This window comes from Tachypleus tridentatus, chromosome 11, assembly GCF_004210375.1.
Source record: "Tachypleus tridentatus isolate NWPU-2018 chromosome 11, ASM421037v1, whole genome shotgun sequence".
Taxonomy (NCBI): domain Eukaryota; kingdom Metazoa; phylum Arthropoda; class Merostomata; order Xiphosura; family Limulidae; genus Tachypleus; species Tachypleus tridentatus.
In genome coordinates, this window is record NC_134835.1 from 91,205,847 (window position 1) to 91,350,025 (window position 144,179).

The following is a 144,179-nucleotide window of genomic DNA, read 5'->3' on the forward strand; positions in this document are numbered from 1 at the left end:
ACAATCGTTTTATTTGTTGTTGTTTTTTTTTATTTCGCGCGAAGATACAAGAGAGCTATATGCGACTAGAGGGAAGGCAGAAAGTCATCACCTCCCACCGCCAACTCTTGGGCTATCCTTTTACCGACGAATGGTGGGATTTACCGTCACATTATAACGCTCCCACGGTTGAAATGGCGAGCATATTTGGTGTGACGGGAATTCGAACCCACGACTCTCGGATTACGAGGTGCCTTAACCACCTGGCCATGTCGGGCCAATAACAAGCGTAGTCTTAACGTTTGCACAATAAAATAATAAATGCAACAACCGAAACGATTTGCTTAATTATCTAATTAATATGGTGTGTTATGAGTCCGTGTGTGAAATCTGTTTGACAGTAAGTGTGTCTCTCTATTTGTCTTTCGTGATCACTGCTGACGTTAGTTGCCAAACATACATGGAAATAATATAATGCTTAAGCGATCACAAGCTCATTATCTACTGATTTTAATCAATTTTTTAATGAGAAAAGTAAATCGATCCAATGATCACCTTTTTCAACAAAAATGTTTTTGTGTGTATATAATCAAAAATTACTTGTAAATGTCTTTAGATCGTTTCGGCTCTCCTAGTTAACTATATATCGTGTGATTGTAAAATTTCATCAACATTCATACAGAAATCCATAATATTGATTGCCAAGAAAAAATGACTGAATCTTTAAAACTGATTCGATTTTTCATAAGTCTAGAAGAGCCTTAACGGCATGGAAGCGGATCCTATTACTAGCTAATTGCATCTGACATAATTACAGGCAAATTAAACAAATATACTTTATTAATTTTCAATCAGCTCGTTTCAAATAAAAATACAAAAATCTGCAGATTATAGTTACTACATCTTCAAAACATGAGATAAAAATATACTTAAGTGTTAAATTAAGCTGAATTATAAATAAACAGTTTCAGTACATTAGCAGTAAGCATTATTTGAAGCTTTATAATTCGTTTGTTTTAAATAACAAACAAACAAAAAGTAGGCTTAGAAAGAGAACTTAGTTTAAATATTAAACTTATTTGTAATTTTCATCTGTGTTTAGAAGTTGTATAATTGCATTGCAGAAACAAAAGAACAGTCGTTTATGTTAATAATATTAAACTAAATATTTAGCAATATATATTACCTGTTATAAAGAAAAACAGCCCTCCACAAAACTCAAAAACGCTGTACTAATATTGCGAATAATCTAGTCCTCAAACGTGCCATTCTTCCATTAGACGGGACAGCAGCAAGCTTAGACTTACGGCACTAAAACCCGGGGTCCTATTTCTCTTGGTGGACATAACAAATAGCCTATTGTGGATCTGTTGTAAAATAAAGACACAAACAAACCATTAAAAATTGTGGTTTGTATGCTTGATAGTGAATCTGAGGATCCGTGGTTCTATCTTTATCTGCCTTTGATTTTTTTATTATATTATTATTCTTCATGTAAGACTGGCGAACGGAGGTTAAGACTGATAGACAATCTATCCCCACCGCAATGTGGGTAATCCTTTTTTAGTCACCTTCTAAACATAGGGTACATTTTATATATCACAATATAGCCTGTACCCTGGGGATCTTTTCGATTAGTGCAACGTATTTTATTTTTATTTGGGCTTATCTTTGTTTATGACAAATTATTACTAGTCAGAGGTTTGGACTTGCTCTTTTTTACGTGGTTATTTTATTTTACTTGACTGTTTAGTATTAATATCCTATGTGTGTGTATATATATATTAGTGAAAAATATGTATACACAGAAACAAAGGAAAATACATTTTCGAATAGACGAATCAGATCCCATTAGAATGATAATCCTAAGTAAGATTATAAACTAGACAGTGAAATAGACACTTCGAATAGACTGGAGAAAAGCTAGTAAGTACGTTATTAAATATAAGTATATACTTTCTGTGTATGATTATTTCAACGTATTATTTAAGAGCAACTCTCCAAATCCCTAGTGTATGATAGGCAATGCAAAATACAGTCTTTCTACAAGCTTTAATTTTACAACGGTTCTTAGAGTGAGATTCTAGAAAGGCCTTCATTATATCTGTTATTGATGTAATTAAAATGCGAGAACAAGAGTGGGAATGCCCGCACTCAACTGAGCACTCAGGCAGACATTCGACACGTGTAATTTACAACATCACTACATGTGTAATGCAAATTCTCACAACTATATAATTAGGAAGGTATGCCAAAATCTTGTGATGCTAAAAGTCCCTGTTTTATGGCTAAGACAATGCGAGCTAAAGTTTTACAAAGTGAAAGGCTGTTTGTCTGTCTGTCTGTTTGGGAATTTCGCACAAAGCTACTCGAGGGCTATCTGTGCTAGCCGTCCCTAATTTAGCAGTGTAAAACTAGAGGGAAGGCAGCTAGTCATCACCACCCACCGCCAACTCTTGGGCTACTCTTTTACCAACGAATAGTGGGATTGACCGTCACATTATACACCCCCACGGCTGGGAGGGCGAGCATGTTTAGCGCGACGTGGGCGCGAACCCGCGACCCTCGGATTACGAGTCGCACGCCTTACGCGCTTGGCCATGCCAGGCCTAAGTGAAGGGCATATAATGTCGCAGTAAAAATAAGAATAAAGTATTTTCGACTCTGGATGTTTAACTACTTGTTTGTCCTTCATTGTCCTCGTTAAACAACTCCTTCATTTTGATACTTAAGTTGCGAAACCATGAAAGGAACAACTCTTTATAAACGAGAAGGTTTAAAAACAGAGCAGTGAGACTGCCATTTCAGAAGAATATTTTTTATTCCCGAAAGGATACTAAATTCCAAATAAAAAATTATTTAAACCATAATAAAGCTATCATAAGGGTGTGAAGCCAACGGCAAGTCAGAGGCTTATAACGCTAAATTTTGGGTTTCGGTTCCCAGGGTGAGCACAGCGCAGATAGCCCTTTGTGTAGCTTTATGCTTGCTTTTGATATCAAAGAAATAAAGGTTCTTAAAGTTTAAAATGAATATCATTTTTTTCCCCACATACTGCGAATAATCTAGTCCCAGACGGATCAAATGAAGTGTCGTTCTTCCAATAAGAATTGACCCATAATGGGACAGCAGCAAGTTTACGGACTTACGACGCTAAAATTCGAGGTTCGATTTCCCGTGGTGTGCACAGCAAATAGCTTAATGTGAATTTGCTCTAAAATAAAGAAACAAACAAATCATTAAAAATTGTGGTTTGCTTGCTTCATAGTGAATCTAAATATCCATGCTTCGAATCCCCGTGTCACAAAAACATACTCCGTATTTATGGGCCGTGGATACATTTTAAAAGTGACAATCAAGCGAAACTATTCAGTTAAAAAATAATCATTGATGGGTGCAGCTGACCAGCTAATTTTTCTGTAATCTAACAGTACTGAATCATTTAAGAATAGGTAAAGTTGATAGATAGTCTTCGCCGCTAGAGCTCAGCTACTATATGTTAAAAAATATTTGGTTAATCAGAGTTTAGATCTACAGGTTTTTGAGAACTTCCACTGAAGACTAAATGTTTTTTTTACAGAAGTGCTATTTGTGTCGATACCTAAGTATAAGAAATGGACGAATCTGAGAGATACTAGTTCATGTGGAGAATTCAAGGAAGACATTTTGTTTCTTGTATCTTTAAAAAAATCATAATCACTGACGGTACCCGAACACTTAAGAAAATAATTGTATATAGCAACAGAGTTGAACTGCCCTTCAGTAACTCGCGAATTTTCATGCCAGTCAGTGTTAATGCATATAAAATTACAGGTTTTTCTGATAATATGCAGGCACACAAGCACTTATTTGCGTGTGTATTAAAATGTAGATATTATAACTTCTATCAATACTTTATTCCGCGTTACACATGCTCTTTTAATGGTTTGGTCTACATTTAAAAGTTAATATTTAGTTGTGTAGGCTGTTTGAAACGGAAATGAGTAAGTCGAGAAGACATTAAATGAACAATCCTGTTGTTGCTATTCCACTGGCTGAGAACGATAGATTTACAAATACCCAATAACTCTAAACACGCCCATTTAGTTTTGAAGCACGAGAACATTTTGAATCTAGACATCGAAGCCCGATGTAATTACTTTTTAATATATGTAGTGTTTATAATCGACAACACGGGATGGAATGTATTCTCATTTCTTTATATTACTGTACTGAGAAACGATCGACTAAAATATACGGTTACATAGGCTTTATTTTGTGTTCTTTCTGTACTTAATAAATGTTTACTTTCACTAGAGCATATAGCTCTTAATGATCCATTACAACAACACTATCGTTCATCTCATTAAAACACATATTCACACCCTGCTAGTTAACCCTTGGCGAATATTAATTAACATGATTTAATGGAATCCCTATTTATAAGCGTTTGTAACATTTAACTGAATTTCATGCATAACGTAAAAAGGATTGTTAAAGTTTCTGAAATCATGTTTATGTGCGGTACTAATTACTGCCGTTACGTTTTAACACATTACGAATGTTATGCGCTAAAATGAACCTACTTACAAAACTATTTTTATAATTATCAGATATATCTGTTCGTTTCAGGATTTTTTGCACAAAACTACACTAGAACTATCTGCGCATGTCCTCACCGAACTTGAAACCAATAAAATAGGGTGAGGGTAAGTAGTTAAAAGCACCAGTGACCATCTCTTAGGCTGGTTCTTGTTTGACCAAATAGTGAGATTTGACCTTTATGTAGCACACCCCTGATCCTAAAAGACCGAATGCATTTTTGCGATAAGGGGACGAGAATTGTAATATCGTCAGACTATCAGTTCGAGCACACGAGCTCCTCCAGGTCACGCTTGGATGTTTCAGATATTCTTAACAAAATGGAACATTTATTTGTTTAGTATTCTTTTCAAGACAAGACAGAACACAATAAAGTAAAATATGTCGTTGTCTTTTCTTTATTTAATTTATTTCGACCCTTCCATCGCATTCATCTATTTTGGTCATCTCCCAGTGCAATATATTTTTATTCTTATAAATTGTTCCCCAGTGGCTCGGCACTAAGTCTGAAGGCTTATAACACTGAACACGGACAGCCCACTGTGTAGTTTTGTACTTAACAACAAACATATAATCACTTTAATCACAATGAATGTTACAAAAAGTCAGACATGTTTTGACCGAATAATGTGTTATTTACATTGTTTCAACTGTTTAATGAATATGGTATGTGTAATTTTCTATTTTTTTTACTTGTATTTTTTGTTTGTATTTTGTATTTTTCTAAGTCTGTATTTTGTTCTTCTTCATCTGCAGTTGATTGTTTGCACACAATTTTGTTTTTTTATTTGAAATGAGAAAGTTAAACATTCTCTTCAAAAATGTTTTTAAATAAAATATAATTAAGTTTTTTGAGTAACTAATTTTAATGAACATAGTGTTAAAACGCCTCAGGTAATTTTTTTTTGTAAAAGAGCACAAAGCTAATGGTTTCATATGTGACCATACAAATTAACAGTTAAGTTGCTGTTTACAGGAGTTCTTTGATCACTTCTAAATTCATATCAAACAGATTAAACTATAGAAAAAAAAATTTTCACGGTAGACACTAATACGGTGGTTAGTTTAGGTGTAACAAAAGTATAGGGTTGGAATGCAGACCATTACAAGATATATATATAGTCTGGTAAGATATGTTTATTTATTGCCTTTATATGGGCAAGATTTTTACATTTATTACTCTAAAAAATGAACGATCCAAAAGCTTAAATTTTGCTGAGGTTTTTATGAATATTATACATATATTACATTGCCATACTAGTGTGATATCTATCATTTAATGTGGTATGAATGTATTTAAATCTTATTCCTTGTTACAAATAACGTGGCATTGTAACATTCAAGTTACATTTTAGCCTCGATTTCACCCGGTATCAATATGTTTAAGTCTTATTAAGTCTTACTCTGTACATAAAACCAAGCAGGATAACCTTTAAATCATGGTAATTAAGCCATCGTCTAGTCCTATCGTGTAAACTAGTAAGGTAAAGTTTAGGTCATATCACAGGTATAATAAACACCGTTAAGCCTTCATACTAAATTTTAAAGACATTTGTTAATATTAGCGATAATTTAGAGATTTTGTATTTATAGTACAACGTATAACTAACTGGTGGACGTATTAAAACAAGGTGTTAAATAACTTGCTTAAAGACAAGAAGCTGATAGTAATACTTTGTCGTGCATGTACTGATCACAAAAATAGCTACAATATTTTGGGCTAATCTTAAGAATGCCTTTTTTAGCTTTATTTAAATAAAAATTACTTAAGAGAGATTATTACAACAATGTTGTCAAATGTTTTTCATTGGTTGAACTTATGCGCGTTTTTAAATAATGTTTTTCATAAAAATCACAAAGAGTTGCTCATAAATCGCTTTTGTGCATTAATTTCCAGATAAATTATTAATTCTTTTTTTAGTTATTTTATAAGGAAATTTCTATAATACCGTGAAATCATAACACAATGAAAAACTGGTTATAATGTGTTATTAAAACTTGTAATATCATTTTTATTGTAAATTTCATTGGCCTGTAGAATTGGTTTGTTTTGAATTTCGCGCAAAGCTACACGAGGACTATCTGCATTAGCCGTCCCTAATTTAGCAGTGTAAGAGTAGAAGGAAGGCAACTAGTCATCACCACCCACCGCCAACTCTTGGGTTACTCTTTTACCAACGAATAGTGGGATTGACCGTCAAATTATAACGTCTCCACGGCTGAAAGGGCAAGCATGTTTGGTATGACTGAGATTCGAACCCGCGACCCTCGGATCTACGAGTCGAGTGCCTTAATCACCTGCACATGCCAGGCCGTTACCTGTATGAGTCGTAAAGTGTTGAAAATGTAAGGATAAGTCCATTCTACGTGGGTTAGTCTTCATAAACAAAACAAAAATTAACTTTAGGCATAGCTAAGTGCACCAATAAAAAAGTGTATAAAATGGTTAAAAGTGATATTCCATGAGACTCTTTTTTATAATTTCAAAGTAAATAAATCAGTCTACACTTTTTGCTGTATGAGTCACAAATATTGGCATTTCAAAGTAGCGTTAAATGGCAATATAAAAAGTACATAATGATTCCACTTGATTCACGAAACACTAACAAGAAAATTGGCTTAATAAATACCGCTTAGTAGTCTAACGCTGTTTATTACGTAGAATTCGATTGTCAGAGAAAGTATAATACAACAAATTTCCTTTTTCCCCCTTTTTAAAAGTTTCGTGAATTGGTTGAGTGTAATATATGTGTGCACACAAGCTTTCTTTATTTATTCTAGGCTCTACTCTTTAGATTTACATCTCAGTAATTTCCGCACCTGAAAAATCAAAGATTTGAGAGTGAAACAAAAAAAAACAAAAAACACAACAAAGGCATCACGTAATGGGCTGTCAGATTCTTTGCTTGTATCAAATCAGTTTTGTCTACTGATGACAAAAGACCCTGTTTAAACCTCACAGTCCCCGTCATTAATACTCGTAATCAAAACAGTGCAATAGTTCTATTTTTCTAACCACGCCTTGTCTCATTTGGGCGATCAGTGCTTTGACAACAGGGGTGGAAGGCTCAATCCCTGACTATCAGCTATTAGGCTATGCAACAATCCTAGCCGTTAAAAGCGTCTTTGTTTTGAATAAGCGCTTTCTAAGGACTAAACTTACGTTTGTTCAACAGGAGGTTGTTAAACATTACTGATCTTAATGAAAATATGTAATATCGTTTTGTAAAAATAAATTGAAGTTCGTGTGAAAACAAATAAAAGTTGACAAAGCATTAGTATCCAAAACAACTCACCACATATTTATTAGCGTTAACAGATTTCTAATTAAAAATTAATCAAACCGAGTACACACAAGATATATTAAATTATTTGTCGTTGCTCTTAATACTAAATGATTTACTGTAACGTAATTAACATATAGTTACATAAAACAGCTCCTCAGCTATTCTAAGCGCGTAAATCTCTTGTACTTTTTTGTTTTGTTTTTCGCGCAAAACTACTAGAAGGCTATCTATGCTAGACGATCCTAATTTTAAAGTAATAGACTAGACTCACTTGAGGAAAGGCAGCCATAGTCAACCCAACCAACGCCAACTCTTGGGCTGCTCTTTAACAACAAATAGTGGTATTGACCAACATTTTATAACACCTCCATAGCTGAAAAGGCGAGTATGTTCTGGAACGGAATCTAAACAGAAAAAACAAACAATAATACTGCTACTGTAAAACTGCGCATTAATTTCGTCAGTAGCACAGAAAATTCGGGGGAAAAAAACAAACAAATAAACCAGCACGAGATGTTTATTTTCTGCATCCGCAAACGATCAATAATGTTATTACTTTTTCGGACTTACATAGTTTGTTCTAAATTTCGCGCAAAGCTACACGAGGGCTATCTGCACTAGCATTCCCTAATTTAGCAGTGTAAGACGAGAGGGAACGCAGCTAGTCATTACTACTCTCCCTCAACTCTTGGGCTACTCTTTTACCAACGATTAGTAGGATTGACAGTAACATCATAACACCCCCACCGCTGAAATGGCGAGCATGTTTGATGTGACGGAAATTCGAACCCACGACCCTCGGATTACGTGTCAAGTGCCTTAACCACCTGGCCATGCCGGACCTCGGACTTATATGAATTTCAAAAATTAAAACAGAGATTTGTTTAACACAGAAACTATTTGTTGGGTAATTCAAATGCGATTAATTATTAAAGAAGTTTCTTTAATCTCTTATTATAGGGATAATATTGAAAACAAACTGAAATTTTTACATTGTTTTTCGAAACTGGATTGCGGAACTAAATGCACTAAGCGCTAGGGGCAAGACGAGAGATGATCTTATATTAACAATGTCCATATTAACGTATCGTTACTTTCTAACATGAATTTAATTCATAAGTTAGATGAACGTGGCCCGGCATGGTCGTGTAGTTAAGGCACACGACTCCTAATCTGAGGGTCGCGGGTTCGAATTTCCCGTCAGTTGTGGGGGCGTTATAAAGTGACGGTCAATCCCACTATTCGTTAGTAAAAGAGTAGCCCAAGAGTTGGCTGTGGGTGGTGATGTCAATTTGTCTTCCTTCTAGTCTTACACTGCTAAATTAGGGACGGCTAGCGCAGATCGCCTTCGTGTAGCTTTGCGCGAAATTCAAAGCAATATGAAAGTAATATTATCTTTAAGTAGGTCTATTTTTTTATGTTGAGCATAAACAATATGTAAGTTAACTTTTAATGCCCCAACTTTCAGTCTCTATAATTACAATGGATGATTCCGTAAAGAATAACGAGTCATTTAATAATTTTAGTGTAAGTCTTTACTAATACAGTAATATTATAATTAGCCGATCACCAATGCCTTTACCTATCAATTACATTTTAGTATAAATATAGCCGGTAACCTTATTTCTCTTTATGTTCTGAGTAGTACATAAGAAACTAACATGTTCAATGCTTTAGGGAGTATTTCTTGCATTTCACCTTAATTACCTCTTCTCTTTTCAATGTCTATTTCATCATTAATTCAAAGCCAACTCCTATATGTCCCTTCAGGTTTTACACATGTGTGTGTGTGTAAGTGTACATTTCGTAGCTTTTAGAAACGTTATCATTAAATCTGTATCTTATCTTGTCACGTACTTGTATAACAGCTTCCAGTCGTTATGCTGCCAGTCTAACTTATTATTATAGTTTATTTTGTGCACGTGATGATCGAAATATTTGACACTAAATCATATTTGGTATCAATTGAACGTTATAATTTTTTACTCTCTAATTGCCGACTTGCTTTCTTTACCGATGGACCCAAATAATGCATCGTATTCAATAATTTTACACTTTATCCATACTACACTCAATGTAAGGAATTGGCGAAAAAATGGATGAAGTCACATATTTTGTGTGTGTTTGTATAAAATACCCAGGGAGCCGCCGCATTTTGTTTGTGTGTTTTGTTATACAGGATTAGAGCATGGTTACCGTTGAGCGAATAGGAAGTAGGACCCAGCAGTAATTGGTAGAGTTAGTTGCAATATTTGTAGTATTTTTATATGAAATATTTTACGTGATTATTTTGTTACTTGGGACTCTGTACCTAACAGAGCTGGGAACCTATAAGCAACTTAATTAATAAATAGTTTTGAAAAATTATTTAGAAATACCACGGAATGCATGTCCATTGATAATTCTGGGGTTAAGGATATAATATTTAGTGAAGATAAGTATCTTAAAACAAACAAATTATTAAAATGCTGAATTTTTTTGCGTGAGCGACGAAAAGAAGCGCTCGTGAGCAATCCAGTCGTTTGTATATGTCATAGAAAATGAATAATCTTGGCATTAAAAATTAGTTTGATATTTTCAATAATAACTGGATGAAAATATCTGCTAGATCAATTAATTATTGATAAAATGAACAACAATATAATATACAGGCAGCAACGTCCTGTAACGAGTAATGAAGAAATAATTAGCCATAGTCTCTCTGTTTGTTTTTAGAACCTTGTTTCAGCGTCCCAGATGGTATTTCAGCAGTAAACTCAAGTGCTTTTAGTACTAAAATTCTGGATTTTATCCCTGCAATGTGCACAATGTAGAAAACCCAGTGTGCAGCTTTGTACCATCCAAAAACAAACGAACAAAAAGAACTACAAACAATATCCTACAAAACAAAATTTATGGGCTTAAAGTGCATTAAAGTTAAAGTTCACTTTTATTTAAGTTGATTTAAAGATATAGCATAGTCATAAAAATAATATTCTGTCATAAACCTGACATGACTTATTAATTAATATTGACACCGTAGCTATTGAATGACATGTCGTCGCATGTGTAACTGATTTGCTGTTGTACATTTATTCTAATACCTACGTTTATTTCAATTTGATACATGTGACGTATATTGTTAAACGTGTATTGCGCAAATCCCGCCTATTCTCTAAGGTTGTAGAAGATTCTAGAAAGCAAGAATTAACAATATGTTTTACGAAAGTGCTAGCGTTTCATCGAATCTTGTTGAACGTTTTAGAATCACGCCTAATTTCTATAAAAGTTAGCTGAGAGGCAGTAATAGAATATTGTTTGGTAGCTTTAGTTAGTGTATTATAAGCCTCGGAAGCTATGATTATGATAAACGCTTACTAATATAAAAACTACAAATATTTGACCAAGATAGTTTATAAATTTTGAACATTACAAACTTTAGTGAATTCGAGCGTTGGTATTTCTCCAGGAACATTAAATATCGTCGTCGGTAAAAAGTTAGCTTGTAAGCGGTGTTAGGCCAGCCAAGAAAAGAAAACTAATTAGCATTAGCGAGGTGTAACAATATCAACTCATAATTAATTTGTTCGTCGTGGACCTGGACCATCCATAAAATATTTAGTTCTAGACCAGAAAGAAGACTCAATATAGTTTGTAAGTTTCTAAAATTCTTATATATAAACCAATATTTCTAGTAACCATTATTATAAATGTTGTATTATTGTTGGTATATTAAAAATATATTTGTGCTAAGAAAGAAAATTGTGTGTATCAATCTTGTTGACAAATATCATAAATTTGATACACATCGAATTCAATCAATTTCTAAATTAAAATTAAAATTTCCTGATATTTGAAATCGTAATACGTAAAATAATAAATCGGAGACTCGTTCGATATAAACTATAACACGTGGCAGGTTACCAAATTCATACATAGTGTGAAAAGTCGGATTTTACTATCCCTATGAGCACCCAGATCCTTCGTCACAGACACCATCTGTTTCACTCTTATCAGTGACGAAAATAAGAGAAACGAGAAAATAAGTAAACTGGTATCTCTTGGAAAGAGGATATTATGATAAGTAATAGTAAAATATTTCCGGAATATACTTTTCAATTACAGATTTATAGAACCTGTTTACATTTTGCAGTAAAACATTCTTGAAGAATTCCCATAAAATGCTTCCTGGGATGCACTATACGTACGTATTATAAATATCTGAACTGATTTTCTAATTAGCTGTAGACGATTCTCGTGCTTGCTTTTTAACACTTATTACATTTAATGATTAGCACTCAATTTAATGCCTAACTTTCATAAAGGATGAATTCAGTCATAAAATTTGGCAAAATCTCATGTTTTGCTGGTTAGTGTGTTCAAGGGTTGAAGTCTTGTGTTACGTTGCTGCAAAAACGCGCTCTGCACTTTAGAACCGCGAGAGCACAATAAGAGTGATAGTCAAGTACCACTATTCAGTCAGAGAAAAGATATCGATGGGTGATATTGTCGAGCTAGCTGAATTTCCTCTATTCTATCAGTTAAATATTAGGGCTGTCTACGTTAAAGTAGCAGTTCAAAACCTAAACTTCACATTAAAATGCCTGTTTTCATTTGTTGAAATTTTGCGTTTGAATCTTTTCTGTATTAGTTTATGTAGATAAAGCTGATTAAAATGTCTTCAAAACGTAAATTATATAAGAACTTCCAAAATAAGTTATGTATTGCATAAAGAGAAACAAAGCAAGTGACACTGCAAGATAACCAATCGTTTAGATTATTATATATTTGTCGCTTTTACATTAGTTTAGATTCGACGTACTCACGTTCCACATCCATATAGACACAATGTAACATCTTTTACTGCCTCAGTTTGGGACTCCTCATGCCCCATCTGTAACCGCTTGTGTGACTACAGACTTAGACAACGGAGCCACACGGGGAATCATCGAGATGTTCACAAGATGTAAAATCGGCTCGTTTGGGTTGAGAAAATATTTTACGTAGAAGATCGAACAACGTTTTGACCTTTTTCGGTCAACGTCAGGTTGTTCGTTCTTCTACGTAAAATATTTTCTCAACCCAAACGAGCCGATTTTACATATATATTTCTCTACAAGTGGGTTTTCTTAACATCACTGATTAAGTTGCGTCATTGTCGAAGTCGATGGACAACCAAAAGAAGAAGAAAGACTTTCGGGTATCTGTTAATCGAGCTTGTCAGATTACTTGTTTGCCATGAATGCTTCATCATTGTATTTTAAACACAATTGGTAATAATAATAATAACGGTTAAACATATTGCACATTGTTTTTGTGATAAATTTCCAATCTATATAAATATAATGGTACTTCAGTTGTTTGTCCATGCCACTACTTCGCAGGGTAAGGATGATTTTTCACCGGAATCGATATGGAGGTTCATTGGGTCCATGCGGAGTTGTATACAGATTTGCAGTTTTGCTTTTTGCAGTTTTCTAGCCACTACGTCGCGCCCTGTTAATGGATTTTTACCAAATATGGCATGAATGTTTGTTGGGTCCATGCAGTTTCACTTTTTTTTTCTTTTTTTTTTTTTACAATTAAGTGTAAAAGAAGCAAATGTTCATGTCCTAAGATAGCCTTTTCTTGGAAACAGATAACAATAACCTCAAGAAACGTCAAAACAAATATCTTACTTTAACTAATATAAAGATATCAGTTGCAGAAGACGAAAAGCCAGAGTTCGTGCAATTATTTGAAAGTTTTCAATTCCGAGTACAAGATCATAATACAAGTTTCTTGACACGATTTCCGACCTTTCGTGTGACCTTGTACACTTCTCTTTTTCTCGTATTATGTAGAGGAGCGAAAACACGAGTATATTCACTCACTGTAAGCAGTCGTGCACACAGTGGATATAATTGAAAGACTAGCCTCCGACAGTGTCAATCCATCAAGAAAATTAACACCTGTAGACCGTTAGGTGTCTCTCCTAGTCTTCTTTCATGACCTTAGACTCCCAGGTAAAGTTACCCTTTACAGGCATGAAGACTTACAAGCAGGGTCATAGGTGTAATTATTTGTCGGTAGGGAATTATACTTGTTCAGTGGCCCATGGATGTAAACAACAAATAGGTTCCATTCGTGGCAACCAGCTGAAGGTTAGACTTTAAAGCTTCTTGTTTCACGCATTATCAATACGTTACGCTTATTCAGAACTTTGAACTGCATTGGTAGTTTCTGTTGTTGCTTTTGGCAGTTGAGTAAGGAAAATCATGTAGCTGAAGTAATAAACTGAAAAATAATATTAAGTCAAAACTTTATCGTTTTCTTACACGTTTGCGTACTGTTAGGTAGCTTTTTGTACATATTAAAATGTACTTTGTTACAGTACTTTTGTATGAACTTGAAGCTATATACAATTCTACTTAAAAGTTTGTTCGCTTTTAAAACTTTAGATTTCATTCAAAATGAAAGAAAAGTTTGGATTACCAACATTAATACCATTTACTCGACGTTTTACAGCTTCATTCGTATAATGTAATATATATAGGTAATATACAATGTAATACATATAGGTAATATATAATGTAATATATATAGGTTCATTGAAAACAATATATTGATTTTTCTATGAGATATGGTTAATAAAATACAGCCCCCCAGCGGCACAGCGGCAAATCATTAACACACATGATATATAAAACAATATTTCCTATAAATGAAGATATAAGATCAAGTATTGTGAAGATTATATCAAGAGTGGGCAACCTTTAATTCTTAAATTACCAACGTGTATTGAGTAAATCCACGCTTTGCTTATTACAAGACTCAGTATAAAGAACTAACCAAAAGGTGTGTAAAATCAATCTTTTTTTAGATTTGTAGCATAAATAATTATAATAGTATATAGACAATTTTCCTATTGTAAAAACTTGTACGACTTACATGCAATTTACCATATAGTCAAGAAAGTAATGATTTCACAAGTAATGTGGTGCATAATTAGTTTAGATGTGACATGACCTTCCGTAATTCTACACTGAAAAGCTGAAGAACAATACAATTTGACCGATAAGAGGACACATTTCAGATACATTACTGCCCGGTGGTTAGGGCACTGTACTCGTAATCTGAAGGAAGCGGGTTCGAATTCCCGTCGCACCAGACATGCTCGCACTTTCAGTCTTGGGGACGTTATATTCAATCCCACTGTTCGTTGGTTTTGTTTGTTGGTTTGTTTTTGAATTTTGTGCAAATTCTACACGAAGGATATCTGCGCTAGCCGTCCCTAATTTAGCAGTGTAAGACTAGAGGGAAGGCAGCTAGTCATCACCACTCACCGCCAACTCTTGGGCTACTCTTTTACCAACGAATAGTGGGATTGACCGTCGCATTATAACGCCCCCACGGCTGAAATTGGAAGCATGTTTGGTGTGACGGGAATTTAAACCTGCGACGCTAAGATTACGAGTCGGGCGCCGTAGCCACTTGGACATGCCGGGACATTTATTCTTTATTTATCTTCGTACGAAAAGTTACTTGAGCTATGCAACTGTTAAACTTACATGTTGTTGAATCATCTTGCGTACACGTAACTTTTGTTGCTTTTACAGAAAACCCTTCTTGATGAAGTTGCTTACGGTTGCATGGAGTACATGGACGAATTTTTTCAACTAACCTTAACAACAACAAGATGCCGCACTTTTCTTACTACGGTAAGACTTCCTGCAGGCCTCTTTTTGGATGGTTCTGATACTTGAAGTTCATCCAAATTCATTTGGTTTCCAATGTCATTAAGTACAATTGATATCCTAGTCTTAGAAATTCTAAGTACTCTGAACACGTCTTTATGATCTGAATGTATGAATATTTTACGTTGGCTAGGATTGTCATATACACTTGCCAAAACGATCAGTTTTCAATGGAATCACACTACCTTCGAAACACAACACATTATCAAGATGTAGTTCTGATTCATGGTGCTTCAGTGACTTTATATCCGTTGTGGTTGTCACATAAGTTATTGGTTTGCACATTCATAAGCTTTATAATATAAAGTTGTCAGTCCTCTATAATCCAATTTAAAATTAAATGTTTTAAATGTACGAAACACTATCTACAATAAACTGGAATAAAGAAAACAAAGGAAGCTCTTTGACTTAGGAACTTGGCCACACACATACACACACAAAAATCATAAAAAATTAACCACGTTTACAGGGAGTAAATTTATTATACTAGCAATTTAGTAAGTTAATTTTGTAATGTTTTAAAAGATAAAAATAATAAACATTTACTCTTCTTGTCTTTACGAGAAGTTAATATAGCTTATTTTAAGGCTTATCGACCACTAGACCGATAAATTAATGTATGTATAAGGTTTACAATGTCCATCACTAAAATGTACGAATTTGGCTTTGTTATAGCAAATGATAAGATAAAAACAAGAACAACTGTATGTGAACGTCCCAAAACAAAATAAACCACATTGTCGGGAGCCTATCAGTGCAATGTGGTACTTTAGCTTTTGGAACTATTTGTACTCCTACAAAACAAATCAAATAACAAGAAATGGTGTAATTATCATACATTGAAATGAACCACCATACTCAGAGGAAGATAAGAATGTCAGTCACACGCCTTTCTGCTGGCGGCAGGGGAGGTTCTGGACTGGGAATGCAAGACAATTAGTTTATAGCTGAGGTGAATTGGAAAGTTGGTTGATGATTACTCCAGATAAAGGTCATTTGTCTTACCTTACAGGATGCAAATCATCACGACAGTGACTGAAGAATCAGACATATGTGATTATATGTTCTTGCCTATGGGAGATAAGGTGGAAGTATCATTTAGCATGAGCTCCAAGATATATAATCAAACGCCACATCGTTCTTCTACGTCAACCATAACTGAAACGTACAAAATAAGAACCATTCATTTAAATGGCCTGGCACCAAAGCCGTAATAAATAAACCTGATTAAACATCTCTAATTAAAAGACCACACTGGACAAATCATCAAACGAAACCTCAAACTCCAGTTCATATGGACGTGAATAGCAATCAAAGTGTAACCATATAATTTCATAACCATTCAGAACTATATAATAAAATCAGCTTTTACGGCCGCTTTTTCATCAGTTATATAGAAGAAAAAACAGACAAACTCGGGTTGTATTTACTAAATATTTCAAAAATTAGAACCGTAGTCTTTACATCAATATCTCAAGAACGGACTAAATTTAAAACATCTGACATTTGCAAGCCATTATTCTGCAGAATTATTCTAGATAGAAAACAAATTATGAAGATATACAGTAATGACTCAACTGTAAACCAATACGAATTATTCATCTCCTCTGAGATACACTATCTTAATTAAAGCTTACTAGAGTCTAACATGGCTGACGGTAAGAACGCACGACTTATAATCTGCGAGTTCAAACTCCGTCACCGAATACACTCGCATTTTAATCTGTGGGCGAGTTATAAAGTACGGTCAGTTCCACTAATTGTTGACAAAGAGTAGTCCAAGAGTTGGCGGTGGATGGTGTTTACTATTTGCCTTCCCTCTTGTCCATCACTTCTAAATTAAGAATAGCTAGAGTAGATATCCGCCAAGTAGCTATACACGAACATTAACAAAAAAACAAATAAAATCCGATTAAGATTTAAAAATTCATATATTGGGAACCTTATTTTTTATCTTTTCTCTAGGTTTATTAATGCATGTTTTTACAACATATGTTGGTGATACTTTCTCTGTAATAAATATATTCAGACTTTAGTCGCTTCATGAACGTTTGTTTGTTTTTTGAATTTCGAGCAAAGCTACACGAGGCCTATCTGCGCTAGACGTCCCTAATTTAGCAGTGTAAGACCAGAGGGAAGGCAACTAGTCATCACCACCCACCGCCAACTCTTGGACTACTTTTTTAGCAACGAATAATGGGATTGACCGTCACATTATAACGCCTCTACGGCTGAAAGAGCGAGTATGTTTGGTGTGACGGGGATTCGAACCCACGCGCCTCAGATTACAAGTCGAATGCTTTAACTAACCCACCTAACCATGCTGGGCCCCTTCATGAACGAATCCAGATGCAGATTTAAAAGTGTACTTAAGTTCCAATTGCTTATATACCTTTTCAACCAATATGAGCAGTGAATACACGGTAGGTTTGGGTTAAGCCTGATGAGAAAATTTAAAACTTTGTTTTAGGACTTATAGCGTGATTTGATTTTCTGGAATTATATCTACTTAATATACTCAAATTTTCATTGTTTGATATAGACATCCTTGTGTATTTGTACATTATCACATGTTTATAGTGTATCTTACAAGCGTTGAAACTATAAATGGCCGGGGTGATACATATAGTCTTTTTAAGGAACGCTTGTAGTTTTAGATTTGTACATAACTATTTTTGCATATTTTAAGGTTTGAAATCCTGATGTTCTTAGACTTGTAGCTAATCAGGTTTATATATTTTAACCTTTGAGACTCTCTGCTTTTACACTTGTAGATTATCAGGTGCAAATATTTTAACTTTGAAAATCCTGATGTTTTTAGACTTGTAGATAATCAGGGTTATATAGTTTAACTTTGGTAATTATGCTTCTAGAAGTATAAGTAATTAGGTTTGCACAGTTTACTTGGAAACACTGATGATGTTAGGTTTATGTATAATCAGGTTCTATAGTACAAGCACTGGTGTTCCTAGGCATAAATCATCTCACTACGGTCTGTTTTCTGTTTTGAATTTCGTGCAAAGCTATATGAAGAGTATCTGCGCTAGCCGTCCCTAATTTAGCAGCCTAGAAGGAAGGCAGCTAGTCATCACCACCTACCGCCAACTCTTGGGCTACTCGTTTACCAACAAATAGTGGGACTGATTGTCACGTTATAACGCCCCCACGGCTGTAAAGACGAGTATGTTTGGTGTAACGAGGATTCGAATCCGCGACCCTCAAATTACGAGCCAGCGCCCTAACTACTTGACCTTTACGGTCTGTAATAGAAAACTTTAGTGCTAGGTTTTTTGTGGCCATTTATTTTGGTAGCCAAGTAATATGAACTGTTAAAAAGTTTATCAGCAGCAACTAAAAGGTTAACTCTAGCGCATTTAAAAAAATACTCATTTGGCTATGGAATAAAGTGTTCGGTTCGATCATAGGAAATGCAAACAAGAAAAAAAAACAACAAAACTCCGAACTACCACTCTTACTGCTATCGTTAGACTCTCGTGTCACCAATTTTCTTTCCGACTTTAACATTTTTGATGACTTCCGATATTGAGAAAAATGTCTTATGGGATGGCAGACAAGATATAAATGTGAAGTGTAATCTTTAAACACCTCATTTTTAAACTAAATAAAGAACAAATTAAGAGGAATATGATAAATTCAAACAAATCGTGTAATTTAAGGTTACCTCGCACTCCAGTGTTTAGATTTATTGGTGTTTTTAGACCTATTGGTGTTTAGATTTGTATAGAATATGTTATGAGCTCTTATTCAACTATTCTTATTCAACTATTTATAACATGTATCTATTAGGAACATTGGGTTATTACTTTAGAAATACTGGGATTTACTATAACCATTGGTAAAATCCTTATGATTTTTTAATTACTTCTGGTGTTTTCAGACATATTTATAAGATTATTATTATGCAAGTAGAAACCCCGTCAGACTTAGGCCTAGTTACAAGGTTGCTGTTAAGATAATTACAAATTCTAGTGTACTTGCACCTACGCTTTACATAAAGTACTTACTTTGAAGTTAAGTGACGGTAGTCAATTTGAAAGAAAAGAAAAGCATTTTTGATATCCTATTTAGATATAAATTTATCAAAATGTTTATTTTTATATATGCTCATTGTCATTTGGCGTCTGGGTTGCTTCGGATCGACAAAAAAAACTTTATCATGGTAAAAATTCGATTTTACTTTAAATAAATGTAAATTTCTGAAATTTTGATTCAACTTGAAAATAAGCAGGTCACTGATGTAATCATTTAGAAATGTCTGTTAGCATTAATTTATACCTTTGCTACCATCTAGAGTCCCCTATAATGGTAAATCATTTATACTGAATCGTACAATTCTAATTAATCCTCCCAACACCACTTATATATTACAATATGTCCTGTTGCATCTATACGACACTACGAAGGACCTGCTTTAACGTCGTGCAGGGAAGCCAATTTACGGATTGTGTTTGAATTGGAAAGAGAACCGGTTTCGTATAGTGAACTTTTAGGTAAGACTCAATGTTTCTACGGCGTGCATGTGTGTACAGACGTTGTGGATAGTGTTTTTTTTTCTGTTTATCACATTCTGATAAATATCAAAATTATAATTGGTCGTTACAGAATTGATGTGATATCAGAATATATAAATTTTTAATAAGTAAAAAGAAATAAAACAAAAACTGCCAGTAGGGCACACAGAAAGAGAAAACTGCCCATTTGTTAAGTGCGGGTGAGAGATTTGCTGCCTCAGTAAATTACTCCTTTTCTTCAGATGAATAATGTTGTCATTGGCAAAAGGGCGAGTGGCTCGGGAGTCCTTACTGCAAATCTGTCATCGCTAGTGACACGTATGTATTACATTGAAGTTGTCTTGTCGAAGTACAAAGTAAACACTGGGAGAGATTAAACGACCAACCCTCTTATTTCCATACGTAATTCCTACCTTAGTCTCAGAACACTTGGCCCCGCGGTCCGCCTGGGCTTCGGTAATAATGGTTACTAGCAGAGAGTAAGAATGTGTCTAATACTGCCGCTGAACTTCTGCCTGGCAATTACCTAACAAACCCTGCTTCACACCCACTAAGTAGTGGGCTATTCCTCAACACGAAATTATGTAGAGGGACCGGTTTTAAGGTCTTCAGATGCGGGCTTACGTCTGGTTTGAAAACAGGTAAATAGATGAATTAATAATTTATCTGATAAAGATCAAAATTGTCTATAGATGTCATTCTCCTCAGTACTCAAAGATTACAGAGGGCGCCTCTGTAGGGAGTGCATGCAACTAATCTGAGGAATGTAAATACATTGTTGTGAGTACACCTCGTTATTGGGTGTCACAGTGACCCTGCCATATAAATCAGCTTGTGTAATAAGCGTAAGATTTATAGAACATGGTCACACGAAAAACCCGCATAAGGTTTATTACATACACATACCTGATAGCATCACCTGATAAAGGATTGTTTAGCTTCTTTGTGAAAAAAATAAACACTCTTTAATGATGGACGTTTATATGATTACCTGGCTAGTGCACAATGGAAACTGGGGAAACAATATTTACATAAGAATTCAATCATTGCAAAATTGTAGGAGGTATGGTGGGATAGAATACAATCAATGTGTAGAGTTGTTATCAAAGAGTTAAAGAAAAACCCGAGTTGTTGTTGAACACAACAAAGAAAATATACGATTAAAAAAAAGCAGATATAAAGTAAAATTAGAATTCGAATACTAATGTATGTTAAATGTTGATAATTGTTTGAAGGAGCAACAGACAGGTACTTTAATGTTTGCGATAACACAAATTATTCTGTATTTTGTCTTCTCAGACTCCCAGTATCGAGAGTTGTTTTTTTAATATGTATATACAGTTGTGCGTGAGAATGGCATAATCTTGTTGGAACGTAATGCATTTATAATCGTTTTTTTCATTACCTAGCCAAACTGTCTCCAAACTTATATTGTTCATGTTATATAAAATAACAGTTGTAGTTAACTGCAAATCACCTAAAATGTTTTTTTTATTTCAAGTTTATTCTATTGCAAAAAGAATTTTGGGACACTACAACAACTGTTTATAAACACGAAACAAAATTTTAAAAATAAAATAAATTAATATATTGTTCTAATTATGTACTAACTTTCAGGTTCCTATAATAAATAAAAATTAATACAAGTCCATTATATCAATTTTTAAAAAAACAACAACATTAAGTATACCAAGATTTCAGTTCATGAGAAACATAGCTTTAGGATGAACATTACAATACCAAAAACTACTTAGCAGGTTTCAAACATGGACATTCAGGTCTCTAAGATGGGATAAAAAAAACTATAAACTATACTTTAAACACTCTAAACAATAAAACTATAAAGTGTACCATAAACAATCTATTCAACAAAACTATAAAGTGTACTGTAAACAACCTATTCAACAAAACTACAAACTGTACTTTAAACACTCTAAACAACAAAACTATAAAGTGTACTATAAACAATCTATTCAACAAAACTACAAGCTGTACTTTAAACACTCTAAACAACAAAACTATAAAGTGTACTATAAACAATCTATTCAACAAAACTATAAAGTGTACTATAAACAATCTATTCAACAAAAGTATAAACTTTACTTTAAACAATTTATTCAACAAAACTATAAACTGTACTTTAAACACACTAATCAACAAAACTATAAACTGTACTTTAAACAGTTTAATCAACAAAACTATAAACTCTACTTTAAACAGTCTAATCAACAATACTATAAACTGTACGTTAAACAGTTTGATCAATAAAACTATGAACCCTACTTTAAACAGTCTAATCCATAAAACTATAAATTGTACTTCAAACAGTCTAATGAACAAAACTATAAACTATACATTGAACAATCTCATCAACAAAACTATAAATTGTACTTTAAATAATCTAATCAACAAAAGTATAAACTTTAAACAGTTTAATCCACAAAACTATAAACTGTACTTTAAACACACTAATCAACAAAACTGTAAACTGTACGTTAAACAGTTTAATCAACAAAACTATAAAATTTACTTTAAACAGTCTAATCAACAAAACTATAAACTCTACTTTAAACAGTCTGATAAACAAAACTATACACTGTACTTTAAACGGTCTAATCAACAAAACTCTAAACTGTACTTTAAAGAGTCTAATAAACAAAACTGAAAACTACTTTGAACAGTTTAATCAACAAAACTATAAACTATAATTTAAACAATATAATCAACAAATCTATGAACTATAGTTTAAACAATCTAATCAACAAAACTATAAACTATACTTTAAACAGTCTAGTAACTGACATCAGTTTGTAGAATGAGTTTTACATACTTGTCATCAGTTCAACCGAATTGTAACTGAGCACGAATACTCAAATCCTTGTCATCAGTTCAACAGAAACATAACTTCTAATATGAATACTCCAATCCATGTGATCAGTTAAACAAAAGTGAAACTTATAACATGAGTACTCCAATCCCAGTCATAAGTTAAACAGAAATATAAATTATAGCATGAATACTCCAATCCTTGTCACCAGCGAAAAGCTACATAACTTATAGTATGACTACTCCAATTTTTGTCATTAGTCAATAGTAATATAACTTACAGCATAAATACTCCAATCCTTGTCATCATCTAGTAGTAATATAACTTGTAGCATGAATACTCCAATACTTGTAAATAGTTAAAGAGAATGTCACTTGTAGCACGAATAACCTAATAATAAGTCAGTTCTACATACCTTTATAAGTTTTAACATGTAAGCATCTAAATTTTTGGTATACATTAAACTGAACCTTAATTCCTAGCAAGAGCATTCCAGTTCCTGAGATTATTTTACAGAATCATAACTTTGATAATAAACACTTCATCCCTTGACATTAGTTTGATGAGGTTATTTGAAAAACAATCATAATTTGAAATATAAACAGTTCTATCTGTGATATCAGTTTAAATAACAACTATTGAAGTCATGACATTTCAATCTTTGTATCTTAAAGAGTGCTGGTATGATTAACAAATGTTAAACTAAAAAATGACCTGAAAAGGTCAAAACGTTGTTCTCTACTTTATTTTAATGAAAGTGCTAATACCCATACCAGCTGTCTTGAGAATAAATGTTTACTTCAATTGGGTTTCTCGTCATCACGAATTTCTATCTTTGTAATCAGTTTAGAAGAGCTAAAATTACATAAGAAAATAATCTCAACCCATGACTTCACTTAAACAGACCCATTAATTTGTAACACGCCCATTCTTTTCCTTGATATCAGTTTATCAAAACCGTACTTTGTGTGCACAGTCCAATCTGTGTCATCAGTTCAAGAGAATCATAACAAGTAACATGGATATTTCAATATGTGTCAGCAGTTCAACAGAACTATAAACATGAAGCATGTGTCATAAGTTCAACAGAATTATAAGTTTTAGCATAGAAATTACAATTCCTGACATCAATTGAACACAACTATAACCATAGACGTAAACCATTTAGTTTTTAACAACACAATCATTTGCAGCTTGGACAAATTAATCTTTGATATCACTTCAACAGAACTATATTTGTAGTATGAACAATTTAATACCTGACATTTAACTAAGCTTTAACTTATAGAATGAATTTTGTCATTCTACAAAACAGTTCAACAAAACTGTAGTCTTTAGCAAATCATTGCAATCAGTTCAACAGGATTAGAACTTGTAACACAAATGTTACATCCCCTGAAAACATTTCAAAACAACTATTAGTTCTATCAAGAATATTCCTTCAACCCCTTGTATCAGGTTACTAGAAATATAACTTGTAACATAAATGCCTCACTCCATACCTTCAGTTCAACTGAGCTGTTAATTGCAGATGAAACATTCTGATTTCTTATATCAGTTCATCAGAAATATAATTTGTAATATATATGTTTTGATGCCCAACACCAATTCAACACAACTTTAACATGAAACATAACAAATACAAATTTTTATATCATATTCGAGATGCTCAGTGAACATTCCCTTTTCCAACATCAGCTCAACTGAAATGTTTTTTTTTTTAGATGCACAATGTTGTCCTTGAAAGAGGTTCAACAAAACTATAGTCTTTAGCACAGTTTACAACCTCTGATATCAGTTCAGTAGAACTTCAGTTTTTGGCAAGGACATTTCAAACTTTTGAATGTATCAATTCAACGGAATTATACCATGCTGCTTTTTATTGCTAACATAACTTTCAGAATACTTTAGCTTGTCGTATATGCGGACCTCACTTCAATATAGCTATATCTTATAACTTAGACCCTCTCATTTCTGACGCCAGTTCAACAGAAGTGTAACTTGCGGAGTGAATATTGCAGTCCTTGACATAATTAAACGTATTGTAACTTGCAGAATCGACAAAGTTATAATAGAACTACAACTTGTAACAGGACAATTAATTGACATCACTTCAACAGAACTATAAACTATAAACACAGTCCTTGCCTTATGTTGAACAAAACAATATAGTTGTTGTTTTTTTAATGTAAAATGTATCTGTTCATTATGTTATATAGTTTGTTATCAGATTCTTGTTGGTTCTTTATATACGTTACTCTTTTGTGACACTCGAATATAAAATAATATTGTTATAAATGTAGTGTTCACAATGAATCATTGTCAAATAATTGAATTTTATGAAAATAATAATCTACCAGCTGGAGTATCCGTCACCTGGATGAAAGTTATGTTAATTTATGATTAATGAAAGTTAATGAAAAGTTGTTTCCCTTATATGTAATTGTAAAAAACGGCCATAAAAACTGCAAAAATGAAAAATGTGAAACCACAAATTTGTATAGAACTAACGAACCTCCATATCAATTTTAGTGAAGATCCATTAACACTCTGCGAATTAGTTACAAGGTCATAAAATAGACAACGGAGAGTATTATTATATTTACGTAGATTACACCAATACTCAATTTTGACTGTCCTGAAAATGTGCGCGTATTTTACTATCTAAATGCGCATACGTGCGCACTTCATTTGAGCTGATTTAAAGAAAAGTCTGAGATAAATGTACTTTAGTAGACATTTTATACAGTAATATATTAAAAGCTTATCAAAGTTTTTGGAAAGGTCTAACGTTAGGTCGTTAAACAACATTGTAAATTAATTTATTTATAATATTAAGTACATTAAGGTTTAGTCCTAAGCAAACTAAAACAAAAAATTAAAAAGCTAAATATCTCTATAAAATATAGGCACGCTTAACAAAAACTTAACTGATGCTAGGCCTAAGACAAATGAATTTCTAGATTGCGTATTATTCTAAAGAAGTACTGTTGCAATAAATATACTAAAAGACCACAAATATTTTGTGTATTTTTGTTAGTAATAATTATAAAATTTCCCCTAAAAAAGAATGTCTTAAAATGAACTCTTATTGTGAGCCTTAAATACGGATATAATAATTTGTGGTGGTTCCCGACAAAAGTTCTAAGGTGTAAAGCTGTAGAAAATTGTATATATATAATTTCATTCCCAAGCTTCACCGTTCGTTATATACACTAACAGTGTATTGGAAGAAACAACTGATATTGCATTGTATGCAGTATCAAATAATCCTTCAAATCACGTGATCGTTAGGTATACATGATTCAGTCTGCTATTTGGAATGTCTTGTGACGTAGCAAACTGTACGTTCACCACAAACTGTGTATTCTACTTATTTTTTTTATTTTTAAAAGTGTAACGGCGTGTAATTTATCGTCTTAATGCTTTAACTATTGTAGGATTACACGTTATCTTTTCAGAAACCATTCTTTTAAAAAATTGGATCCCTCAGGTTATTACTGGAAATTAATATCCCTACACAACTTGATATCAATATATTTTTAAAATATGTGTAACCTTAGGGAAACCAAAAAAATAATCAAAACACAGAATGAGCAAACAAGTAAGTATACAAAACCAGAAACAGGTTGACTGACAGCTAGGAAATAAACAATAGTATCACAACCAATGTGGATTCAGACAACAATTTTACAAAACATGTATTTATAACACCATATCTACATTGAATATGGTATGAATGTTACCGTGGCATTCAACTTAAAGGACAGATGTGAAATAGGCATACCTGGTGTCTAGACTGCCATTCTATGAGCTTCCGTTGTCTGACGTCTTCATCAGGCTGCTTCACAGAGCCGTAACAAATCAACCTTTGGTGTTGGAGCGGTCGTTTGATACGCTCTATCGTTGCTTCAGCACCGTACTCTTTTATCTCGGCCGCAAGCTTTTGTTTGTCGGCTAAGATAAATGATTTTACCTTACAGCATAGTTATGATAAATCGGATCTTCCAAATCTGGTCAGCTTCAGCTTAATTGAGTCTTACTTCTAACAACCCATGTGATTGTCGTAGGCCTCGTTTCATTATTTCTCCCCAACTTTAACAAAATTATGCGTTTTCACTGGTGTTCGCGAGAAAATTACAGAAACGTAAAATCAAATAGCATCTGCTAGAAAGCTATAACGCGTATTCCCACTTGGAATTGCAACTAACTAAGTTTAAAGTATATAAAACAAGGTGAAATTATGCGATGGTCCCTTTCGGAAAACATTCAACGCGACTACCCCGAAATGAAAAGTGCGAGCTTGTGCAGTAATGAATCAAATGGTCGAGAGAGCGTATACACTAATCTGTTAATGAGAGTTCTTCCAATAAGGAACACCCAGCACGATTGGAAGGGTAATTAATTCCTCTTGACACTTGAATTAATTACTTATATCCTACTTTACCACCAATGAAATAATTACTGGAGTTCTCATATTGCGAAATCTACTCACTGGACGATTTATGTGTTTTGTAGATGACGCTGTTCTTCATGAATCTGGTGTCAAAATGTTTATGCTCAGTGTACCGTATTTCATTATTTTACAATAATTAAAATAATCTGAACTCAAAGCTTAGCTAACCTAGCGTAACTTTCCAAAATATTTTTTGTCGTACAATTTTTTCTTATTGTTTTTTTTAACTTAGAAGATGTGAAGTGATTCAACTAAGAGTTATAATAGCTTTGTCCATTTACTTGCTGTTATTTGAAGACTATGTTCTGGTCCTCAAGCGAAGATTTTCAAACAAGGTCCTTATGAGCATCTGGAAGAGGACTGAAACACTGTTTCCAAACAAGCTCGCCCTCCCCTTCAGTGACACAGTGGTATGTCTGCAGCTTTTTGCTTGACTTAAAGTTAACAAACTACACGAGCTCAAACATATAAATATCCAACTGTGCACACTAAGTTATTTCCTACATTTAATATTTTAATATAGGTTTGTTTAATCTTATTTTCATTGCAAAATTTAGGGACACGTTTGGAAAAAAAAACATGAACGTATTAATTTGTTCATTTGTTTATGAACTAATTATTCACAGCTCATATTCTTTCGGAAACTCTGAGAATATCAATTAGTTTTTCTCGTGAAAAAGCTTCGCTGTCCAGATGACACTACAGTTATTATTATTACCATTTCATTTGAATAATATATCACGTTGTCAGAAAGAGCATTATACCAGTAAGTCCATGCTATGTTTGCTGTCTGGAATATAAAATTCTTAAATTGTTATATATTTTACTGACATTAAAATACTTTAAACAATTAAAACATCTTATGTTTAAACAATATTAGGTGTGAAAGTAAGCTCTGAAGTTTCTAAATTTGGATAATAAGCTGTTCATCTTATAAAAGCTTTTTCCCTCACTTTAATTATATATTAATAATATTCAGCAGAATATAACTTTTTACTCGCTCCCTTAATACACCTGGTGGCCAAATCTCGGTATCAGAAATGGACTCGATAGTCACGAACTGATTAACACTCTCTTGCACTTTGTTGATTAAAACTGTCACCACGTGATCGAAAACCAACCCTCGTACCTCCCAGACTTCACGCCCGCTGGGGGTAAGGTGTGAAGGCTCAGTTTTGTCGTGCATAACTTTAATTATGTCAGAAGTGCTGTCAGAATAATTCACTTCGGCGTCAATGATATAACGTCAATGTTTGCTATTCCTCAGACAGACACCAGTTAACACTAGTAAAATTTACTTTATGATATCTTACTTTATGTATACAAATATCTGAATAGTTCATATTTCACACAGTTTTTCTCTAAAAGAATATCACCAACGAATTTAATAATAAATCAATATAGTTATAAAAAAGTTAATATTATTTTATGTAGTGTATCACGGAAAACTGCTATTTCAGAAAACACTATGTAACACAAATTTTGTTTCTGAATAGTATGTGTTATTTCTTAATTGCTTATGTTGTAAAAGTACAAAAAATGACCATTATTCCCTTCAAACTTTGCTTTTGTGACCCAGATAATGAAATTTAGAAATTAACCTATTAACGGGCAAATTTGCACATTTTCATTTACATAAGGTCTGAATAAAACAACATATGAATCAAAATTTACATGTATCTATACTAAAGTTATACAAGGATGTTTAGAAGTGAGTAGTTTTTCGAGATCTGCGACTGTAATGTAAATCACTTTCACGTATCAGCCCCCAAATATAGTCTTCAATCATGCTTTCATTACATGCTCCCAGGTCACAAAAGCAAAGTTTTAATAAAAAAATAGGTCTTTTCCATTTACTTTAGGCATAAGCAATTGGGAAATAACATTTTCTGCCCAGGAACAAGAAAAAGTAAAAAAGATTTTTTACGTAGTGTAATTCGGAGACCAAATATGTTTAATCGAACTTGATTATTCATATAAACAAGATATCTAAATTAACGCCACTCTTCCCTCTTTAACAACCAGACAACAATTAAAGAATATTGTAATTTTTATTGTTTAAGTACATCTCAGCTATGTTAGTAAAGTCTCAAGGTTTATAACTGACAAAGTAGGCACAGGTGATGTAGCGTTTTCTATTATGAATATCTTCTGAGTTTTCAGTCTGTTTTCTTCTCTTGCAATAGTGTGAGTACTGGCATTATTATTCGCAGGCATAATTTTCGTGTATTGAGAAAGTGCTTGTTTTCTTGTTAAGCTCAAAACTACAGAATGGGATACTCACCGCGGGTATTGAAACCTGAATTTTAGCGTTGTAAGCCCTCAGATTAAACAATCAGCAGATGTTTTCAAAGTATTTCGTTCAAACCAATTTTCTAATTCAAGGGTTTTAAACACTATTCTACCTGAAGTATTCTATCCTTTAAGCAACTGAAATCGTTTGGCACCAAGCACGTGAAAGTTCTTAAAGTAGTCAGTCAGTTGAAAGAGGCCTAGTTAATTTAATATCCTACAGACTTGGAGTTTCTCCTAGAAAAGTATAGAATAATCTCCCAACAAGCAATAACAAATCCTTAAAATGTCCTTGCACAAACGTTTTATTTGCCATTTTTTACCACAGACACTGTTTTCATAGTCTCGTTTTGTGATTTCACAATAATTCTTTCTTTAGCGACTAAATTTTTTTTATGATGGTGGGCAAAATCAACTTTTAAAACTCATCCTATTACGTTAGATTTGATTTTAATAGTTTTTCCATTTTTCTTTGCTAAGATTATCTTGGTAAAAATATCTTATTTTCAAGTTAATGCGCGTCACATGAGTAAGTTTACACATGCACATTTCCTCAGAATGTTACTAGATTTACTAATATTAGACACATTATCTACTGGTAATTAGTTTGTATATTTTTATTAAAAAGTACGACAAAGCCTTGAAGAAATTAACTTGCTTATTTTCAAATATTTGTGCAAAGTTACTCAAGGGTTATTTGCGTTTACTGCCATTAATTTTGAACTGATAAAATAATAGAAAGGCATGTAGTCAGTGGTACCCACCGCTTACTCATGGGCTACACTTGTCTAACTGAATAGTGGAACTTGAACGTCACTATTATAATGAATTCTCGGCCATAAGATGCGGAGTACAATTTTGCAACAACTGGTCGGGAGCCATAAATTCTCGGTTTCACTCTATGACCATTATAACTACTAGCCCATGCTTGACTCCTTAAAGGCAGACAGAATATAGGGTTGAAGACAAACAATTATCTTTATTTGCTATTAAACCTAAATGGGCTTTAGAAAAACAGCCACAAGATTTATAGAGACAATAAAGGTTCAAAAAATAACTGATGATTTTAACATCGACAACAAATTTTACGTGATTAAGTTAAAATATAGCGGCACACTTGAAAACCTTAGGAAAAACTCTGGTATTTAACGTAATTGTTTTTTAGGAGATAGTGGTCTATGTGTGCTCTCTCTCTCTCTCTCTCTATATATATATATATATATATATAAGTTGGAGTACCCTTTCCCTCAATAGAAATTATGTAAATTCATGATTCATGATCTTAGGGTATGAAAATTTGCTTCTTTTATACGTAATTATGAAAGAAGCCCATGAAAAATATGAAACATTAGGTTTGCATGTTTCTCCTTGTGGACCCAACAAGCCTCCATGCCAATTTGGTGAAGATCTGTCAAAAGGGAGCGAAGTGGTGGTAAAAAAAGAAAACCGCAAAAATGCCCATACAAAAAAAGGAAAAATTAAAATGCATAATCGAAGATCTATATATTTCCTTGTATAGACCTAATCAACTTCCATACCAATTTTAGTGAAGATCCATCCACACACTGCGAAGTAGTTACGTAACAGACAATAAGCAGAACTATCAGAATTTATATAGACAACAACTTTTGCGACGTATCTATTTGCAAAAAAATCGAAGTTATGTCACGTGTGTAATTTTTTTCAGTTTCTGTTGTCTTCATAACTTTTTCCAGAGTTTAGCGAAATGTTTCAGCGTTTCCATTGTCTTTATCTAATAGAGAATGGATTTTTAAGTCTGAAACTAAGACATTTCTTAAATTCTGTACTGTACATTAATACATTTTTGGCTAAATCATTAATTGTTGTTGTTTTAAATTAAGCACAAAGCTACACAATAGGCTATCTGTGCTCTGCCCACCACGGGTGTCAAAACCCGGTTTTTAGCGTTGTAAGTCCGCAAACATACCGCTAAGCCAAAATCATTAGTAGTACAATGGACGCTTTAAATTTGTAAATACGTAGACAGTTTGATGTAACTTTCAGTATGTTATTTCAAACATTTCTTATATAAGTGGAAGCAAATTCTAAACATTCAGTCAAGGAACTTATTAGTAAATGTCGATGAGAAACATCTTATACTCAAGAGATTTTTCACCTTCACGTTCGGTCTACATGAAACAACACAAACATATTTAACAGGAAGTGGTGTTTTAATAACAACAAGCACTTTTATTTCTGTTTGTAATGTTTTTAGTTCTTGTTTCTAAGACTTATAATCAATAAAATTACTTCTATACAATACAAGAAAACTGACAAATGTTTTATTCTTCCATACTCCTGCTCAATGTTCTTGAATGTTTATTATTTCTCAGTATCGTCACCTATTCATTGGTTATCTTTCAACATACGTTATCTTATTTTATAGCTTATTTAATCCATTACGAATTAATAGTATTTGGCTATGTATATGCTGAAGAATAAATCTAACTACAGTTGCAGATTTTGTTTTGGTAATCTCATTAAAAAACGTGTTTCAAGATATATTTTCTGATTGCGTCATTTTAGCTCTATAAAGTGTATACTCTTTATGGCAGTCATAATAATTGTAAATAAACTTATCGTTGACATTTAGAAATACGTTGTTTAATTGTGCAATTTTTATTGCTATTTAATGACGTGCAAACCTGCCTTGTGCAGTGCTCAACGAAAGAGAAAAGAAAGCGCAAAAGAAAGTGTTTATACTATCCATTTGCACACGTTACCTTTCTTTGGAAGATAATATTAATTTAGAATACGTTCGGGTGAGTGTTATATTTTACTGCATCACATAATTTTCTTTCTTAATTTCATATTATTATTGGTTCTTTCTTGTTGGGTTCTCACAGGTTTTTGGTTGATTTGAATAAATTTTAAAATAAATCATTCATCCAAAAAAAAAAGATTCTATTTCACTAATGTTTCTTTTTTCTGTTTTTGTTTAAATCTAAAGCTTCTTTAGTGATTTATAGGATTCGATGGTCAGTTTTACTTGTAGTAAAAACTGAGAAAAACGTGTCCATCTGGTCCAGACTGAGCATTCACGTTCCATCTCCAACGTTTTTTCTAACAACATGTGAATGCCTATAAAGTGGTTTCGTGTGGTTGCACGTTTTTTTGGAAACCGAAGAAACCCATCGTCATGAAGAAACAATTTTTAATAGGTATTTCTAAAAGCATTAAAATATTAAAAGTTAACTAAAAAACAAAGTTGAATGCTCGTTTCTCTCTGCTACTGATAGTTTGATTCATTAAAACTGATATGGTACTAGTGTTACACAAAATACACAGTACCAAACCCAAACTCTTCATTAGTTCAGTGAAAAATACGCGAACACTGACCACAAACTCTTCATTAGTTCAGTGAAAAATACGCGAACACTGACCACAAACTCTTCATTAGTTTAGTAATAAATACACGAGTTCTAATCTCAAACTCTTCATTAGTTTAGTAATAAATACACGAGTGCTAATCTCAAACTCTTCATTAGTTTAGTAATAAATACACGAGTACTGATCCCAAACTTTTCATTAGTTTAGTAATAAATACACGAGTACTGATCCCAAACTCTTCATTAGTTTAGTAATAAATACACGAGTACTGATCCCAAACTCTTCATTAGTTTAGTAATAAATACATGAGTGCTAATCTCAAACTCTTCATTAGTTTAGTAATAAATACACGAGTGCTAATTTCAAACACTTCATTAGTTTAGTAATAAATACACGAGTTCTAATCTCAAACTCTTCATTAGTTTAGTAATAAATACACGAGTACTGATCCCAAACTCATCATTAGTTTAGTAATAAATACATGAGTGCTAATCTCAAACTCTTCATTAGTTTAGTAATAAATACACGAGTTCTAATCTCAAACTCTTCATTAGTTTAGTAATAAATACACGAGTACTGATCCCAAACTCTTCATTAGTTTAGTAATAAATACATGAGTGCTAATCTCAAACTCTTCATTAGTTTAGTAATAAATACACAAGTGCTAATCTCAAACTCTTCATTAGTTTAGTAATAAATACACGAGTTCTAATCTCAAACTCTTCATTAGTTTAGTAATAAATACACAAGTGCTAATCTCAAACTCTTCATTAGTTTAGTAATAAATACACGAGTACTGATCCCAAACTCTTCATTAGTTTAGTAATAAATACATGAGTGCTAATCTCAAACTCTTCATTAGTTTAGTAATAAATACACGAGTTCTAATCTCAAACTCTTCATTAGTTTAGTAATAAATACACAAGTGCTAATCTCAAACTCTTCATTAGTTTAGTAATAAATACACGAGTACTGATCCCAAACTCTTCATTAGTTTAGTAATAAATACATGAGTGCTAATCTCAAACTCTTCATTAGTTTAGTAATAAATACATGAGTGCTAATCTCAAACTCTTCATTAGTTTAGTAATAAATACACGAGTTCTAATCTCAAACTCTTCATTAGTTTAGTAATAAATACACGAGTACTGATCCCAAACTCTTCATTAGTTTAGTAATAAATACATGAGTGCTAATCTCAAACTCTTCATTAGTTTAGTAATAAATACACAAGTGCTAATCTCAAACTCTTCATTAGTTTAGTAATAAATACACGAGTTCTAATCTCAAACTCTTCATTAGTTTAGTAGTAAATACACGAGTACTGATCCCAAACTCTTCATTAGTTTATTACTACCTCATAACACTTGTTTTGCTGTTACTGATGACACATTCTTCACGAATGAATCACATAAAACTGGTTTACTTAGGTATTTTACGAACTCCACAGTTAATAGTAAAACAAAACTTTCTTTGAAGAAAGACCAATAAATGTGTTTTCTTTTAGTAATGCCACATCAGGCTATTTGCTGTGTCCGCCTAGGGGAATTGAACCCTTGATTCTAGCTTTGTAAATCCAAAGACTTATCGCCGTCTCACTGGATGAAGACCAATAAATAAGGGCTAACGTAAAGAACACACGAAGCTCTGAAGTATATATTATACACCCTTTCTTGAGGCATGAGTGTTAAGGATAGTACAACTTTTATTGAAACTATAATATGTCTCAGCATAGACTCTTTGGACGCATCCCCATATTGAAGCATGTTAACTTTATGTGGATTGTTTAGCATTATTTACAATGAGTTTAAATTGGTACGCTGCTAGTATTTGTTCGCGCGTGACTTGTCTGAGTATTACGCATTACGCGTGCGCCACGTTACAACACACTGAGCTTTAAATTAAGGTGTACTCCACAAATATTTGCAAATATTTTTACAACAAACATTAACAACAACCACATCGTCCTTTGGTTGCTTAGAGACACAAAATTCAAATAGAAATATGCTAAGATAATACAAATTATGTTACTGTTCAAATATTTCGAGTATATGTATCCGCATATACGCTTATACAATTATGATAAAATTACTAAACCTACTTCATTTTAACTTCCAGGCTTCTACTAGAACAGATGATATGAATAACAATTTGTAGAAAAGTCGGGCTTGAATCTATGACACATTGCAATGAAGTATCAGGAAGAGTGTTTGTTTGCAGTTAATCATAAAACTACACAGTGGATTATCTGTACTTTGCCTACCAAGGGTATCTAAACTCGATTTCTAGCGTTGTAAATCCGCAGACATGCCGCTGTGCCACTGAGAAAATCAGGAAGAATGTGCAAAACGTTTCGCGCTGTTAAAATGTCAAGGAAAAGTGTGGTAAGCCACCCTGTAATGTGATAAAACTGTGTCTGGGAAGAGGGTGGAAAGCGACTTTGCCGCTCCATTGTGTTCAAGAAAACAATGGTAGAATACTTGAAAATGTTTTTATTATAGTAGTTTTATGGAAACCTAAGATAAACTACCAGTTCGTCCAAAGTCGCGGAAGAGACTATATTTCATTCTAGTTTCGAGTTAAGTAATTTCGATAAAATGAATATTTATTCTTATAACTAACTAATCACTTAGATAACAAAAGATATTTACACAATTTGATATATAATCAGTGTACTGTTCTTCTTGATTGACTTATTACATCGGAATGGCATACATACAAGGTGTCATAGAAGTCTGGAACCATAGGTAATTTGCAGATTTGATTAATTTCAGATACGAGACTAATTACGCCGCTGTCGAAGGATGAGAAAATCCAGTTAATCCAAACCTATTTAGAATTACAAGGAAATCACGTGGAACACATTCTGTAGAGTTTGTTGAAGTGCCTACGATTCCAGACTTTTCTGATACCCTGTATATACGTATATATATTTACGTATCTAAGTATATCTTTAAAACAAGCAACTAAGCCTAAAACATTTAGTATGTACTGGAAATATTAATGATACAAACAAAACCACAAAACAAACTGCAGATCGAGACCCAAAAAATGTATCCTAGATTTAATTTATTATTTTAACCTAAAACATCAAAATCATACACTAACAAATATATATATATATTGTGAATAGCACGTATCAACTAGTATACAAACACATAAATATATATATACCTGTCAATACTTTAATTCATTGGGATATAGTTTATAATAATACTGTATATACGGCCATTGAACAACCTAAGTGTATTAAGCATCATTGCTTTCATCTGCCATTAGTTTAGTTGCATTTGTTTTTTGTGTATTTTTTGTCATATCAAAATCTGTTGTATCTTTTCTTTCTAACTATTATTATTTTTATTTAACTTTTTACTTTCTATAGGTTTATCGTCTTTTTTTTCGGCGTTTACAAAATATTTCATACTTGTTATAGCAAAACAAGATGGTAATGAAGTTTCGTGGACACACCACGTATTATGTTTATCGTGTTGTTTTATTTATATTACGTATAACATTGTTCCACTTTAATTGATAGTTGAGGTATTATTTCAGTTTTTCATTTTTTTGTGTATCTTCATAAATATCATTTGTACTGTGGGTAAATTACTGCTGATACTTCAACACATTTTAATTAAACAGTAATATGTATATAATACAGATGTTGCTCGCCTCTGACGCTGGTTAGTAGGGGTGGCTTAATGAATTTTTCTTTTCTTTTTTGTCAAAAGATGTGATAAGGAGAGACAGAGAAAACATGCTGCGCTAAGGCCTTGTCTTAAAAATACAGTTTTTTTTTCTATAACGGTTAATCAAGCAGAGGGTTAGTGTTTTTTGTTCCCTAGGTAGTTATTTATTTATTGTCACTTTAATGACAATATTGCTTATACTATGTAGTGTATTGAGTTTATTTTTTTATTTTTTGATTTGCTGTTTATTATTATGATATTAAATATCCTAAGTGAGGTATTACTGGGATTATGGTCGAAAGTATCGTTAACACCGAGGGCACTCAACTGACGCAACAAAGTATTCTAATCTTCACGAGAAGAAACGTGTATTTAATTAGTTATACTGATTGTCAACTTGATTTCTAATTTCGTTCGAAGCACATAGCTTATTGTGATCAGAAGTTTATATAAATCCAGATATAGTATTTTTCAAGAAGTGACATCGGCTGCATGAGAACTGTGGGGGTCTTCTTGTATCAATTAGTAATAGCATCTTAAATTCGTGAAGTAGACATTTTGTAACCACTTTAACATGTTTAAAATATAGAGAATTATAACGAATAATCTAAAAGGAGTAAAAAATCTCAGTTGTAGCAAAAGATTAAAAATAAAAACTTATGCACGTGTGTATAGTTGATTTATAGGATCATTACACATTTATTATAACTACCTAAAATCTAATCAAGGCTTAGAGCTATCATCATTTTACATTCTAGTCTTACAAAGGGCGTAGACTTAAAATAACACAGTTATGAATAAAATTAATTATGTTACTTAAATCTTTGAAATGAGGTTTGTCTAAATTGGATGATTGCTTTATATCATATGATAAATTGAAGTTTGTCAGCTATATAACAAGCGGGTTAAAATCTTCTCTCTTACAGAAACCGGAGAAAGGAGAGTATAAGAAAAAAAGAAGTTTTGAAGGGAATGTTTCATGACTACAAAGAGAGCTACATATGGGGTCTCACTTTTTCACATTTATAAATGTGTTTATGAAGCAAGATAAACCTTGAATAAGAAAACCGAAATTTATCTCAAACTTTAAGTAAATTACTTTTATGAGCAATTCAGAAGAAAGATATATTTTTCTGGTCTATGAAAAATTTAATCATACTTTCAGAATGGTCACAGAAGCTATTCATCTTATTTCAATCGAGGCAGAAACAAACGAATAAAATCAAGAACTCGGCGTTGCGTGAGGACCCACTGAAGCGGCAGGTGGGAAATGGAACAGGATTGGGGAACGAGGAGATCCTGCTGTATAGATGTGTCTTATCGAAAGTTTCGTAAATTCTATCAAATAATTACGTACACACATATGCATAATTGTTCTGTCGAGCAGACCATGTTTTTGTTTGTCAGTGGGTCTTTTAGTTTTAAGGCACGCAACGCAAAATGTTGCTGTATATTATGTGTCTACTTTACATATGATATGCTAACTTACGGTGGTTTTTGTCCGCGACAAAATTGACGAGATCCTTTGGTAGAAAACTCACACGTGCAAATTAAAAGTTAAAAGCCATAAGAATTTTTCCAAGCTATTTCACATCGCGACTTTCATAAACCTCATCTTCTACATTATTACTGGGACAATCCTATGGTTAGAAAGCTGGTTATGTAATTAAAAATATTGAGAAACGAGGTTGATTTTCCTTGTTTTGAATGAATAGCGTATGCAAATCCACCAGTCTAGTAGTCACTGATGTGTATTTTATATCTTGCGTTGATATTGAATAGCAAATGTATTAACTTTAGAACTTTTACAAAATTATGCCAATATTCGCTTCTTCGTGTTCATCTTATTAACCCGTTTGACTTGAGAAAAAAACCATATCACGTATTTTACCTCATAACATGCGTCGAAAATTTCGAATCACGCTGTAATATTACGAAACATTAATTACAAAGAAAACAAAAATTATCTTTCTATCTACTGCTTACTGGCATTGACTATAACGTTGATGTCTGTAATCCAGTACAAGGCTACAGAATGGGCTATCTATACTCTGCCCACCACGGGCATCGAAAGCCGGTTTCTAGCAGGCATGCTGCTGTGCCATGGGGTGAGAACTATGACACTGAAAAAAATCGTTTTTACTCCTTGTTATAGAACGTCATGTAAAAGAAATCATTAAAAAAAAGGTTTAAAGTGATAAAAATTCGAAATTATTGTTCATGTTATTGAATTTGTTACAACTTTTGCATGTTAAAAAGTAGGAAGAGAAATAGTAAAGAAAATCAGCCAAAGACATTTAAAAACACATAACAAAACGTATGAATTGATCATTATCTAAACACTACGTTCAATCTGTTCTGAATAAATTACTGCTATTTTATCCCAAGGTAAATTTAACCCTTATTGAAGCGCCATTCTGTATCATAATCAGACAAGCTTGGAACATTGAAATCATAAACGATTTTCGTAAAAAAATGTAATTTAAGAATATAGGACGATAAAGATAATTTTCAAAGTAAACGTTACTTATTACTTTATTTTCCTCGTTGCTGGTACAGAACTTATACAATGTTTTCAGACTTAATATTTACGAACATTTATTTAAAAGAAAATTAAATGTATAGTTTTCAAAGTAAAATTCATTATGTGTTCCAAAATAGAACATTAACTACAGACAGCTGTATATGGCCAGCTACGACTTTTTCTTACACAGTAAGTTTTCTCTGTTTCATTTCTTTCTTGAAATGAATAAAAGTAGTGAACATGAAAAGGGCAGAGTCATAAATGTCTTCACCAAGAAAAAAAAATGTAAAACAACAACAAGTTTTGGATCGTTGTTTAAAGATATAAGGTTCAGTTGAAATTTTTGTTTTGTAGATTCAAGTCTTATCTTGAATCTCCTTATATATATATATATATATGTATTTATGTATAAAAAAAACTATGTAGCGATGGTTAATAACTGTCTGTAGCAGCTGATGTACTCTCGCTATCCAGTTGCTCATTTCGAGGAAATTAAGTGCTCCTTTCAGAGAAAGTTGAATTGAAACACATCAAAAGTGACTTCTACTGTAAAAGGTTACATGCTTCCCGCCTTCCAAACCGCGATTAAAGTCGTTCGGTACTTACATTTTAACAGTGAAATTATGTGAAAAATATTTACATGATAGTCAAACACTTTTGTTTTTTTTTTATTATATCAGCTATACGATTCAAGTTAGTATAAGATTGTTGATTCTGGTTTTATAACAAGCAGTGGCGAAATAATATAACTTTCAATCAGCGAAGAATTTTAATTACGATATAAAATTTTAACTTTGTTATAAAAATAGGTGGTTTCTTTTTCATTTGAAAACAAATGATGAATTTCACTAGAAGATGGTTGTCACGTGATATCTAATTCAATTTTGAATCATACACTCATAAAAACTTATTGATAATATTTTAAAAGATATTTCAAAATAACCTATCTTGATTTCGATCAAAGTACTAATAATAAAAATATAATTTAGTGTATTTGTTACGTATCTGAGTTTTGGGTTGTCACAAAATCATGTAAAGTTTCAGATATTTATTAAAATCATAATTTATATTGTTATTCATTGTCTTCGCGGTTTTTCGAATGTTTGATGCATAAAAAATGTTTTATTCAGTAAATACGAAAATATGCTTTCATAATGTTTGATCTCATAAGTTTGAGTCACACCTTTTGAGCCGTGGGGGCGTTATAGTGTGACGGTCAATTCCGGTATTCGTTGGTAAAAGAGTAGCCCAAGAGTCGGCGGTGGGTGGTAATGATTAGCTGCCTTCTCTCTGGTCTTACACTTCTAAATTAGTGAGGGCTAGCGCAGATAGCCTTCGTGTAGCTTTGCATAGGTTTGAGAATGTGACGACTGTTTTAGGGCAAAGCTAGTTATCAGGCTGTCTCGACTGTTTCCTCCTTTGATGTTGAGGTTCTACCTTCTATTACTGAGATCGTTTTTGTTTTGTTTTTCAGATTTAGATATCAAAACCACCAACCTGAATGTGAACTTATTTTATTACACAACTGACATCTATATGAAATATATATATGTGTATATATATATATATACACAACAATACAGAAATCACTACAGGGGTACTAATGCTCTTGTTAACTTTAATAAAACAATAACATCAGTGCAGTAGTAATGGTCATATTACTAGAACAGCAGCTCACACTTCAGAATCTATACAAAAAACAAACAAAAACACTCTTTGACCAGCAAGAACCATATAGTCATAGTTTTACTTCCAATCACTAACTCATGAGAAGTTTCCTGACTCATCCGGGTAAATTAGGGATTCCATTGCGAATCAGTTCTATACATATAACACCTACCTTCATGACTTCGCTGCACGTGTTTATATGCATCACACATGAAAGTGATCAGTTATGCCCACATTAATAATGTGTATACCTTTTTTTTTTCACCTATAGTTCTGGAACTTGATTAATGATATGTTTGATCTGTCATCAACAAAGTGACGCTGTTCTCTGGTAATGAGTTTATGATGGCGTGATGAATAAAGACAAATTTCTTATAGAGTTACCAACACCATTAACTCTTCTTCAAAAATGTGTCTAAAACAGGATAGAGTCAAATTTACTAAATAGAAAATAATTGCGTTGTGTAAAAAAAGCTCGGTTTAGTAAAATATCTACGTCTGAAGTCAAAGATTCTCATGATCAACAATCTAAACTTCTAACACATGTGACATCAGGAATGCAGATTATTCTAATAACTTGTTTTACACGTAGATTCAGAAGTGTTAATCACTTGTACATTATAACACGGAAAAATTTTCCTCCGTATAATAACATAAAGATCAGTCTTAAGTTTATGAAATATAGCTAAAAAGGTTAAGTATTTTCTCTTCGTTGGAAAAATGCATAAAAAGTTACTTTTATTTAATATGTAAACAAACAAACAAATTTTAAGACTGTTGTAAACTACAAGATATTTAATGATTTCTTAATATTTACCTAATAAAAGTCGTTTCCACAAAAACGAATGCGTACACACACACACACACTTATATATGATTTTTTTTTAAATTTTTCTAGGACCGTTAAGATTATTCATGTTACATGGTGTGTAGCTCTCAGAATCTAAGTATTGTACCATCGAATGTATAGGTATTCTCTTTCGCGTATGCGTAACCCAGTGGAACCGTGGTACGTTTAAAGAATTAAAACATTAAAATCAGGGGTTCGATTCCCGAGGTTGGACTGAGTAGATATTTCAACGTGGCTTTGCTCAAGAAACAAATAGCAAATTCATGCTCGTTCAAAAATAATAGAAAATTATCACTCGTTTTGTCAATTAGAAATATTTCATGGAAAAAACTATTTTACATATGTTATGTAGTTCAATTGTATTTGTAAACTCTTTAAAATAAGGAGTAGATTATTATATTAAAGACTTAGCTTTAGTGTCGGCCACCACTCAATCAGAGTTCCCTCTAGCTGGTTAATATCTTTGTTTTCCTGCTTTCACATTCTTCAAACCATTATTCCACCGTTTGATAAAGTCCTCATAATAATAAACTCTAGAGCTGACAAAAGGGCATTTTAAAAACTATTTAAGTTTCATCTGTCTTTGAAGTATGTAGAGATATACCTGGTTTTAAAATTCTTTCGCACTTATAATAAATATTGATTAGAAATACTTTAAACATTCGCGGTTTCCGTCTCTTTTTGGAGGTTTAACCATGCCGTATGATTTGAGACCCATTAAACGTACAGTTATATCTCCGCAATGTTCCTGTATTTTTTGCTTGATTTCTTAAATACGACAAATAAATTATTCATAGAACTTTTAGATTCAGAGAGCAAGAGGTAAATAATTACAAGATATTCAAACATCACCAATGATTTCACTACATTTACAAACAAGATGGTTTACAACATGGACAAAAGTATAACTATATTTTATACATTGTGTACCTTGTTATTACAATACTGACAGCAGTAATTCAAATAAACATAGTATTTTGCAGATTATATCTAAGTTTTTGCACACAGTTCTATAAGTATCCACACGTTAAATATGAAGATATATATATATATATATATACACATATTAACAAGTAGAACATTTTTTTTAACGTCCGTTTCAAGAGCATCAAAGATAGACGTCAGCGCTCATCTGCTGGTTTCCCTTTTAAAAATGTGATTTCGTTTCTCAAAAGAATATATATTATACATCCCTCAATTTCATTAGCTTGTAGACCACTAAAATATGTTTGTCCCTTAAAGGTAATAATTCATGTTGATAAACAACATGAATTATGAAATTTTTGGAGATCAAGTTAATTAAATATTGATAAACTGTATGACTTTGATAAATTACATGAACTGTTACAGGTTTATTGGTATAAGTCTTTAGCTCCTAGGGTCAGTGTTTTTTGAGCGCAAAATGAATTAGCCTATCGGGAAAACAAATACATTATTCCCTTGTTAACAACAGTAGGCGAATAATGAAATTTAAAACTTCTCCAGTTGAAGACAAGACTCGCGTTTATGTTTTCAATAAAAATTCTAATTGTAAGGCTAATTTCAAGTTAATAATTTTCAGAAAACCTCAGATTAAAAACGATGAGAATAAACAAACTGACATTTTCGCGAAAAAACATATACACAACTACTGAAACAGTTCCTGTTCATAAATGAATTCCACTTTTTATACCGATTCACCTCGAATAGGGTTTATAATATCACTTATAATATAACTTTAATTCTACCAAATTTTCGTAAATGTCCATATAAAATATATAAATTAATGCCTTCGATAGGTACTATTTTAATCTCCCAAATCCATTGCGTTGCCTATTTAAAAGTCTGCTCAACACTTTGTAACAACAGGCTTTTCAAAGTCATCTACACAAGGTAACGCTTTTGTAAAGTCGTTATTTGGATAAATGACTCTACGATGGCTGTTAGTTTTTATAATATCATCCATGAACGCTAAAAAACTGACATATTCACACAACCGGAAAAAAAGTTTATGTTACAGGTAGATCATTTCAGGAAATACAAAGACGTGATAACCTCTTCAGTGCATTTCACCACTTGAGTCACAACTCATTTGTTTCATCTCAAGGTGGGTGTCGTTCGTAACGTTCAATGGCAAGTCGGAGGCGCTGTCGGAAAGGGCACTACTTCTGCACTTCTGTGATTTGGAAATGTTTGCATCTTTTTGTATATGTTTTGAAAAAAATTGAAATGGCGTTGAATGTTTCGACGAAGAAAGTGAAATGGTTCCATTTTGATGTTCTAATTCGATTGGTGGTACCACAGTCTCAGGACTGCAGGGAACACTGGTGATACTATGCTCACTTCTGCTGTCTGGGCTGCTACCTCTGTTGCTAAGACAAGTACTATTTCCTGGACTGGCTGCACGAATAAAAAATCCCATCGGTTGAGTAACGGAGTTTATGAAAGATGGTGCTCCGGTATTTTCCTCCATACCATGAATGCGGCGTTTTTTATTGTCTGAGAGAATATTTTCAATACTAAACGAGCAAGGCTTCTGTGAGTGAACCTGGGAGGAATCTAGAGATATGCTAGAAATGCTTTCAGAGGAATCCTTCAGATGACAGGTGTCTTCATCGCTGTCATCGTCGACATCGACTTTTATTATGTCTCCATTTTCCTTTCTAAAATGCTCAGATGCCTGATACCTACCATTGTTGTTGCTGTCTAGGTCTATCTTATTTAGAATATCACAGACGTCAAAGCCTAAGGCTTCAAGAAGTTTAAACAGATCAGAACCGAGCAGTTCCTTTGGTTCCTTCCTCGGGTTGATCAACCTCAATTCACTTAGACTGTGGTGGATAGATTCCGTGGAGCTAGCTGCGTTCATACCAGGTTTTAATTTTGACTGTTGCATTCTTTTAATCTGCCTTTCCAGCTGCTTTCGGAGTTTCTTCTCTCTTTTTTCTTTTTCCCGCCGTTCCACGTCTTCTGGCGGAATAGGATCCCCGCTACACGTCTGGGGGTGGGCATTGTGTGCCGGGCGTCCTGGTCCCTTCCTTGTATTCTCCTTCTTCCTCCATTTAGCTCGCCTGTTTTGGAACCAAACCTAAGAAAGTAATGAATATAATAAGCATAAATTTATAATACTTACATCAGATAACGAACGTCACATTCTCCATACTCATGAACACCAAACAGAATAATACAGTAACTTCGAGTACGGATCTATTACTATACTGTAGCAGTTCTTTGCTTCATATGGACTTTTTCCTTCTTCTCTTGTAAATATTTTCAAGAGGACGCGCGCATTATATAGATCTATATTATGGTGGTGATTCTAGTATTCTATAGACAAACATACTTAAACCCCCAAACTGAAGTAGTTTAATTTAAGTGCTAGGTAGGAGAGGTTTTCATCTCTTTTCTTCAATTTGCTTCCGTCAAAACCTTGCGATAAATTACCAACGTCAATAGTTTAATAAAAACGTAACAAAATAATGAGTTCTAGGATGTAATACAAAACAACCTTTTGTACTAAGCAGAAGAAACGAACAGCCAAAATACAACAAACATGGTTTGTACATATCTCATTATTTTTAGAACGCCAAACAAATGTTCAGCCATTTGTTTAGCAATGATTTAGTAAGAGTATTTGAAGTTTCACGTGAAAGAAAACTGTAATTTTTATTGATGCGTGAGTTTTATACTCTTCGAGATTTATGGTTGAGAACAAACAGCTTAACAGCTATCTTTACTTACTTCACAAAACAGCTTACTTGAATTAATTTCTCTATAATAAATCTAGTTTTTAATAATTATTCATAGAGTGTTCCAGGTTTATTCATGTAAAGAGAACTTATATGTTTAGAATTATGTTACATTAATTATGAGGATCTACATTATATTTCTTTCTTTAAATTAGGTACGACTTTATGATAATCTATACAGTTGCAAGAACATTAACAATCCCTTGCAAGTTTCTAACACTATTTTGGGTTAACAGAACGGCTACTAGTTCCCAGATGTACATATTCATAAAAACAAAAACGACAGATAACTTTAAACTGTGTGTTTAAAGTTTAAAATTCCACGAATTTCTAAATATTGTATATAATTAAAATCAGATACTGTTGAAAGTACCTCTTCTAGCAAATCACGTAAACAAATCTATCACAAAGTAGGATATGGAAAGTTAATTAAATCATACAAAAAACACCAGTTCTTCCATGTAACGTCAAAATTCTAAAGATGCAATAAGTGGCCATGAAAATAAGGCTTAGGTCAGACTCAGTTTGTCAAAGTACGGTTCAAGTAAGTTATCACTTCGTTTTTCATTTGATAAGATTGTAAAGAAAGAAACCTAATCTTTTGGTGAATAGAAACATGAAAACATACATAAAGCATGTTTGTGACGACTCATCAAGGTAAATGTTGAAATTTTACAATGGAATAACTAAAGGTTCTTTCAACTTCTTACTTAAGTTATGAACAGTAAGTTAAAAGTAAATGTTTACAGCAATGCGTAAAAATGCCATGTTTAAATTTTGTTCTTTCTGGAAACTTATTTGAGCTAACTTTTAGCTCACTCACAACAATGGTAGGCCCAAAACCCTTTTGATCATGTTACATACACTAAAGCTAATTTGCCCATGGAACAGAGAATGTTTAGCTAATTTTATGGCAGAAAGTTGAAATTTTATGATATATAAACTATTTTTGCTTTAATGTGCCATATTCTTATTATGCAATTTGAAGGCTTACTTCTTTCACTTAATTGTTTATTGGTTTGTAATTAAGCACAAAGCTACACAATGGGCTATCTGTGCTCTGCCCACCACGGGTATCGAAGCCCGGTTTCTAACGTCGTAAGTCCGCAAACATACTGCTGTGCCACTAAGGAACTCCTTCACTTAAAACAGTGCTTGAAGATTTTCTATACAACCGCTTTCTGTTATGTTTTATAGTATATATTCTATATCAATATAAATAAACAGGTATAGGCTTGTATAGCAGAGGTTTACATTTTGAGCTAGCCGTTTTATAACTGACACCAACGCCTCCTACTACAACTAACTCCATAATTAAAAGGCGCTTACCTTTCGCCTGTAGCTACAGATAAAATTCTTCAACAGTGTGTAACGTAAAAACTAAAAATTACATGTAAAAAATCTTGCACAAATTATTCTTATGTAGGTAGTTAGAAAATCTGAAAGTTTGTTCTTGTCAGGTAATTAGACAACCCGATATGAATTGGTACCTTAAAGTGACGGTTTCGTGCCCGCGTAATGATGTACCAAAAATTAATTGGATGCTGTAAATTAATAAGATAAGCGTCTCCTTGAAACCCCTATTCAACCCCTCCACAATAAAGATATCAAAGGTGAATGGTACAGCAGGCCCGAATACACAAACATCAAGAAACGGGGCGGGAGATGTTTAGGCTTAACCGTATACATCCTTTTGTGGTATGGCGAGAAACACTTATAAGCTGCCACGTCATTAACACATAACGTTGATCGCCGAACTGATAAGGTGAGTGAAAAGAGGGAAAAATTAAATGGTTTGCATAGCTTCGTGCTGCAAGCTATACTTAATTTGTAAACAAGCTTATTAACCACATGAGTACAAAATAGTTCCAATAATCACCATGTCTGCTTATTTTGTATAGCAGCAAAATTTTAAGACTTGTTCTAGTTTCCTTTTCTTGTAAATTATTCGGCGGTTTATAGAGTGTTGTTAACGACTTCATTCATATTAGTGAATTAATTTAGTCACCTCTTACACTTTTATGGTTTAGTGAAATTATCTTCACCTGAAATCAGTCTGTAAGGTTATTCTAAACCTTACGAATCATTGTTCAAGTATTTTCGCGTTGTAACATTTTGTAAAGTTAAAAAAATGCGAAACGTGTAATATCCTTAACACGACTTTACGACCGTAAGTTACGAAAGACGTTTTAGTCAGTAAATTGTTTGAGGTTTAACTTTAGATTTTGTAGTTCTAGAGCGCTTTGTCCGGAAGTAGAAACAGTAAAGTCGGTCAGTGGTATTAAGTAGAAAGGGTATTATAGCAAAGATTCATGAACAGAACAACCACATGATACAAGGAATGCTTAGGTAACTATTTATCATCTCAACACTCATACAATTTTAAAAATACAGTTTATTTCGAAAACTCATGATAGAAGTATAGTACAATTTATATGGTAGAACTGAATACGTGGTCAAATTAAACAACCCTTCTGTCAATACAAAACATCGAGTCTAAATCATACCATAGCTTGTATTAGTCGTGTGAAATAGTTATCATAGTAGTAAAAATAGGAATAACAACCTCGATGGAAATTATTTTTCGGAAATAGTATTTCGTATTTAGCCAATTTTCCTTTCTAAAATGCTCCGATGCCTGATACCTACCAAGTTGTTACTGTCTAGGTCTATTTTATGTTAGGCCCAGCATGGCCAGGTGGTTCCAGGGTTGCGGGTTCGAATTCCCGTCACACCAAACATCCTCGCCCTTTCAACCGTGGGGGTGTTATAATGTCTAGACAATCCTACTTTTCGTTGCTAAAAGAGTAGCCTAAGAGTTGGCGGTGGGTGACTTCCCTCTAGTTTTACGCTGCTAAATTAGAGACGGCTAGGCAGCTAGCCCTCGTGTTGCTTTGCGCGAAATTCAGAAACAAACAAACATATCTTATTTAGAATATCAAAGACGTCAAAGGAGCTAATGACACCAGCGCCACCTCCCTTAAATACTCTCTCTGAGCTTATTAGAATGACGGCACTTTGACATGAAGGATTTTGAGTATCAGATTGGATGAGAGATAATAATAAATGGATTTCGTCATTCAGAAAAAGCTGTTATGTATTACAATAAACTTTAAAAATGTTATTATGTATTATTATGTTTGTATGGAAAATGTTTTAACTATGCTTATTTTATTCATTTAATCATTTCAATTTTCACTCCATTCCTCAGTTGGTTTGAAACGAATTAAATAACCAAGTTTCGGTTTTTGTTGTTATTTTTCTGTACAATACAATTTTTCTTGATTGTTCTTCAGAAGGTTATATTATTCCCTATTAAAGATTACAATACGTTTTCCTACAGTGTTAATAACTAACTGAACTTTTATTTTTCTATAGTGTCGGCTTTGGGATAATTTCAGGTGTGCTTAAAACGTCTAATGAGAATAAGTCTATTAATTCTGTTAAGTATGTGGACAACATTATATACAGATTATGTTCTTCGTGTTGCAGAAGAAGAAGAAATGTTACTTCTAGTATTTTGGTATATATCCCAGTGTCTAATCAGAAGAAAGTAGGATAAACGTGTTATGAACAGTAAATAAGAGAACAATAAAAGTGCTTCTTCCCCACACCCCTAAGACTCACTTGTTTATTCATTTTTTTTTTACCTATGTGAAAGAAATTATAAAAAGAACAAACTCCAGAACTGTGTCAACCATATGTAGGTAATTACAACAGTAACATTGTTAGTTTCAATGGCAGAAGGAAGACAAAGTTTACTTCATGCACCGCAGGAAGAGATAGAACCTTGAGAAGGAAGTGGTTTTCTTTCTTTCTTTTTTGCTATGGCATTAAAAATAAAGTCATTATATATCATTGGTATGACGCATGTGCAGTGCTTTATTGCTCGATCTTCATCGCAAGTTTTGAACCAATGAATGGCCTGCATTTGGCAAAACTCAATGTTGCTTTGGTAGTTTTCTTCAAAGCTTTTTTTTTCATATCATAATAATAGTTTCAAGAATATATAATAGTAATAATAATAATATATAATATATAAATGCTTCCACGAATTCTTCAAATTTTCTTTCTTTTTAACACTCTATCCTTGAATGCGCCTCATTAGATGAAAACATTAAGTTGAACAAGCCTCTTGAAACGGTGTGGATATTTTTACAGATAGATAGTCCACTTTCAAAATGTCTTATTATGTTACTATTATAAATACCAAAGTCTTCACACGTAGGAGAACTTGTAAATGGAAAAGCTTTTCAACAAAACAAAAAAGTAGTTATTTTGAAAAGCCAAGCAACATTTGCCATTTAACGAAACTTTACATTCTTTCTAGAAGTTATCTATAACTGTGATGAAACGGGCATTTATTCTCTGTCTCTGACGCACATAAACTAACATATATACTTCCATCACAAAATATACTTGTCGTTGTTGTGTTTTTTGTGACAAGATAAACAATGGGCTCTCTATGCTCTATCCACTACGGGGAATCGATCCCCCAAGTTTAGTATCGTAAATTAGGAAACTTACCATTGACTCATCGGAGGACTTTATATATATTCATAGACGTAATAGTTTTTGGCTGATATAACAAAAAATGCCTGTACTTTACGAAAGTTTTTTTTTCAAATGTTAATTGATATTGCAATCAATTAAAAATAATAAAAAGATGTTTTGACTTTAGTATATCCTAAGGCAGAAACAATTTTGAAAGGACTTCATAGTATTTAATAGCTCTTGAAAGGTCTTACAAAGCTTCTAGTTACATTCAAGTTTTAACGCCATATTTGACGTGTACATTTTTCAAGAAATTCATAGTTAATGGCCAGTAATGAAATTTTATTAGTTTCAGCCATAAATACAACCTGAATATTCACATGTCTCTTCTCTTTAAATTCTAAAATGATATTATTTGATATAATATCATATTAAAAAGAAGGTATATATATATGCATCCATCGCGCCAAACATGCTCGCCCTTTCAGCCGTGGGGGCGTTATATGTAACGGTCAATTCCACTATTCGTTGGTAAAAGAGTAGCCCAAGAGTTGGCGGTGGGTGGTGATGACTAGCTGCTTTTTCTCCAGTCTTATACTGCTAAATTAGGGACGGCTAGCACAGATAGCCCTCGAGTAGCTTTGTGCGAAATACAAAAACAAACAAACAAACATATATATGCATTTGACTATGTAACTATTTACAGGACGCTAAACCTTAAAAACACTACGAGATCTATAGGTTCTGAACAAACAACTCGATAAAGCATAAATAAATATCTACAATTTCTAATGTATTGTGTATGTACCCTTTCTTATTTCTAATAATAGTTGAACAACCTATCCAAAAATGGGCATTGTCAGGAGAACCAACTGTGTCTGTATAAGTTGTTGATGTTAATACAGTTGAATGAGTTTATTTAGGTGATTTTTTGCCGTCGGTATTCACACTGTAAAAAAGGTTACCCATTAAAACATTGCGTGTCACAGCTCTTTCCGTTCCGTGTAAAGGACAGAGAAATGTGTATATCATTATGTATTCTGCCTCATATTTCTGTCACTGTACCTTCAATACATTCCAGGTTTGACGGGCACTTTGTCGTAAGGCAGCATTAAATTATGTTAAGCCTTCAAGTACAGATATGAGAGCGTAACACAGTTCTTTGACGTTTAGTTCACCTTTATCACCAAATGGTTATTTATTCACTTTCATACGTAGAATAAATTTAAATCCTCTAAAGGACAGAGAACGCAAGTACTTAAGGCACAAGTTGGGTTGCGTTCTTTGGAAGTAGGAAAGGCAAAAAAATTAAGCCTTTGTATTTCATTTAATAAAATGAGTAAATCTGTAAAGTTACACTTAAATTTCATAAAATCGGGTTCTTTTATGTTCAGTTTCGAATATAATTTATTATTATTATTATCTACCACTTGTTTTATTATAATCAGTATAAGACAAAAAAACACCCACAGGCAGAAAATGTACATACTTCTTAGAAAAAAAGAAATCAAACGTTGAAGCATCATACAAAGGTGTCATTAGCGTTCGAACTGCACGATTTTCCCATATAGTTATGTTGCATTTCTATAAACATTTTATACGTGGCCAAGTCTTTAAGTTTAATACTATATACCTGTTCTCTGAGTTTAGTGAAACAGTTCTGTAAATTTACACCAAAATGGATAACTTTCCTTTTAAACTCTATAAGACTAGAATACTAGACAGTCTGATTACTATTGCCCTTGAGAAAAGAACAGGCGTGTCACCGCCCAGTTTCCATTGTTTCTCTACCTTATTCACTAGAGGGTGTTGCAAACTGTGGAACAAGCTCAGAGCATTGATGCTGATAATGTAGTTTTATAACATATACAACCACGTGTTTCTCTTGTGTTTTAACAAAAGGATCTGAGAGTGTAAAATACGTTGTTGTTGTTTTTTCCCTCAGATTTGGAACATTAGTGGCATTTGATAAAAGAAGAATAAAATCATATTTTTGAAATAACCACAGAATATTCCAGAGAACTCGCGGGGATAAATCTACATTTCTAGAGAAACATGAGTGCAATTACAGATGTTTGTGTACCGAAATGCTACTGTGATTATTGATATACACACTAATACGTGCTCGACACTTAACAACTCTTCTTATTTAACTTGTATATACAGTACTGTGCAAAAGTGTTAGGACAAGTCAACAATTAGATTTCAGACTACTTTCAAAGAACAATGGAAGATAAATCACAGCTGAAACATCAAAATTGTATTATTCTTCATATTTAGTACAACAGAAACTCAGTGGAAGTGCTTGAGTTAGCAAACAGTTAATATTTAGTGTGTCCACCTTTTGCTTTAATAACTGCAGGCTGTCTTTCTTCATTTTTTGCAACATATTTAATCAAAATGTTCTTTGATTAAATCTCTACTAAACTCCCATAAAGTTTCTTTTGAAGTAACTTTTGATTTGTCAAGTTTTTGATCCATCAAATCCCAGATCTGCTCAATTGGGTTGAAATCGAGGTTCTTTGGGGGAGGAGGGGGAATATTGTATCTTTGGAATGATTCCAATAGCTTCTTTCTTAGCTAAGTAACTTCTGAATATGTTGGGTGAGTGTTTGTGGTTATTATGTTCTTAGTAGTAGAAACCTTTACCAATAATACGCAAACTACTGGGTATACCATGGCCGATCAGTATCTTATTGTACTTTCGCTGGCCTATTATTCCATCTATTTTGCAATATCATCTGTCGCCTCAGATTCTAAATTTTCATGACTTAAACTTATCTTTAATATATGAAAACAGATGGTGAGGTCACTCTACTTTATAAAAGTTTTACTCGTTTTCTTCCGTCTTAAAAATTTAAGATACATTGAAAATGACGAAAGCAAAGCAGCACTTTAAACAAAATATCGCCCCTCCCCCGAGTGGCACAGCGGTATGTCTGCAGATTCAGACCAGTAGAAGCCGGGTTTCGATACCCGTGGTGGGCAGAGCCCAGATAGCTTATTGTGTAGATTTGTCCTTAATTCTAAACAAACCAAACATAAAGGCGCGTAGTTAACGCTGAAACTGTCTGTAAACTATTTCACTCTTTATTTTGAAATCTGACTTTCGGAACGTGAAAAATCGACGTATCTATCTATCTATCTATCTATCTATATATCCTTATATTAAAACTTATACATTCCTCTTGCTTCATTTTCACCAAAAATTATGTTAAATATCTGATGTGGCTAATGATTAAAAATCATTTTAGAGTTCACAAAATAAATTAAACTTCGTTATATTAACTGGTTGTTCCTCTTAGATTCGAAACTATAACACGGCGTATTCTTTAATCCTTCCTTCTAGATTTTTCATATATCTATAACAGAAGGGTAACTGGTATTACAGCATCTATTGTTAAACACTTTAAACACGTAAGTAATAGTGTGACATGAAGAGATGAGGCTTTAAGTCATCAGTCCAAATTATTTCGTATTTTGTATATCGTGCCACAGCAGAAGTGTGGTCACCTTTTAATTTGAACATTGACTAACAGATGGCAGGGCCGTAGTGGCAATGTAATGACGTTAATGTTAGCCCTTTTTTTCAGCATTACTTTTGAACTGCTACAAAAACGTCAATTTGTTTATGGTTTTTCAAGGCTAAATAAAATATAATAACTTGAATTATAAATGACAGAAAACATTTACAATGGAAGAATAAGTTGCATAAGGCTGTCACAATGTTCATCAATTATCGCACATTAGGCAAGATAAACACATAAAGATAATTTCATATTGACATTAAACGATAAAGAAACTTGGAATAAACAAAAATATGTTATAAATCGGGTTTAGTTTGGTTGGTTTGTAAGCACAAAGCTATGAAATAGATATCGAAACCCAATTCTAAGCGCATTAAGCCTTTAGACTTATCATTGCATCACTGAGAGGCTATAAGTTGGGAGTTAGAACTGACAGAAAAAGCCATCTTTGAAATTGTTGTTTTATTCACAAATTCACATTTGTAATGCAACTTAACACCGTTGATGTATCGCTTAAATTTAACATGAATAATAATCAGCTGGATAATGTGGTACTGACACGTTATTTAAGAGTTGGATAAGTATGGTATTGACGCATTATTTAAGGATCAAATAAGAAACGTCACCTTCAACAGTGACATTTGTTTTCTGTATTATTTTTTCTGATGTTTCTTAATTCATTTCATGTTATCTGAAAAATAAAATAAAAGTATGTTCAAGGCTTAATACAATGATTCGAAATTATTAACTTGGATAGAATTATCTAGTGTGTATTTCTAAGCAAAAACAGGCTCCCAGTGGCACAGCGGTATGTCTGCAGACCTATAACGCTAGAATCCGGTTTTCGATACCCGTGGTTGTCAGAACACAGATAGCTCATCGTGTAGTTTCGTTCTTAATTACAAACAACGACAACTAAATAAAAACAGCTTCTGTAACGTGTACGTGTAATGTAGAGGGCCAATGACCAGTATGTGTAATCATTACTATCTGTCTCAAATCGCTGCGCCTGAAATGTAAACTGTATGCAGGTTTGAAGAATGCACAGACTTGACAAATTTACTTGTCACGGCTGGGTCGAAATAATCAAACGTGTAATTACTTCGCTTATGAAACTGAATCTCCTCATTTCTCTGTCTTTTATGGTGGTGATTTGAATATCAAACTTCCTAAATGTGTGTCTATAGGCATATATCAAGTATAATCCACAGGTTACACCATGGAGCGTAAAGACAAGCCAAATTGGTACGTAATCTCTACGAAAGATTCACACGGAATGCTTCTTCAAAGACATTCCTACGTACACTTATGTGTCTACAGTGCATGTGTAAAAGAAACAGCGACCAGCCATGTCCGGATGCCTGAAATTGTAGTGTGTCTAATAGCTATCTTAAATTAGAACTAATTCCGCATGTAATAAAGATTTTCGGAACTAGTTTTTAATGAGCCATAAAATTGTACTAATTTTGTTTTTGTGGGGATTAATACCCCTATCACAGCATTACCTGCACTCTTGACTCCACTAAATCTAATCTCATCGCCAGGGCTTCTCGCATGAAAACGTCTGGATAGTGGCTGGCCTGAAAGGCTTTCTCCATTTCCTCCAACTGCCAGCCGTTGAAATTGGTTCTTGTCCGACGTCGCTTTCCCTGTCCACCGCCCCCTAGCGACTCTTTTTCGCTGTCCGAGTCTGTGGTAAAAATAGATCAGTTAGACTGCAGATAAGTACAGAATTAGAAATAAATATTAACCTATTATGAACAAGGATTTTGCGTTTCAGATAACTAAAATGTTTACGAATAACTAAGCCTACACCAAATATTCTAAATTCTTCTTAACAGAGGAAATGAATGATGGGGGTCTCTCAACGATTCTTTAATGAAAGCTCGCACTCCCAGATTTAATAACGCAACATGCGTTCGATAAGCGACAAATTACATTATGAAGGTTTTCAGTTAATAGCTGTAATTCTGACAGTGGATCACCTGTTATGACAAGATATAAACCATCAAAAATAACTATCTTCAACTTTCAATACATAGAAAATGTTACACGTGTATTTTGAAGGTTACGAAGGGAGAGAAACAACGTAGCATTAGACATCTTAGCTTACTGTATTATTAGGGCACTCTCAGAAGATACTGTATTAATACTGAGCTTTTTATGTCCCGCTTTGAAGGCAGGTACAAGTCTATTCTGTATCTACAGAGGTTGAATATGATATAATATAACAATTTTGAAGCCTTGCTACGTCGCTGTATTTCATATAGTTACTTCTGGTCATGTTCTATCTGACAGCCCTGCAACGTAGTTTCAATTGAGAAAGACTCCGGAGTAAAGTTGTCATGTCATAAGCTCACCACTACAACTACAACTTTCTGTTTACTTTCTATAAGCCATCTTAGTGTAGAAGGACGATAATTTAACAGTTCAGTTGCACAGAACCTCATAGGTATTGTGTCAAGCAACTTGACTTAACATTGAATAGTACAAATGCCTTTCTCATTCTCTTGTTTCTTGTGGATATGCAACAGAAAAAAGAGAGATATGTTAACCTCGTTTTCAGATGGACATTCTTCTCGATCATATTGCGTACTATTGCCTGTAGCACGTGTCTATCGTATTCATAGTTTATCATCCTTTACAAGACACAGTACTTTGCTTAGAATAACTGAGACACAACTTGTTGAAGGACTCTTTCTGAAAAATTCTGATGGTATTATTTTGTCTTCCAGTTCCCTTAAATTCAAGGAATATCTTCACTTTGAAAATTCTATATCGACTGTGGTTTTCACAATGCTTGATTATTTGCATATTACTCGTTTTTAACGTAATATAATCGACTTCGGTACTTTTTGCCTTTAAAATTCATAGCCTTTTGCCATGTTTGGAAAGTATAAAATCAGGCAATATCGAAGAGCAGAATTCTTAAAATGTGTATAAATTGGTGGAAAAGTGAGAAAACTTAGCAGGCGCTTGAGGATCAGTATACATTACTCTCTAAACACGCCAAACAAAACAACCTTTTTACAGCCTATAAATATTATTTTTGAATATACTTGATTACATAATGTGGAAACATTCAAAACATTAAAATTCTGAATTACATTATTTTTATCTTATTCCAACTAAAATCCCTGGAATCTACATTTTATTATTTCACAATTCGGTTTCGTATTTTGTTTTTCAGGCCTTCCTCAGTTTCGCTGTTACTACAAAAGACATTTGAGGATTTGAACATGTGGAGAGATTGTTTGTGGTATAGTTAGTTCTTTATGGGTTGAATGATTCTAAGCAGAGAAAAATTGTTTACAACGTACGTAGAAAAATATTGTTTAAAATGTAGTTCTTTATAAAAACGTTAAATAAGAGTAAACGTAGGAAAACTTTTGTAGCGTCGTTAAAGAATTCAACTGTTACTTCGTACATTCAGTTATCATATAATATTAAATACCTGCAAAACATATACTAACTAATAACGTATATTTCAAGTAATTGTGTATGATATCAAATCAAGGTATTTCAAAAATCTCTTTTTTATAATTAAAACATTTTACTTCATTCATTTTGAAACATACAGTTTCCTGTAAGCCGATTTTCACAAGTAAAATTTATGTGGTTATTTCAAGCTTAAATTATTAAGCTTCATCTACGTTGTCTAAAAAGTGCAGGGTGAGCTTTTAAATTTGAATAAACTAAACTCTGTATTCAGTAAGTATAGTGAATGTAATGTTACTTCTGTACATAGTATATCATTTATGTATGTAGCCACTGATGCTTCCAGCCCAGCATGATAATAAAGAGTGCATGTATTTAAACATATTCTCTCTATAAAATTATTAACTCATATGCAAGAGAAAGTGCCACGTTTCGCTATGAAGGGGAAAAAGTGCCTTACAAACAACATCTAATAGAAATATTAAGTTCTTAATTGGTATCCGTGGAGTCTGTATATTAACAGAAAGTACTCGAGATAACGAAAGAAACGTAAACTATTCAAAATATTACATTTAATCTTATCAGAAAATACATTGTCATATGAAATACCTTTACGTTCTCATGTTCAACCAATCAAAATGTTTTAGTAAAGTTAAGAAAGTCTGGCTCTGTGTGTTTGGTTAATTTTATATAATGCACTGTACACTACAAAGCGTACTTTGGAATTATGTTCTATTTTGGAACGTTTATTGGCAAACTGTATTGATACATAAAACGGCCTAAAAATAATTTCGCATTTCTTCTCTAACACATTATTTCTTAAATTCATATACACGTATATTTGTTTTATGGTAATTTCACATATATCTTTGTTCTGTAGACATTTTTTACAGATGTCTCATTTTATTTCGTAAACAACAACATATTCAAATGCATGAATATCTAATGTGAGTGTCTACATTTTTCAGATTTCAACATACAATAGATTAACAATGTCTTCGATATCTGGAACTACCAAAGAAACGTCAGTCGTCAGTAAAAGGTTGTAACGCTAAATAAAATATGACCCCCTTAAAGCTTTAAGAAACATTAGAATAAGAAAGCTGAGCAAACTTCTTTACTCAGTCTGAAGTTTAGAACGAAAATGTAACCGAATGAGTTTTATTTATAACTTTCTTTAATATACTCAGTTCATTGAAATCGCAACGAGTGATTGAATTTTATTCACCTATTTGTGACAGGGCTGTGAGTTGTTTAATGATAATATTATGTGCATTCTCTAAAAAAACACATAGAGACAAAAACACATATCGTAACAGTGACAAACTACAATCTGTTGATATGTAAAACTGAAAACTTTGTTCAAGAAGCGATGATTTCTTTAAACTTTCAACTGCACAAAGTTTTTATTTTTTAATTGTTAGGAGAAAATCAATAGTTTATTTCTGTCTTTGAAAATATATACTAACTATTGTAAGAATATTGCAAGAAAAGTGGCTCCTCGGTATGTCTGCGGACTTACAATGCTGAAAACCGGGTTTCGATACCCGTGGTGGGCAGAGCACGGATAGCCCATTGTGTAGTTTTGTGCTTAATTCAAAAACAAACAAAAAAAAACAACAGCAAGAGAAGAAAAGAAAAATGGTTCCAACAACAACAGAAAACTAACTGAAATGTTTGGAAAATACATTTTCATATTCAATAATAATAACTGATCCTGTGCACTCAGTTAGTTCATGTGCAAATGTTAAACGAACAGAGTTTGGAAAAACTACTTAAAACTGGCTTGAGATGTACGAAATGAAATTTGAAACCTTACATATATATATGTATTTGACATTTCAGTCGTAATTGTTAATTTTCGTAAAATAGAATAAAACAGATGAGATATAAATAATACCAAAAACATTGGGACTGTCGATTTTAAACATGGACTTTTGCTGCTTTACTCATTAACACTAAACCAAGACTCCCAACTAGTAAAAACAATAAAATGTTACTTCCATTAATATTTTAAACCCAGTCATGTTCTCATCAGATCCACACACGTCCTCTCGAAAAACACAATAAGCAGATGTTTCTGTTACTTATGGTAGTTGTACACCGTTTTTCATCATAAATTTCCCATTTTTTTATACCATGGAAGCTGAATAATTACAATCATAACCACGTTGATCGCTCAGTAGACTCCAGCCCTTCCATGAAAATCTTCGAGTGTAGCGGATGCTAGCCTGCAGCTCTTTCATAGATATCCTCGAGTGTTGTAGGTGTGATAGCCTGCAGCTCTTCCATAGAGACCCTTGAGTGCAGCGGATGTACGTTACCCGCTAGTACATCGCTAAGTCTACAGATTTACAACTCTAAAATCAGGGGTTCTATTTCCCTCCGTAGACACAGCTGATAGCCCGATGTGGCTTTGCTATAAGAAAACACACACACACAAACACATGTAACGGATGTGTTAGTCTGTAGTCCTATCATAAAGTCATTCCATGGAGATCCTCGAATACCAGATGAATTGCTTCGTTTCGCAAAGCGTTTTCGAAGTCTATATAGATTAAAGAGTGTTTAATTTTGGATAGCCGGGCCGATATTTATCAATAGCACGCCCAACGGAATGAAATATCTTGAACAGACATATCATCAGAACTACAACCATTTCTGATTAAAGAGTGGTGATATTGTCTCCAACTGATTGATAACAACAGATTCTGAGTCTGTGAGGCAGTACGCCATTGGATTCAAGTACAAACTCAATAGAAAGAGGCCCACTGATAACTACGGAGATGCCGTTAACACATCTTTGGTAATGTATTAAAATTGACAGTGTATCGGAAAAAAACAACAACAACAGCAACTTATTTTGTCATTACGTAACATGGTATAAGGTCTCAACTGAAAATCTAAGCAAAGTAATTTTCCTGGACTATATCGACATCTGAAATTTAATCACATATTTTTATACCTGAAAATTGAGAATTTATCGCATTTTATAAAAACTGTCTTCCAAATCCACGTGCTTTGGAAAAGGCTAAAGTAGATTTCTCTAGTCATAAATCTATCTTATTTATTGTCTAATAACTGAGAATTCTATATGAATCAGATATAACTACTGAATTTAATCGCCTGTGATGCCGCAGTTCGCATCTGTAGTAACACTTCATCGCACTTGTGTATGTAAATTGTTATTATAAAGGCAATTAATCCTCTGTAATGAAGCATTTCTTCTTTTCTGTCACTTTTCTATTCTTCCATTTGAACATGCATGAGAACAGAAACGTTTATGATAATTAGGTTGACAAACACGAAAACACTTCACTTTTTTTAAATACGTCTAAAGTATTATAACTCACTGTCGTGGACTGGAATTTCTATGTGTAAGTAGTCTTGAACAAGTAACCAAACATCAATGTTTGTAAAACAAAGAAGTCATGATTTACACTTTGTATTAACGTAAATAGTTAATATATCGTGCCGGTTTGACACGAAAGTACGAGTATATCCCGGGTCTTTTGTTAATGTCTCCGACCACACAAAACGAAGCATAGGTAGTGTATAGGCCAGTAAACAAGGGGTGACACGCCTCCCTACTGGAATTCGGGAATACACTTATTATTATTAGTATACAGTTAACTGTAAAAAAAAGTTGGTTTGGTTTAGTTCGGGCTTTAGCACAAATCTACTTGTTCATGATTTCGAAATAGATGATTTTAGAAAAGGCAGCTAATCACCAATGCCTTCCGCCAACGCTTTGGCTGTTTCAATCGGTTAGTGAGACTCTTATAACAAACCCCCAGACAAATAGTGTCGAGCACGATGTTTTCTTCATTTTGAGGAAACTGGAAGATACCTACAAATCCTCTGTTTCACAGTCCTGAACGCTAACGACTTGGCCACGACCCATGCATGCCCTGTAAAGACGAAACTGTGCATGGAGAGATGTTACTAGAACTGTAACACGACAGAACACTATTACTCTGTCTAGTCAACAGAATTTATCTAACAGAACTACCACATTTTTAATGCTTTTTTGTACCAAAACTTTCGTAAAATCTCAGTTCTTGATTGATGTAAAAAGGATGAGGAAATGGATAAAAACAAATATCTTATTTTAAAAAATCGGTTAACTGAAATTAGTTTTTGTTCAAGTTTTCATAGTACATTGTATATAGTACATTGCAGAAAATTTTAGCAAAACACTCGTCTCTAGATACATTTGGAAGGTCCATTAATTAGTACTATTATACCCCAAACTCGGATTTTTTTACATTTGTACACAAGTATTTCGTTTTAGACTTTAGAGCGTAAATAAGCATAGCCATGACATGTTTCATAATTAAGCGTTATGTTGTTTCTTTCATTCAAAAGTTGAATAATGTCTTGTTCATTTGTTTTCAGTTTAGCACAAAACTACACTATGGGCTATCTGTGTTGAGCCCACTACAAATGTCGAAATGCGGTTTCTAGTGTTATAAGTCCGCAGACTTGCTGCTGTGCAACTAAGAGTGGAGAAGATAATATTTTAATTTTTTTATCTGTTCAATCATTATTTATCAAAATGATAAATTTATTGTTGCATGGTTGTGAGCAAACTGGACAGGACAAAGAAAAAAATCATAACGTAATTATTCTTCAGTGACAAAAATAATTTGAATATAGTTGTAGAAAAAATAAATGATATTATTTAACAATAAATTATATAAATTACAATTATTTCAAAACAAGCGGTTCAAATTTTAAATATAAATTATCATGAATAAGAAATATTTAATATTAGTTGAAATTTTAAATCCTAAGTGATTAAAATGATTAAACAAAAAAAAATTATCCAACGACCTCTCATAGTCCAGTATTTGACGCGTACCTATATAAGGGACCCTAATTATCCAAAAAGCTTAAAACTACGATGGACCGTTTCCTCAAATAAACAACATCTTTATCAATTTTGTGTCCATAGCTTTAAGTTAGTTGTTTTCGTAAGTCGCAAAATTTCAAGTTGAGCTGAGATTGTTTTGGTTTCGTTTTGTTCTCTGTACTTGACATTAATGTAGACGTTTATCTTTCATAACTGTGCCGACTCTGGACCTAAAAATGAAAAACTATAAATCCACTAACATTGAATATTAGTTATGAAAAGACTAAGGGTAGCAACAACAAAACGTGAGTATAACATATAAATTAACTATATGCATACCATCATTGTTTATAAACTTCTATTTTTCCTATTTTGTACAATAATTTTGAAGGTTTAATAAACGTTCTGAGCTCGACCCTGAGTAGTTCAGCCTTATAAGGCTGAAAATTCGGGTTTGGATACCTGCAGTGGGCAGAGCTTGGATAGTTCAACTTATAGCTGTTTGCTGAACAATAAGCCAACATTAATAAAAATTCCTTTATTAATGACATAAAGACATAACCTTATATTTCTTCTCCTTGTCATGGTTTTAGTCTCATGAATATACAGACAGTTTTGCTTTTGTCTTCTGTATTTTGCTACGTACTATAGAGATAATTCATAAATATAGTTCCTGTTGTTTTCCTAAGCTACACAAGGGCTATATATACGAATTGTCTCAAGTTTTGAAATGATAAACCAGTGCAGGGGTTGTCAACCTATGAATCGCGAGCCAAACCTGGTTCTTCGAATGACGAAGAATGGTTCTTGAGTCTCTTACCCAATTACACATACTTTGATATCCTTTAATTATAGGATCTTTGAAAAAAAGAACAAAAGTTGCCGACCCTGGACGAGAGGGAACGCAATATTATGTCACTTTTACAATAAATCCACGACTCCAACGTGTGGAGTATGACTTGTTTTCTTTTGAGAAAACGGGACGCAAACCATGAGCCCGCGGTTTCACTGTCCAACACACCATTATTGTGGTACGCTCTGTTCATATAAACTATAAATGTTGAATGCGAAATAGCTTTCACGTGACATTCATTGAAAACATACCATCACATTAAAGGCATGAAATGAAATTTTGGATATTATATATAAATAACTTCTGAGAAACGTTTTCCTGCTTTACGGGAGTAATTCTCAGTTAATGGAACTTAAAATAATAGGAAATAGACACAGAAAAAAATATTGATAAAGGGTTATAACCTTAAGTAAGAGTAAAATACCAAGATCGCATGCCCCATCATCATTTCGTGTTTTGCTGTAAATAACTGACGTAACAGAAGAGCTGCCCCCGAAGGAAGTTCTGAGTGAAGATATGGTGTTAGTTCTTGCTGTGCAATTAAAAACAATATTGTGCTATTAGTCTTTTCCCTAAAAGTCTTACATGTAAACGACCGAAAAATGATAATAATTAGAATTCACTTCTTAATGTTGTTCACACCGTTACTGTTGTCATTCATGAAAATTGATGATACATATAATATATACCGCCTAGATTACTATAATGACTATCGTATCCTGACTGATGAATCCTGGTATTGGCCAAAGGCCTCATTGGTACTGTTTAAGATAGAGGTAGTGTTGTTGAAATATTTTTACCCATGTGTTTTTATAATTTCATATCTGGAAAAAAATACTAATATATTTGCGAAGTTGGTTTTTACTGTGGATATATACATGTTATTCTGTATTCACTATTTATTATATGATTTATTTAGCTGTTATTATTATTATTTTTACGCGGTTCACTTTATATGAGAATAATTAAGACTTCGAATTACCAACGAGCAAACGCAACCATGTTGTTTGATAAAAAATGTCTTATATACAATGTAATTATTTTCACCTAATAGTTACGTGCTAGACTTCATTTAAAATGTTTAACAACAGTGAAAATAGAAATAAGCATTTTATTTTGATTTAACCAATTACCATATCTTGCACGTGTAAAGTTATATTTATTATTTGACTTTTTCTTATCAGACACACCATGTTGTATCTGGAGCTTATTTCCATTCAACCTGCTTACAGTTCCTGATTGACATATATATAAAGGGTTTTGCAGCTGGAAACGTCACTGTAGTTCCATATCCGGCTCATAGTTTGAATAAATCCACAACAGCTTACAAAGAACAATCTTGTTCGTAGGAATTGAACAACGATATTGGCGTAGAGTGGAAAAGTACCAAATCGATATGACGTACAACAGCCTAAACGTAACATGATGAGCCTTTATCTTACTCAGTTTGTTCAGGTAAATTAATTTTAAAATAAAAATATTATTTATTGGAATTTTACACAGCTAAGTGCCGTAATTCGAAAATTTAATAATTGCATCGAAAACGGCAATATATGTATGTATGTATGTATATATATATACGTGTGTGTGTATTTATGGAATGAGAGACTTAGTTACACGGAAAAAAAAGGAAATTAAACACAAATAAACGTTAAGCACGTTCAAAATATTTTCTCTAATTCAACGGATTTCATACCACGTACTGTAATGGAGGTTAGGACCGGACTCTTAAAAACCTTACGGGAATCCCAGTATATCTCCTTTAACAGTAGGTTCAGATAATTAATTAGAAGTGTTAGCTGTCTGCAGAAACCTACTGCCAGAACTTACTAATATGTGCTGAAACTTTATCTTTTTCATACGTGTCTATATTTAAATTGTGTTCATTTATCATTATACCTTATTTCAACTCTCGCTGTAAACTTAAATACTTACAATATATATATTTTTTTAATTAGGCTGAGAAGCTCACTGTTCTAAAACATAAAGTGTCTACTAAGCCTGGTATGAAAACTCTGCTGTGCATCTGATTTTCCTTCTTTTCCTAGTGTGCTGTGTTAAAACCTTTTTTGGGACGCTCTATGCGATAGTAGTTTCGAAAGTCCGTATCTGAGTGGAGCTATTACTGTGTGACATGATTGGCTTACACATAAAGGTATACTGGTTACTTCTACTGCAAACTCGAAATACTTGACGGAGGGGTAAGACATTCGCATGTTTTTAACGCTTACCTTCGTATTAAATAAATAACGTGTGATTTCTTAAAAGTGTGATTTCAGTCTTTGCTACTGAAGATGATTTGATTTTCGCCCAAACCTACACGAGGACTGTTTGCATTAGCCATCGTTAATTTACCAGTGATAGACTAGTGTGAAGACAGCTAGTTAACACCACCCATCGTCAGCTCTTGGGCTACTCTTTTCCCATCAAGTAGTGAGATTTACTTTTCCATTGAAAAGGCGAGCATGTTCGATGACGGGGAATTCGAACCCGCAACCTTCAGAGTACAAGTCGAGCGCATTAACCACTGGACCATATCAGGTCACTGATAGTAAATAATAGATATTTATGTAGTAATTAGCAAGTCGTCATCTATATACAATTACATTTTGACAACGAGCTGTCAAGACAACATCGGACAAGTCCGATGGCGTCTATACATACTTTGATGACCATTCAGAGTCCAACATGTTTGTACCGATACAGCTTAAAAAGTTTGTTTGTTATTTTATGTATTTTTTTTAAAATACATTTTACACAGAGATTATCCTATAGCGTATTTGTAACAGAGTCGTGTATGGTTAGACTAAGTTCAAGTATATGCACGAAACTTATGCTGGGAGCTTAACCTTTTTGCTTTGGTTGTAATCAAATTACAAATTACTCTTGATGTAACTAACACTTAATATAGTAATAGTTTCATAATACTATCTGCTGTGAATAAGCATAACACGCAACGGCTTCAGATAGTTCATTGAAGTATAGTCTATGTTTTATCTGCTGCATCGTTATAGACACCTTATATTATTTCTTTCTGCTTGTATACGTATATACTTATCTAGATTTGATAGACACATATTGTTATAGGAAGAATATGTCATTCGTATATAAGTGGCATCTGTACATTAAAACATAAAACACCTAAATTTATCTTTATCATGCGAGCAGAAACATATTCGGATTGTTCATTAAATATTATTTTTAATGTCAGAGAATGCGGACAAACAATTGTAAACCTTCTGCTACTGTACAACATATTAGTTTACTTACTGATAGATACACAGTTATGTACTGATAACTGTTCGTTGCACGTATTTGTACCAGCTGAGAATCACAACTCTAAACAAAGGTGTGAAGATTGACCTAGCGAGCTGACAAGGAAAACTCAACAATTGTTTAAAACAAACAGGATATTAGTTGAATATTCATTACTATTATTACTCAAACCTCCTCACACATATGATATTGTACACATAATATTTGATGCACTTTATAATAAACTAAATTTAATACTGGCAATTATCACGTTGTATTTTATAAATAATGTTGGTGTGGTGTTTCTCAGTGTAGTTTATACATAGTATAGACCTTTGCCATACCGTTATAGGCATGGCGAAATGACTAGATCCGTTTTGTTAAGGATTGGGAAGCGAACTGAGTAGTTAGGCTAAAGTATATTATTACTGTTTATTGAATCTATTAGACAGTTACACTGAGTCTGTTGAAGTGACATGTTTCAGACAAGCAAAAAACTAAGGTCTATACTACGTAAAACTACGCTGACAAACACCACACCAACAATATTTATAAAATACAATGTGATAACTGCCACGACTCCTATATTGGAAAAACAAGTAGTAAATTTAATACTATTGTAGGTTGTGTGTATGTGAGTTTCTTGTTCAGTATAGACGTTTGTATTGTTGTTTGGCCATAGGGAGATTTGCCATACCGTTAATGGCATGGCGAAATGACTAGATCCGTTTTGTTAAGGATTGGGAAGCGAACTGAGTAGTTAGGCTAAAGTATATTATTACTGTTTATTGAATCTATTAGACAGTTACACTGAGTCTGTTGGAGTGACATGTTTCAGACAAGCAAAAAACTAAGGTCTATACTACGTAAAACTACGCTGACAAACACCACACCAACAATATTTATAAAATACAATGTGATAACTGCCACGACTCCTATATTGGAAAAACAAGTAGTAAATTTAATACTATTGTAGGTTGTGTGTATGTGAGTTTCTTGTTCAGTATAGACGTTTGTATTGTTGTTTGGCCATAGGGAGATTTGCCATACCGTTAATGGCATGGCGAAATGACTAGATCCGTTTTGTTAAGGATTATGAAGCGAACTGAGTAGTTAGGCTAAAGTATATTATTACTGATTATTTAATCTATTATACAGTTACATTGAGTCTCTTAGAGTGACATGTTTCAAATAAGCACTTAGAGCAACAGCATCCACTATCAATTCTTGGACTACTCTTGTTTAATAGAATAGTTAGATGTGACTGTCACTCTTATAACGCACTAACAATAACCCCCCAAAGTGTGAAGCGCAATTTGTAGCAACAGAATTTAACGAACTTGTTAATTATTATAGTTTTAGAAAATGTAGTTTATGTCCTCGACAAAGTTGTGAGAGTTAATTAACATTAACCTTACGTTTTGTAGACCGCGAAAAATTAGTAATTAAGTGAAATTGTTGTGTTGGCGCCTTTTATGAAAGCGGACCTATCAGTGAACGTTAGTTAAGCTAACTGTAGGACTTGTAGTCGAAGAAATGAAACGTTTTTTCTGTCATTAAATGGATAGAGGCTTGCTTTTTACTCACAAATACAAACCTTCACAGCAACACAAACAAGCACATCCTTGTACTGCAATCCGTGTCTTACAGACAGAAATTAAAAACAAACAAACAAGATCTTCGGAACAAAACAAATATTAGCTGTGAAAATGCAATGATCATATAATGTGTGACATTAATGATATTTCTTGAATTAATAATGGTTTATATACTAAATAATACCTGTAGTGTACAAATACATTAAGTATTTCAAACGTTTTAAAGTAGTTGAAGTAACGATCCTTCAAGAGCAATTGTCACGCAATTAACCACATTCGTTACCTTAATATTTTTTTTCTCGATTAAGAATCGCTCAAAAAAAGGCAGATATCACACAGTTTAATTACATTATAGCTTTATTAAGTAAACATGTCTGAAATAACAGTTCTTCACAGACAATTATTATGTAGTTTAGTCACATCCACATCTTTAGTAATATCTGATTATGTTTTGTTTTATATTATCCGTTATAAAAAATAAAAAGTAAACTCAATGACGATCATAGCAACCTCTTACTCGAAGGTTGGTATACATTTCAGTTAATGACTTTTATGTACCGTTCCGCTCGGTTGGAACTGATTGACTTTCATGATTTGAATCGTAATAGCTCTTAAAGTGGTGCGTATCTACAGGAAGTCAGACAATATTATATGGTGCGTCGAGCTACTCTCTTGTGGTAGCCATAATCTAATGGTTATACAAAGCAATTCTAGTTGATATAAGTACATACGACGGGATATAAACTCGACCACCAACATTCATTACGTACATACACAAGGGAACAACGATATTAATCAACAACGTGTTGTTACGGGCTCAGGCATACACATCACATAGCGCTCTAACCAATTATTTGACATATTATAAGATACAATAACTTGGTGCGCGATTAGCCAGCCTGCCAACGTTGGACGTGTGTGAACCTTTGGGTCACGTTAAACTTCCCCATAAACGACATACAGTATTTTGGTGAGACTGAACATAATCAGTACTTAATTTACATGATAGCTAGGAACTGTATCATAACAACGATTTTCTTTGGTAATTTTTCATGATGCTCTAACATAAGTCTATATGACAAGAAGGACACAGAAATGTATTTCAATAGGTTATTTTCTTGCAGGTAATAATAGGTACAAACTAGTTAAAACTTGTCCAGTATGATTAATATTAAATGTATACTTCGTGTAACTCTTCTAGTTAAACGGTGAGGTATCAGGTTATGAAGTCACCTTATTGTTTTATAGTATGTGGAAAATTTTATGTCTTATTCATAATAAAGACATTAAAATAAAGGATAAAGTAAGATAAAAAATAAAATAGTAAAGAACATATATAAAGATCACTGAGTACTTATATCACATGTATATAACTGTAATGTTCATGCTGTAGTTCATGCCGTTAATTTCAAAGTAATCGAGACCTAAGTCAAGTATTTATACTCAAATCGTATCTATATATTAAACAAACAGGTTTTATCTAGCCCCTGGTTCATGTCGCTACAGTGAAACATAGTGAAGCTTAGAGGTGGGGTGGGAGAGAATCGCAGTGGGTAAACGAGTTAGGGGTGAACTGTAATCATGAGGCGAGAGGGGCACGTGCAGCAGCACCACATGTTTTCCGAAACACTAAGTTTAACATAATCTGTCGATAAAGAGAACCACACTAGTAATTAGTTAATACTGTGTACTCCTACAGTTTGTTTGAAAGTGTTTGTAAAATCCGACCTCTACTAAGGTAACCCTCTTTAAAGGGTCGTATAAGGTTTTGACTTTATATTGCCTTCCCCAGTGCGGCCCTGTGCCTTGTCATCGAGGCCTAACGCCGCCGTAGTGTGCCCATCTTAAACAGGTATGTTGCCGTTCATCAGCCTAGGACAGTTTGAAATATTCAGCAACGCCTATTTTGAAGCGTTGTAAATAACTTGAAACTAAACAGTATACTTGCCAAAGCTTGAAAGCTGTGTTTTTGTGAAAGAAGGACTTTATGGTCAATGTATATCCTAGCTTGTAATTATTAGACAGGCAACATTTCGGGAGCTTGGCTGTAAAGTGAAATAATGTATCTGCGCAATAGAGTGTAGTCGTTAAGCAAGTTTAATTCACACTCGTCAGATATGTATATATATAAACATTCTTAAAGAGCAAGAGCTAGCATGCAAAATAATATATATATATATTTATAATATAATATATATATTACATATATATATTATTATTATATTATACATATACAGCTTAATTACATGTTGTAACATTTGCTTTGCAGTTTGAGTTTTCGGTGTGTTGGGTATTATCGTAGATAATAACATATACATAAATGAAGTGAATTTTGAGAGAAATGAATTAAACGTAACTATTAATTTATTTATCCTGCACAAGAAAATTTGTTTAAAAAAGGGAGTTTTGTGACTTTACATAAAATCAGTGACTAGTTTCTTCTTAAATATGAGTACGAAAGGTTAGCTAAGCTTCTTTTGTGTACATTACAGAAAAGTTAAGCTATCTAGTAATAATACTAACGGAAATTGTTCATTAGAAGTATCGATGGTACATATGCTATAAACGAACACAGTGTCACATAAGCTTTAGTTTTCGGTGTTTAAATCAATGACATAATATTAAAATATCAATGTTTTATTAAAACATTTTCAGCCCTAACATGACTACATGATTACATTTGGACGAGCGTGATTACACAATGTTATTCTGGAGCTTGCCAGCTTTTATGGACGACATGAAACCGGTGTACACAATGGCGTGAAACTCGGTATCTAGACCGATTCTGTCTAGGGAAAGAGTCGTGTGACGTTTATGATGATATATATATATATCATAGTCATGCTACAAGGTGTCCATGACTCACAAGAAATGGTACGTTTTTTTTTTAATTGTTCAATAAAAGTTATTATTAGTGGCAGTTATCATATTCAACTACTAGTCCCCACTCGATGCCTCAGCTTCTTATAATAATGCTAAAAATCGGGTTTCGATACTGCTTAGAGAGCCCATTGTGTTGCTTTTCGCCTAACAACGAGAGACGAATGACTACGTGTGTTACCTTCAACTTGACCAACCTGGTTTATGCACCGAGTTTCACAATATTCTGTGCATAGGTTTCCCCTGTTCGCATGTATCAGCATCGGGATTTAGATCTTTGCAGACCTGAGATGGTCAGTTTCACCCTGTACCTCTCCCCCCCTCAGAAGTTATTAGTTTAAACCTGAATATTATTCTAATTATAAAATGAGGATTATGCTTTTGTATTTTCTCCGATCTATTTCAAAGTCATGTCCGCGTATTATAATTAAGAAAATATTAGATATGAGAAATATACTTTCACTTTGTTCGTTATTGCGTAAAAGCCACACATATCACGAACAGTTCTAGTTACGTTTTACATGCCTTTTCATTAGTCTGGTTCCTGACAGAACATTGTACATGAGAATATCCTTTTCGGTGTTCTGTGAGTTAACTAAAATAAAGATGTTATAATCTTAGCTAAAGGTGGCCTTAATTTATATGTTATTGTTAATATATAAACTATTTGGTGAGAGGTGTTTAGGACTAATTTCATCATGTACGCAAAAACGGTCAAACTCAGAAAATATGTGCTTTTATGCCTTTTTTAGAAGTAGTTTAGAGAAATATGTATGAGTCTATTAGTTAGTGTTTGTATGTATTTTGCAAATTTATGTAGAAAGGCACAGAGGAAGTGACGTTTGAAACACACGCTGTTATGGTTATTTGTTTACATGAGACTAAATATAACTACATTTGATAGAAAGAATATACGTACACATGTTTTTATTTCGATCATTTCAAATCTTTTAACGCTTTCTCATTTATTTTATATGACGATTCACATTTCGGTTATATCAATTTCCCCTAGGTAGTTAGTAAGCTGAACATGCAGCTGTAGCAAACAAGATGGGGCGATATTACACATCTGTTAGGGAAGTATTTTTATCACCATTGATATAGAGTAACTAAAACGTGAAAACAAATACTAACACATGTTTTTAATTAAACTGATAAAAGAAACATCAAACTCAAATTACCATACGTTGAAACCCAGCTTTTCATTCAATATTACCTGCTATTAGAGCTATTGCTAGTGGATTCTAGTCTTGCAGTAAAACATAGTTTTTATATTTTACGCATAAAGCACGTGTAAATTTGTAAGTTGTTCATTACTGAAGACAGCAATAAAGTATGATAAAATCAGAAGAACATACGTAGAACAGAAAAGTCAAGAAAATAAGTGACAACCATGTAACAACAGCCTATCTTAGAAGAGACCACCATCAGCATCGAAATCTGATTTTTAGTGTTATGAAAACCTCAGATTTACCGCTGTTACAGATCTATAAGGACAGTATACTTAGCCTCCATTTATAGTTCCATAAGGACAGTCTACCTAAATCCCTCAATAATAGATCTATAAGGAAAGTCTACTTAGTTCCCCAATTATAGATCTACAAGGACAGGCTACTTAGCCCCCCAATTATATATCTATAAGGACAGTCTACTTAGTCCCCAATTATAGATCTATAAGGACAGTCTACTTACCAATTATTGATCTACAAGGGCAGTCTACTTAGCCCCCGAGTTACAGTTCTATAAGGACAGTCTACGTAGTCCTCCAGTTATAGTTTTACAAAGGACAGTCTACTTAGTCCACCATTTATAGTTCTATTAGGACAATCTACTTAATCCCCCAATTATAGATCTATAAGGACAGTCTACTTAGTCCCAAATTATAGATCTACAAGGACAGTCTACGTAGTCCTCCAGTTATAGTTTGATAAGGACTGTCTACTTATTCCACCATTTATAGTTCTATAAGGACAGTCCACTCAGTCCACCAATTATAGTTCCATAAAGATAGTTTACTATGTCCCCCCTTATAAATTTTAAGGACAGTCTACTTAATCCCCCAGTTATATATTTATAAGGACAGTCTACTTAGTCCCCTAGTTATAGTTCCATACGGACAGTCCACTTAGTCCACCAGTTATAGTTCCATAAGGACAGTCTACTTAGTCCACCAGTTATAGTTCTATAAGGATAATTTCTATGTCCCTGAGCTGTAGTTCCATAGGACAGTTTACTGAACTCCTCAGTTATAGTTAGATAAGGACAATATACTACGCCCCTCAGTTATAGTTCCATGAGGACAGTTTACCGAGTCACTTAAATATTTACGATTTTACTACCATTTGCTTTTGTCTCATTAAAAATATGTTCCTCGGGGGAACAGCGTTAATTTATTTTTCGGATTTGCAAGCTAAAACCTAGGATTCGATTCCCTTCGGTGAACAGAATTCCTTATGTAGCTTTGCACTAAAAACACTCCAACAATCTGAATAATATAATATCACAAAAAAAAAAAAGATCATAAGCCTAATAAATGAAGTCCTGGTTGTATTGTTGAAAGGAGTTCTCCCCGCCTTCTAATTAATACAAATTTTACGAGTTTCACGGATAACTTTCATTTAGAGGAAAGGTTTTGTTTTGTTTTTATTATAAATGTTGACAGGTTAAATACAACACGTATGTGCTATTAATATTAAACCCAGAAAGTTCAAAACCTTTTCCATAACATATGAGTAAATTAAATATTTTATTCTTTCAGTTTTATTTATCTTCCCGCAAATATATACAAATTAAGATTAATTATTAATTTGAAAACAACGCGCACTTTACTATAGTATAGTTTCTCAGGCTATATTTTGCGAGGACTGAATGGGTGATTTTCTGCTGGGGAAAATGTTTAATTATACATAAGACAGCTAATCAAAAACATAGCTAAAATCTATTCTTTAAATTATGTTGTGATATACAAAACCTAAACATATTTTACAATAAGTCTTGCAGTAAAACAAAGTTATAGTTGTATAAAAATCACATGTAAATATGCAAATTTTTCATTATCCACTGACGGCAGCAATGTCAGGAGTTAACCACGTACAACAGAATCAGAAAATAAGTAAACACCATGTAAACACCATTTCTAACATTCTTATTACATACTAGTGCATAAAAGTACGTTTGTATCGTTATTTTGCACGAGAGTCGAGGTTCATCACGCGATATGACACCAGTGTCTGTACCATTTAATATTTCAGTATAAAAAAATAAACTGATTTATGTTTCGAAACTGTCATCAACACTAGTGATCATGATGATTCAGCCGTGGATCGACTATTTTTTATGTTGTTTTGTGGTCACGTGAGATGTATTATAATATCTTCAGATTTACAGGAATTTCAACAAGTGTTGCTTTCTGAGCTAGCGTAATTATGTAGAGCACTAGCAGACATAAACGTTGAAATAAGTCCAAAGTGCTGTTACTACATGTATTGTTTCAAGATGTGAAATATATGTCTACCTTAACCCTGCTTCTAAACGAAAGTTCAGTAAAATATATCTGTCAAATATTGAATAATATCTACGCTAGAGGGTTGAGAGTAATGTGGGCTTAATCATTTCGAAATTCTTTTGGTTAAGTAAACATATCTAATGACTACCGAATGTAGTAAAAACTTAAACCGATCCTATAATTATTTTTCAGTCCTCCTCAGGTGCCTACACGTTTAAAAACTAACATTTGAAACCCCAAACGCACTGGTTGTGACAAAGATAAACTAATCCTTCAATTATTTTGGAGTTCCCCTCAGTTAAGTGTACGTTCAGTGAGTATCGGTTGAAATCTGAAACCCGCTAGTTATGAGAAACTTAAATTTATCCTTTGATTATTTCGAAGTTCCCATCACTTACGCACACGTCTGGAAACACAAAGTTGAAATCCGAGACTCGCTGATTGTAAGAAACAAAAACTATTCTTATTTTAATATTTGGGATTTTTTTTTCATAGGTGACAAAAATGTTTAGCAAATACTGACCAGAATGTTATTACTAATAACTTTATATGTTTGTGAGAAACTTAAGTTGATTCTCTATTAATTATTTCTAAGTTCCCCTCGAGTGAGTAACAAACTTTAGGTACTACTAAACAACATTTGATTCACTAACAGTTGCATTCGTTATGAGAAACTGAAACTGATTCTCCTTCAAACGCCTACCAGTAACCAGATGAAGTCCATTCACTAACAGTTCCGACGGTTGGAGGAAGTTAACTGAGCTGAGTTTAAATTTTCTTTACTCCTAAGATTATTTTAGGTTAATAAAGTAATCTAAGGATTATTATTAATAATTTAGTCATGTACGATAAACATAAGTTTACGCACTTTAGTTTTTCCTATTACCCTTGTCCGTGGTTACTGGGCCCTTTGTGTCCTTTTTTCCCATGTATGCAGCTGATGATTCACTAGCATATGACAGTTACAGTTGTATCTTAACGTAAGTTTCACAGTCTATCGCTTCAGAATTATTAAACTAGACAAGGGGGAAAGCGCCCAGTCAACAACACCTACCATCAGCTATTAATTGGCCAAATAGTGGGATATGTTCGTCACTCTTAAAGTGCATCCACAGTCCCAAAGTACGAAGCAAGTTTGTTTTTCTTTCAGTAACAATCTGCAAACCATGAATTTTTAGATTTACAATACAAGCGTGCTAACAACTAGGCCACCTACTGGTTCGTTAACAATTGAAAGTGTTTCTTGATCACTAACGTACCGATTTAGAATAATCCCCACACGAGTGGAATCCTCAGGTTAGTCGCATTAAATTGTATTAAGGCTTTTAGTAACTTACCTGGTGACTATCAAATAAGGTCAAGATTTATCTTTTATATATTTTAAGAGCTTGCAATAACATAATTATAAATTTGCAATAAAATTGTGGTGTCATACAAATCTCAATGGCAAGATGACTTATGACTATATATAGGATATATATAACCACAGATCTTGACTAAGTATTTATAACCTCTCTAAAGTTAGCTTATGGACTTAGTGATATTTGTTTAATCTGGAATATTACGAAGATGGATCTCTCTTTTCCTTTTTTCTTCTTGTTTTCTGATCTATGAACAAAACTATACGGTTAAATAACACATTCTCTAAACATATACTTGAATGGCCCAAAATATTGTTAATAACGAGGATACGCAGCTGAGTGTGTGTTTTCTTATAGCAAGACCACAGCGGGCTATCTGATGAGTCCACAGAGAGGAATGGAACCCCCCACTTTAAGGATGTAAATCCGTAGACTTACCGCTGTACCAGCAAGGGACGATACGTAATTGATGAAACGATGCATTTTAATCATTATGAGTAAACATAACTGTATATTAAGATTGTTATTTTCATTTCTCGATTGATGTTTAACTCTGATATATATAGGTAGCGCACTCTCATGAAAAGTTAAAACTTGTAAAAATACGAACATGTTTCTAGTTCACTTTTACTATATGTAACAACAAAAAACTCAAAGTAAAATGGAATAGTAGACGATCTATAGATTAGTTTTTGATATGTAATTACGACAACATAATTATAACAATTTTTAAAAGATATAATCTAAATGGAAATTCATACATACATACACCAAAAACAAACAAACAAGATGTACAAAAAACAGAAACAATTATATGTAAGGTAAATAAAAAAACACCTTCATACTGAGATGCAAAAACATGTTTATAGTAATGTACCCAATAAACGTATACACAGTAAGGTGTACATGTAACAAAATAAGGTAAGATGTATAAGAAATATTCACATGTAAAGTAGCACAATGAAACATCTATATAGTAAGATGCAAAACGAAACACGTACACAGTGAGGTGTAAAAGAAGATGACTACACAGTAATAACGCAAAGAAATATATGTTAGTAAGACATACAAAAACATATACATAGTAAAATGTACAGGGCAGGATTCACATAATAAATTGTTCAAAAACATCTAAATAATAAGATATATATAAGTTAGATGACATGATTCATTTGTAAACATCTAACAGTGAGTAATACAAGGTACGGCTAGACAGCAGGATTCATTTGTAAACAGGTGCACAGTAAGTTGTACAAGGTACATCTAGACAGCAGCACTCATTGTGTAACATCTACGCAGTAAGTATTACAAGGTACAATTAGGCAGCAGAATTCATTTATAAACAGGTACACAGTGGTCTCACAACTAAACGTTTATATAGCAGGATTAATAAAACAACACCTTTCTAATTACATAAATAATATGGACATTCTAGATGCAACAAAACATTCTAGATGTAACAATACATTCTAGATGCAACAATGCATTCTAAATGTAATAATATATTCTAGGTGTAACAATGCATTCTGTATCTAACAACACATTCTAGATGTAACAATACATCCCACAAGTAACAATGGTCACAAAAACTTCAATGTGCATACAACAGGATACAATAAAACCAAAAACTAATACACGCACGATGTACAAAACAACGTATTCATAACATGATACATAAAGAAAGAGATGTGTGTCAGAATCCGTTTAAGAAATGTTTTTATCTAGAAAGATGGTCAAGTAGCTTTTCATCAACTATACTCAAGGGGACAATTGTAACATGGTGAAGTCTACAAGAAAACATGTATTTATTGATATGTAGAAGGAAACAAATACATGGAAGGACAAAACAAAAACAGAAAAAACATTGATGTAACATGATGTGCAAGTAATCACTTCTAGAAAAATGTACATATATATATATATATATAACTGTAAAAGAAAATTCGATATTATATGTCTTCTTGACACTATGCAAGCTATATAGCACTCAAATATGAAGTAGAAGCATTAATTGTTTTAATATAATTTTATATAACATTTTGGTATTAGATAACTATTACATTGCTGTAAGTTCACATTATTCGCCCTTATGAATCTTCTGCAAGGAAAATCACTGAAACAATTATACATCATTTCTTTGGTTTGTTTTCAATTTCGCGCAAAGCTACTTGAAAGCTATCTGCGCTAGCCGTCCCTAATTTAGCAGTGTAAGGCTAGAGGTAAGGCAGCTAGTCATCACCACCTACCGCCAACTCTTGGACTACTCTTTTACCAACGAATAGTGCGATTGACCGTCACATTATAACATACCCACAGCTGAAAAAGCATATACTTTCTTTGATATGTCGTTAACCATACGAAACTGTGTGGGAAATCACTGAATATTTGAAAAAAAACAACAAATTATATTAGAAGAACCCTTCCATTTTAATATTTTCCGTGCTCGGGTTTCTTGTTTACATAATAAATTTGTATACTTGTAAAATAAGTTGGCTTATCACTCGCATCAAAGCTTTAACAGATGCAGTAGTTCGATCCAGTAAGTATACTAATTAAGGAATAGTCTATTTATATCTGTCGCGAAAGATTTGTGTAGCCACAGGAAAAAAAAAAAAAATCATATTATTCGAAAGAAACCTATTGTAGTGTGCTGCCATCTTTCGGAGTTATTAGAATATAGTAAATCAAAAACAGTGCAATTAAAAAAAAACAAAAAAACAAGGAAAAGTAATATTGAAATGCATACTTGCCACAATCCAGAAAATCTTCATTACACAATTTGGCTGCATTCAATAATTATCATGGCGGCGCTTATATCCTAGCCAGGAAACTGGGTATCGTTGATTCTACATTAGATAATATTTGATTTTTATACGTGTCCAAAGTTAGACAGAAACGCCCCTTTCCTTACCTTTGAAATATATTTCTATTAAATCGTGTAAGCCAAATCACTACTATTAGAAATCCTGATTATATTATATAGTAGAAAATACAGTTTACATTGTGTTAAGGGAACACTGGACATTAAAATTACGGTACCAAACGCTTGCCAATCCAAGATCCGTGACTCAAGGTTCAAGACCAGAAAGTGTTCATGTGCTTAGTGGCCACATATCAATTTCAAAGGACCAAATTAGCACGTAAGGCCTGTAATCAATAACAACCTTTACTTTGTAGCATCAAATACATGTTTATGTTACATTTTATCGCCTTAACGATCTACAATGTTTACTAAGTACGGAAAAAAGAAAGTTCTCTCTAACCTCCGGTTCGTTACAAGCATCTATATACACATACACAGATATTATTATTAACATACGTATTCGGAGGCATGTAACAAAAACAGGTACTAACCTTTAGATGTTTACACGAGTATAAATTACATACACTCTCCTATCTCAGAAACCAGATCTGTACTTACAAATTTTCACACTTAAACTAAAGTACAGACATCTGTGGATCCATCATTATTCTACTTAGCTGTCTTTCTGTCCATGTTTCTTGCAATCTGTTATCTGCAATAGTTTTTTTTAATCAAGTATTCATTTTAAGTTAAAAAGAATAAAAATGCCAATCAGACCTGCAGAGTCTAAATCCTTGTAATTAGAGCTTCAACTGGACACGGAATGCAAGATTGTATTTCAAATGTATGTATTTTCTACAATATATACAAAATAGTGGAGCCTAAATACATTAAGAAAACGTATTCCTGATTTCTCCAAGCCCGTTCCCTTGGCTGTGGTTTCGCTACAAATATTTCAAAACCTGATGTATTTTAACGGATTGTCGTACAATATAGCATGCCATACTTTAATATGTGCGTTGATTCTCGTAACAGATTTTAGAATATGATTTAATGTTTCGTGACATTGATTTTATTAACAATTCTTTGTAATTATATTTTACAAACTGATTCAAAGATCCTTTCGTTTTACGTAATGGTTGAATAACAAACAGTAATAAAAACATTAAATCTGAATTTAGTTTTGGAATGAAATTTGATGGTTAGTGAAATTTTGATGCAAAGTGTAGTCTACTTTACTAGTCAAGAAAGTGGTAAAAGCAAGACATGATGATTTGACAAAGAATTACTGGATATAACTTTGAGAAAAGCCAGAAAGACCTTGTAAACATTAGTAAGTTAATATCTAAGCTTTAATGTTCAATTAAATGAATGTTATTTGTTTAATCATACTTTCTATAAGACCTAAATCTGGTATACTTACAATCATTGTGCATGTACCTTGAATGGGTTACATATTCTAATATTCAGCTAAAACCTAAAACTTAAATGTCCAGACATTAAACATTAATTTTAAATGCTATTTTGCATCCAAGTTGCTAAAGTTTAATTACAACCATTTCCATTCATTTGTGATATGCTCCTTTCTTATGTATCAAAACTTCCAATTGTAAGGAAAAGTAGGACAACTATTACACATAAGATTTAAGACAAAAAAAACAACAATCCAATAACTTACAGTTTACATTTTTATGTTTTTATTTCCTGTTCAACCAAAAAGGTAAAGTTTGAGAACTGCTCACTAGAACTTGTTATGCACTTGAAAAAAAGTGTTTGCCAGTTTCTACCTGATATATGGAGTCATGTTGATGTTTGCGAAAAATATACTATTTTATATTTTCATTTAAAATACATGCATTCAAAACAGATGTTGTATGTTATAGTTTTTGGTTTTCTTTTTACTTCCAGAAACCTTTCGACAAGAAAACAATTGAAAATTTCTAAATTTTTATAAAATAATTTTGTTTATTCCATTCAGCTGACTCCAGACCAACCTTTCATGTCCTGTCTCTATATAAGGCATGTAATATTTTTATGTCTTTCCAGACAAACACGAAACAGAGTTTTAATTAACTTTGAAAAATCTAGATTTTTATTGATTTTGTAAAGAAGCGGCATGACCAGTGAATGTTTGTGTTAGCAAAATTTCGTAAATGAAAAAGAAGAAAATAAAAAGAGTTTTAAAGTTTTCGTTTTACTAGGAGATTTGACTGTCGCAGGCCTAGTCGTCCTATCTGACTTATACATTATATATTAATCATTTATATTGGCTTCTTTCATACAATATATTTTTCTAAGGCTTCAATCACTTAGATATAAGAGAAGACTTTAACTTTTCACTTTAAAGATGAAATAGATGGGAGTTGCACGAGCCTAGTCACAAGACTTATCAGTATATATATATATATATATACGTACATGTGTGCATGGATATGTATATAGTTTAACCAATATTCACACATACAGTGAACAAATTGGATAGGTGGAATACGAAAACTATAAAAATCGATATCGTTTAGCTTTGGACTTATTTAATATTATCAAAAACGTACGTATTCTACTTGCATTTAATTTAACTATCGAATCTACACTATTGGTTCTGACGTGTGTTGAGAATTCCGTTCAACATGTTTGTATAAGGCTTGTCACTGTGGTATCAAAATATGCACATGCATTTGTATAACTGCAATTTTTAGTATAAATTGCGGAGCTCGCGTTTAAGTACTGTTGTTAAAACAATTATTTGTGAAAGCAGAAACTCTGCTGTCTTAAAAACTTATCATTTTAACTGTATACTTTTTATACGTATGCAATTTGAAACGATTTGTTCATTATACTTTATACAGAATTCATTTAGTATCCTAACGTACATACGTCTAAAAGCTTTCCTGGCCAAAGTCGAATGGAAATTAAATGACAATATATATAGATGCTGGAAATGACTATATACTTCAGTTCATGCGCAATAATAAACGCGCATATGTAAACTAAGTATTTACGTATACCAGCTGTATATTTCAGTAGTACATTTAAATCAGTATATGGTTGGATTAAAACTTAAGTACTTGGTAGCTTTAAATTAGAGCATCAAAATAATAACAAAACGATATACTAGGCGTTTATTTACGTGATATAAATACACGAAAATAACACATTTGTCTATCACATTATGAAAAACAACTTGGATAAGTATAATCATGATACAGAGAATGAAAGAGAAAAGCAGATAAATCGCAAATAATATATATATAATTAACGGACCACATGTTCCTGTTAATGTATTTCCAAACTTGTTTCAAGTTATTAGTGTTAAAAAAATGACCAAAACATGGATAAAATCAGGCACAGAAAAGGCTTTATCGACGGTATAGGTTAGGATCATTTTAAAAGTTTATTTGGAAATAATCATGTTTATTATAAAATGTTATATATTCATGTTATTGTTGTTTGTCTTACAGCAAAGCCACATTGGGTCGACATATATATAACGTTAATGTGTTGAGAAAACAGATGTAAAAAAGAAAGGCATTCATTCATAAAGCTTAGGTTAGCAAGTTTCCTGAGTAAGGCAACACAAGGAAATCCTCAAACACTAAGTAGTAAAGTCTCCTTAGAGTAGTTATCACAGCTATTTTTATGTATCAAACATTCAAATCTGCTTAGTTCTCATTTCCTATTTAACACTATTATTTATCTGAAGCGTTCGGTAAAACACATCGCATGCAATATTGCTCTTTGTACCAAGAAATTAGTAGTTCTTTATGACATTGGTTAAAGCTGCTCTTGTTGAATATGTGTCATGATTGCATTAGAACGTTTCACAGTGTAAAATAAACACAGTTTTTATGACATTGATTAAAGCTGCTCTTGTTGAATATGTGTAATGATTGCATTAAAACGTTTCACAGTGTAAAATAAACACAGTTTTTATGACATTGATTAAAGCTGCTCTTGTTGAATATGTGTTATGATTACATTAAAACGTTTCACACTGTCAAACAACACTGTGTTTTCTTCTACGTTGCCCTTCAAGCCCCTGTCAACATATTGTTTACGGAGCCACACGTTTTAGTTGTATGTGAATGTGTAACACTCTTAACGAGAGTCTGAAACCTCTTTACATAAATAAAAGCGCTCTCGTCTTTGATAACTTAATTCAGTAATTACGAAAACAGTTAAAACTGTTCACTTTCATGAATATAAGGATGAGATGGTGATTATTCTTCAGCAACACACAAGTCAGTTCTTTATCGATGACACAAGTATAAGATAATGATTCTTTCTTAACAACCCCCCAGTGGCACAGCGATGTGTCTGCAGACTCACACCGCTAAAAAGTGGGTTTCGATACCCGTGGTGAGCAGAGCACAGATAGCCCATTGTGTAGCTTTGTGCTTAATTCTAAACAAACAAACAAACTTTCTTAACAACACATGTGTTTTTCTTATAGCAAAGCCACATCGGGCTACCTGCTATGTCTACCGAGGGGAATCAAACCCCTGATTTAAGCGTTGTAAATCCTAAAACTTACCGCTGTCTCAGCAGGGAACCTTAACAATACGACAATAGGATTATGATTTCTTTCGAATTAACATGAGTTGTTTTATATATATGTAAATAACATAAGTATGGGAAGGTGGTTACTTTAAGATAATTTTTTTCTTTCAATAGCATAAGCTATTGTTATTTTTTTTGTTTCACAATAGTAAAAGTATGGGAAGATGGTTTTTTTATATACCTATGGAAGGATGTTTTTTCTCAATAACATTAGTATGGGTGAGTTATTTTCCAATAACATTAAGTATGGGTGGGTTGTTCTTAAATAACATTAAGTATAGGTGAGTTGTTCTTCAATAACATTAAATATGGGTGGGTTGTTCTAAAGTATGGTAAGAGTATTTTGTTTAGATAACATAAGTATGGTGAGAATATTCTGTATAGATAGCGCAAGTATAGTAAGAATATTCTGTATAGATAGCATAAGTAAGGTAAGCCTTATACTATGTATTGGTATGGTAAGAATATTCTGTATAGATAGCATAAGTAAGGTAAGCTTTATACTATGTATTAGTATGGTAAGAATATTCTGTATAGATAACATAAGTATTGTAGGCCTTTTCTTTTAAAATAACAAATAAGTGTAAGAGCGGTCCACCTTTCAATATATTAAGGGTGGAAGGTTTCTCTTTCATACGATAAGTTTTAAATGCTCTGTCTTGAGTCTTTCATATATAAACTTAGTAAGAAGAAATGATGTTAACATATTTGTGTTGGCTATTTTGTTAACATTTTTAAACTACTTATATAGTGGATAAATGTCCTATATTTACGCCAAAATTTTATTTGTGATAGAGGTGATGGCAAACAAATAATTTTGATAATTTGCGTTCAACACACCTTGTTTTAGGCTTGTTTTGTTGAATTTCGCGTAAAGTTACTCGAAGGCTATCTGTGTTAGCCATTCGTAGGTTAGAAGAAATAGATAAGAGAGAGGGCAGTTAATCAACCACATTCACCGCCCAATTCGTGGACTACTTTTTAACAACGAGTAGTGAGTGGGGTTGATTGTCACAGTGTAACGCCTCCACGGCTAAATCAGCGAACATGTTTGTTAACGAGATTGGAACTCGCAACCCACAGGTTGTGAGTCGACCGCTCTAATCAACAGGATATGCCAAACATATTTTACGAAAACAGTCTTTAGTATCTGGAATATATGAGTATGTTTTAAGTTAATGTTTTGGAAAGTCATATATTTATCGACTTCAGTTTTTATATAATAGTAATATGCAAATTTAACTTTCTCTTTTGCCAGACCAGAATTTAACTGGAAAGAGTTTATACCTTAAATAATGGGCTATTCATTTTGTGCATTTAAACTGTGATTTAGTTATGGTAAAGCCTTTCATATAAGTCAGCTACAATCTGTTCTTCAACAGATTTTATTGAAATGTTTATTACTTGGAGTTTATTCCTTTGAGGTAACGTTAGAGGAGGACAGAAGACTGAGATAATCAGTGGCCAGTGATAATGTGGTATATAGACTTAGCTAAATAAGTGTATGATATATGATTACTTACTGATATACACATGTACATGTTATGAGAAAATAAACACTTAAGTGCGAATTCATATTTATCAGTAATGTCTGTCTCCAAATCTTTACCGATGTTGTTTACTTCTTTGGTGGAAAAAAAATACATATGATTTTTGCGCATTACGTGAAAATTATTAGAGTAAGTATCTGTGTACAAATAGATGTAAACAGATGGTGTATAGAAGTGTTGGAACTAAAATCATCGATTAGAAGATAGACTGAACAACTATATTCACGAGGGTCAACTTTGGCCATCGGTTTGGAAGAGGAAGAAAATATATATAAGCAAAGAAGATTTTTTTTTTTCCAAAAAGGAAGTAAATGTAGGGATGACTAACATCAATCCTTCAAAAACAATGTAATCAAGACAGTAGAGAGGACATTTGCAACGAGGTTACAACTGTAGTATATATTGTATACCCATTATTGACTGGTAATTCCCGTTTCACCCTGTTTAAGCTTTTAAAAGAAACATCGCATTTCTGCAAGAAAGATAACTCCAAGACGTAAAGATAAAATCGTATACATACGAATTTAGAATTGTTTTTAAAATTACTACTAGTTATTAACAATACTTATAAAAGCGGAAACTCCTTTTGAAACTGTCACCTCATTGAAATTGAGTGACACCATTGTTTAAGTTATTGAGTTGTCATGTAATAAAAACGATGCAAAAGAAGGAAGAACAAAAAATTGAAACTTTCTGTTATGATATTTACAGACGCTCCGTTAACTTATGACTCAGTTATGACATAGGCATTGTTGTAAATGGAAACACTGTGTAGTATTGTAAAGTTCTGATGGCCTATTGAGGAGATATTTAAAATACCATTTCGATGAACAATTCGATTCATCCCTACATAAGCAGTGATACCACCTGCTTGATATCTACGAGGATAAGCCTGGGTCATCCGTCACCAGGCGTACAATACATATATACCCAGAGTGATAAATCCATGATTATCAACCAGAAAATTAATTAAGCATAAAACTGATAAACCGAGAACAACCAATCAGTTTTATACTACATGTTTTGACAGAACACTGGTCTGTCCTTTCTATCCTGTTCTGAAGAAGACAAACTAGTTGTTCTGTCGAAACATGTAGTATGTTCTTCTCAGAAATCAATCACTTCATTATACTTATAATTCGCTGTTTGCCAATATATTATTATATTAGCATAAGGAGCTTCCTTACTCAGCTAACAGTGAATCATGAAATTAACAAAACAACCACACATACAATACTGTGTTAAAGTGTTAGGACAAGAGAACAAACAGTTTATCATTCTTTCCATATTATGAGGCTAATTCTTCCAAGCCATTACAGGACGTAAATTTCAATACTATGATAATGCTTCACTGATTCATGTTGAAAATTGAACGAGCTAAGGTGAGAATATCACATGCTCAAATTTAGGGTTTGAAATAACTGTCACGGTATCCCATGCAGTGTCTGAATAACAGAAATAAACCAGCACATGGTACCGGAATATGCTAGAAGAAATCAATTTAGTAGCACTCCACAAACAAACCTTGATAAAAAGTGTTTAACTATATATATATATATATATATTAAGTTTGTTGTTATGCCATGGTTCAAAAAGCGTAGAGAAATGCTAGTAGAACAGAGAGTTCGCATAAAAGCTCTATCTGATGCTGGTTAGACTTCCCAACGAATTGCTGAAGACTTGAAATGCTTCTCAAACACTGTCAAGTGCACCTAGATCGTGAGACCGAAAGAGGTAAATCGAGAAAAATGAAAGGAAGAGACAGAACTCTTTAGCTCAATGATACTGATGTTAAGTATTTTCGTTTATGCAGCCTTCAGGACAGAAAGAAGACTGTCACTGATGTCAAACATGAGATAAACGATCATGTACCAAATAACAGATAGGTGATCAGATCTACAGAATCAAGAACACTCAACGATAATGAAACATTTGGTCATGTAGCAGTTAAAAAAACAACTTTACTTCTATCTCCAAATATTATTAACAAACTAAAATTTGCACAAAAAAAAGTACAAAATTTGGACTTTTTATTGGAAAAGGTTGCTATGGACGGATGAGTCCCCGTTTGAAATATTTGGTCCAGTGCATAGGTAATACGTTAGACAGAAGAAAGGTGAAAGATACTTACATCAATGCATAACACCTACCATGAAGTATGGGAGAAGTAGTGTGATGGTTTGGGAGTGTTTCTATGCTGAGGCGACAAGAGATATTTTTCCAAAATAGATTGAATGATGGACAAGTGCAAGTAGAATCATAAACTGATTCGTCATGGTATATCCAGTGGTTTGCATATTATTGGTAAAGGATTCTACTACTGAAAAGATAATGACTCCAAACACTCATCTAACCTATGCAGAAATTAGTTAATTAAGAAAGAAGCTGTTGGATTCATTCAGTTGATGCAATGGTCTGAACAGAGACTTAGTGTAAACCCAATTGAGCGGATCTGGGATTTGATGAATGAAACTCTTGACAAATCAAATGTTACTTCCAAAGAAACTTTATGGGAATTTATTAGAAAGATCTGGAGTAAATCACAAAGAACACTTTTATTAAGTATGTTGCAACAATGCCTGAAATCCTGTCTACAATTATTAAAGCAAAAGGGGGACATCCAAAATATTATCTGTTTTCTGAACTCAAACACTTTCATTTAGTTTCTGTGTTATGAACGATTTACGTTCCATTGTTCTTTCAAAGTAGCCTAAAATCTAACTTTTGACTTTGTCCTAACAGTTTTACACAGTACTGGTCAGAAGATTCACAAAATAAATACAATCATAAGATAAAATCATGATACGTAGAAGCACATATAATGACAAGAATAAACGTGGAATAATAAGACAGGGAAAGTGCTGAACGTATAATAATTATAACGATGATCCTAGAGCAGCCAGTCAGATGATCCATCAAGATAAACTTAGAATCTTCAAGATGATGATTTTTCGCTTAGTGTATAAAATACAAAAAAATTCAAATGTATTTAAACATGATTTTATAAGGAGCTGATAATGCATTTGTCTAGTGTACTAAACCTCTCCTTCTCTCGTTTATTTCTACAGATACTTCATGATATTACATTATAAACATAAAATAAGTATGTTTTTAGCTTAATTATTCTAATTTCCCGCGGCCCCTATTGTGAGGGTCATGGTGCCTAGTACTGTGGGTTTCTATGCCAATTTGTTTTTACTCCTCTTGCGCACGTGTTAACATTTGCTACCTCGAAAGTAAGGGAGACTATGTATGTTACAGCAAATTTCAGCCGGCGGCCAAGACGTACGTGCTACGCTACATACGACCATTGGCGACCTGTTCGTTCATGACAACGACCGCCTTGGTTTACAGAACTACCCGTCCGCAAAGATTTGTTTACTGCCCTTTCCCCTATTTCGTCAACTTAAAAGGAATTAACTCTCACACTACCATTTTCGAAGACCGCTTGTCTCAATTAACTTACTGGTTTTCGTCAGAGCGTGCTGTCGGTCTGTTGGGTCTTCTCTGGTCTAACTATTTGGTGGCTCCGCCTTTGGGTTCGCTTCGTTGAAACCACCCAATTTACGTGTAAAACGTCGGGTTTTAATTTGGAATAAAACACCACCATAGAATACCGCCGCATAAACATGAGTGAAGGTGTAGGTAAGGATGTTTCAAGTTAAAATTGAGTACAGTGAGGCTTGAGACGAGAAAAAATCGTGTTTTAAACTACTTAAGTTTGCTTTCGGTAAATTTATATCATGTGCCGAGTCATCGCCGTCAGTTACTCATGAAACAATTATATTAGAAATTCTCTGAATATAACTATACACTAACATTACGAAAAACAGCAGTTCCTGTTGTTTTTTTGTATGGCCCACAGTTGTACGACGTCCAATGATAAAACATATCAGGGAATTCTGGGAAAAACTGTAGAAATGCATTCTTTACTCCGTGTAATTTTTGTTTTATCATGCAGATTTAAAGTGTCACATTACGAAAGAAACTTCGTTAATGTTTTTGACTATTGATGAAAGTTCTTTCGGACGTTTCAAATATTTTGGCTAACCACGCATGAAGCGAATCCTCGCTAGAGTATAACTTTCGTTAAACGACAAAAACATAATACAGAAACGAAGGTGGCATTAAACCTCAGAAACATAATCATGATTTCTTTAGGTTTAATCATTCACGTATGATGCACAAAAAGAGTAATTTACAGAAGCATAGAAAGACTTATCACAAAACGTTACCACTAATTTAGTTAGCGACTCCGTAAAAACTGAAAAATATTTTAACAAATTGAAACTGGTATAGTAGTTTATTGTTAACATACTGTATTCTGACACGTGACGAGACTGGTATCTTAGGTTTTCGTTAATATTCTTGTATTCTGACACGTGCTGAAATTGGTATCTTAGTTTATCTTTAAAATACTGTATTTTGATACGTGCTGCAACTGGTAATTTAGGTTTTTCGTTAATATTCTGTATTCTGGCACGTGCTGTAAATAATTGATTAACTGCATAGTTATCTTACAGGTACGTGAACTAATGCACGGCAAGTTGCTGTTCCACCGCTTTTACAAGCGTGATAAATTACGGCTACATGTGCCGCGCTAATCGCGGATAGCGTGAAAGAACCTTGTCTTTCGTAACCCTGGACATGCGAGATTTTACAGTGTTGAAATTAATGCAATCAAAGGTTGTTCCTGGAATCGCTTCAATACATGTACGTAATTTGATATATTATATCTGTGTACAATACAGCAGGTTAAATATTCTTACCTTTTTTATTCGGACTTTCTTTCGAACTTATTGCAGATCCGTCGGTAAGCCTAACTTGAGCAGGTACTGGGCTACCCCTTGAATGGGCCGGAGTCATAGTCAACGCAGGAATTGCGGAAAGGCTGGTAGAGTGAGCAGAAGCTGAGCCTATCAAGCCGTCAATAGTGTAGGGTATTCCCGCCGCTGCACCTGAAAAACCACCGTGAGAGACAGGGTGAGCATGTCGGTAGCCATATGGGTGTGCCAGAGCTACGGCAGCATAGCTGGCTAAAGGAGCCGCAAAGTGAGCATAAGGGGAAGGAAACGGTCGAGCAAATCTAGCAAACAAATGGTTATTACTCTGTCCGAAAGCAGGATCTAATAGTCTAGTATCCATTCTTCACGAAAACTCTGTACTTTAGTCCTTTTGGTAAGATCTACTTTTAAAATATAAACACAGAAAATTAATTTAAAAAAAAAACTTTAGTTTCGAGGATGGCCGTTAGTCGGTCCCAATAACTTTTCATCGTTCAACTAATCTACAGCGGTGAAGGTTGTGTTTCATCGGTGGTTACTGATATACGAACTGCTGTGTATCATTCTTCCTTCTGCCAATTCTATCCCTAAGAAACTGTTTCTTCAGACTATAGCCCCTAACACGCGCTGTTATCGCCCATTAAGTTGCGCCGATAATCAGCCGTTGGCATAGCAACATGTCAGCTCCATAACTCTCCGAAAGCCGCTCGTGCTTGCACTTCGCTAGTGTGCGCAGCGGGTTGCTGCTAATCCATCTGTGTCAAACCACGCCTATTTGTAAAGGCGTGGACAAAACTATCCAATCACAGAAACAGTTAATAGGTAGGCGGCTGAAAAACAGTTTGATGGATTAAATGGGTGTGTTTAACAAAACGAATAAGACAAATAAACATAAATTATCAATAGATAGTTTATAACAATTTAAAAAAAGTATCTTCATAATTCGGTTAACAACTTTGTTGTTGCGTTTCTCACTCTGTGTAAAATATGATAAACACTATATCTTGCGTAAAGATAACACCTGCTCCTGAGAAAACACCCCTTCCGTGAAAGCAAATAGTAGTATGTGTTGCTATCTGTTACATCTTCAAGTTTTTAATTCATACAATTCCAATAAACTACACTATAACTCATTAGCTTCACAGCGCGAACGACCACAAAGAAAATAGTCTTAGATATCTAAGACTTCTAAAGATTTAGGGAGAAGTCAATAATTCCAAAGTCGCCGAAGGAAGATAGGCAAAAATATATAAAGAAAAATGCTACTTTCTCAGTTAAAATGAAATATTTCCACAACAAATATTTTTTATTTAACATAAAACATGGTATATTTACACAGCACTTTATGTTGTTTTTACACCCTTAAAATGTGTTTTATAGATATAAGAGTGCGATATAAGAGGATCGATCCCCTCGCGCTCGTGCACTGTTAGGTTAGGCTTAAGAATTCTCACTACACTTGGTAATTAATCACTTGACAACATTTCTCACTGTGGTAGTGAAAAAATTTACACTAAAAACAAATTAATTATTTTTTTTTTAGTGGTATTTGTTTTTATTTATAGACAGATGATATTCCTTTGTCTGGCGTCAATTAAATAATACCACTGTAAACCTTTTTTTTTTTGTCAAATTCAGTAATTATCAACTGGAGTGAACTTATTTTGTGTTTCCTTGACTTGTTTAAATGCAAAGCTACACGAAGGGCTCTTTACACTGTGCTCACCACAAGCATCGAACGCCGAAATGTATCATTATAAGCCTCTAAACTTACCGCTAGGCCACCGGAGGGCGTTGGTGACACAGGTGCTCGGAAACATCGGATATTTTAATACTTAGTATGCATTATGGAAGTAAGTTCTCATTTTTAATTTTGAGTTGGTCGAAATAAGATTTTTTAAATTTACAATACACAAATCTTTTTTTTTGACGTTATTAATTTTATTTTTAAAGTGTGGCACGTATTATAAGGTACACTTTTCATGTCAATTATTCATAATGTGTCCTTGTTATGAATCGTTTGTTTTTTGAATTTCGCACAAAGCTACTCGAGGGCTATCTGTGCTAGCCGTCCCTAATTTAGCAGTGTAAGACTAGAGGGAAGGCAGCTAGTCATCACCACCCACCGCCAACTCTTGGGCTACTCTTTTACCAACGAATAGTGGGATTGACCATCACATTATAACGCCCCCGCGGCTGGGAGGGCGAGTCTGTTTGGCACGACTCGGGCGCGAACCCGCGACCCTCGGATTACGAAGCACACGCCTTAACGCGCTTGGCCATGCCGGGCCCGATGTGATGAATCACAATAAGCTTTTGGTTTTTTGTACTTCCAGATTTGGACCACTGTGAAACTGATTCGTTGTGCTATAATAAACTCAATGCCTTTTTATGTGCTTGAAATATGCTATGTAATCCGTAGTTTTGACGCATTAATATAACTAAAGTAATAGGCATACACATACGCATGCACTTTAATGTTAATAAATTTATAAATCCATATATTCAAATCATAGAAACTGTTTCTTTTTGTGCTCTTCGCATCAAACAGTGTTACAACAAATCGAGTATGAACGTAATGTTAGAGTTATGAGAACCATTCCAGATTATATGACACCAAATCAACATCTCCTTCAGAATAAGGACGCTAGTTTTTGTAACATATTCAAAAGAAGAATTATGCCTGGTCTATAATTATAAGTCTGTACTTGATTAAAATTGATTAAAAATAGCTTCCTGCCACAGAACAGCAAATAACTTTCTGATATAGAACAGAAAACATTTACCTAATATACAAGAGTAAACCTCTTCCTCATATAGAATATTTAACATCTTTCTAACACAGAACAGCAAACAGCTTATTGATATAGAAGAGTAAACAGGTTCGTGATTGAGAACACTAAATATCTTTCTCACACAGCACAGTAAATATCTTTCTGACACAGAAAAACAAACATCTTCCTCATATAGAGTAGTAAATACCTTTCTAACACAGAACAGTAAATATCTTTCTGACACAGAGAAGTAAGCATCTTCCTGAAACATAACAACAAAGATGTTCCTGATATAGAACAGAAAACATCTTTCTGACATAGAACAGTAAACATATTCCTGACACAGAACAGCAAACATCTACCTGATATAGAACAGAAAACATTTACATAATATACAAGAGTAAACATCTTCATATAGAATATTTAACATCTTCCTAACACAGAACAGCAAACAGCTTATTCATATAGAACAGTAAACAGGTTCGTGATTGAGAACACTAAATATCTTTCTCACACAGCACAGTAAATATCTTTCTGACACAGAAAAACAAACATCTTCCTCGTATAGAGTAGTAAATACCTTTCTAACACAGAACAGTAAGTATCTTTCTGACACAGAGAAGTAAGCATCTTCCTGAAACATAACAACAAAGATGTTCCTGATATAGAACAGAAAACATCTTTCTGACATAGAACAGTAAACATATTCCTGACACAGAACAGCAAACATCTACCTGATATAGAACAGAAAACATTTACATAATATACAAGAGTAAACATTTTCATATAGAATATTTAACATCTTCCTAACACAGAACAGCAAGCAGCTTATTCATATAGAACAGTAAACGGGCTCGTGATTGAGAACACTAAATATCTTTCACACACAGCGCAGTAAATATGTTCCTGACACAGAAAAGCAAACATCTTCCTGAAACATAACAACAAAGATTTTTCTGATATAGAACAGAAAACATCTTTTTGATATAGAACAGTAAAAACCATCCCGATATAGATGAGTAAAAATGTTTCTCATAAAGAACATTAAATATCTTCCTGATATAGAACATTAAATATCTTCCTGGCACAGAATAATAAGCATCTTTCTGACACAGAACAGTAAATATCTTCCTGATATAGAAAAGTAAACATCTTCATGACATAGAATAATAAATAACTTCCTCATATAGAACAGTAAACATCTTCCTGATACAGAACAGCAAACATCTTCCTGATACAGAACAGCAAACATCTTCCTGGTATAGAATTATAAACATATTCCTGATACAGAATATTAAACATCTTTCTGATATAAAACAGCAAAAATCTTCCTGCTATAGAAAAGTAAACATCTCCCTGACACATAACACCAAACATCTTCCTGATATAGAACATAACACATCTTTTTAACACAGAACAGTAACATCCTCTGGTATAGAAGAGAAAACATCTTCCTCACATAGAATAGTAAATATCTTCTTGATACAGAAGAGTAATCACCTTCCTGATATACAACAGTAAACTTCATTCTCACACAAAACAGAAACAAATGTCCTGATATAGAACAATGAACATTTCTCTCTCACAGTACAGAAAACATCTTCCTGATATAGCACAGTAATTATCTTCCTGATATGAAAGAGTAAACATCTTCATGATATGGAATAGCAAACATCTTCCTGATATAGAACAGTAAGTATCTTTCTGATATTGAACAGTCAACATCTTCCTGTATAGAACAGTAAATAACTTCATGATATAGAAAAGTAAATATTTCTCCGACTCTCAACAGTAAACAAACTTTCTGATATACAACAGTAAAACTTTTACTCACACAGAACAGTAAATACCTTCCTGAAATAGAAGAGTAAATATCTTCCTGATACAGAACAACAAACAGCTTCCTAATACAGAACAGGAAACATCTTTGTAATATAGAATAGTAAATATCTTTCTCGTATAGAATATGTAAGATCTTCTTGTAACAGAAGAGTAAACATCTTTCTCATACAAAACACTAAATATCTTCCTCATATAGAACAGTAACTACCTTTCTGGCGCGGAATAGTAAATATCCTTCTGACACAGAACAGTTAATATCTTCCTGATATACAACAGTAAACATCTTCATGACTCTGAACAGTAAACAACATCCTGATATAGAACAGCAAATATCTTCCTGACAGAGAACAGCATACATCATTCTGACAAAGAACAGTAAATATCTTCCTCAGATAGAGCAGTAAATATCTTCCTGACACAGAATAGTAAACAATTTCTGACACAAAACAGTAAACGCTCACCTAATATCGAACGGTTAACACCTTCGGAAACACAAGAGTAAAAATATTTCTGACATAAAACAGTAAACATCTTACTGGAACAGAACACTAAACATATTCCTGACATGCCAGAGTAACTATCTTATTGATATAGAACAGTAAACATCTATATGTTATAAAAGAGTAAACATCTTTCTATATAGAACATTAAATATCTTTTTCATATAGCATAGTAAATATATTAAAGAAACAAAATAGTAAACAGCTTTCTAACACACAACAGGAAAGACCTTTCTGATATACAACAATAAACATTTTCCTGACATGGATCAGTAAATAGTCTTGAGACAGAACAGTAAATATCTTCCTGATATAGATTATTAGATATCTTTACGTTACAGTACAGCAAACAGCTTCGTAATATAAAACATGAAACTACTTCGCAATATAAAACATGAAACTACTTCGCAATATACAGCAGCAAATATCATCCTCATATAGAATACGTAACATCTTCCTGAAACAAAACAGTAAACATCTTCCCGACACTAACCAGTAAACAATTTACTAATATAAAACAGTAGATATATTTTCCGAAAACAGAACACCAAATATATTGCTGTCACAGAACAGTAAGCATCTTGCTGACACACAACAGAAAACACCTTTCTGATATAGAACAGGAAATATCTTCCTGACAGAGAACAACAAACATCTTCCTGACAGAGAACAACAAACATCTTCCTGACAAAGAACAGCAAACATCATTCTGACAAAGAACAGTAAAATTCTTCCTCATATAGAGCAGAAACTATCTTATTGACACAGAACAGTAAAGATCTTCCTGATATAGAACAGTAAATATGTCTTTGAAACAAAACAAACAACATGTTCCTGATATACAACAGTAAATATCTTCGTGATTTAGAACATCTTTCTCATATAGAACAGTAAATATCTTACTCATACAGAACAGCAAACGTCTTCCTGATATAGAGCAGTAAATATGTTTCTGACAGAGAAAAACAAACAGCTCCCTCATATAGAACAGTAAACATCTTCTTGATATAGAACTGACAACAGACACATACCAAGAACCCTTTTCCTGACATAGAACAAGAAATGTCTTTGTAATATTGAACAGCAAATATTTTCCTTATATAGAATATGTAACTTCTTCCTGAAACAGAATAGAAAACATCTTTCTCGCAAAGAACAGAAAACATTTTCTTGATATAGAACAGTAAATAACGTTTTGGGACAGAATAGTAAACATCTTTCTGAGACAGAACAATTAATATCTTCCTGATATAGAACAGCAGATATCTTACTGACACAGAAAAGCGAAAAATTTTCTCACAAAGAACAATAAAAATGTCCTTGATATAAAACAGTAAATATCTTCTTGACGCAGAGTAGTAAACATTTTTCTGACAGAGAACAGTTAACACCTTCCTGATATAGAACGGTAAACATATTCTTGACACGGAACAGCAAACAGCTTCCTGATATAAAACAGTTAACATCTTCCGGAAACACAAGAGTAAAAATACTCCTGATATAGAATAATAAACATCTTGATATAGAACAATAAACATCTTGATATAGAACAATAAACACCTTGATATAGAAAAATAAACATCTTCTTGATATAGAACAATAAACATATTCCTGATAAAGAATAGTAAACATCTTTCTAATATAAAACAGCAAATATCTTCCTGACACAAAAAAAAACACCTTCCTGATATAGAAAAGTAAACACTCACTGACACAAAAAATAACATCTTCCTGATATAGAACACTACACATCTTCTTGGCACAGAACAGTAACATCCTCCTGGTATAGAACAGTAAACATCTTCCTGACACAGAACAGTAAACATCTTCCTGACACAGAACAGTAAACATCTTCCTGACACAGAACAGTAAACATCCTCCTGACACAGAACAGTAAACATCCTCCTGGTATAGAACAGTAAACATCTTCCTGACACAGAACAGTAAACATCTTCCTGACACAGAACAGTAAACATCTTCCTGACACAGAACAGTAAACATCTTTCGCTCACAAAAAGAAACAAATTTCCTGATATAGAACAATAAATATTTTCTTCACACAGGACAAAGAACAGTAAACATCTTCCTGATGTAGAACAGTAAACATCTTTCTGATATAAAACAGGAAAAAACATCATCCTGATATAAAACAGTAAAAATCTTCATGATATAGAACAGGAAGCATGTTTTTCACCAAGAACTGAAAACACCTTTCTGACCCAGAGCAGTAAACATTACCTGGCTTTGAACAGCAAAATATCTTTCTGACACATAACATAAAATATCTTCCTGATACAGAACAGTAAATATCTTCTTGATATAGAACAAATATCTTCCTGATAGGGAATAGTAAACATCTTCATGTTACAGAACAGTAAACATCTTCCTGACCCAGAAGAGTAAATATCTTTCTCACACAGACAAGTAAACATTTTTCTAAAAAGAGAACAGGAAATATCTTTTTTGATATAAAACAATAAACATCTTCCTGATAAGAAACAGGAAGTATCTTCTTGATAAAGAACAGTAAACATGTTTCTGATACATAAAAGCAAACATCTTTCCGATATGACACAGTAAATATCTTCCTGATACTGAACAGTAAAACTCTTACCGATACAGAACAGTAAATATCTTCCTGCTCTACAACAACAAACATCTTTCTGATATAGAACAGTTAACATTTTCATGACAAGGAACGGTATAGAACAGCAAAGATCTTCTTGATAGAGAACAGTAAATAGCTTCCTCACGCAGAAGAATGGACAACTTTCTCAAACACAACAGAAAATATCTTCCTGATATACAGCAGTAAACATTTTCCTTATTTATAACAGTAAATATCGTTCTGATACAGATCAGTAAACATATTTCTGATACACAACACTAACTATCTTTCTTACACAAAACAGTTATCATCTTTGTCATATAGAACAGGAAACATCATCCTGATGTAGAACAGTAAACATTTTATTGACATACGAAAGTAAATATCTTCCTGATATAGAATAGTAAACATCATCCTAATATAGAAAAGTAAATATCTTCCTAATATGGAATACTAAATACATTCCTGACACACAACAGTAAACATCTCTGGAATATAGTACAGCAAACGCCTTGCTGACAGAGAACAGCCAGCATCTTCCTGACAATAAACAGTAAATATCACTCCTGATATAGAATAGATATCATCTTTTTGATATAAAACAATAAACATCTCTCTCACTTGGAACAGTACAAATCTTTCTGATATAGAACAGGAAATATCTTCCTGACACAGAAGAATAAACAACTGTGTGAAATAACAGAAAAGATCTTTCTCATATACAACAATAAACATCTTCCTGATTTAGAATAGTAAACATCTTATTGACATAGATCACAAAATATAGTTTTGACCCAGAACAGTAAATATATTCCCGTGACAGAACAGCGAACATCTTCCTGATATATAACGGTAAAGATATTCCTCGTATAGAACAGTAAACATATTCCGCATATAGAACAGAAAACATCTTCCTAATACAAAACAGAAAAAATATTCCTGATATACAAGAGTAAATATTTTTCTGACACACAACAGTAAACATCTTTCAAATATAGTTCAGAAAACATTCTGCTAACACAGAACAGTAAACACATTTCTGATATAAAACAGATAAGATCTTCCTGATTTAGAACAGTAAACATATTTCTGACACGGGAGAGAAAACACCTTTCTCCCACAGAATAGTAAACATCTTTCTGAAACAGATAAGTAAAAATCTTCCTAAGACTGAACAGTAAACATCTTCCTAACATAGAACACTAAATATTTTACTGACACAGAACAGCAAACGTCTTCCTAATGTAGAACAGTAAACATCTTCCTGATATAGAAAGGTAAAGATATCTCTGACACAGAATAGTGAATATTTTCCTGGTATAAAACAGATCTTACCTTACTGATATCGAACGATGAACATCTTCCTGTCACAGAGGAGGAATAACTTTCTTACAGAAATCAGTAAACATCTTTCTTTAACAGAACAATAAATATCTTCTTGATATATAAAGGCAAACATCTTCCTTATATAGAAGAGTAAACATCTTCTTTATATAGAACGCTAAATATATTCCAGAAATAGAATAATAAACATCTTTCTCACGCAGAATAGTAAATATCTTACTGAAAAAGAAGAGTATACATTTTTGTGAAAAAGAACGGCGAACATCTTTCTCATATAGAACAATAAACATATTGCTCACACAGAATAGAAGACTTCTTCCTAATATATAACAGCAAACATCTTCCTGATATAGAAGTGTAAATATTTTTTTGACATACAATAGTAAAAATCTTTCGAATATAGAACAGGAAACATATTGCTGACCTAGAACACCAAACATCTTCCAGATATAGAACAGTAAACATCTTTCCTGCTATAATACAGCAAACATCTTCCTGACAGAGATAGTAAACATCGTTCTGATATAGAACAGTAAACACCTTCCTTTTATAGAACAGCAATCATCTTCCTGATACAAAACAGTAAACATCTTTCGGACACACAACAATAGATATCTTTCTGATATTGCACTTTCAGAACCTATCATACTGACATAGAACAGTAAAAATCTTTCCGATATAGCACATTAACTATCTTCCTGGTATAGAACAGTAAACATCTTCCCGACACAGAACTGAAAATATTTTTCTGATATAGTACAGCAAACACCTTACTAATAGAGTGCAGTAAAAATCTTCCTGGTATAGAACATCAGTTATCTTCCTGACATAGATCAACAATTATCCTCCCAATATAGAACAGCAAATATCTTTCTGACACAGAACAGTAAATATCTTCCTCACATTGAACAGCAAATACCTTCTTCACAAAGAACATCAAAAATCTTTCTGATACAGAACAGTAAACATCTTCCTGATGTAGAAAGCAAACATCTTCATGGTATTCAAGAGTAACCTTCTTCATGATATTCAAGAGTAACCTTCTTCCCGAAACAAAACAATAAATATCTTCCTGATATAGCACAATAAATATCATCCTGATACAGAACAGTAAATATCTATCCTTTATAGCACAAGAACTATCTTCCTGATAAAGAAGAGTAAACATCTTTCCGACACACAACATTAAACAACTTCCTGATATAGTTCAGCAAACAAGTTACTGATATAGAACACTAAACATCATCCAGATATTGAACAATAAATATCTTCCTAACACAGAACAGTAAACATCTTCCTGATATAGAAGAGCAAACACCTTTCTGATATAGAAAAATAAATATCTTGAAATATAGAATAGTAAACATTTTCTTTATATAAAACACTAAAAAACTTTCTGATAAAGAACAGTAAACACTTTCCTCATATACAAGAGTAAACATTTTCCTGTTAGAGAACAGCATATATCTTCTTAACAAAGAACGGTAAACATTTTTCTTACACAGAACAATAAATATTTTTTTTATTTAGAAGTGTAAACATCTTCCTCATATAGAACAGTAAAGGTCTTCCTGACACAGAACAGTAAATATGTTTCAGACACAGAACAGTAAATATGTTTCAGACACAGAACAGTAAAGATCTTCCTGATAGAGAACAGTAAATATCTTTCCAGTATGTTATAGCAAATATCTTCCAGATATAGAACAGTAAACATGTTTCTCATATAGAACAGCAAACATATTTCTGTTAAAGAACAGTATTTCTCTTTCTGACACAGAACAGTAAATATCTTTCTGACACAGAACAGTAAATATCTTTGTGACACATAACGGTAAAAATATTCCTGATGTAGAATAGTAAACACGTTACTGATATAGAACAGCAAATATCTTTCTTACACATAAAAGTAAACATCTTTCTGCCAAAGAACAGTAAAAATCTTTCACATATAGAACAGAAAATACCTTTCCGATAAAGAGCAGTAAACCTCTTTTTGTTATAGCACAGTAATTATCTTCTTTATATAGAATAGTAAACATCTTCCCGACACAGAGCTGTAAACATCTTTTTGATGTATTTCAGCAAACACCTTCCTGAAATAGAACGGTAAATATCTTTCTGATATAGACCAGCAATCATTTTTCTGACACAGATATTAAACAACTTTCTGACACAGATGAGTAAACATCTTCCTGATATAGAGCAGTAGACATCTCTCTAACACAGAACAGTAAATATCTTTGTGACTGACAATAGTAATCATCTTCCTGAATTAGAACAGCAATTATCTTCCTCACAAAGAACACTAAACATCTCTCTGACACAGAACAGTAAACATCTTTGTGACTGATAACAGTAATCATCTTTCTAATATAGCACAATAACTATCTTCCTGATATAGAACATTAAATAACTTCCGCACGTAGAAAAGTAAATATCTTCCTTATACAGAAAGTTAACACCTTCCTGGTATAGAACAGTAAATATCTTTCCGACACAGAACAGTAAACATCTTCCTACAATAGAACAGTAAAAATCTTTCACATATAGAACAGTAAATACCTTCATGATAGAGAACAGTGAATACCTTCATGATACAGAACAGCAAAATTCTTCCTCACATAGAACAGTAGATGCCTTTCCGACACAGATCAGTAAATACCTTTCTGACAAAGTACAGGAAACATCTATCACACACAGAAGAGTAAACATCTTCCTCGTATAGAACTGCAAACATCTTTGTGATATTGTACTGCTAATATCTTCCTGACATAAAACCGTAAACATCTTCTTGATATAGAACAGTAAACATATTTTAATATAGAATAGTATACATCTTCCTTATGTAGAACAGCAAACATCTTCCTCACACAGATCAGTAAACATCTTCCTGATATGGAACAATAAGTAAAGTTCTTCCTGCCACAGAACAGTAAATATCTTCCTGATATAGAACTGTAAGCATCTTTCCGATATAGCATTGTATCTATCTTCCTGATATAAAACAGTAAACATCTTCCTGACACAAAACAGTAAATATCTTCCTGATGTAGAACAGCTAACATATTCTTGATATAAAACAAAAAATATCTTTTGATGCGGAACAGTAATCATCCTTACTCAAAACAGTAAATATGTTCCTGATATAGAACAGTAAGCATCTTTCTGATTTACAGCAGTAAACACTTTCCTGATATTGAACAGTAAAGATCTTCCTGACACAGAACAGTAAACATTTGTTTGATACAGAACCGTAAACATCTTATGATATAGAACGCTAAACATCTTATGATATAGAACGCGAAACATCTTATGATATAGAACGCTAAACATCTTTCTGACACAGAACAGTAAACGTCTTTTTGATATAGAATAGTAAACAATTTTCCTGACACAGACCAGTAAATATCTTTATGGCAGACAACTGTAAACATCATTGTGATATAGAACAGGAAACATCTTTCTGACACAGATAGCAAACATCTTTTTGGCACAGGTCTGTAGAGATCATTCTGACACAAAATAGTAAACATCTTCCTGATATAGAACAGTTAGCATATTCCTGATATGGAACAAAAAATATCTTCCTGACGCAGAACAGTAATTATTCTTACTCAAAACAGTAAATACCTTCCTGATATAGAACAGTAAAGATCTTTCTGACACAGAACAGTAAACTTCTTTCTAACATAGCACAGTAACTATCTTCCTGATATAGAACATTATATATCTTCCGCATACAGAAATAAGTATCTTCCTTATACAGATAGTAAACGCCTTTCTAATATAGAAGAATAAATATCTTTCTGACACAGAACAGTAAATATTTTCCTGCTATAGAACTGCAAACATCTTTATGATATTGTACTGCAAACATATTCCTGACATAAAACCGTAAACATCTTCCTGATATAGAACAGTCAACCTTTTTGATAAAGAACAGCAAACATCTTCCTCACACAAAACAGTAAACATCTTCTTGATAATGAACAGTAAATAACTTTTCCCTGTCACAGAACAGTAAATATCTTCCTTATATAAAACAATAAGTACCTTCCTGATATAGAACTTTAAACTTCTTTCTGGTATAAGACAATAAGCATATTTCTGACACAGAAGAGTAAACATTCTCCTGATATAAAGCAGCAAATATCTTCCTGACACAGAACAGTAAACATCTTTGTGACACAAAACAATAAACGTCTTTCTGATGTAGAATAGCAAACATCTTTCTGATTTAGAACAATAAACATCTTCCTTACTCAGATCAGTAAATATCTCCCGATGTAGAACAGTAAGTATCTTCCTGATATAGAACGATAAACATCTTCCTTACTCAGATCAGTAAATATCTTTCTTACCCAGAACAGTAAACATCTTCCTGCTATATAACAGCAAATATCTTCTTGACTAAGAACAGCAAACGTCTTTCTGACAGAAACCAGTAAATATCTTCCTGATACAGAACAGTAAATATCTTCCTGACACAGAACAGTAAATATCTTCCTGACACAGAACAGTAAATATAGTTGTGACATAAAATAATTTGTTCTTGCTCAAAGAAGAGAATGCAGAAGCTCCACTACTTTAAATCATAATTTAAATGTGTTTGTTTCATTTAATCTTGTATTATATAAATGTAGTGATGGAAGTCTGCCTGTTATAAGAAGTTGTGTTTTTAAAACCATTTGTACACACACACACGCTCGAATGAACAGACAATGAATACTTTAAAAACATAAAACCCTGTAAATAGTTCTATTGTAATGCGTCTTGGAATGGTTTTTGAGTTCAAAATTCAGGACAAAAATTGAATATTGAATTTAAAAGTAAAGGTTCCGTTTAAAAAAAGTGTTTCAAATATAAATTCTTTGCGTTTTTTGAAGATAAAACGTGTACAATAAAAAAAATAAATATGTGTTTAACTTGAGAACTGTTAGATTTGAACATTATTTGGTGTTGTAGCTACGGTGGTGGTAAGCAAGGGCAGAATATTTTATATTAAGAAATGACAAGATTTTGTACAGTTATTGGATTTGTTTATTCTCCCGTCATGATGATAAAATAAATATGCTATCAACATTTTTTCTTTCATTAGAGAACATATGAGATGTGATCAATCGCTACTGGTAGAAGTAATATGTATTCTCTCACTCAATAAAAACTTCAATCAAACTATAAGTAACTCAAATGACTTGTTTAAGAAGCAAGTGAATAATGTTTATATTTAATCATTTAGACACCTGAATTATCACTCCATGTTTTGTTATCTTGTTTAAGAATCAAGGTAAACATACCCTATAATTAATCGTTAAAACAGTTAACAGATAACATTGAATTATCACTTCTAATACGTTTTGTTACTTTCTGAGTTTTGCCAAGTGAATGTTTTAACGCATATGGCAGTTGACCTTTCCTTTACAAACGTATTGACGATACGTTTGTTTGATGTTAAGATAGATTTACTCTCTGCCCACTGTGGGTATAAACATCCGAAATTTAGTGTTATAAGCCAACATACTTGTCGCTGAGAGAGTTCCGAGAGAGAGAGGGTCCGTATATTTTTTGTTTTGTTAAAATATTTCCGGCTATTTGTTTGATTTATGTCTTCAGTTTACAACTTAATATAAGCCTACTATCGTGAGCCAAAGTGAAATGTATAGAACAGACATTACATAATTCACTTTAGCTTATATAAATTTCTGGATCAGGAGTATTACACTAATGAGTTCTTTAAATTCCAACTGATAATATATCTGGAGGATTAATGTGTTTAAGAATCTAGTATACTATGTTAAAAATAGCATTTTGATAAGACGGTAAAACAAAAAAAGTGACATGTACGTTTATGATATGAAAGGTGTGGTTCATTTAAAGCGCCGAAGTGAGAAATCATCTAATTTTGGTGTTGAATTTCACATTAATTTACATACTTTATAATGAATTAGTCTGATAAAAAAATTCATAAATATATGAATTAAGATAATGCAAAAGACGACATACTATATTATAATATATTTTTTTGTTCAGGTATTGCTTTTAATACATGGATACGCTCATACGCACGCCCGCTCATTTATACGTGTTCTAATATTTCATAACTTTTTCGTTAAAACATGATACAGATAAGTATCAAAAAGTCAAACATATTACATTGCAATATGAAAGAGAAAAAGAAAATCGTTTTGTTTTATATGTTAAACCGTGATTTTAAAAACAAATTGAATGATATGCCAAATCAAGCAGTACACATTGCTTGTCGCGCCATCTGGCAGGTCTAAAGCGAAAATATCTAGTAGCACGTGAATGTATTTGGAAATACATATAAAGAAGAAAATTAAGAATATGTAGTTGATATACATAAATATTTTAAAAGGAAAATATAAACCGTTCTCCTTTGTGATACATAACTATTCTTATTGAAATATAAGCATACATCTCGTGAATAAAATGAAAACAAAGTATCTAAATCAATAAATGTTGATTCATATTTGTTCCACACAACTACTTTGATCGGCAAAAACATTATATTATAGGTGTTTGTTGTGTCCTTTATAAAAAGCGATTATTACTTTGAATGCCGTATGAAGAATGCGTTCACTATATAATAATTAAATCATTTTTAACGTTATTAAAATTAGCACAGAAACATTAAGATGATAACCTATAAAAAGGCAGATAACGATACACGTACTAATCTCTTATTTAAAATTGACATTTACAGCCTGATGTGTTTGTCTGAGTGTGTGTGAATATTTTTCAGATAACTTTACATTCATGTGCTGTAGATGATTATTACAGAACATTACAAGTACTTCGGTTATTGCATGACCTAGTGGAAAGCATGCTTGGTTCCTTTTCGAAAGGCCCAACGTTTGCACCTTGATACCGTTGAACTTGTCATGAACTTAAAGCTGTTTGTGCGTTTTACAATCGTGATAATCAGCCAATATTATATTTGGGAATACCCCTTGCGGTGAAGAGAGTTATTATTTAAAGTGAAGCTCAGATTGAAAATACTAGATATGCAGCACTTCATTATAAAGGATAGTGCTCATACATACATATACAGTTTATATATATATGCGTGCATGCAATTTATATGCTCATTATTAGTCTATTATGTTTTATGTCGTATTTTGTAAACTTATGTGAGATCCAACAGATGAGAATTAAACACTAATGTATATTATGATTTCTTTCTTATATTCGTGTAGCAAAAATAATTTATTTAGATGAGGTCTAAAATCAAATTTATCATCAATTTAAAATTCTAATGAGCTAGAGAACACGTGCTTTTGTTAAACACAGGAATACGTATAGAAAACACAACACGTTTTCTTAATGAGACAACGTTCGATGGGATAAAAATAATAAAAGCAGGATAATGAAGACACAGTTGATAAAACTGGCTTCTATCTAAATATAAAAATACCAAATTTACATACAGGTGCAAAGATAATGTGAGCAGGAATATTACGACCCTGAAGTATTATAGCTTAAGTATAATAATAGTTGAAATACATATTTGGTATATTAGAACACCTGCATGAACGAACAATGTCGTTATACCACCAAATTAATCCCTTAATATGAACAAACAAACAAAAAGATGAGACATTTAGAAAAATTAATGATTGATTTGATCTCTTTTTACGTGCCTGAGGATATGTACAGCTTGTACATAGATGCTGTTTTTTTTTAAGTTTGCATGATTTAATCACATCTACGTGATAGTAACTTAGGGTAAAAATCATCAGTTAGTGGTTTTTAATTTAGAGGAATAGTTCTAAAACGTTTTTGTTTTGTTCTTTAATGTACAGCATCTACCTTGATGGATGAAACCGGATTTTACAGACATTCATGCGATATACGTGTACTGAAAGAAATTCACTTGCGAAGCTCAACAACAGAATGTTTGGCAGGCGAGTTACAGGTATGATACCGAAACCATTGGCGTAGATTAATATTTTCAAAGGCTCCAGATGTTCTGAGTAAAAACTAATTAATTATTCTTTATGATAAAAACTGCAAATTACACTATTTGTTTAACACATTTGGCGTGAGAATATCATACTTGTTTAAATTAATATTTTTCTTTACATATAAAAACGGAGATATAAAAACAATATTTTTATATTATAAAATTGTTATGAAAGCGTTTTTTAAATCTCACGTTGAATGCATTTAAACATACAGGAATATATCTATTTTCTTTATATGGGAACCAAATACTTAAATATCTATGGACTACTTCATTTTATCATTTTTGTTGAATGTTCAGATTCTCTACTGTTTCATACACTCTGTAACATTTATTATCTCCGACTGTACAGACTGTGCCATACAAGTTTCATAATTAACTTTCAACAAAAATTACGTCAAAGTATTTTCTTATCTTTCTCAAATATTGGTCATTGAATGACGACAACTGATAATTGTTGAAACAAGTTATGGATACAGGTCTTGTTGCTTTATACCAGTTTAATAGATAACGTACCATTTTCTTGTTAACTGAAATACAATACCTCATTTACGTTATCACTTGATTACGTGAATGATATTTTATATATATATTTCATATAGAGATTGTTCAGTGGTAAACATGAGAGTTTAAGACCCTTTCCAGACCAGCAAAATAACGTTGTGCAATCCTGTTTGTTTTAGTCTCAAACAAAAAGTTTAATGAAATTAAACACTGTGTATTTGTAAACATCTGTTGACATGAAATTGTTTGAATAATGTAAAACTGGGCAATATGTTCTGTAAACATCTGTTCACATGAGATTGTTTGAAGAATGTAAAACTGGACAGCACATCCTGTAAATATCTGTTGAGGTTGTTTGAAGCGAGGATAAGTTCCAGGTGTAATAAGAACTACATTTAGCTTTAGGAGCAATCTAATAAAAAGAAATGCCCAAAAATAATATAAAATAGATATTAAAATTTGAGGACTGTTTAGGACTAACTGACTGGTTGGTGAAACCAGTAGAAAATCAATAACAGAATTTCTAACGGATTCTTGCTCAAACCGTCAGTCACTTCAATCCTGTAAAATATTATACCTTAAGCCATTCTACTTCTAACACATGATATCTGAATATAGCTGGTTCTATCAAAATTACTACCATTCCTATATATAATGTGACACCTATTGAATTATTATCAAATTTTCCCTTATTTTAATTTTGCTTCCAGTCCAGTTGTTTGCAGTTGTGGCAGTGTACTAAAAATGTCTTATGTTTGATGGTATTTCAAATGAAAATTAAAATGGTGAAAGACTTTTTCTTACTAGCGAGCTTACATTTTCCCCGTATAGCTATGGTATTACTACGTTATGTGCCCATAGATTTAATGTCTTTTTCAAGAACAACCGAATTGCTGCAAACTCTACTGTTTATTTCGTGCATTGATGTCGAAAAACAAAACCCTTTTCGATGCCTGCTCTTTCTTCTCGAACAAGTTATTTTATTATTACTATTACCATTTAATGTAATGCCTACAATTCTCTATGGAGAACTTCGCTTTCGCTTTGCACCTGCCCATGGGTCCTAAATAGCTTAATCCTGTCATTGTTATCTGGTCATTTCCTGTCTGATGATATCGGTGAAAATAAGAACAAAGATTATATTCATGATATAAACTTTGCTCATGGCATGTAGTTACACATGAATACAAACTACCGGCCATACAGATGGTAGTTGTATCGACACATAACAGACAGCTTAGTTTATGAACAGTCGTCGTCAATCATCTTTGACTAATAATCAGAAATCTTGAAGGAATCTTGTCAAAAACATTTATAACGTTTTTGATGCATACAGATCCAAGCTTTGGTTTTATAGACTTGCATAGAAAGATATTAATATCTATATAAACTGAATGACATAATTACGAAATCTGATAGTACAAGTACTGTAAACAAAATACATACAATGTTCTTTAATAATATGAGTTTATTATTTTGTCAGATAACGAGTTATGGTGATCTATAATAATCTTCGTGGTGATCTAAACAGGCCAACCAAAAGTAAAACTAAAACGAATTTCCGAAGAAACTTATTACCTAGAGGCTCATTAACAACTTCTTAGAGCGATTTACGAACTCGATTTTAAAAAAGTGCCTACTCTAACGTTCCATCATGATATGAAAAAACAGACAGTGTTCGAAAACGATGAACCAAGTGTATATACGTTACTTTAAAATTAGAAATGTTTGACCACAATTGAATACCTTTACAACAAAATTAAAAGAGAATATTTTGAAGAAATGCTGTTGGTTTGGAAATATAAATTACATGAAACTTTTTATTTTGCAGTACATTTTTTTTCAAAGGCATATATCGGGGGAAGGGGCTGGTCTGTGTCCAGTATTGGATATAAAGATTGAATGGGTTTGAAAGTTTGCTACGTATTTAAACCTTTTATATCGGTGTAGTTATCTGTAGTATATGTTCATTCTTGGGGCTTTCACTGGGATCTCATGTACTCTATAAACTTTCTGCTTTCATTGGGATCTTATGTACTCTATGAACTTCCTGCTTTCACTGGGGGCCTGGCATGGCCAAGCGCGTAAGGCGTGCGACTTGTAATCCGAGGGTCGCGGGTTCGCGCCCGCGTCGCGCTAAACATGCTCGACCTCCCAGCCGTGGGGGCGTTATAATGTGACGGTCAATCCCACTATTCGTTGGTAAAAGAGTAGCCCAAGAGTTGGCGGTGGGTGGTGATGACTAGCTGCCTTCCCTCTAGTCTTACACTGCTAAATTAGGGACGGCTAGCACAGATAGCCCTCGAGTAGCTTTGTGCGAAATTCCAAAAACAAACAAACATGCTTTCACTGGGATCTTATGTACTCTATGAACTTCCTGCCGTCTTGACGAGAGAATTAACTGATATCGTACACACGTCTCCATTCTTCTAGCGTTTGTAATATCCTTCAGTGGCCGTTATGACAAGTGCTGTAAATTTAGTGTGGTTTGTACCAAGGAAATCCTTCTTTTAGCAAACGCTACTAATAACTATATGTAAGATTATTAGATATTTCATATGAACAGTAAGCACATCACGATAGAACAGAATCTCGAGTTTATATATGTATCATCATAAGGTTTATCTTTCAAAAATTGTAAGCATACAGATTTTCATTGTTATCAGGGTGTCGTTACCGTATGATTTCTTTATTTTCTAACGTGTCCTATATATGTTCGTATATCACACTATATATACACGTTTTGTGTGAGTAGGTATATTGAGGTATGAAGGGAACATATCACACTCACGTTTCAATTAACGGGGGTAGTGTTCCCCTCATACTTAAATGGTTTAAAGTATTGAGTCTTAAGGTGTGTTATAGGAACCATACTCTGTCCCCACACTCCCGAAACCAAAGTCTCCCCATTTACATTAATTTACATACAAAGTTATATAAATTAAGAATACCTTCTCGATGATATCCTACCATGGTTCCAATCTGTGGAATATGAAACAGAAACGCCAGGTATGTTCTTCATGTCTAGCATGACATGATGGTTAAAGTGCTCGACTCCCAACCTGCGGGTTCTCTCCCCGTCACTGAACATACTTCTCCTTTCATACACTGAATCGTTGTAGTGTAACAGTCAATCTCACTTTTCATTGGTAAAGAGTAGGCCAAGAGTCGTCGGATAATGGTGTTGATTAGCTGTCTTCCCTTTAGTATGTTACGTCTATGTTAGGGACAGCTAATGCAGATAATACTAGAGTAGTTTTGCTCCAAGTTCAATAGATGAATAAATTATGGTTTTCATTAAGTTAATACCACACTACAGAATTGTGCTTGTGAGAGACGTTAAGCTAGAGACAACACAGACTTTTACTTTTGTTGTAGTGTTTTTCAAATGGCTTGTACTTAGGAGGGAAATATGGTATATTATGATGATGTAAACACGTGATCATTTCATTATAGAAAATATTATCCTTTATAAGTCGTTATCAAACAAATGCATCATTGTTATAGCAGTAAATATTTATTTATTAATCAAACCATAAAAAGGAATTATTCTTGTTGGGTGACGATTATCTTGACAGAAATAGAGAGCGTTTTAACATATTTTTATATACCTGTACATATATGGTTATTTACTTAGACCTGTCCACACCTGTTTATCTCTATGTATCTGTCCGGTTTCCTATTTCCATTAGTCTGTCCACTTTTTTACTTTTATATATCTACTTTCTGTTACCTCTCATGCTATTTATCTCAATTGTCTGCTAGTTTACCTTTATCTATCTACCTTATGTTTATTTTTCTTTATAAGTTTTTTAATCAAAAAGCGGATTTAAGTGTTAGGAAATCTTGATTATCTATAATCACAAATTGAATAATTTCGAAATGCTGTTCTTATAGACAAATGTAAAGTACCAGTTTTTCCCTGGAACTTAGAACGTAACTATCTGAAAACTGATCCTATGTAATTTTATTGTTCTATACAAAAGTTGACTACATTATCTTAAAACAGTTATGAAGTCTCACTAAATTGCTAAGTCCGTGTCGTTACGTCAGGCCATCGTCTATCTGACGAAAGTACCTCTATACTCTACATCATGTCCGGGGTTGTTACGTCAGATCATACTCTATCTGAAAATTTCATCTTATCGATACATCTGCAGGGTAGTTTCCATTGCAAAAGGTTCCTTCTTAAGGCTGTCTTGTCAAAAACATTCCACTGCTCCTTGTCTGGTTTCTATGATTCATCTAGTATACGAAGACGAATTTCCAAGTTCTTGTTTCAACAGCCCTATTACACAAAAATTCGTAGATGCTGTGTCAGATGACATGATCCGATGAATACCCATTTAAATCTCTAGCTGCTTGAGATAACCAGCGTTTAATGGATATGTTGTGGAAACAAATGATACATGTAAATTGTGTTGTTTTTCAAGATGGAGATTCTTCTTGATTATGCTGCGTACTGTTGCCTGGATATGTGAACGACTTTTGCCATTGATTTGTGTATTAGAGGGTTCTTGTTACAAAACACCACAGAGTTGGAGCACTAGTTATTAAGAGTCTCTTTCCAGATAGTCCTGCTACCCCAAATTGATCCACATTCCTTTGTTTTCTAATGCCATAAAATGCAAAAGATGTTCTCTCCTTGGAAATCATAAATCCTCTCAACACATCTCTATTATCTGATTATATGAATATTTTGCGTTGGAAAGGGCCATTACAAACACTTTCAAACAATGACAAAATATTGTTTTGATACATACCGCTCCACCGCGACTTTATGTCGATTATTTTTGTCACGTTACTTGCTGATCTGAATATCCAAAATAATCATCCCTCCTACTGGACGTAGACTTAAGGAATTTACTTATCAATAACAAGTTTGTTTGTTTTGAATTTTGCGTAAAGCTACACGAGAGCTATCTGCGCTAGCCGTCTTTAATTTTGCAGTGTAAGGCTAGAGGGAAGGCAGCTAGTCATCACCGTCCACCACTAACTCTTGGGCTACTCTTTTACCAACGAATAGTGGGACTGACCATCACATTATAACGTTCCCACGGCTGAAAGGGCGAGCAGGTTTGGTGTGATGGGGATTCTCACCCGCAACCCTCAAATTACGAGTGGAGTGCCTTAACTTCCTGGCCATGCCGGACCAACAAGTTTGTTTGAGGCGCATAACTTTACATTATAAAATGATCAACATATAATTATCGAAGGTATGGGACTTACCAAAACCTACATTGCATCAAATGAGTCAAGATAATTCAGTAGGACGAAATAGTATTTTATATCAAACTCTATTAATACTTCTAATGAAGTATTTGACTGAAACATATTGTGGAATAACAGTAGCTTCTAAAGTACACCTTATTTTGTATTGTGACAGAAAAAACTTCAACTCACTCAAACATTTCATTGTATTTAGAATACAAACAAGACAGTAACCATTTACACTACACGAATACACCGTGCAAGTCTTGTATGTTTGATATAACCTTACAAATGGAGTACCCCTGGTAGATGCTTGTGTTTTGACAGTTAACTTCCTCATGTCAGTATTCCCCAGAATAGTTGAACATAATATAAATGCAGCACTTTAAGTTTTATTATAAATTTTCTTGTATTATTTGTAGTTTAATTTTCCAATTGTTTTCTTTAATATTATTGTATTTTGTAAGTTTCTCGTAACTGTTCATTTTTATCTTTTTCACTTTCTTTTATTTGCTCGCTTTTATTATATCGTTACTAATTTTTCTTGTTAATTTAAAATTTTTTTACTATCTTTTCCTTCGTCGTACGACTTCTAATTCCTCTCCTACTCTTCTACTCTCTTCAGCATTATTTTACGCTTCCCTCAAAATGTTTTGTTATTATAATTGTGTTATTTTTTTCCTTCTACGAGTTACTGCCTCTCAGTGGTTTAGCGGCTTATAACGCTGAAAAACGAGTTTTGGTACCGCACAGATAACCCATAGTGTTACTTTCTGCTTAACAACAAACAACACAAATGAAGTAACAGCTACTTGTTCGATTCTTTATCCCATCTTTTTTGTTCTATTCGTTAATTTTCTGACTTTCTACTAATTTCAATGCTCAGATCGCCTAAAATATTTATAGTTAGATGGATGTGGGAGGCCACTAATTAATATTATTTACATTGATTTCTATAAGTATTTATCTAAGACGCAGTAAACTTGACTTCTTAAGAATGAAAATCAGAAGCAATATAGAAAGTCTTAAAATTTGATTAGAGAAGCCGTTATAAATTATTTAAAACTGACAATACTATCTCAGAATACTATCTGAGAAAGATATCATATAAGTACTCTTTAGGTATCTACTTCCAGTGGCTCAGTGATAAGTCTGTATGTTTACGATATCAGAATTCAGGTTTCGATATCCGTAGTGGGTATACATAAACTATTATGCTTAGCAACACACCAACATCAACCTATTTACAAAACTTTCAGCTAGACTTCACTAAATTTGATTAAAACTTTCCACTATTTTGCTTGTGAAGAGAAAATATACCTGTCCATTGTACTTATTCGTCAGCTAAACCTTCAGCTATCATATTTTCCTCGTTTCCTGAGCATGTACTAAATTCCAAACATTGTCTCTCATGTAAGAAGTTTCTGAAAAAAATATATCGGAGACGTCCAGTCCTATATTTTCTATACAAATCTATTGATCCATATAGTTTCCAAGAAGGATGATAGCAAATGCCAAAGTGTTTAAGAAGTGAGTCTCAAACAGGCCTAACTTTGAAAAGGTCTTTTATGCTTACAATAATTCTAAGAAAGGGTTTTAACACTGGTACTAAAATGTGGGAACCTGTGAATCATTGGAAATGTTTTCTAAGAAAGTATAGAGTAAGACTAAGAAATGATGAAAGGTGGAACAGAGAACAAGTGTTTTTTTTTTTTATTTCTCACTTAATAGATAAATCATGACAATAACCACATCCAAGTATGCTAAAATATTTTCAAAAGTAAAATTAGTATATGTAGAAAAATTCTCTCTAATTTGTGTATGTAGACTGTGCTATTGTGGTTTCGATTAAAATTACGCTGAGTTCTTGAGGTGTTAAAAAGTTTAAAATAGCCTAAATTATTTTTAAGTTCACTAATTTGCAGGACGTTGCTTTTTCTCTTTCAAAATGTGAAAAATCCATTGTTTTTCATTTTTCTGGGCTTCTTTGGTCCAGTTGTTGTTACAGATTCTGAGACACTTCCTAATATGTTGTCCTACGTCCACTATCTTTAACCAGACTTACTGAAGTGGAGACTAAAACACTGAACATCTGTTTATCAAGAGGTGGTGTTGCAACTCCTAGATCCTCACGTGAAAACTTATTCTAACAAGTCAAATCCTCATTCAAGAACAGAAGAAAGCCCACTATTCTGTTTGTTTGTTTTTTAATTTATTCATGAAATTAGAACATTGACTGAATTTTGCAACTCAGACATGCAGAGTCTGGGCTTCAGAACCACCCGATAACTGTACTTCTTCATCGCAGGAAGAGAACCTCTCAAATGAAGTGTGCCTCTTTACCTGTATGTTTTGTTTTTCGAATTCTCATTTTGGGAACAAAGTTAGAAAAATATTGTAATAATCCCATCGTGGGGCAAATATAACCATACAACATACATATGATACACTTATATATATTATACATATAGTTACCTAGTATTACCTGCACTTAGACGTAATTAGAAACACTTTTGACAGTGATTTATTTTCACCGTAACGGGATGTGAACCCTGGAACTTCAAACCTAAAATCACAGTAGCTATTGGACCACAGTTGAACTCTTTAGAACTAAAGATACACATTGCTTTCTGTTTAATTACCTAAGACTTAAACACACACATATATACTCTCAATATATAAATTATTATTGACTCCAGTAACAACATACAGCATATCCAACCTCATACAGAAATCCGATTACTAATTTCCTTTTTACATCAGTTTAAAGTGTGGTTTACAAGTAACAACATCTATGTGCTTGTGACATGTAATGCGTGATACCGATTAGAATTATTACCACCTTAAACACACAAAAAAGCAGTGTTGCAGATGTTAAAAGGCTATGACAAATGCTTAAAATTAATTCCATGGTTAAAACGTTATCAATTTATCTCGTGAGTGGATAGCTTTTTAAACAGTGTTCAAATATGTAGACAAACAATTACGTAGGTTACTAACGAGTGGCGCTGCCGTTCAACATGAGTTTTAAGTTTCGACATGGTGATCAGCCACAATAACTGTCATCGTCAACTTTAAGACGAAGAACAGTTCTTGATCGTCCAGATCAGCTTTCTCAATAACGGCAAATTTAATTCTCACAATATTAGCTTTCTTATTTTCAGCCGAAGTGAACACTGTCAGTACTTCTGAAACGTTAAACAAGGTGTTTCTAATGACTTTATAGTCTATATAAGTTTCTAATGACTTTATGTACGTTGTATCGTACATGTCAGGTTTTAATTGGCCAGTTAAACAAGAACACTATAAATTAACCACATCAAGCTTATTAGTTTTACGTAAAACGCGAATGTCTTGACCAATGTATTTGTTCATCCTTGAATGTATGCTTTATGAAATATTTCTCACAGTATTCGTTACCATTTCCTTTATTACGAATCTTATTTGTCTATTAGCCAGGGCGATACCTGGAAGTCTTAAAATATCTTAATGAAGTAGTTTATGCAACTAATTACAAACATTTTCGAACGTACTGTCGATTCGTGACAATCATATTCAAAAGGCAAAGTTTCTGAAAGTATACTGAGCGGCATTAAAAACGCAACAAGTAATAAAATGAGTTGTTTCATACAGGTTGAGCAATAACATTAAAACACGCCTGGGTTTTAAATTATAAGTATTCTCTTAAAACAATTCAGTAACTCAGATCATTTTAATCCGCGTGTTCACGTGTCAGTATTTAAACCGATCAAAACTCACCCATCCCTTGCTGTTATACATAACGTGAGAGTATGGAAAAACTTTTGTATGCAGTACACACTATTCCTTCAGCCTATAAAAAAAAAGTTGTTTTTTTTTTTTAAAGTTTTAAAAGTTTAATTTCACCACAAAGAAAGATGCTACGGCTGACGCAAGAAAGCAGAGATCAGGGGGTTGGGATGCTAATGATAGGCATGACACCATCCAGGGTCGCGGCACGCTTTGGGGTGCACCTTCATGCACGACAATGCACATCCGCACACGACAAGTGTGTGTACAAATTGTTTGTGAATGTTCTGGACTGACCTTAATATTCGCCCGATATGAATCCCACTGAGCATCTCTGGGACATCCTGGATCAGAGCATCCGTCATTGGGATCCTGCCCCCAGCTCTCTCGCTGAACCACGTGCAGCACTTCTGGCTGAGTGGGACATCATCCCCCAGATTGACAATCTGGTGACATCTATGCCACGCAGAATCCAGGCTCTTCTGGCAGCGAATTGAATAGCTGTTTTAAGGACCATTTGCTCGTTAATGTGGTTTTTACTCATGATACTGCTTTAAAAAAGGCAGAGTGAAGAAAAGATATTTACTTTTCTTCTGTTAATTTTCAGATGTTTTTCAACCATGGGTATACACTGGAAAACTAAATTAAGACACTGTTATTTCAGTGCCATGCACACCTGTACACCAGGTCCTCGCTGTTTCTGTGTCGCTGGTTCTTTGTCTTCAACCATGTGTCTACATCTGGAGAGTAAGTTGTTTGTTGATTCTGTTTTAAACCATTATAGCCAGTGAGAAACAAAATAAAGCAGTTTTGACGATAAGTAAGTTAACAGCTTCACAATAAACGCTAATCTAAACATTGTCTAACCACATGGATTGGTGAGATAAGCTCACAGGTATAATAAATTTATTTAAATATCCACGTGTTCAAAAACACGTCCCTAGACATTTATGGTTAGAAGCAACGCCTGACTGTTTTAGACGCTACATTTTTGTCACCGCTATCTCTTCAGGAGACTTCCAGTATTTTTTTTTTCCATCGGTAGTTTCTTCCAACAGTTACCTTAAAAACTTTATATGTAGTATGTATAAGCTGGAACGGTAGTTCATTACAAAAACCGTGTTAGGGTAAAATTACTGATTTTTATTGTAAAAGAATTAGAGGATTGCTGATCAGTCTGTTCAGATTGTATAAAATTTACCTTTGAAATGGACAATAACAATTATTATGTCTAATGTAAAAGAAGACGACGTAATCTAGTTACAAGAGAAGACAAGGTTATCAATCAACTGACATCCACAAGCATCTAACCACGTAGTACTCACGTGCTCCCTCGCCCCTTTTATAGAAGTTACCCTTTCCAATATACATAAAAGTGATACTCTCGTACAAGGACGTTTAGTTTGTATGACTGGATATCCCTCAGTTTCCTAATGTTATTTCCCACTGATTAGGCTTAACGCTCTTCTCAACGCCAGCGAAGGAATTAAATTTTGTTCGTGTAGTTAATGGAAGTGACAGACAACCGGAAAAGTCGACCGAAAACCGGAACAAACACGCTACGAAGATCGCCTAGTTCAGCGAGCCGTCCATGTACTCCTTTACACGGCAAGTAACACATCAGACGTTAAGTAGGGTAATTGAACCGTGTACTTGTAAGAGCCTGACTATAGTGATTTTGATATGGTGACTCTTCGTGAGGCAAAGGAAACACGAAAAACAACATTCTGTTCACGTAATGTGAGTTTAAGTGTTGAGCTGTCCCGAGATGCCGAATCACATGCGCGGTGTACGTTTGTATGTATTTATACGTAGATCCACAGACAGGTTAATATTATTGCCTATACATATTTCCACATGTTTGTAAACTGAGATCCTTATTAGTGACACTACATGAAATGATTTAAGCACATATCTAGTTGTTTCACCAGAAAAAAATCATTTTGTTTGGCAATCAGGTGATCAATTTCATCCGAAGTTGTCTGTTGAGTCTAAATTTTGAAACCATCAAACATGAGATGAAATCACGTGACGTTATATGCTGTAACGTTAAACTTGTGGCTACGAGTGGCTTATTTAATTATAAGTTGGCAAACAAGAAAGGCGTACAATTTTTCAAGAAAATTATATACATAGTAACAACCAGTACGAGTGCTTTTATGATTCAGCCGAAACTTTCTAGAAAGAAGAGTTACTAAGAAACACCAAAAACAGAACACTTGTTATTGTTTTAATTACATCGTTCACAGATGTTTTCTGTTTCTTTCTTTTATAATAATAAACTAGAGTATATTAGCCAGCAAAGGGGTTGTTAGGTAAAAGATACGATATAAAACTTACGTTTGTAGCGTCAACCAGTACAAACAAAGTGCCGTTTAAACTTAGAAACGGGACACGTCATTTCGTGAAGAATTTTTCAGGGAAAAAATGTTCTTTTTTTTTTTTAATTTTCCCACCAACAGGAGTTCCATGTTTTTAAAGTGAGTCTTATATTGTTACTTAATATAGCAAAATATTTTTTTAATTATTTGTTTCTTATCTAAAACTTAGTATAAAACCACGAATCTTGAGAAGAAACTAAAAAATACAACACCGAGGTCTGTAAATCATGCTTACTGTAGTATCCTATTTTCATCGAATCCCCGTCACTCTAAACATGTTCACCATTTCAGCCGTGGGGTCGTTATAAGTAACGGTTAATCGTTTGTAAAAAAGTAGCCCAAGAGTTGGCGGTGGATTGTTATGACTAGCTGCCTTCTCTCTTAGTCTTACACTGCTAAATTAGGGATGGCTAGCGCAGATAGCTCTCGTCTAGCTTTACGCGAAATTCAAAATAAACCAAACCAAACCCTATAATCAAGGACAAAGCTACTAATAACATTTGAATTTGATTTTTGGCATTACAATTTAAACGGCTAGTGGAAAAAATCACAAAAAAAGTATTCTATAATGTTAAATAATGTACACCGTAGTTTCGCTATAAACCATGACCCTCACTCACGTGAAAGTAAATAATAAATATTGTTAGCTACGGTCTTAATGTTTTGAACGTCACGCAGTGAGTTGAGAATTATTTACACATCAGACCTAAAAATGTCTATTGCATATAAAACATACTGAAAACAGTGTCGTGCATTTATCTGAATCCTCTTGTCAAACATTTTACAACCCAACATTACCCAATTATCCAAGTACTAAATATCAGTGATTGCTTCTCCTGGGTTATTTGTACAGCGAATCTTAAACATTCAAGCTTGGTGTCTAAGAAGTAATACGTAAAATAAAAAGGAAATTGAAATTAGTCACAGAAATTATTTCCATTAAAAATAAAGAATATCAAGTCTTAATTTAGTATTTCATCAATAATATAGGTTAGGTGTTAATATACTTGTTTAAACTAGTTCAGTTCAGTCATTGATCGGTAGTATAAGCTAGGTACTAATATATATTTTTAAACTAGTTCACTCGTTCATTTATAGTATAGGCTAGGTGTCCGTAAAATTGTTCAAATTCCGATCTTTAGTTTTATAAACCTTCTCGCTTAACACTGAGGTATCATGGGACCCCAGGCTAGGAAAGATTAAACTTTTTGTTAACAGATGTTGTGTACTTAATATTTTTATTAGCTATTATACTGTTAATCTTTCTTATCAGATGTTTAACTCCTTTTGTCAGATTTTTTATACTTATGTTGATATTTGTCATACACGTGGATCGTAGGGAAGGAAATGTTTATGATGATTTATCAGAAGTTGCAAACTTAATCTCTTTTTATCAGATGATCTATAACTAATCTGATTATTTGATACACATCTGAACTGCAGGAAGGGAGATGAATATTATTTGTGATGTTTTATGCTTAATCAAATGTTGTTTAGTTTCAACATTAACCCTTGATGCACACGTAGCCACTATGGCAGACTTTTATCATCTACAATTTAAACAAGATGTAACAAAATCATCAATAAACTTAACTAAAATAGACCAACGAGAAAGTACAGAACCTTTAACAAAACCCAAATACAATTAATGAGTGCTAGTGTCATGCTTCCTGTTAGAACAGTGGTAAGTCTATAGATTTACAACGCTAAAATCAGGGGGTCGATTCCCCTCGGTAGGTTCAGCACATAGCCCCATGTGGCTGTGTTAAAAGAAAACATACACTCTATCGTCGTATATTTTACTCAGAAGTGTAGCTATAGAAATAAAATACTGAGATGCAAAATATCTTGCTAAAGTGATTCGGAAACATTCACTGCCATGTAAGATTTATTTTCCAAACAGTTTGTTCTTTCATATTACAACACGCACAATTTCAGTGTTGACATGAATGTGAAATATTTTTCTTTTATTGTTTGTAATTTAGCAACCATTTTCAAGAATGTCTGAGTTTGTTAACTTGTTTCGTTATTTACAAACAATTATATATTAGATGATGAAAAACCCAATTTTAGACATTAAAGTTTCAAGACAACCTCAATTGGTAATGAAGAAAATGTGCCCATTCAAGCTGTCTTTAAACTTTAAATAATAAATACAAAATAAATAGAAAAAAATGAAACAACTTCCGGTCTTTGAACATAGTTTTACGATATGCTTTATAGTACTTATTATTTAATTGTTGTATTTCTTTTATGTTCCTACGTTTATTTATCAAAATGTTTAGATTCCTCAAGTTATTAATCCCTATGCAAAGCCATCGTATTACAGTGCCATCTGTTAAGGATAACAGCAATCATTATATGAATTTTGTTTATATTTCTTCTCATTGTAAAATTGCAATGATCTTGATACCGCTTAGTAACAATAAATACAACACGACAAAGTAAAAAATAAAAATTGTTGTGTAAAGCGTTTAAATAAACTATCTGCCTCTTCCATTTTTTGATTTGGACAACTCAAAACTCTCTACTAAGAAAATTATCAATCATTTGATAAATTTATATGTAAAAACGGCTCGTTTGGGCTGAGAAAACACTTTACATAGAAGAGCGAACAACGTTTCGACCTTCTTCGGTCATCGTCAGGTTCACAAAGAAAGTGGGTTTCTCGTCATCACTGATTTGATAAATTTGATAGGAACATAGATAACAAAAATATCTATGGGATACTAAAAGTGTACGAAGTGAATAGCTACACAAAATGTGATTGACATACAATCAAAAATCAACCAAAAAAGATAAGAAAGAAAAACGGATCTTTTAAACCAATCACAAAATATTTTAGAAATATAATAATCTCAAGATCACAGGACTGAATGCTCATTTTGATAAACAGTAATCTAAAAAAATATATAATAGGAAAGTGTATTATGTCAATAGTTGTTGTGTTACCAGAACATTGTGGAAAAATATAATAGAAAAATGTTGAAATCCATTTCCATTCAACATCCATACTTTTAAATACAATTAACCTAATTGTAAGGTTAAAATAGTGAAAAGCCTAATCGCACAAATTACTTAATGCGAGCATTTCAACAGTCTGGACTTGCTTCTTTTACCGAAATAATCTTTATATATATTATATGACTGTTATTTTAGTTTACCAAAGTTTGACAGTACATTCATTGCTAATTGTAAATTCTACCTTATCTATCCTTGCCAACTATGTAGGTTATATTCACGTTAATGAAACATGTTCAATACTGTTGATAATGAAATAGATTTCATGTAGTATTTTAAGACTTATTGTAGAGTTGGTTATTACGTTCTTAAAGTCTATCTTAGTGCTAATTGGTTACATATCAAACTTTACATGTATATCTTAAAAACAGCTGGTTACATACGAAACTGCCTAGGTCTATCTTTATGCTAACTGGTTTAAGCAAACTGCTGAAATTAAGAGAAGTTTTACACGGTTCTGTAGTATAACAATGCATGTAGTGTTCAAATGATAAGAAGGTAAACGGTATGCATCTGTCCCTAGGAATACGGTGTTAGTATTGTAATTACACACTGTGGACACAGCATCAAGACCCTGTTAACCCAGAATTTACAAATATAACACTTTAATGATACACAGAGAATACTATAACGTTTCGACACAGCTATAAATATTTTATTTTCGTTTTAAAAGAAATTTTATTTCGCTGACACAAGGTATGTTGAGAACTTTATACAGTTATAGAGACGTTATTTAGTTAAGATATCCTGATTATTATGAATAATAAGATATACATTATTACTCTGTAACATGAAACGGTTCTCTTGAACAATACAATGATAAATTTATCTTTAGCAATTTGATATATTTAATTTGTGGTTTAAAGAACTATATTCAGCCTAATTTCATTTTTTACCCATGTATTACTATGTATTACAATTTAGAAAAGCTAAGTGACTCTGCAATAATTTAAATAGAAGACTAAAATTTTCATGAGGTCAACTAACATTATAAACCTCATAATTTTTTCTCTTTCTTCTATAACGGTGTAATCAGTATAAAGTGATGTTATTCGTAATTTTTTTTGTATAAATTAGTGTGTTTTAAAAAAGTTAGATTTGGGTTAAATTAAAGCTAATACAATGGGAAAACTGTAAACTCGTGCTCATAATGGAATAAACGCTTTTCTTAGTGAAACTGTTTTCATGAAAAGTGTGTTGTTTGTGTGCATTTTATCTCGTTTCTAGTGTCCAAAACTTAAGATATGCCATATGAATAAGAAATATAGCTCTGAATAAAAGAATGTGGAAAAGGTCATGGTTCATGGTTTAAATATAGCTGTTGTTCTTTTTCGTTAAAGTGTCATATGAACTGTGATTACACATATGTGTGGTTAGAAACACGATACATAATCAGGCATATCCAGTATGATTGAACACAGATATGATTTGGGTTTAATCAAATAAACGTATTGCCTGTATTAATATTAACTAAAATTAACTACTATTAACATATTAACTAAAAGAACACTTTTATGAGAATGTTCTACAAATATTTTGGTGTATAATCCATTCTCTATTTAGATATTACATTCTATGCTGTCGTTGTTTTTTATTTGGGTATAATCTAGGTGTTCTTAGTTTGGATATCCCAAGCTAGGTTCTACTTGTTTAATTAGGTTTAGGGTATGCTGTTCGAGTTTCTTTGTTTTGTAGTTTATCCTAAGCATCTTTTTTGTTCATTAAACTGAGGCATGAAAAGTGCTGTTTGCTTTGTTGTATTGTATACAGACTATTCAATAGTTTTAGCAGCCAAAAGGCTATCGTATTTCTCATTAGAAATCGACTTTTAAAATTTATCTATTCTGTCGTTCTTTCTTTGCTTCTTGATTTCTGCTGATTAGTCTGTAGTTTAACTGGCGAGAGTAATATAAAAGCAAAAACACTGTCCTTGGTTATAGAGTTAACCAGTTCACAATTAGTTGAAAGCAAGGTTTACTAACATTATTATCTTTACTAATCTGTTTTATTGTTCACATCTTCTGTTGCAACTCATTATATTAAACAATCATCCTTATCATAAACCAAAAGATATTCTATGTAAAGCTTCGCGAATTTTGCTGTCTAGACACTCTATAGCTCAATTTTATCACGTAGTTACTGTATATTATAAAAAAAACTTATATCACGTATAAACCTTCAGGACATCATAACAGCCTATGGATAGGTCTAATTTGTATGGTATGCCAAATACATTGAATCTAGGTTTAGTATAAAACAGCTTAAGATCTTTTGTGACTCAAAGAAAGTACTAAGTGAAAATATATTTCTGTGTACGACTGTAACTTTCGCACAATATTTCTTAGTAACTTAGAAATAATTATAAACTCAGTTACTCACGTTCCGTCGTTTAATAATTTTTGTAGAGAAATATGTCAAGTACTTTCTGTTTCACTGCGTCATCTGTTAAGCCGGTAAACTAACACAGTTGGCAGTAGAACACAGAATATTGTTTCTTTTAAAGTTACACTAAGTTATCTGCTTTTTCAACCGCGACAAATCGAACTTAGGATTTTAGTGTCGTAACTTACGCTGTTCTACTGGCAGTCTAGAAGTCAGATATTCTTGTGTAATTACATTTTGTGTTGATGGTATAAAACTTTAGAAGCAAGTCTTATATAAGTTTTAAGTGGATATGCAAGCGATTCGATATAATTTTGAATAAATTAAAGTTGTATTGAAAGCTATGGCTAAATGCCAATAATAAGAAATGCAACGTTATATTTCAAGTTTCGTGTATTTTAGTCTTGCATAAGATTTTTCAAAAACTGACCGAAATCATTTGCTTCCTAGGTAACGCTGTAAGAATCCTATACTTTTAACGTTTGATTATTTAACTTAAAATCAATCATAGAAATATGTTATTTTGAATAATACCATAACTTTTAAATCTGATAGAAGCAGAAGTTAGAACACATTATGCATTCATACAAAGGTATTTAGTGGAGTAACTGTAATATATTTCTTAAAGAAAAAAGTTGGTAGCTACTTTTAATTTGATTCTGGTCTCTGATTATTTAACAGATAGTCACACAAATAGAAAATGGACATCCATCGGTGAAACTAGATTTGAATGATGTCAATTTATGGTTGCTCTTTTATCTTCCAACAATTCATATTTAAAGAAATCCATATACATGTAATACAGTGTATTTTGTGCTTAATCGTCAATTTATTTTGAGTGTATACGTCTAACAAAAGTCTTAAAATGCGACTTTTCAATGCGTAAATGCTGTGCGAAAATTATATTGAAGTATATGCATGATAATAATATTGTTTAAGAAAATAAAACTATTATAAAATTAGCCTCTTCTATCCATCTGAAATGACCCAGTAAGCACCCTCTACCATAAATTTATATAAAAATAATTCTCAACAGACTCCCTATGTTCTGTAGCTGCTAGGACTTGTTCTAGCGTAACGTGCGGAATCGTTTTAGAAATTCTAATATTTTATTCTTAATTTAGCCATAAAGCGTGATTTATAATCTTTAAATTATAAACTTAGGTAACAGCGCTAAACGGACAGCCCCGAAATGCTAGATATGCATGAATATTTAAATTAATTAACATAAAGGCTAAAATATGATCATATTTGCAAGACCCATAGTACGTCATTTGCAGCATCGACTTGTGGCGACAATGATAATAAATTTGACTTTAAGATTAGCGTCAAGGAACTGCGTAATATTTATTGGCGTTCTTAAGCAGACTAATGTTTTGACTCGTAATTTAGTTACGTGAAAAATACGACGATAGCACGAGCAATTTAGGTTGAACGAAAGTATTACTTCCAATATATTGTCTTTCCTGCGTATTGATCAACGCATTTGATTTCAAATTTAAATACTTTTAATTGCCTGATTTATTTTAAAACACTTTCCACATTTAAAAGAATAGCTCACTGCCTTCAAATTAAAACAAAATCTCATTGAAAATCCAACACTTTCATGGTTCACGTACATGAATTATAAGGTTATTATAATTATTCAGTCAAACTAAATGTTTGGGAGATAATGATAAAGATGGAACGCAGAAATTATAGAGTAGATTATTTATGCATTCTCACTACGTTTCGTATAAATTATAATATTCTTAAATTTTGTTTTGTAAAACGTAGGTGGAAATTAAGCGTTTAAGGTTTATAGTAATTAAGTCTCTTTTGTGTGTGTGTGTGTGATTTGTTTCTGAAGTTGTTTCCGGTAACTTAGCGCTAAGTCTGAAGGCTAAGAGCGCTACAACTTAGAGTTTCAATACCAATGGTGAACATAGAACAGATAGCCCTTTATGTAATTTTTGTGCTTAACTTTAAAACAAATAAACTTTCTAAAATTGTCAGAATGTAATGTTCGATAACGTATATCAACAGGAATCTGAAAATCGAAAACTTTCTTCTGGCTGAGAGACTTAGTCTTGACAATGCTATTCTTAAACTCTATTCTGTCAACTAAAATTGGTAAATCAAATGTCTGATTACTTCATAACTTTGTGCTTAGATTTGTGTTTAGGATTCTGAATGATATCGAAACATATTTAACGCAAGAAAAGCGAAGAGGACGACTCTACTTCGATAAAAACAAATAGTCACTTTTCTCTAATAATTTCTATTAATATGCTGAAAATTGGTGGCTTAAGCTAAAAATATAAGATTTTAAAACAATGTTTTATTATAATAGTATGGAATATTAACGAATACAAAATTTTATGCAATTTTTTTTAAATATTAATTTGTTAAATAAAGGGAATAGTTTCTATAACGAAATATTGGATATCTGAATATATTTAATTTAAATAATAGATATGAAAAATAAAAATTAAATTACTAATGTATTTCAAATCCTTAAACGATCTAATTTCACCCAAATTTTCATAACTTAATATGGATTACAAACAGAAACTTTTATGGCATTTCTTGTACCTTAAAAAAGGAACCTGAAATAAATAAAAAAATATTCTTATAGATGGATATTTTGTGTACTTTTATATATAAGATAATTATTGTTTGTTTCTAGCTCAGCACAAAGCCACACAATGAGATGCCTTTACTGTTTCCACCATCTGTATCGAAACATGGTTATGAGCCCACAAACATATTCGCTGTGCCACTGGAGGCATATATAGAATAAAAAATCATAACAGCATGTCTGACTTCTTTCACTAGAAGCTTCATCGCAAAAAGTTTACTGTGTCCTCGGTTGAATAGTAGCTTGATAAGATCTTTATGAATATTATACTTATGATCTTCAATGTAGCGCTTGTTAAAATTTATATTTTTCTTAAACTACCACCCCTAGAGTTTCACTGTTAAGAGCGATGGCTTATAACGATGAGATCGTGACATTATCCCAACTGGAAGTGCAGCGCAGACATCCATTGTGTAACTTTCGCTTCAACTAAAGCAAACAGAGACTAAGGATTTCATAAAATTAACACCTGTACACTAATCAAAAGTAATATTTAAACTTGATTTTACACCTTCAAAATGGTGGCATTTAAGCACTTGGTCATATAACATGTTGCACTTTGTAAAGTACAGGTAACAAGTCTACCTTTGTAGATTAATACACATCCAAATACTTCATTTCTGCAGTTGAATACTGTTGCTTTCAGGAAACAATTTAAGTAAAACATATACTTATTTTTAACTAATTTATAATTATAATTTAAGCATATATTTTTATTGGTTCATCATTGAATAATTCCTCTTCTAGATAACGTTCTTATTTTTAAGTTACCAAAATATATTTCACAAAAACATATTTATTGAAACACAGATCTATTTAAGTACGAAAATCAAAGAAACCATTTTTCCAACGTTATTTTTTTCTCGTAATGTGTGCAATAGTAGTTTAAAATTGATGTTTATACCGTTGATTTTGATGTTTGATAGCGTATTTTTTTACGCATTTCAGTGTGTAGATACGTGAATGCTATAAATCTATCAAATTATCAAAAACTACATATCAAAGCGTACATTTTAACCCAGTAAATAAAGTACTTTATTGAAACTAGTAGTACACAAAATAAAACACAAAATATAATTAGTGGTGTGCCAGATGGTGGTATATTGATTACAGGGTCGTGCTGTGAAACTAACTTTCCATGTTCGCATCCAGTTGCAGAGAAATCACGCTCCACGTTTTGCGGCCGTGAGTGCGTTATAAGAGTAACGAGCAAACTCAAAGAGAGTGACGGTCAAACACCAAAAGATTAGCCGTAGACGCTGTTAAGTAGCTGTCTTTCTTCTAGTTTATCATTTTAAAATCAAGAGCAGATATACGTAACACAGCTTTGCTCGCGAATATCACCAAAACAAGCAAATAAAAATTTGAAATGATTAAACAGTAGTTGATATAGATATTTCCAGCCGTATAAAATGTCTAAAGTTGTAAGTATACCCTTGAAATTAGTGTCTGGTAAACGTATTATTCGAACATTGGATGGTTCGGACCTGAAGGAACGTAACGTAGAACAATGCGAGAAATAAAAAACCTTAAATAATCTATAAAGGAACAATATAGAATAGGTAAAAATGCATGAGACGCAAATTAATTACAGAAAACAAACAAACAACAACTGACTTTTAAAACATGAAATTTTTAAATTTAATATAGTCTTCAGAAATTTAAATTAAATGACGAACCTACGTACTTTGTTAGTGTTGGAGATTCATATAATACTAGCAAATCCACACATGCCATACAGCGTAGCGGACGCGACCGAAGATCAATTTAACAAAAACTATAAATAGCACTAATAACTCACTGTTCTTATAACGTTAATGTAACTCTAAGAGGTCATAAACAAGAGTTTTGAGAGGTTAAGCCAATTCTGACCTAGGAATTCTTAGCGCAGATTACTTATTATGTAGCTTTATACTTAACAAGTAAAATGCAATCTAACATCCTCATTGTCAGCTTTCTACTTGTCAATTATTTCTGGAGCTATATTTCTGGAAATGGCATCTCGAAGTCATGAATCATTCAGGACAGATAAAGACATTTAGCAGCCAGTAGTCACAATGTGATAACTAGGTAACTAGAACCACGAGTCATTCAGGTGATAACCAAAAACTAAAGCCATAAGTTGTCCAGTTAAAAACCAGACAACTAGGACTATAAGACATCCAGGTGATAACCAGGCAGACAAAGCCATGGATCATCCAGGTGACCAGGCAGCCAGAGCCATGAGCTGGCAGAACAATCAATCCTCACAAACCAGGTACTACACAGGTAGGTACCAATTCCAGTAATCAAAAGACAGACCATGGGAAGACAGTTTTCAGTACTTAGCCTGTATTCCAGTTAAATACTTAATATCATCATCACGGTAGTACCAGTGACATTGTCTGGAAGAGGCAATAAAGGATCCACCCCTGCCCCCCCAAAAAAAATTCACACTTTTTCAGAAAAATCAAACAGAAAAGCTGTAAAAGTAGAAAAGGGGGCAACGTGACCATAACTATTACAAATATGTAAAGAGACAGTGAGACACTTGGGATCGCCATAGATGTCGTCCTGAACCTGTGGTGCAAATAAGTATTATATAATAAATATTCATCAGAGATATTGCAAGGAAATATCTCCCATACCTTGTTGACGATATATGATCCGAAACCTGAAAATATTTGTATAGGAAGCGGTGAAATCACAATTTCGGTAAGTTGTTAAGGATTTACGAATAATAACACACACCAGGTACGTTTACTCTATTGTTTTACCATTTGATAAATGTATATGTGTGTGTTGGTGTGTGATACATTTAGTTATATGATCATTGAGGGCCCGGCATGGCCAGATGGCTAAGGTACTTGACTCGTAATCCAAGGGTCGCAGGTTCGAATCCCCATCACACCAAACATGCTCACCCTTTCATCCGTGAAGTCGTTATAATGCGACAGTCAATCCCACTATTCGTTGATGAAATAAAAGCCCAAGACTTGGCGGTGGGTGGTGATGACTAGCTGCCTTCTCTAATCTTACACTACTAAATTAGGGACGGCTAGCGCAGATAGCTCTCGAATAGCTTTGAGCGAAATTCAAAACATACCAATGAGGAAGCGCAGAAGCAACAGGGGTAAGTGATACAAAAGCAAGTCCAATATAACAGTTAGTTACATTCGAGCTCCAACTACTTCAATAAGCAGACATGTTATGGTTAATATTAGAAACGCGAGATAACTTTTGTCAACAGTGAACAGTTGTAGATGTTGTTTGGTTATATAACTTTTGTTTTTCAGATAGTATTATGTGGTTATCATTCAACGTTGTTCTTCTCAGTTTCTATCTTTGAAAAATGATTATTGATATTGATGGAAATCTCTGAAAACCTTGATATTTCTTTTGTTCAAACAGTAGTACTTATCAATTATATAAAATAATTACAACGAAATTAATATAGTCAATTCCTGGAACATACTTACTCATCTTACCAAATACGTGATATATTTAGAATTCTTCTCAAATATCAGTTAAGGTGTATTTTAGCCAGGAGTAAAACATTTAGTATTTTGATCAAATTCGTTCCATATTTATTTCAAAAATATTTGGTACATTTAATCGTTTGGTCAAACTGGTAAATCTAGTAATGTGGGGCCCGGCATGGTCAGGTGGTTAAGGCACTCGACTAGTAATTTCAGTGTCGCGGGTTCGAATTTCTGTCATACCAAACGTCACATTATAACGCTCCCACGGCTGAAAGGGCGAGCATGTTTCGTGTAACGGGAATTCGAACCCGTCACCCTCAGATTACAAGTCGAGTGCCTTTAACCACCTGTACCCGGCATGGCAAAGTGGGTTAAGGCGTTCGACTCGTAATTCAAGGGTTGCGGGTTCGAATCCCGGCCGCACTAAACCTGCTCGCCCTTTCAGCCGTGGGAGTTTTATAATGTGCGGTCAATCTCATTATTCGTTGATAAAATAAAAGTCCAAGACTTGGCGGTGAGTGGTTTATGACTAGCTGCCTTCTCTATAGTCTTACATTGCTAAATTAGGGACGGCTAGAGCAGATAGCTCTCGTGTAGCTTTGCGTGAAATTTAATAAAACAACGCAAAAACTAGTAATGTGGACAATTATTTGACATATTTAATAATTTAGTCAAATATAAGATATATTTAGTCTCTTGGCAAATACTTGACACATTTAGTCATTTGGCAGAATATCTTGCATAGTTAAAAGTCAAATATTTTCAGTCATTTTTTAGATAAATTGTGTATTTAGTTGTGCGGTACGATTCGTGTTATATTTAGTCAAATGCCCAGCTGTTTTGCTCAATGGACGAAATACATGACATATTTAGAGATTTTGGATCACATTTCTTTATCCAGTCACTTCTGTCACCTATGTTTTAGTACTGGGCTAAGTGCAACTAATGTTCATTAAGTCCGGACTGTGATTCCGAGGGCTCGACGTATGCGTTGCCATAAAAATACACTCTGCAGTATGAGATGCGTGGATGCGCTATAAGTGCGGAACCAAACGCCATTATTTGATCGGATCAAAGTAGCTCAAGAACTTGCTATGGTTGGTGTTGACTAGCTTCCTTCTGTCTAAGTTTATCAATTTAAAATTAAAGATGGCTCTTTGTAAAATGACTTTTATGTAGCTATGCGCGAAACGTCTAAGACAGATAAACAAACAACAGCGTCAGTGTTTCTGCGCTTTCTTTGGATTAAATCTTTGCAAGAAAGTGATTTATCAGTTTTCAATATTAATACCTTCTCTTTTTTCATGTAAGGTTCCGATGATGTTTGTATCTATGTAAAGTTGGATGCATAATTCCTATTAATTTATAGGTTTTTATCCTCTCCTTCGTTATTTTCAAGTTTAATCACAACCACAAGAGGTTATTGTAAAGTATAATTAGTCACTTGTAATTTCTCTTTGTTTTTTCGGACATGAAAAAAAGCATGACTTAGATTACACTGAACTAATGACTGTTATTGTCGTCGTTGTATGTCGTTATGCACAATCAGGAAATCATACGATAAATATGATTAATGTACGTTATTTTAAATTGCACGAAAGGTGGCATATGCAAAAACTCTGTAGGAATTCCGTTGCTAATATAAGCTTAACTATGTGTTGTCGAATCGGAAGTGGGAACTGTACGACAGACCGACGAACAAGTGGGTTTCATCTACCATTTGTTGTGAGTGTATCTATATGTGTACAAAGCCGTACACTTCTGTCAGAAAACGCGTTTTACGTGTTCATAATTGCATACTAAGTTTAGCATGATGTTGAAGAGTTTGTGACTTCTCTATTGTCCTCTTCTTTGTATTTACATTTTAGTTTTAAAAGCTAGTTTCTATCTCTACATTACAATTAAAGTTGAAATTACTATCGTAACTTTTCAACATTTTAATCTTTAAAATTATGGATAATTTTCAGCTGGGTGAAAGAATGCATAGTTCTGAAAATAGCTTATTACCTGGGTTCTCTGGATTCAAAATGTACGAAATATTTTGGAACCTCATTCTGTCACAGCAGAAGTTTCTGTAAAATTCAGATATTTACTGTCATCATGCTTATTTTAATCTAAGACTAAGTTTATTCCAAATACAAAATCGCGGTATATCTGCGGACTTACAACGCTAGAATCTAGATTTCGATACCCGTGGTAGACAGAGCACAGATAACCTTTTGTGAAGCTTTGTGCTTAACTTCAATCCAACAAAACAAGAACATCTAAATACAAAATCATATCATACTATGTTATTGTTCTGCAATGTTATTTTCGAATATTCCAAGTCAGACTTCTTATAACTTTCGGCCAAAGTTTACACATTGAAAACTTTTCTTCTGCAAACGTCTGAGGTCGGATATTTTTTATGTATGTCAGCAACAAAATATACACAAAATTAAGATTTATTTTTGCTTATTTTATTTCATCAGATCTGCGTTTTTGAAATAATTCTTATAAATCCATTGAAGTAATTAATTATTAGCGAGGAAAAATGTCAAGTCTTTAGGTCTCTCAAGGATTACGTTTTTCAAATGACACGTATACGGGGCTCGTAAATTCTGATGCATATAAATGATGCTTTTTAATCACATAGAAACACAGCAAACAAAAGAATCAGAGTGTATTGGTTACTTTATAGAAAAGAACTTGCAATACATCGATGCTTTCTTGATATAAAAGAAAAATATTAGTTACCGTAACCAATATCGCGTGGATTCAGTTTCCTAGTCTCACCTGTACTGGGTGTCGTAAAATGTACTAATGTCACAGTTTGGAATGTGTTATTATATTATTTTATTGCCCCCAGAAGGATTAGATTTTGAAAAGGAGATTAAACGCGGTATTATATATCCCACTAACCCTGAGGATGAAAACATTAAAGGCACTTTTCTGGGAAAATTACACTTTTTTTTTTCTCGATTCAATTTCGTACGAACTGAAATAACAACAATGAAAACAAATGATATAAGAAACGCATCTCTTTGTTTTAAGTCCCGGCATGGGCAGGTGGTTAACTTGTTTGTTTTGAATTTCGCGCAAAACTATTCGAGGGCTATCTGCGCTAGCCGTCCATAATTTAGCAGTGTAAGACTGGAGGGAAGGCAGCTAACTATCACTACCCCACCGCCAACTCTTGGGCTATTCTATTACCAACGAATAGTGGGAATGAAAGTCACATTATAACGCTTCCACGGCTGAAAGGGCGAGCATGTTTGGTGCGACCGGGATTCGAACCCGCAACCCTTGGATTACGAGTTGAACGCCTTAACCCACTTTGCCATGCCGGGTCCTGATGGTTAAAGGCACTCGACTCATAATCTGAGGGTGGGGTGTTCGTATCCCCGTCACACCAAACATGCTCGCCCTTTTAGCCGTGATAGCGTTATAATGTGACGTTCATTCCCACTATTCGTTGGTAAAAGAGTAACCCAAGAGTTGGCGGTGGGTGGTGATGATTAACTGCCTTCCCTCTAGTCTTATATTGCTAAATTATGGTCGGCTGGCGCAGATAGTTCTCGAGTAGTTTTGCGCGAAATTCAAACCAGACCAGATCTTGTTTCAATCATTTGGTTACACTTTTAGTGTCAGTTAATAGTTTTTTAAACTGCTTGACGAAGCTATATATACATATGAATAAAAGAAGAGCAGTATTTATATTTTGGCTATCGTTTATGCTCAAGTACTGATTATTTTTGTATCAATTACAATGTGTTATTTAACTAAGACTTTTAAATATTTTGTTTGGTTACTTTGTTGTCGTTTTCTTCTAAACCATTTGTTGTAAAACAAGGGAGTTTACCTTTCGTTACCATCTATGTAAAACAAGCGAGAGTAGAAGAATCAGTTCGCTTACTTATAAAAGTGTCCTCCAGTGGGACAGTGGTATGTCTGAGGACTTACACTGTTAGAAACTGGGATTCGGTACCCGTGGTGGGCAGAGCACAAATAGCCCATTGTGTAGCTTTGTGCTTAATTCTAAACAAACAAACTTATCAAAGAAATACTGCAATCAAAACTAATTAGTAATAGTAAATGTCATTACATTAGTTAAAAAGAATGGAAAACAGCGATGGTCGGTTATGTGTTTTAAACTGTGACACGTGGTGTATGTTGAGTTCACAAATGATTCAGTTATACAATGAAGACTGAAAAGGCAGACTACTAAAAAGATGAAATATACTTCATATCTTTGATAGTTATTGCTGTAGAAAGGCTAAAAATGAAACGAAAACAATTTGATAATAATATTAAAGTTTAACCAACTCCCGTTATAATCCAAGTCCTAATGTGCACAGACTCGTAATTTCAATATTTGTGTATAGAAGAGAAAAAACGTGAGCGAAGATTGGTTTAGTTTGTTTGAATTTCGCGTAAAGCTACACGAAGGATATCTGCGCTAGTCGTCCCTAATTTAGCAATGATAGACAAAATGGAAAGAATCGGATCAACACCACAAACCGCCAGCTGACGATGACCGAAAAAGGTCGAAACGTTGTTCGCTCTTCTATGTAAAATATTTTCTCAACCCAAACGAGCCGTTTTTGCATATACTGGGATTGGCAGTTTAATTATAACACTCTCCCGGTTGAAAAGACGTACATGTACGGTAACAGGGATCTGAACCTGCAGGTTGCGAGTCGAGTGATGATAGTAAATGCTGTATTAGATGTGTTTTGGAGGTTTATTGCGCAAAAAAAGACAAACATTTCTGCCTCATTAGCGATATAGTTAGGCAACTGTCACCTAGCTGACAGTAGTAAAAACTACATTCAATTAACCCAATGGAATATAGTAGTTTTCTTCTGTGAATAAAGATGTTAATAACGTAAAGTTCAAATATCTAAGATCCTCAACTATGTAGAGTAGAATTAAACTTCAAATGAAACTTAAGTACAAGAACATTTCATACATTAAGCAGGACCGGGTTTAGCGTATGCTCGCACTGTGAGCCCGAGGTTTGAATATTCGCGGCTGGTTGCTATAAAAAACGTTTCAGCCAGATAATGGTAGCTGAACATCTAGCAGTAAGTGGTTTTAGCCATCTGCCTTCCTGTAGATACTTTAAAATTTTTGACTGGTAAAGCGTTTGATGACAAGTAAAATTCCACTAAAATCACAACCGACTTATAGTTAATGCGTTTTCTATAAAATAGTATATAGTCAATATGTTCGTGTGTTGGTAATATAATCAAATGTACAGAACATCTAGCAAACAGCAAGCAACCATCTAAATACGATTTCGTACGTTTAACAAGATTCAATACATATTTATCACATCTGATAAACAGAGAGTAACAGCAGGACAGCTGTATATTAAAACGATGTTAATAAAATAACAATTAGTTAAAGTAACTATGAGTAATAAAAAAATAACCATGCAAAACCAAGAGTCAAGTCACATATTAAAAATGGCCAGGTGGTTAAGGGTCGTGGGTTCAAATCCTCGTCACACCAAACATGCTCGCCCTTTCAGCCGTGGGGGCGTTATAATGTTTTGGTCAATCCCACTATTCGTTGGTAAAAGAGTAGCCCAAGAGTTGGCGGTGGGTGGTGATGACTAACTGCCTTCTCTCTAATCTTACAGTGCTAAATTAGAAACGACTAGCGCAGATATCTTTCGAGTAGCTTTGCACGAAATTCAAAAAACAAACACATATTAAAGAAAGGTTAAAATGTATCTTTTTTAGTGATATACCTATTAGAATGGTGTACGGAAAGATGGGGGAAACATACATTTTGTGTGGCGATACATCTAAGAAAGGTTTAGGAGTAAGTAGCGAAAACATGCTTATTATGTTGAGGTACCTTCAGGAATGGTTTACGAAAACACAACGTATATCTTGTGTTCAAACACCTTTAAATCTGACTTACAGAAAAAATTGGGAAAACGTAGGTGTTGCATAGAGATAACCAAACGCATGTAAAAAATAGAGAAGACATAAGTAATGCGTTTATATACTTCAAAAATGTTTTTATCGAAAGTCATGAAAGTCGTGAGGATATATTTCAAAGAATACTTTAAGGAAAAAGTATGTCTTGCATTGTTGTGTTACTGCTATGAATGGTTTACTGAAAGATATGGAAAATATACGCGTTGCGTTAAACTATGTTTAAGAATGACTTACAAAAAGATACGAAAGACGTTAATCTTGTGCTTAGATACTTCAGGAAAACCTTACGAGTGAAGAAACTGTAAAATAAAGAATTCTTTTCTGGCAGGCTGTCGTTGTTTGAAGACCGACTCATTGAGCCATTGGAGATACCCTTTGTGTCTTGGATGATAACAGCTTTTGAAGCCTGTAATCTCACGCTCGTGCCACGAGACCAGAACTGCGCAAACGATTCAGAAAGTCTGTCTAATAACTGGATACCTTAGTCTAACAATTACTTGTCAACGCTTCAAAAGAATAGACCCAAGAACAGTAGATAAATACTTTCCTTGATAAAGTGTTTTCCAATTACTTTAAAAGGTTAGTACAGCACGGAATATAGTTTTTTTTCAACCAATCTTTGCAAGCAAATTAGAGTATTTTGTAGGCCTAACGTGGGGTTAAATTTTCTATTGTAGGTTAATGTTCTTAGTGCCTTGTTTTACAGCGAACAATTTAAGAAACTTCCTTCAGAAATATTCAACATAAAAAAATTGTATTGTTTAACCACCGAACTTTCTTTAACACATGCATATTCGACACCGCAACCTTAATCAGAAACGTAATTCAACAAAAATTACAAGAATATGAAACGGTAGACAATAATTGAAAATGTAGAAAACAGTACGTAATTTTCTATAATTGACAAGAGGCATTATATAAACTACGGAATGCAGTATGTAACTTTTGTTGTTGAAAGTAGAACAATGTACAAACCATATAATACAGCCTATAAGTTACTTAGGTGAAAACAGAACATTAAACAACCAATAGATCACTATCTGTAACTTATTATATCTGAAAAATTCTACTTTATATTAACTATTGAATATTGTATGCAACTTACTTAAGTTAAAGCACGACACACTATACAATTTATACAACAATATATAACTTTCTACATTAAAAGCAGGACATTATACAAATTGTAGTATCCTACCTGTAACTTTCTAAAACTGGAAAAGGACACAATGCAGCCCATAGAATGCAACCTGTAGCTCAATATAGCTAGAACCAGAACATTTTGCAACTTATACAATATGCTCTGTAATTTACAGTAAACATCTTACCGGAATAAGTAGAAACAAAAACATCCGTTTATAATGTACATTTTATTCACGTAACACTTATAACCATCATCTGAATTAAAAAAAAAAAATGTATTCCTAAGATGATCATGTTTCAAAATAGAGATACTAGTGAGTGAGATTACATTTAGTTCGTGGATCTTTCCATTCATTCAGGTTAACGAACAATATAATTTATCAATCGAATATTTCACTGTAAGATACTTAGGAACAGTGTTTTATTATGCAAATTAAAGAGGGTAGATGTTTTAAGCTTATACATAAATAACGTTTTAGATTAAAATTCTATATTATTCTGATCAAAATTTTATTTCTACCATTAATTTATGAATCCAATATATCTTAAGTGTGTGTGAAATGACGCGACTCACCATATGATTGCTAGCTTTAAGATAGTTAACGTTTGATGAGACGCACGTGTACTAGATAATCAGCATTAAATACGGCTATAATTAAACGTCTCTGATCTACCTGGACCCTAGAGGTATCGAGCTCGATGGTTATCTGGTAGAAAGCCATCCAACCGTGATCGTTTCTTGTTTAAAAATATGATATAATACAAGCACATGCTTGTACATGGTTCCGCCGTATGTCTTGATTGTTTGAAATGAATGAACATAGCTATAACTCCAGTCGTTTACTCATACATATGTAAAGATATTTCGTGTAGTAAACCGCCTAATTACCATAGAAGGGAAGAGGAAGTCGCTAATTAAATCATCATGAGTGAGATAATTACTCTATAACTTTAAGGAATCTTGGATCTAAGTTAATAGCGACACATATTTCAATCCTAAATAACACGAGTGAAACTTGAAAGTTTTTAGTATTTAATATTCGTTTGGTGGACACATACTGATAAAGGAATTATATAAGCATTCTTAATCAAAGTACTATTACTTCATTTAAATACACTCTGCTTTTTAGGAAAGGTGTGTGTGTTTTCTTATAGCAAAGCCATATCGGGCTATCTGTTGAGCCTACCGAGGGGAATCGAACCCATGATTTTAGCATTGTATATCCGGAGACATACCGCTCTACTAGTGGGAGGCTTTCAGGAAAGGCAGCATGTATTAAATGTAGATCAAAGTTATGTGTTAAGAACTTTTCTCCACACCGTCATGTCACACAGCCACACCCATGTTTTTAGAGCAATATAATTTGTTTTTCTTTTCTTAATAATGTGTGGCAGAATAATACATGTATCTGTGGAAACATTTTTTGTTCACCATCCTTTCTTTTCTTTATAAAACCACACAACTGAAAATGAGAAACAAATGCAAATATTTTAAAGTTATTGCGTGTGTGTGTGTGTGTTTTATAGCAAAGTTACATTGGGGTATCTGCTGCGTCCACCGAGAGGAATCTAACCCTTGATTTTAGCGTTGTAAATCATTAGACTTACCGCTGTACCAGCGAGAAACTTTAAAGTTATTAGGTAAATCAACTTAACATATTATAATATCCACAAAATGTTTCGAAAAAACGTTTACTCTTTCAAACATATCGTACAGTACATCTATCTTTATTTTACATCCATCTTTATGTTTTATCTATTTATTGCTGCTTTTTGAGCTGCAGGTCCAGGATAAACATACATTTTAAATGTTAACACATCTTAAAAAATATACTTATTCTATGAGAAATAAGTGTCACCAAAAGCAAGGTGAGGATCGCAAATGTTTTATTTGCTGTTTTTCAGGAATGTTTCGGTATAGTACGATATAGGCAAGCAGTGTAATGTGGTTTTATATATTCCAGTAACAAGTAAAACTTTCCTAAATAAAACTTATGATTGTCACTGCACCTTTGGTGAAACTGTGTTCCTCTAAAACAAGTATTGTTGAGACATTATCATTTTCTACGTGGAAGATTCCTGATAACAGTCCTTCAAATATTTAGGTTTTTATTGAGAAACGAACAAACAAAAAGTTGTAAACTTACAGAACTTTATCAAAGTGATGACTATGAGTAACTGACTATTAATTACTGAGTTGAAACTGAGAAGTAATAAGAAGAGCATTGATCCAGTGTTGATACAGAAACCAAATAAGCATGTTTAAAACATAAACTGTAAGTGCTTTCGTAATGGAATTATGACGTTACAGTATGAATTGTCGATTAAAGAAAGATATAAACTGGTTTCAGAGATGAACTTGATGCCGACGGTTTACTGTAACCTGTTGTCTCAGCTGAATCATTTACGTCTTAATAAATAATTAATTAACTTGGGCTAGGATAACATATTTACATTTACCTTCATAAATTTATCAAAGAAGGCGACAAAAAAGCCATTACCGCAAAGTACAGCTGTCCTACAATTCATGCAAGACAGAGAGACGGCGCCTGGAGCACCGTGTGGATGTATCGATCGTCGCCTACTTTAAGATCTAAGACTACTTTAACTTCTAAGGTAGGTTTCTGTTCTGTGTCTCAGTAGGCAGTAAAGGTTTTATGAAAAGGTTAACGGAATCGTTATGGTGGTTAAAACCCTTATTAAACGTTTGGCTTTGAGACTCTGTCACCTTCTGTAATTATGTAATTACATACAATAATCTTAGCTGAAATAACGACACTCAAACAGCAGTTCCTTCCCTAAAAATTGTCTTGAATTACTTACACCTATCTTGCATAATGTCGATTACTAGACTTTCTCTGTTTTTGTTTTTGACGAAAAAAGCCTACTTACGTATTGCAAGGTCATGTTTGAGAATACAACATTTAGTTATAATTATCTAGTCACGCCTATATTGAAATATTGATTGTCTAAGGTGAAACAGGTTATTCTCACATGTGTGTGTACATAATGTTAACGATAATATTACAATATCGAACAGGATAATAAAGCCTTATTATTAAAGTTTACACCGTAAAGAACAAAATAGAAAATTTTTGCAAATATTTCCGAATTAAAATATTTAAATCCAGCATTTCTATCCATAAAGATCATAGAGAATTTTTTATAACTAAATTTCCTGGCAAAGAAAATCTATAGATCAGAAATAAGCAGAAATTATAAAAGAAAGGTGTGATGTCTTTAAGATTCTATCATCAATATCTCCTAGTGGCACAGAGGACTTACACCGTTAGACACCATGTTTCGATACCTGTGGTGGACAGAGCGCAAATAGTTCATTGTGTAGTCTTATGCTCAACTATAAACAAACACATGAACAATTTTGGAGTTAAAACATATGAATTACACACAACTGCTTTACAAGAACACTTGACGCAGTTCTTGAAAACCTGTTCGTTCGCATATGGTAAAAATTGGTTCTAGAATAATAATCAGAAATCATCGAAGTTGTTGAGTTACGTAACCGGTTTGGTTTAAGATAGTCAATGCTTGGTTTAGTAGTTGCTATAGCTGCCCAATTATCGAGAATTCGAAACACTGAATTTAGGCTTACTTATTTGTTTGTTTTGCATGTTTTTTTTAGTTTCTAACAATGTTGATAGTTCTTAGAAATAAACTGAAGTAGAAGAGTTAGAACATTTAAAATTAATCTCTGATAAAGTGAAAATGTTCGATTACAGTTAGGTTCTTGCTACCGAACATTTCACAAACTCCACTTATCACTAAAGAGTTATAATAATGTTTTTCATGTAACAGAGTAAACATTAAATATTGAATTTATATTTATATGTTTTATTATAATACACGCTGTTTTGTCTGTCTTTCACAGTTTTGGTCTAAGCATCAACAAACAGAACGGTCAGAATAATAAACCAGACCCAGAAAGTGTCCTAAAGGGTGTATATTTTTAGATTACTACCCAGGGACATTTTTGTGTGTGTTTGTAATTACGCACAAAGCTACACAATGAGTTATTTGTGATCTACTCACGACGGGCATCGAAACTCGGATTCTAGAGGTGTGAGTCTGTAGACATGCCGCTGTGCCGCTGGGAGGCCCCACAGATAGTAAAACATATCTCTTTCATGGGCTTAAACATTTTAGTTCGTGCGTTGTCAAAGACAGACAAGAGAGTAAACCTAACACAGGAGGTGTCCAAGGAGTTGACAAATGTACCCTTCCCTGACCTTAATGTGTAAATAATGTTCTTTACGTGACAACACTACTTATTCCGGTTACAATGTAAATTTGAAGTAAGATATTATAAACGAAAGCAAATATTAAAAACTAAACTTTTGTTTGTATTTCATGTTTTGCTATGCCCACTTTTCACACATCCTATATGTTTCTTACCGTTCGTAAGACAGGCATTTCTATTAGCATAAATAATGTTTAAGAATTCCACCAAAATACTTGTGGGCATTAGTGATATAGTCTATCAATACATTCAACGATAATGAGCTTCAATTCCAGTTTCTTTGGTCACAGGTCAGTCAGTCTTCCGATTGTTCACCACTCATTGAGGTCCTCCGCCATCATTAGGAGTAGGTCTAATGTTTTCTCTCCAGGCAACATTTATGCCTGAACATTTACTCAACAGTCAATCTAGAACATTTTCTATACCCCTGGTTTACTTGTTTGTCAACTAGGAGGCCTGTTTTTAAGGTCAATCTCAAATGACTATTAGACCATCCAGTGTTTAGTGTATTCTCTCGTATCGTGTCACAGTGTGATAAAGCGTATCTTTTAAAATTTCACCTTGCTATGGTCATTTTAACGCCACAGAATTTTTTTAAAATTTTTGTTTCAGTTCTTAATGGGGAAACAAGTGTCACTAATACATGACAGTTAATTCAACCATTCAAGCATAAAATTTACTAACTATTCCCGAGTAACTGTTTTTTCTTATAAATACGTATGATCAGAACACACACTTTGCTAGGCTTGTTACACGTTCGCAGTGTCCATTTTACATGTTACTTTCTGTAATAAATCTTCTGTTGCTAGATGACGTGTATAGTCAGTTCCTGCTGTATTAAAATAACTATATTTAAGGTAGAATCCTTTCTTCGTTCGCTGGTGCAATAAGGACACTAATATTTCTAATGCCAGTGCCAACACTGACCTACCATAGTAGGTTCCATGAAAATTAAAGAAGTAGCTTACTTTAATTATTTGTTGTCAATGGGTATTAATAACTAAACATTTGGAAATGGAGACAAATATATATATGTATCATTCTTTATGAGTCTTAAAAAGTCACCAGCCATCAAAGTGATGGGATGGCAAACTTCAAACCATATGTAGTTGCGACGGTGACGAATAAAAACTTACAACGAGCATTATGTGAGGTTTTTAAATACAAACGAAGATACGACACTCACCTCACTCTCATTAGTTAAGCGGTAAATCTACGAATTTATACGCTAAAAATTGGTTTGCGATACCTGCAGTGGGGAGAGTGTTCATAATCCATCGTGTAGCTCTGCGCTTAACAAAATCAAGAAACGAAGGATACAATAAATAATGTAAACCCAAACACAAGCAACTTGTATTTACAACTTTTTTCTTTACAACTGAATTACAATTACGAACATACAGATAGAATTTCATTACATCCTTAGAGCTACAATAAGTGTCAACGAACCGCAATAATCACCACTTCTTGAAAAAATAAAAATGAGTAACAATTAGTTTAAATTTCGTCAAGTATATATATGTATATAAATGTACGTAAAAAGTTTGGAATTCCGTGCAAAGCTACATGAGGGCTATCTGCGTTAGCCGTCTTTAATATAGCAGTGTAAGACTACAGGGAAGGTTACCACCTAGTCGTTACCACCAACCGCCAACTCTTGGGCTACTCTTTTACTGACGAATAGTGGGATTGACCGAACGTTATAATGCCCCTACGGCTGAAAGAGCGATCATGTTTAGTGTGACGGGGATTAGGACTCGCGACCCTCAGATTACACGATCAGTTTATTGTGTAATTTTGCCCTTAACTACAAATAAACCGCTCATATTAAAACGCATTTTCTATTTTTGTATGATAACTTCTGCTTTAAATAATCTCAAAGATCATTTCTTAATTAATCACTGACTTTATGACGCTAAAAATCGGATTTTGGAATTTGTGGCGGGCGTAGCATAACTAGTTCGCTGCATAACTTTGCATTAAAAAAGGCACGAGTAATTATTTGATAATATTGGAAAACAGCTATTTTTTTTCTTATTTATGAAACAACAAGTGTAGTACGGATAACTGTATCTACTACTACCAAAACGAAATTTAGTTGCAGACAACTGGCCCTTGCTTAAAAATTCGTAAAGTGTTATTGAAACAGGAGTACCACATTCTTTTTCAGTTTCTAAAGGACCTATAAAGACGTTGAAACACTTAAACAGCTATTTCTTTTAATCCACTCCTATGCTTATGAATTATACATGAATGTGTATTATGTACAAACTATGATACAAATAGCATTAACATACACGTGCTTTAATGAGAGAGAAAAAAATATAGATAAAAAATATTTTGGAAGTTACCACGTCGTTGTTAGTAAAAATATGATTTAATGTCCAGTAGTTTCAGTATACATCAATAAAAGTTTTCTAGGATTCATTGTAGTGCTTTCTATGAACAGAAGGATTTTTAATGTGAAACATATTTTAAGTTAAATGTGTTTAAAATGTTCCAAAGTACGAACCTTTAGCAAATGAAAGCTCATGCCGTTCAACTAGGTACTGATATAAATTCATTGTATAAACTTTAGTTTTACCATACTGCAGTATAAATAGAATTATTTTATTTTGCTTCTCAAACCATTAATATAATTGTACTAAAACGTTTGCTTTCACTAGCTTACAACTCTTAATACATTTCCTTTACCAATGAAGGACATACGTTCATTGTTTTACTTTCACTTTAACATACTATAGTCAAATATTATTACTATTTTTTAACATTGGCTTTATTTGCACTATTTAATGATATAAACAAGAAATATAATATATTTATATAAATATATAATATAAACAAACCTCAGAATTTAGTGTTGTGTTTCTGTAAACTTCTTACCACTAACCTAACGAGGAACTCTGTTAATAACCGACGTGATTTTGATCTATTAATTTAATTTCAACCTTCAGTGACACCGTGATGTTTCTACATCCAGTGTCCAGCTTTAAGTTACACCATCTAAAAATTCTACTTAACCGAACTAGATTGAAGAAACTTCAATAGTGTTACCTTAGTTCTGTCAGCTCTTCAGTTTGAAAAGTCAAGACTTAGCATAACACGTTAAAAATATACAACATGAGAGCCATTCAAAAATTGCGTGAGGTTTAAAATAACTCATTTTAACTTAATGCGCTTTTCCTACAACTCTTTACCAGTATCAGTCCAATTATTTTAATTTAATGGTAAGACTTCCTACGGAATTTATTAGATACACTCTTTCCTTGCACGCAACGCTTTATACGCGAAATTTCAGCCTTGCCTGAAGGTATCGAGATGTTCTTATATTAGACAAAAGAAATTAGTTTATTGATAAAAACGCTTATACAAGCAGCAGACTTCATGCTGAGACCGTAACTTAGCTGAAATGCAACAAACTTTTATTAAGTGCCCATTGTGTAATCCAAGTTCATGTTTGTACCTATTCAAACGCAATTTTCTTCAAGTAATTATATGGATAAATA

General features: G+C 33.2%; 1 protein-coding gene and 1 long non-coding RNA gene across 2 annotated transcripts; one reads left to right on the forward strand and one right to left on the reverse strand.

Annotated features, from left to right (window-relative positions):
* Positions 1-40,801: 40,801 nt before the first annotated feature.
* LOC143232750 (uncharacterized) lies at positions 40,802-89,638 on the reverse strand. Its single transcript, XM_076468557.1, has 3 exons — positions 88,922-89,638; positions 55,003-55,187; positions 40,802-44,815 (listed from the first exon to the last, which is right to left on the reverse strand). Exons 1-3 carry the CDS (start codon positions 89,295-89,297, stop codon positions 43,787-43,789), a joined length of 1,590 nt encoding a protein of 529 aa, XP_076324672.1. The 5' UTR covers positions 89,298-89,638; the 3' UTR covers positions 40,802-43,786.
* LOC143232751 (uncharacterized) lies at positions 69,081-114,020 on the forward strand. The gene is made up of 3 exons (XR_013017716.1): positions 69,081-69,348; positions 105,831-105,943; positions 113,703-114,020. It is a non-coding gene; the product is annotated as an uncharacterized LOC143232751 (long non-coding RNA).
* Positions 114,021-144,179: the final 30,159 nt, after the last annotated feature.

Excerpts from the sequence above, each read along its gene's own strand:
- LOC143232750 (XM_076468557.1), bottom strand. The coding sequence starts at position 89,297 with ATGGATACTAGACTATTAGATCCTGCTTTCGGACAGAGTAATAACCAT. Across the intron at positions 55,188-88,921 it reads AGAAAGTCCGAATAAAAAAG|ACTCGGACAGCGAAAAAGAG; the intron begins GTAAGAATATTT and ends TTTTTACCACAG. Across the intron at positions 44,816-55,002 it reads TAGTGGAGTCAAGAGTGCAG|GTTTGGTTCCAAAACAGGCG; the intron begins GTAATGCTGTGA and ends TTACTTTCTTAG.